The 123816-nt window shown below is 38.2% G+C and overlaps 2 protein-coding genes across 2 annotated transcripts; both read left to right on the top strand.

Annotated features, from left to right (window-relative positions):
• The first annotated feature begins 31592 nt into the window (after window positions 1-31592).
• Window positions 31593-117400, top strand: MICU3 (mitochondrial calcium uptake family member 3). Its single transcript, XM_052661412.1, has 15 exons — window positions 31593-31982; window positions 64967-65120; window positions 68899-68930; window positions 77622-77700; window positions 82868-82915; window positions 86196-86278; window positions 89765-89836; window positions 92964-93002; window positions 101378-101473; window positions 106122-106222; window positions 106728-106899; window positions 109988-110096; window positions 114036-114193; window positions 115233-115301; window positions 117288-117400. Exons 1-14 carry the CDS (start codon window positions 31593-31595, stop codon window positions 115299-115301), a joined length of 1602 nt encoding a protein of 533 aa, XP_052517372.1. The 3' UTR covers window positions 117288-117400.
• LOC128068285 (UBX domain-containing protein 2A-like) lies at window positions 71125-71907 on the top strand. The gene has a single exon (XM_052661413.1). It carries the CDS (start codon window positions 71131-71133, stop codon window positions 71905-71907), a length of 777 nt encoding a protein of 258 aa, XP_052517373.1. The 5' UTR covers window positions 71125-71130.
• Window positions 117401-123816: the final 6416 nt, after the last annotated feature.

Here is a 123816-nt window from a genome sequence, read left to right as displayed (position 1 = left end):
GTCCTGTGTACATACACACAGTATATATGCGGCTCCTCTTGACATATGCTAATCAAGTCCTTTCATGCGCGCTGGGGAGGTTTCCGTTTGAAATCTTAAACCGGCCTCCTCTCAACACGTTTTTGCTCTTCGGAAGTGACCAGAAGGGGCCCTTGACGGCTCTCTATCACTGGCAGTCGCAAAAAAAAAAAAATCATTCCCACCATTGGCCAGAGCTGGCCAGCAACTTCGGGGAGGCGCAGTCAAGGCCCCTCTTTGCGGTCGTCTCTGAGACAACCGTGATGCCGTGCGGCTGCGGCCGTGCAGTCGCCTTTGATGTGAGCTCCTTTGCAGTGATAGATTGCTGCCGAAAGGAGCCCAACTTGGCAGGTAGATTGAAGAAGGGAAGGGGGGGGGGAGGAAACTGGGAGGGGGGAAGCAGGGAGGAGGGGATGGGTAGAAGGAGGAAAAGGAAAGGAGAGAATTGGACCCCTTGGGAGCCTGCAGTGGACAGGTGCAAAAAAAAAAAAGGTAAGAGAGGGAGAAGGAAAAAGGGCGTTACCCGAGGCTTAGACCTGCCCAGACACACATGAAAGAAAAATCAAAGCTTTGACAGTTTAACTCACTAATTTTAAAACACTAATAAAATGTACAAGCATTACTCGTTTCTTTTATCATTTAGATGGGGGATTTTCTTTACATAATCAAGGTTAGGTTAGGAACACACACACACCGCCCCCTACCCAGGTTCTCTTTAATGTTTATCTTTACTCAGATAACACATGATATAACCTTCTATAAGCATGGAAATTTAAAATTGTGTGCTAAGTTTGTGAACTTTTAAGCATCTTAATATAATAACATAATCTAATTGTGAATCTACGGATTAAGAGTAAATCCAAGCAGGCTGAAAAGAGATGGTCCATATTCTTATGGATACCACAAACAGAAAATGAATATCTGTAATAGGGTCATAAATGATAAGTGACCTCTGGGACCCTTATCCAATCTAAGAGTACCTCCCTATTCTTGGTTGCATTTGCTTTCAGACTAAATTTTTTTTGATTGTTCACATTTGAATTATGAAAACAAATAAATGAAAAATTGTGTTGCTTCTTGATGTGTTTTTGAGACCCGGAAAATTGCATGTGGAACTGCCCAGTGAATATTTGCCAGATCCAAAGTCATCGAGGTGAGGGAGATGGATACACATGCATTTAAAACTTCAAACTTTGGTTTTGTACCACTAGTTAAATTTAAGATCTTTATGTTACAGTTTTTCAGTGGCCAAAGTGTTGAGAATCATTTGGCAGGTTTTTACACTTCCTCTAAGCAAAAATTTTAGGGACTCACTGAAAATGAGTTTTTCAGCCCTATTTCACGGTCTGCTTAACAAAGGCCTCAACTTGGGAGTGAAGATGGATGGGATTTTTTATTTTATTTGCTCTGAAGGGATTTTTGCTAATTAATTGGCAGGTACTTTAAAGTAGGTAAAGTTACACCTTTTCATCACTATGGCCCTAAGTACTGACCCTTATGCAACCAAGTTATAAAAGAGTCCTTAAAGCCAGTGATTTACTGTTGATAGATATGAAATAAAACAAAAACATTGGCTTAAAACAATAAACAAATAAATCACTTTAGAAATGTACTCAGCTAAGTCTGTTTTAAAGGTTGTACCAGGTAAGTGTCATATTATTTCACCTTTCAAATAACAGCAATCTGTCTTGTGGTAGGACCCCCAAATCCACCATAATCAAGATTTCAAAGCACATCTGTGTAAACATTATCACATCAGTGGAAAACATCAACCAATGAGCTTTTACTTTGAACCAAATCTTCTTAATTGCAGAGTTAAATCAAAGAAAGTTAGATCAAAGTTCTATGAATCTCATAGCAGGATAACCAAAGTAGCCAGTACGTACATTGATCACTTTTAAAGAAGATACTTAAAGGTTTAAAACTAAGATCAAGTACCTTTAATGAGGTTTGCTTCAAGGTCTAACTTCTGTACAATATATAATGCTGTTAATTATTCCACAGTGGATATATAACATCATCAGTTGCTCCTAGAGGTACCAGTTCAATCTATAAAATATTTCCCCACATGAACACTTTGAGTCTTGCTGTGAAATTTATATCTCTCCAACTGTTAAGTCACTTGTATTACATGTATGTATACAAATATATATGTATATAAATGGTAAAATATAGAGACGTTTTACCCGTAGTTGCAAAAGCCCCAAAACTTGAATAATAAACTTACTACCTCTGTACAACTTTAACATTTTCAAGTCTATGGCCTTATTTGGTCACCACAATAATGCTATGAAATAGGCACATTTCACCTTTTAAATGAAAAACATGTCCTGGATTCTAGTTCAGGGTTTAGTTCAAAGTCTTACATCCCACAGAAATTTCCTTAAACTCTCTAAATGCCTCTCTTTGCCCTTTTGCAAAATAAGTATAATATATTGTACTTATAGAAACCTTATGTACAATAAGAACTCCTGCATAATTCTCTATGCCAAGGTTTGCTATGAGACATGTAAAAATACCTAGGAAAGTGGTTTTAAAACTAAAATATTTTCTGCACATGTAAAATGCTAGAAATCTATAGTTGTTGAGAAAACTTTTGCTTTACAATTTAGCAAGTATAATTTGTTTGAAACACAAAATGAATCTTTTTTCCTCAAACTAAGTCCTTACTGTGTAAATTTTGAATGGTGCTTAATGCCATTTTATGAAGGGCCAGAATAGAAACAAAAAGATAAGGATTTCTTTTGTTTGCACTAGTCATGTGACAGGAAAAGATAACACTAAAGATTTTTTTTTGCACATGCTGTGATGATATCATGGGAAGTTAAATAATTTTGAAGAGTGTTTTACAAGAGTGCATTATTCAGCTTTTAAGTATACACTGCAATCTAATCAACTTTACCTATACTTCCTAGAGACCACACTTGCCTTGCTGTTATACAAATATGTGGTACAATTTCTACTTCCACAAAATGTCCTTACAATTTTCCAGGCTATATGATTCTGATGTAGTTTTGCAGCAAGCACAGTGTTATGAATCAATGGCAAAGGAATCTTTTGTATATAAAAAAGGAATTAATGTCTTTTAATAGTTCGACATGTGTCTAACTTGAGAAAAAGAAAAGAGCTGATTAAGAGTATAAGTCATGGCTTATACTCTCAATAAATTACAAGTACATTTGCCCAACATTGTTTATTATTTGTAATTACAAGTTATTGGCAGCATATAAATTTCTACACTTGGGAAAATGACTGGATAAATTATGGTACACTCATACAATGGAGCATTATATAGCTGGAATAAAAGAATGCGATGAGTTCAGTTCAGTCACTCACTCGTGTCTGACTGTTTGTGACCATGTGAACCGCAGCACACCAGGCCTCCCTGTCCATCAACAACTCCTGGAGTCCACCCAAACCCATGTCCGTTGAGTCGGTGATGCCATCCAACCATCTCATCCTCTCTTGTCTCCTTCTCCTCCTGCCCTCAATCTTTCCCAGCATCAGGGTCTTTTCAAATGAGTCAGCTCTTTGCATCAGGTGGCCAAAGTATTGGAGTTTCAGCTTCAACATCAGGACTGGTAACCCAGGACTGGTCTCCTTTAGGATCAACTGGTTGGATCTCCTTGCAGTCCAAGGGACTCTCAAGAATCTTCTCCAACACCACAGTTCAAAAGCATCAATTCTTCGGCGCTCAGCTTCTTTATAGTCCAACTCTCACATCCATACATGACCACTGAAAAAACCATAGCCTTGACTAGATGAACCTTTGTTGACAAAATAATGTCTCTGTTTTTTATTATGCTATCTAGGTTGGTCATAAGTTTCCTTCCAAGGAGTAAGCATCTTTCAATTTTTTGGCTGCAATCACCATCTGCAGTGATTATGGAGCCCAGAAAAATAAAGTCTGACACTGTTTCCGCTGTTTTCCCATCTATCTGCCATGAAATGATGGGACCAGATGCCATGACGTTAGTTTTCTGAATGTTGAGCTTTAAGCCAATTTTTTCACTCTCCTCTTTCACTTTCATCAAGAGACTCTTTAGTTTTTCTTCACTTTCTGCAGTAAGGGTGGTGTCATCTGCATATCTGAGGTTATTGATATTTCTCCCAGCAATCTTGATTCCAGCTTGTGCTTCCTCCAGCCCAGTGTTTCTCATGATGAAAAAGGGAAGTGAAAAGCAAAGGAAAAAAGGAAAGATATACCCATTTGAATGCAGAGTTCCAAAGAATAGCAAGGAGAGATAAGAAAGCTTTCATCAGCGATCAAAAAAGAATGAGATAGACCTACATGAACTAATATGGAATGGGCCCAGAAAATAGTATTATTTGTAAAAGAGCAAAGTTTTAGCATGCTTTATATATAATGTGCTATTTTTTGCTAACAAAGAAAGGAAATAAAAAGCTTTTTATATATGCTTTTTTTCCCCCCCAAATAAATACAGGTTGGATAAATCAGAAGCTAATGAAATTGGTTATGTTGTTAATTGTGTACCTTAGTTGGATATGAATGGAGCAGAAGAGATGGAGAATGACTTATCTTTGAAAACTTTATATAGAGTTTTGACTTTTAGAAAAATGTTTATGTTTTAGATCTTTTTAAATAAATGAATAAGAATGGAGGGAGGGAGAATGGATTAAAACCAGGTACAAATGAACTTAATTAAATTCAAGTGAATAATATTAACCACAATGAAGGGAATAATAAAGTTTTTTTTAAAAAACCAAGTAACCATGATGCCATGATCTTAGTTTTCTGAATGTTGAGCTTTAAGCCAACTTTTTCACTCTCCTCTTTCACTTTCATCAAGAGGCCCCTCAGTTCCTCTTCACTTTCTGCCATAAGGGTGGTGTCATCTGCATATCTGAGGTTATTGATATTTCTCCCAGCAATCTTGATTCCAGCTTGTGCTTCTTCCAGCCCAGCATTTCTCATGATATACTCTGCATATAAGTTAAATAAGTAGGGTGATAATATATAGCCTTGATGTACTCTTTTTCCTATTTGGAACCAGTCTGTTCCATGTCCAGTTCTAACTGTTGTTTCCTGACCTGCAGATAGGTTTCTCAAGAGGCAGGGCAGGTGGTCTGGTATTCCCATCTCTTTCAGAATTTTCCACAGTTTATTGTGGTCCACAGAGTCAAAGGCTTTGGCATAGTCAATAAAACAGAAATAGATGTTTTTCTGGAACTCTCTTGCTTTTTCGATGATCCAGCAGATGTTGGCAATTTGATCTCTGGTTCCTCTGCCTTTTCTAAATCCAGCTTGAACTTCTGGAAGTTCATGGTTCACGTACTGCTGAAGCCTGGCTTGGAAAATTTTGAGCATTCCTTTACTAGCATGTGAGATGAGTGCAATTGTGCGGTAGTTTGAGCATTCTTTGGGATTGCCTTTCTTTGGGATTGGAATGAAAACTGACCTTTTCCAGTCCTGTGGCCACTGCTGCATTTTCCAAATTTGCTGGCATATTGAGTGGAGCACTTTCATAGCATCTTCTTCCAGGATTTGAAATTTAACTCAGATGACCATTATATGTACTACTGTGGGCAGGAATCCCTTAGAAGAAATGGAGTAGCCATCATTGTCAACAAAGAGTCCAAAATGCAGTACTTGGGTGCAGTCTCAGAAATGACAGAATGATCTCTGTTCACTTCCAAGACAAACCATTCAATATCACAGTAATCCAAGCCTATGCCCCAAGAAGTAACACTGAAGAGGCTGAAGTTGAACAATTCTATGAAGACCTACAAGACCTTTTAGAACTAACACCCCCAAAAAATGTCCTTTTCATTATAGGGGACTGGAATGCAAAAGTAGGAAGTCAAGAAACACCTGGGGTAACACGCAAATTTGGCCTTGGAATACGGAATGAAGCGGGGCAAAGGCTAATAGGGTTTTGCCAAGAGAATGCACTGGTCATAGCAAACACCCTCTTCCAAAAAAACAAGAGAAGACTCTACACATGGACATCACCAGATGGTCAACACCAAAATCAGATTGATTATATTCTATGCAGCCAAAGATGGAGAAGCTCTATACGGTCAGCAAAAACAAGACCGGGAGCTGATTGTAGCTCAGATCATGAACTACTTATTGCCAAATTCAGACTTAAATTGAAGAAAGTAGGAAAAACCACTAGACCATTCAGGTATGACCTAAATCACATCCCTTATGATTATACAGTGGAAGTGAGAAATAGATTTAAGGGACGAGATCTGATAGGCAGAATGCCTGATGGACTATGGATGGATGTTCGTGATACTTTACAGGAGACAGAGATCAAGACCATCCTCATGGGAAAAAAATGCATAAAAGCAAAATGGCTGTCTGGGGAGGCCTTACAAATAGCTGTGAAAAGAAGAGAAGCGAAAAGCAAAGGAGGAAAGGAAAGATATAAGCATCTGAATACAGAGTTCCAAAGAATAGCAAGGAGAAATAAGAAAGCCTTCCTCAGCAATCAGTGCAAAGAAATAGAGGAAAACAACAGAATGGGAAAAACTAGAGATCTCTTTAAGAAAATTAGAGATACCAAGGGAATATTTCATGCAAAGATGGGCTCAATAAAGGACAGAAATGGTATGGATCTAACAGAAGCAGAAGATATTAAGAAGAGATGGCAAGAATACACAGAAGAACTGTACAAACAAGATCTTCATGACCCAGATAATTACGATGGTGTGATCACTCACCTGGAGCCAGACATCCTGGAATGTGAAGTCAAGTGGGCCTTAGGAAGCATCACTTCAAACAAAGCTAGTGGAGGTGATGGAATTCTAGTTGAGCTATTTCAAATCCTGGAAGAGGCTATGTATGTAGTCTCAAATATCCTCCTACAAATTGTCTCTTGACCATAAAGAGAAAATAATAACATTATATGGATTAATGTAGTAAACCCTGTTTCAATTGGGACTTCTCCAGTGGCTCAGCAGTAAAGAATCTGCCTCCAATGCAGGAGATGCTCAACCCCTGGGTTGGGAAGAACCCCTGGAGAAGGAAAAGGCAGTCCACCCCAGTATTCTTTCCTGGGAAATCCCATGGACACAGAAGCCTGGAGAGCTACAGGCTGTGGAATCACAAAAGAGTTGGACACATTTGAGTGACTAAACAACAACAACAACTATTTTTACCGCATAATAAATGTAAACAAAAATAATGGGACAAACCAACACCATGAGCTTCTTGACATCCTGGGAAGAATACATTGTCATTTATTTGATGTCACTGTAGAAAAATACATCCTGAATCTAATCATGAAGAGACATAAACTAAACCCCAAATAAGGAACAGTCTACAAAACAACTGGCCTCTACTCTTCCAAAATGCTTTGTCAAGAAGACAAAGGTTGAGAACCTGCTCCAGATGAAAGGAAACTAAAGAGACGTGAAAACTGAATCTAATGATAATCCTGATATGGAGCCTAAAACAGAAAAACAAATAAACCAACATAAGGGACTTTATTGAGACAATGGGGAAACGGTTACTATGAACTGTGAATCAAACAATAGTATTATATCAATGCTAATTTTCCTAATTTTGACAGTTTTACTGTGAATATATAAAGAAAAGTCTTAGGAAATACAAAATTAAACTTTATGGATAAAGATACATGATAGCTGCAAAATTATTCTCAGATGGTTCGGGAAAAGTTTATATACAACTATATACAAAAAAAGAGAAAATAGATGATAAAGCAGGTAAGTGAAATGTTAACAGTTAAAGAAAGTGAATATAGGGTATGCGAAATTCTTTGCAGTGCTCTTGTAACTTTTCTGTAAGTATGACATTATTATTAAGGTAACATTTGAAAGTTTATAACAAATATTAGAAGTACTTCGGTTATAGGAGAGAATATCTAAATTCAACAGCTACTATGTAAAGTAATTGAGATAAATCAGAATTACTGAATTTGAACTATGTGCATAGAAAGGTCGCAGTCTGCACAAAATTTCAAACCTTGAGCAAAACAAGGTTGGATATCTTCCTGTGCATAGTATTGAACATTCATGGAAAAAGGAGTATTAACTCACCACGAAGTCATATAATTCGGGGGATCAAATTTAGGCAGAATGAAGACACAAATTGAATATCTTTGTTATTGCTTCCTTAGTTCAGGAATGTCAGCTATTGTAATCCAATCCCATTTCTCAGTTTCCCCACCACGAAGAGCAAGAGTAATAAACAACAAATATAGTTTGATTTTGGCCTTGTATTTTATTTTTTCCTGTTCACCTGGCTAGATACAGGCAAGATATTTGCCACTCGATAGTTAGAAGACCCTGGGAAAATTATATTACCTCCCTGGAGCTCAGTTTTTCCTCTATAAAATTAAGATAAAGTATAATGTGTCTAACGTGAAGAAGTATTATAAGAACTATGTGGATAAATGCATATGAAGTTCCATTAGTTACACAACATCTAAGTAATTATGTGAATGAAGATAATCAGTATCTATTTTCCCTGGGTTTGGGGCCACTTGAAATTCCATGTTGTGCTCAAAGTTGCAAGAAGAGAAAGATGACTTACGGGATTTATAGTGGTCCTTATTTGGAGCACAGAAAAAATGATATTTGTGCTTCCATCAATGAAAGTTTTCACCAATAGTATTTTGAGAGGGGTTGGAAGGAAATATGCTCCTAATACAAGATGTTTTGGAAGTAGCCGCAGCATCTGGATGACTCTACATCGTTTATTTGTCTTTTATAAGGTCTTCACTCATCATCTGAATGTATCACAAAATTATAGTATGAAAGTAATTTCTACTTTTCTTCTTTTGGAAGGAATTTGCCAAGTTACCTCAACTGAACATCTTCATCTTGCAACTGTCACCTTGTTAATGGGAAAATATCATAATTTTTAGTTAAATATTTCACATCCTTTTCCAACACCACCAAATAATGCTTCAAATGTCCAAAGAGTAATAGAAGCTGATTCTTTAGCAAAACTGAAGTACATACCTTTTTCCAAAAAATTGATATCATTGCTCATATACAACACTTTATTTGGTTACTCCCAGGAGCAGCAACTAAATAGTGGATTAGGAAAAACAGTTATGGTTTTTTTTTTCCATTGCTTTATTACCTCCTTACTATAAATGTTAGAAGAAATGGAGTAGCACTTATAGTAAATAAAACAGTCCAAAATGTAGTACTTCGGTGCAATCTAAAAATAACAGAATGACCACTGTTCATTTCCAAGGCAAACCATTCAATACCACAGTAATCCAACTCTATGTACCAACCCCAGCTGCTGCTGCTAAGTCGCTTCAGTCGCATCCAACTCTGTGCGATCCCATAGACGGCAGCCTACCAGGCTCCCCCGTCCCTGGGATTCTCCAGGCAAGAACACTGGAGTGGGTTGCCATTTCTTTCTCCAATGCATGAAAGTGAAAAGTGAAAGTGAAGTCGCTCAGTCGTGTCCAACTCTGAGCGACCCCATGGACCACAGCCTACCAGGGTCCTCCATCCATGGGATTTTCCAAGGCAAGAGTACTGGAGTAGGGTGCCATTGCGTTCTCCGATGTACCAACTAGTAATGTTGAAAAAGCTGAAGCTGAATGGGTGTATGAAGAGCTACAAGACCTTCTAGAACTAACACCAAAAGGTGACATCCTTTACATCAGAGGGGAGTGGAATGCAAAAGTAGGAAGTCAAGAGATACCTGGAGTAACAGGCAAGTTTGGCCTTTGAATACAAAATGAAGCAGGGCAAAGGCTAACAGAGTTTTGCCAAGAGAACACACTGGTCATAGCAAGCACCCTTTTCCAACAACACAAGAGATGACTCTCCACATGGACATCAAGGAGGCAGTGATCAAAACCTTCCCCAAGAAGAAGAAATGCAAAAAGGCAAAATGGTTGTCTGAGGAGGCCTTAAAAATAACTGAGAAATGAAGAGAAAGGAAAGGCAAAGGAGAAAAGAAAAGATACATCCATCTGAATTCAGAGTTCCAAAGAACAGCAAGGAGAGATAAGAAAGCCTTCCTCAGTGATCAGTTCAAAGAAATAGAGAAAACAATAGAATGGGAAAGACTAGAGATCCCTTCAAGAAAATTAGAGTTACCAAGGAACATTTCATGCAAAGATGGGCTCGATAAAGGACAGAAATGGTATGGATCTAACAGAAGCAGAAGATTAAGAAGAGGTGGCAAGAATACAAACAACTATACAAAAAAGATGTTAATGACCCAGATAACCACAGTGGTGTGATCACTCACTTACAGACAGACATCCTGGAGTGCAAAGTCAAGTGGGCCTTAGGAAGCATCACTACAAACAGAGCTAGTGGAGGTGATGGGATTCCAGCTGAGACATTTCAAATCCTAAATGATGATGCTGTGAAAGTGCTGCACTCAATATGCCAGCAAGTTTGGAAAACTCAGCAGTAGCCAGAGGACTGGCAGAGGTCAGTTTCCATTTCAATCCCAAAGAAAAGCAATGCCAAAGAATGCTCAAACTACCGCACGATTGCACTCATCTCACACGCTAGTAAAGTAATGCTCAAAATTCTCCAATCCAGGCTTCAACAGTATGTGAACCAAGAACTTCGAGATGTTCAAGCTGGATTTAGAAAAGGCAGAGGAACCAGAGGTCTAATTGCCAACATCCTTTGGATTACAGAAAAAGCAAGAGAATTCCAGAAAAACATCTGCTTCTGTTTCATTGACTACACTAAAGCCTTTGACGGTGTGGATCACCACAAACTGGGGAATTCTTCAAGAGATGGGAATATCAGACCACCTGACCTGCCTCCTGAGAAACCTGTATGCAGGTCAAGAAGCAACAGTTAGAACCGGACATGGAACAATGGACTGGTTCCAGAATGGGAAAGCAGCGTGTCAAGGCTATATACTGTCACCCTGCTTATTTAACTTCTACGGAGAGTTCAGTTCAGTTCAGTTCAGTTCAGTCGCTCAATCGTGTCCGACTCTTTGTGACCCCATGAACCACAGCACTCCAGGCCTCCCTATCCATCATCAACTGACGGAGTCTAGCCAAATCCATGTCCATTAAGTCGGTGATGCCATCCAACCATCTCATCCTCTGTCGTCCCCTTCTCCTCCTGCCTTCAATCCTTCCCAGCATCAGGGTCTTTCCAAATGAGTCAGCTCTTCACATCAAGTAGCCAAAGTATTGGAGTTTCAGCTTCAACATCAGTCTTTCTAATGAATACCCAGGACTGACATCCTTTAGGATAGACTGGTTGTACATCATGCAAAATCCCAGGCTGGATGAAGCACAAGCTGGAATTAAGATTGCAGGGAGAAATAACAATAACCTCAGCTATGCAGATGACGCCACCTTTATGGCAGAAAGCCAAGAGGAACTAAAAAGCCTCTTGATGAAAGTGAAAGAGGAGAGTGAAAAAGATTTCTTAAAATTCAACATTCAAAAATTGAAGATCTTGGCATCCAGTCCCATTACTTCATGGCAAATAGATGGGGAAACAAAAGAAACAGTGAGAGACTTTATTTTCTTGGGCTCCAAAATCACTGCAGATGGTGACTGTAGCCACAAAATTATAAGATGCTGCTTGCCCCTTGGAAGAAAAGCTGTGACAAACCTAGACAGCCTACTAAAAAGCAAAGACATTACTTTGCTAACAAAGGTCTGTCTAGTCAAAGCTATGGTTTTTCCAGTAGTCATGTATGGATGTGAATGTTGGACACATCCATAAAGAAGGCTGAGCACAAAATAACTGATGCTTTTGAACTGTGGTGTTGGAGAAGATTCTTGAGAGTCCCTTGGATTAAAAGGAGATCCAACCAGTCCATCCTAAAAGAAGTCAGTCCTGAATATTCACTGGAAGGACTGGTGCTGAAGCTGAAACTCCAATACTCTGGCAACCCTATAAAGAACTAACTCATTGGAAAAGACCCTGATACTGGGCAAGATTGAGGGCAGGAGGAGAAGGGGACGACAGAGAATGAGATGGTTGCATGTCATCACCAACTCAATGGACATGAGTTGAGCAAGCTCCGGGAGTTGGTGATGGACAGGGAGGCCTGGCATGGAACCAGGGACGCCCTGCAGTCCATGGGTTCATAGAGAGTCGGACATGACTAAGCAACTAAACTGAACTGAACTACTATGAATGTATCCACAGATACCACTAAGCCTCTTTGTTTTCCTTTCTCCATTTTCAAAGTAAAGAAACAAGGAGCTTCTCTGGTGGTCCAGTGGCTAAGACTCTGCACAACCAATGGAGGGGTCCTGAGTTCGATTCCTGGTCAGGGAACTGAATCCTAGCAACTAAGAATTCTCAATCTACAACTCCGGGTTCCAATGCCACAATGAAAGTCCCACATGCCACAACTAAGGCACAGCCAAATAAATAAATAAAAATAAATACTTTTCTAAAAAAAAAAATAAAGAAACAGTATTTTAAATTATATAAATGTGCTTCAGCCTACTGAAACATAATGCCATATAAACACTAAAGAAAATTTTATTATAATAAAATTAAATCATCAATATTAAAAATAAACTATATTTTTGGAGGGCATAGAATTGACATCAGATCTTTTTGAATGACACCTTTCAAAATAAGAAAATCTATTTATAAAATTTAGGAAATCAATAAATTTAAACAATTAATGAGTTTGTTCATTGTCTCTCCCTAGAATTAGTTAGAAATAAAAGACATCATTACAAAATGGAGATATAAGTGTTTAATCTTTTACAACATTAATAATATAAATTATTATATTTCCTTTGGGCTTCCTATGTCGCTCAGTAGTAAAGAACCCACCTGCCAATGGAGGAAATGTGGGTTCAGTAGCTGGGTCTGGGTCAGGAAGATCCAGTGGAGAAGGAAATGGGAACATACTCCAGTATTCTTGCCTGGAGAATCCCATAGACAGAGGAGCCTAGCAGGCTGCAGTCCACAGGGTTGCAGAATTGGGGACATGACTGAGCAGGCACACATGCACACATTTCCTTTAAAAGTCAGAAAATGAAAAAGTACTTTATTAAATTACTTTGCAATTTCATGTCTTTTAAGCACAGTAATGAGATAAGAGTACTAAAACTTTATTTACCCGTTTTTTCAACCATAGAGGCCTGAGATAATTGGGCCTGTTAATGTGAACTAGAGAGCAGCCCCAGGCAACACTTGCCCAGGAGTTCTTCAGGCAAGTGATGCTGAAGGAGGGGGGCCATGAGTGTCCACCCCTGGAGGGCAGAGCATTGGGAAAAGTGGCCAGGAGGGAAGACTGGAAGGACACCACTTACATTTTGGCACATAGTTTAGGAAGACATAGCTTTTGGCCTTTAAAGAGATGGAAATACCAGACCCCATGACCTGCATCCTGAAAAACTTGTATGCAGGTCAAAAAACAACAGTTAGAACTGGACATGGAACAAAAGACTGGTTCCAAATTGGGAAAGGAGTACATCAAGTCTGTATATCATCACCCTGCTTATTTAACTTATATGCAGATACATCATGAGAAATGCTGGGCTAGATGAAGCACAATCTGGAATCAAGATTGCCAAGAGAAATATCAATAACCTCAAATATGCAGACGACACCACCCTTATGGCAAAAAGTGAAGAACGTGGCTCAGATCATGAACTCCTTATTGCCAAATTCAGACTTTAATTAAAGAAAGTAGGGAAAGCCGCTAGACCATTCAGGTATGACCTAAATCATATCCCTTATGATTATACAGTGGAAGTGAGAAATAGACTTAAGGGACTAGATCTGATAGATAGAGTACCTGATGAACTATGGAATGAGGTTCGTGACATTGTACAGGATACAGGGATCAAGACCATCCCCATGGAAGAGAAATGCAAAAAAGCAAAATGGCTGTTTGGGGAACCCTTACAAATAGCTGTGAAAAGAAGAGAAGCGAAAAGCAAAGGCAAAAAGGAAATACATAAGCATCTGAATGCAGAGTTCCAAAGAATAGCAAGGAGAGATAAGAAAGCCTTCCTCAGCAATAAATGCAAAGAAATAGAGGAAAACAACAGAATGGGAAAGACTAGGGATCTCTTCAAAAAAAATTAGAGATACCAAGGGAACATTTCATGCAAAGATGGGCTCGATAAAGGACAGAAATGCTATGGACCTAACAGAAGCAGAAGATTTTAAGAAGAGGTGGCAAGAACACACAGAAGAACTGTACAAAAAATCTTCATGACCCAGATAATCACGATGGTGTGATCACTCACCTAGAACCAGACATCCTGGAATGTGAAGTCAAGTGGGCCTTAGAAAGCATGACTATGAACAAAGCTAGTGGAGGTGATGGCATTCCAGTTGAGCTATTTCAAATACTGGAAGAAGATGCTGTGAAAGTGCTGCACTCAATATGTCAGCAAATTTGGGAAACTCAGCAGTGGCCACAGGACTGGAAAAGGTCAGTTTTCATTCTAATCCCAAAGAAAGGCAATGCCAAAGAATGCTCAAACTCCTGCACAATTGCACTCATCTCACACTCTGGTAAGGTAATGCTCAAAATTCTCCAAGCCAGGCTTCAGCAATATGTGAACTGTAAACTTCCAGATGTTCAAGCTGGTTTTAGAAAAGGCAGAGGAACCAGAGATCAAATTGCCAACGTCTGCTGGATCATGGAAAAAGCAAGAGAGTTCCAGAAAAACATCTATTTCTGCTTTATTGACTATGCCAAAGCCTTTGACTGTGTGGATCACAATAAAGTGTGGAAAATTCTGAAAGAGATAGGAATACCAGACTACCTGACCCGCCTACCTTGAGAAACCTATCTGCAGGTCAGGAAGCAACAGTTAGAACTGGACATGGAACAACAGACTGTTTCCAAATAGGAAAAGGAGTACGTCAAGGCTGTATATTGTCACCCTGCTTATTTAACTTATATGCAGAGGACATCATGAGAAATGCTGGGCTGGAAGAAGCACAAGCTGGAATCAGGATTGCTGGGAGAAATATCAATAACTTCAGATATGCAGATGACACCACCCTTATGGCAGAAAGTGAAGAGAAACTAAAAAGCCTCTTGATGAAAGTGAAAGAGGAGAGCGAAAAAGTTGGCTTAGGACTCAACATTCAGAAAACGAAGATCAGGGCATCTGGTCCCATCACTTTATTAGAAATAGATGGGGAAACAGTGGAAACAGTGTCAGACTTTATTTTGGGGCACTTCAAAATCACTGCAGATGGTGACTGCAGCCATGAAATTAAAAGACACTTACTCCTTGGAAGGAAAGTTATGACCAACCTAGATGGCATATTCAAAAGCAGAGACATTACTTTGTCAACAAATGTCTGTCTAGTCAAGGCTATGGTTTTTCCAGTGGTCACGTATGGATGTGAAAGTTGGACTGTGAAGAAAGCTGAGCGCTGAAGAATTGATGCTTTTGAACTGTGGTGTTGGAGAAGACTCTTGAGAGTCCCTTGGACTGCAAGGAGATCCACCCAGTCCATTCTGAAGGAGATCAGTCCTGGGTGTTCATTGGAAGGACTGATGCTAAAGCTGAAATTCCAATATTTTGGCCACCTCAAGAGTTGACTCATTGGAAAAATCTCTGATGCTGGGAGGGATTGGGGGCTGGAGGAGAAGGGGACAACAGAGGATGAGATGGCTGGATGGCATCACCGACTCAATGGACATGAGTTTGTGTGAACTCCAGGAGTTGGTGATGGACACGGAGGCCTGGCATGCTGCAGTTCATGGGGTCACAAAAAGTCAGACACAACTGAGGGACTGAACTGAACTGAACTGAAGTGAAAGAGCTTCTTGATGAAGGTTAAAGAGGAGAGTGAAAAAGTTTGTTTAAAACTCAACATTCAGAAAACTAAGGTGGCATCTGGTCCCATCACTTCATGGCAAATAGATGGGGAAACAATGGAAACAGTGACAGACTTTTATTTCCTTGGGCTCCAAAGTGCAGATGGTGACTGCAGCCATGCAATTAAAAGATGCTTGCTCCTTGGAAGGAGAAGGCAATGGAACCCCACTCCAGTACTCTTGCCTGGAAAATCCCATGGACGGAGGAGGCTGGTAGGCTGCAGTCCATTGAATCACTAAGAGTCGGACACGACTGAGCGACTTCACTTTCACTTTTCACTTTTATGCATTGGAGAAAGAAATGGCAACCCACTCCATTGTTCTTGCCTGGAGAATCCCAGGGACGGGGAGCCTGGTGGGCTGCCATCTATGGGGTCGCACAGAGTCGGACACGACTGAAGCAACTTAGCAGCAGCAGCAGCAGCTCCTTGGAAGAAAAGCTGTGACCAACCTAGACAGCATAGTGAAAATCAGAGAAGGTAAAAACCTTTACCAGCAAAGATCCATCTAGTCAAAGCTATGTTTTTCCTATAGTCATGTATGGATGTGAGATTTGTACTAAAAAGAAAGCTGAGAGCTGAAGAATGATGCTTTTGAACTGTGGTATTGGAGAAGACTCTTGAAAGTCTCTTGGACTTCAAAGAGACTAACCCGTCCATCCTAAAGGCAATCAGTCCTGAATATTCATTGGAAGGACTGATGCTAAAGCTGAAACTCCAATACTTTGGCCACCTGATGCGAAGAACTGACTCATTGGAAAAGACCCTGATGCTGGGAAAGATGGACAGCGGGAGAAGGGGACGACAGAGGATGAGATGATTGGATGGTATCACGGACGCGATGGACATGAATTTGAGTAGGCTCAGGAGTTGGTGATGGACAGGGAAGCCTGGCATGCTGCAGTCCATGGGGTCACAGACAGTCTAACACAACTGAGCGACTGAACTGAACTTAGGAAGACATACCAATCTCTCCATAATGGCCACCCTAGAGTGAGAAAATTAGCATATGGGAGCCAAGTAACACATTTGTATGGTGAGGAGTGCCTGGGGCGGGGACCAGCTATAGGAGTAACACCTTGCGGTCACTCACAGCTTACCCTGACTGCAAGTTAGAGAAGATGAAACAAATATCAACTACATCACTGGATGCAAAAACAGCTCACAGTAGTACAGTTATTGAATACATCACGTTTACAAGTAACCTGGTTTGAATGTTACTCTAAGGAAAAGTCCATTATTAGTGCTCTTCTCATACTTTCTCATACTAGAACATATACTCCATTGGGCAGGGATCTTTGTTTTGTTCATGAATATATAACAAGTGCCCACAACAGTGTCTGGTATACTTTTTATGCTTGAGAAATATCTGTTGCTTGATCGACAGGCAGTCTAAGACTTTTCAGAAACCTATAGTACATGGTATGATATTTGAACTTCTTTTTCTATTTCCCCTCAGAAAGGTTCTAAGTCATAGAATGTTTATTCAAAGACATAAAACTGTCAGAAAACACAAGAGAAACAAATGTATTTCTGTTGCACACGAGAGAAAATATATCTTTGAAAGATCGCCCCTGGGCATAAAAGCCATGTTCTGAGAGAAAGAGCTGTTGGTCACCAGGGCACAGGAGATGCCCGGCCCTGAGGGGCCCGCTGTGGGGCCAGCCACTAGGGGACGGTGTGGGCACAGTCACTGCCAGACCCTTGCCAAGAGGGACCTTGACAGAGAGGAAGGAATTCTGACAAGTTGTGCTTCTCCAGCTCCTGCTTTGCTGTTGGTGAATTCCTCATGGGAATCTCATTTCCATAGATGAAAACAGAAAAACAGCACCATTCTGAGGAGGTCCTTGGCAAAGAAAAAATAAATCCAGGAAATGTGAAAATGTCAATAATCCTGATGGGAAATAAAACGCAGCTTCAGCCGATTTGGTGCAGCTGTCAGGACATCGCGAAAGTGTTGACGCTCAGTGTTTGACTGAAGCCGTTCCTACCAACAAGGCTGTATGTTTCTCGCTGGCAATGAAATTGTGAAACGAGTTCAAGGACAAGGAGCTGAGCCAAGTAAGTGAAACAGCAAGGAACTGGATTCTAGAGTAGTCTGAGCAGCTCCTTTTTTATTTGACTTTTTTGACCTAGTCGCGGGGCAGGCCAAATCTTAGTTCACCCACCAGAGGTCAAACCTGTGCCCCTGAAGTGGAAGCGCAGAGCCCCAGCTATTGGATGGCCAGGAAATTTCAAAGAGCAGTTCTTCTTTGAGAATTGTATCACCCATAAAACTGAATGAACCAAAATACACAAGAAAAAAGACACAATCACAATAGCAAATAACCTTTATGTGTATTTTTTTTTAAGTAAGAGGTGAAAGGTTCAGACAACAGCCTTTCACAACTGACTTCAGTAAAATCAGACCCACTACAAGTTCCTCAAAGTTATGAATATAATATATTGTATTTCAATGAGCTGTTACGATTGTGACGTATTTTTCAGGGGAATTATTTTAACCTAGTAGTTCATTAGCGGGTTTCTGAACTTTGAACAATTTAATGTATATCTTTAATATCCTTAGAAATTTCTGTTCGTGTTAAATTTGCATGCCTTCTACATAATTTTATAAAAACAATTATTTGCCTCTCATTCAAAAAATGCATAAGTTCTCACTATGTAAGAAGCACTGTCTGTGTTTGTTAAATGGCAAAACACCATCTCCACACCATCTTCCTGTAGTTTACAGTCTGAAAAGTGAAAGTGAAGTCGCTCAGTCACTTAGTCGTGTCTGACTCTTTGCGACCCCCTGGACAGTAGCCTGCACTAGACTCCTCCATCCATGGGATTTTCTAGGCAGGAGTACTGAAGTGGGTTGCCATTTCCTTCTCCAGGGAATCTTCCCGACCCAGGGATCGAACTCTGGTCTCCCACATTCTAATTGGCTGATAAACAAGTAAAGGAGAACATTATAGTGTGTGTGTGTATGTGGGGGGGTGTCGGTTATGATGGGAAAGTTCAAGGTATTTCATTGAAAGCAGGTGGCAGGGTAGACTAAACCAGTGTTGGAATAGGAGAAGCATTCAAGAAGAAGTTGAATCCAGCAGAGTCCTGTTAAAGAGGGGAAGCAAACAGAATGCAGACTACAACATTCCTCCTGATCCTCCTCTAAAACACAGGTCTTGGACTAGATTATCCCCATGGCCCCATTCAACCTAACATTTTATGATTCTCTATCCAAATTTCAAGGTAAAATTTAACTGGAAGATAGAATTCAGTAACTTTGCTTTATAAACTGATTTTCACAAACCGATTTTTTCAAATTACTTCAGTTCTTCATCCCTCAATGAAACTCAAATACTGATATTTTAGCAAAACAAATGTGTACATAAAGATATTTATACATGCACTTCCAACTTCTGAGGTGCTCTTAAACACACCACAGTATTTCTTTAGATGTATCTGCAAGCTTCCATTATTATGTAAACATCACATAATTTTATAATTTTTGACTCTAACATAGTCCGCTTAGAGTATATATAAACTTTCTTTCAAAGTATGTTATTTTTAATTAAAATCACATTTAAAACTCCAAGTTTCAACACAAAGCTGCATAGTGGTACCACTTTTAAGATCTCTCTCCAGTTTCACATCTCTGACTGCCTGGTGGCCTCTTCCAGTTGGATGTCATATCAATCAGACACAATTATCAGAGAAAGATTAGAAGGAAATTTAATTTTAACCTACAGACTAGAAATGAGAAAAAAGGAATCTTCACACTGTGTTCTGAAATTTATTTCTCATTTGTTTCTACTTTTAAGAGACTAAGAATGATGAATTACATCTGTTCAACTTCTAGCTCTTTCTTTCTTAATTTGATTCATTCTCACTTTGAGAAAGCACCTGGTTTGTATAATGACCTTGAGTTTCATATGTTGGCTTTATCGCTGTTTGATGTTCCTCTTTATTTAAAATTCACTTTAGAGACAAACTCTTCACAGGTTCATAGGTGTTTAATAAGTAAGTGAGTGTAATTATTATATTTAACCATAGTCAAGAGTTCAATGATTAATTCTGGATATCATAGAACACAGGCTTCCATTACATAGATTTTGATCAAAGCATATGCCCTGAAACAAATACTGCACACAATGAAATTCTAATCAAACATTGTTTTCCTGTATAACACTGGAAGGATGAAGGAACAGACCTCCTTATTCTTGAATAATTTGTTCAAGGAGCCCCCTGCACCTGCATGATGATCTTAGAGCAACTTGTGTAGTGATGTTCTATAAAGTCTTGTCACTGAGTGAAAGGTTCACTTTATTTCCCTTGATGTGGTGGTCTGAGGTTTGCAGGTTCCTGAACACAAGATTTGAGACAATCCTGAAAAAAGAAAAAACAATCATTTTCAAAGCACAAGAATTTTGATATGCTTCAGTTGCCAAGAAATTTATGAACACCCATATTTTGAGACATTTTGCTTTTAGATTAATCTCTAGTGTTTGAGGCAAGCTGATTTATTCTAACATAAAAAGATACTACATAGTGACCAAAACAACTTGATTATTACTTTGGTTTAAGAGTGAATACCTTCTTGTGAACAAAACCCCTGAATTTTAAACATAATAAATTCAAGTATTATTTAGGTATATTATATTGCTGTGTTTTGAATTTGAAATAACAAATTTTATTCAAACCTAAAGATTAATATTAGCATTCAGCAAGACCTAACAACCTGTCAATATCAAATGAAGTTAATCCCTATCTGGTATCAGCTGTTAATGCAATGCTTTTCATCTAAGTACCTGCAAATTCAAAACATAAATAGTCTTTATTTGGTTCTGGGTAGTCAGTTGTACTCATCCAAACCTGAGATGATTCTTTAACTCCAACTCTTTGGAAAAACAAACAGAATTAATAGGAAAGAATAAAAATAATTCCATAGTAATATCTATATGCAGGTGGCTTGAAAACAATTAACAACCCCAAGAATAGAGAGAAGGTTGTTAACCCTCTTCTTTTTTTTTTTTCAATTTTAGTTTTATTTTTTGGCCACACCTCACAGCAGGCAGGAACCAGAGATTGAACACACAGCCCCTGCATGTGGAAGTGTGGAATCTTAACTTCTGGATTGCCGTGGAAGTCTCTAACCCTCTTCTTGATTAAAGGATGGGTAAATTCACTTGCCATTTGTGGATAAAGGCAAATTGATCCTGATCTTTTTTGGGTTAGTTTTGTGTCCTTCTATTTTTCCCCATACTGTGTTCATATTTTTATTTAAATCCTTCAAATTATTTTAATTAATTTTTATTGGAGTCTAGTTGCTTTACAATGTTAGTTTCTACTGTACAGCAAAGTGCATCAGCCATACATGTACATATATCCCCTCCCTTTTGGATTTCTTTCCTATTCAAGTCACCACAGTGCATTGAGTAGAGCCCCCTGTGCTACACAATACATCCTTCCTGTTCTGTTTCTTTCTGGTGTCAAACACTGATCTTCAAGATCTCCCAGACTCCCTAATGGATATAGTAATCTTTAAATACCTGGTAGCAGTGTTCTGCAGGCTGCTTGCTCAAGCTCAACAGAACTGATTGTTAAATTTTCAGGCATTTAGTGAGCCAAGTTGTAAGAGGCATTATTTTAAAATGTTATATAAATTTATGAGTAGATAAATTATATTAAAATCAAAAGTAATAAATGCTAAAAACTCATCACTCCCCAATTATTTTACTATTCTTATTACCTCTTTGATATCTGTATCATGGAAATTCTATATGATGTGGTGCTACTGTGCATCTTTTTACAACTCTACCACTGGTAATGTCATGTTGGTAGCTTGAAATCAGCCATGGTGGGTGTATTTATACTGTGGAAATCTGTAAACACTACAAATCAGGACTCTCCTGCCTTCTACCCAAGAACCAGCTGTTAAACTTTTACCAGTACAGCACTGGGGCCTGAACACTAAGCTGTCTAAGAAAAGCAATTCCTGCATTTTCCAAAAACCGTTCCTACATGTGACTCCACCTCTTTCATCCCAGGCACAGCAGATCAGTCTTAGAGTAAGGAACTAACTAAAATATAAAGCCCCTCTAGGCAAGACCAAACCAACATTTTCTCTTTAGGCTCTGAACTAAGATTCATAGAGACTGATGAAATTAGACTGTGACATGGTCACAGCAGTATGTTAGAATAAATGTCCTTGAACTCTTACTATGTGGGTTTGTAGAGCCCACCTGATTACCACACTTACTTGCATACTTACAGTATCACTTTTATCTCATGGTACCACTTTTCCCCAATTGGATGTGGATTTTATCCGTAAAGCATATCTCTTCTTTGAGCTAATGCAATTTCTATTCTACTGTTCACAAATTAATGTGTCTTAAGAGAAACTGTCTTAAATTCTTGGTTTCTGATTGCAATATAGAAACTATGTAGACGGAGGGCAGAATATGAAGGCTCAAGCTCTGGTTGCATGACCCACAGAAAATTATTTAATTCTTTCACTCATTAGAAAAAAATTAAATGCGTGTACATTTTCATGGTTTTTAAGTCCGAAGGTTGTACCAAGATGCTTCAGGCCTGACTGTGGGTGTTTACAGAGAGCTTTTAGTAGGCAGGATCCAGATGTCCCCCTGTTTTCAACTAAGAGACACTCTGGTGTTATTTACTGGAAATTCTGGACCTGGTCTGAAAACGTTGCTCAGCACAGTGTTCTGGGGAACATGTAAAAATCAACTGGAGCTGGCAAGAAATGAGACTGGTTTGCTGTCCCGCTAAGCTTCTGCACGTACATACACAGACTTACCTTATGCTATGCTTGATTTCTCTAATGGTTCCCTCTTGGTGCTGAGCTTTCCATCTGTTCTGAAGGCTGCCCTTCTGTTTGGTTATCTGCCCTTAAAACAATTTCCCATCCAACACCTGACAGTCTGGGGTTCAAGCCAGAGATGAGAGTATATACTGGTTGCACTAGGCCCTACCACCACGTACCTACTGAGCCTGTCCATATGGACATTTCACAGGAGAGAGTGCTGGAAGTCAAAGAAGATGAAACACTAGGTTGTTTCTTAAAATACCTTTCCTTTCTAAATAAGGAAAATAGTTCATGAGCAGCTTCTTAAGGATTTTTGGGTACTAAAACACTTTTTGTTTTTATTAGAGCACTTTCTAAGATGCTCCTTCATTCAGTCTCTTTAGGCTATGGATGGGATGGGAGTTTGGTGGAGAATGGATACATGTGTACGTATAGCTGAGTCACTCTGCTACGCCCCTGAAACTATCACAGCACTGTTATTTGGTTATACTTCATTACAAAATGAAAAGTTTAAAACAGTTAAACAGAAGATATCATTATAGACGCTAAAAAAAAAAATCTCTTTAGGCTGTATCAAGATTATCTACCTTTTCTGTTAGTTTCCAATTCTTCAATTTTTCCTCTTAATGCTTTACAAGCTCAATTTCTTTTAAGTCACATAGTACATAACTAACCAAGTTTTAACACACCATAGCAAGCAGCATATCATTCAAGAGCATTAGGAAGAAAATCTATTTTTTTATTAGATTGGTGCAAAAGTGATTGCAGTTGTGCACTGATAAACTTTGCCATTTGATATTGGAATACATTCTTAAATAAATATGGTTATGTTATACATCATTTTAATGTGCATTTCTCACTTTATGCTTTTTTTCTAATAACTTGCTACTTGCTGTGTATTTTATATTTATTTTAGACTATGGAAATAATGTTAGACAAAAAGCAAATTTGAGCAATTTTTAAAATTTGAGTTCAAAATGGGTTGTAAAGCATCAGAGACAACTCACAACAGTAATGACACATTTGACTCAAGAACTGTCAATGAACACGCAGTGCAGTGGTGGTTCAAGAAATTTTGCAAAGGAGACAAAAGCCTTGAAGATGAGGAGCCTAGTGGTGGGCCATGGGAAGTTGACAACAACCAAAAGAGAGGATCATTGAAACTGATCCTCTTAAAACTACACAAGAGGTTGTCAAAGAACTCAATGACAACCATTTTACAGTCATTTAGCATTTGGAGCAAATTGGAAAGATCAGGCTCAATAAGCGGGGGCCTCATGAGTTGACTGAAAATCAAAAAAGTCATTGTTTTGAAGTACTGTCTTTGCTTAGTCTACATAGCAACAACAAACTATTTCTCGATCGATTGTGACATGCAATGAAAAGTGGATAACCAGCGATGGCCAGTTCAGTGGTTGGACCAAGAGGAAGCTCCAAAGCACTTTCTAAAGCCAAACTTGCACCAAAAAATGGTCATGGTCACTGTTTGGTTGTCTGCTGCCCATCTGATCCACTAAAGCTTTCTGAATCCCCATGAAACCATTAAATCTGAGAAGTATGCTCAGCAAATTGATGAGCTGAGCTGAAAACTGCAACAACTACAGCCAGCATTGATCAACAGAAAGGGCCCAATCTTCTCCACAGCAATGACTGAACACACATTGCACAACCAGAGCTTAAAAAGTTGAATAAATTGGGTTATGAAATTTTGCCCCATCTGCCATATTCACCTGACCTCTTGCCAACCGACTGCCACTTTTTCAAGCATCTCGACAACTTTTTGCAGAAGAAATGCTTCCACAGCCAGCAGGAGGCAGAAATATTCCAAGAGTTTGTCGAATCTTGAAGCATGGATTTTTATAGTACAGGAATAAACTAACTTATTTTCTCATTAGCAAAAATGTGTTAATTATAATGGTTCCTGTTTTGATTAATAAAGGTGTGTTTGAGCCTGGTTTTAATGATTTAAAATTCATGGTTCAAAACCCCAGTTAAGTTTGCACTGACTTAATATATAAACTTTTTGTTGAAGTATTATATGCATTAAAATGATATACAAATAGCCATTGTAACTGGATAGTTCTAGGAATTTTCACAGAGGGAATATCCTTGTTTAACCAGCACCCACATCAAGGAACAGAACATGAACAGGACTGTAGGACCCCCCTTCTTCCACTGTCAGTCACTATCCTGTGCCCAAAGAAACCACCAGCATGATTTCTGACACCACATGTATATGTATTTATGTTGTTGTGTTTGAAGATTATAAATAGAATAACACATTTCTGTTATGCCTGGCTTCTTTGAACCATGTAATTACATGGAGCTGCATTTTAGTAATTTTCACTGCTATACAGCAGTCAATTTTGTGACTATATCACAATTTTTAAAAATCCAGGGCATTGTTGATGAACTTAGGAATACTTTCTAGTTTCTGGCCAATTACAAATATTCTTCTATGTGTCTTTTGATGCACATAAATACTCATTGCTGTTGAATATTTCATCTAGGAATGAAATTAATGGGTCATAGGGTATGCATATACTAAACTCTAGTAGTTATAGCCAATACTTTTAAAAATATGGTATTTGTTTTCTTACCCAAGTGTCATGCTTGCATAATGGATGATGGATATATTACTCAGAAGCCATTCTTCACTAGAAGACAGCTTTTTGTGGGCTTGGAAACTTAATTACTATCAGGCATGAGAACAGGACTATTAAGAAAGGGCTCACATGTTGCAGGCAGCCAGCTTTACTGGTCCTTGTTTCCAAAAGACATAAAAAAAGATGTCCCTGCCACCAAAAGGAGGATAAAGACAATAAGAATTGAATGATGATACACTATCAGCAAAGATCGTGGAACTTTTACAAAACCAGAAATTACATAAATCAGATAGGTCAGATGTAATGGTCAAAGTAATATTATTACTGGTCTTGAAGTTAGGTATTTAAATGTATACCACTGGCAGCTTGGTGGTGTCACCAGTGAGACATGTAAGAACAAAAGGAAAGTATCAAGGTCAAGTCACTGAACTTTGTCCATGGAGCAGGCTGGAATTTCTCAGAGAACAGAAAGAACCAGGCAGAAGCTTACTGCTTTAAGGCTGTAAATGTTGCTGCTGCTGCTGCTAAGTCGCTTCAGTCATGTCTGACTCTGTGCAGCCCCAGAGACGGCAGCCCACCAGGCTCCCCTGTCCCTGGGATTCTCCAGGCAAGAACACTGGAGTGGGTTGCCATTTCTTTCTCCAATGCATGAAAGTGAAAAGTGAAAGCGAATTCGCTCAGTTGTGTCCAGCTCCTAGCAACCCCATGGACTGCAGCCCACCAGGCTCCTCCGTCCATAGGATTTTTCAGGCAAGAGTACTGGAGTGGGTTGCCATTGTCTTCTCCGATAAATGTTGCTAGATTATGCTAAATTATAGTATGTAAGAGGATGGCTTCAAATCACAAACTTTGTTTCTGAATCTGCCCTTTGTCATGACCACAACCTTTCCATGCCAACCTCTTGCTTTCTCCTTTTTTGCTTCTATTTGCATTAATTGCATTTTAGGATGTGTTGCTTACTTTATCAACTTCTTTAGCATCAGATGACCTACTTTATTTTCTTGTCTCCTAATTCACCTTCCTATCTTAGCCTCTCCCTGTACCCCTCACAGCAATAATAAATTCCCTTCTTCATTTAATGAACATTTGTTGAAGTCCTACTATGTGCAAGCAGTTGGACTAAGTAGATGATCTGGCTTCATGGAGCTAGGAGGCTTTACTTTGACCAAGGGGAGAGGTCAGAGTGCAAACCATTATCAACCTGTCTTTGGTAGTGGAAGCTGGTCAAAATAGAAAAAGAATCCTTAGCACCTTCCATAAATGGGTTTCCATTGCTCTAGATGCTGGGGAATAAAGTTCTAGGCTCCTAGAGGCTGGCCCTCTAAAGACAAATGACCAAGAAAAGGCTGCAACTCCATAGAACATACTTTCCCATCACTTTCTCTTTTGACTTTGCCAATTACTCCCCCAAGGAAAACAGCACTGAAGATGAGGACCACATTCCCAAGAGGGGAGTGGCTTGCTGCAGACTTTGGCTGGTGGCCTCCCTCTGTCAGGATTGAGTAGGCCTAAGGATGGGGGCGGGGCTAATATGCCCTGATGTAGGACCTCAGACATAATTGTTCCTCTTCCAACCAGTCAAGATTCTAGTGCTCAGAATGAATAAAACTAGACAAGCAGGATTATTTTAATAGGAGTTTTTGTTAAACAGGACATTTCTGCCTAGGCATGACACATATTACACTTAAATTTCACATTTTCAAAATTTAAAAATCACTCATTTTGTTTGCAATTTTAAAGTATTAAAAGGTGAAAATAATTGGGTCATAAGATGGAATTGTAATTGGAAAGAAAAAAGCAACTATAGGGCAATTATGGGTTTTGAAGGGCTTCCCTGGTGGCTGAGACAGTAAAAGAATCCGCCTACAATGCGGGAGACTTGGGTTCCATCCCTGGGTTGGGAAGATCCCCTGGAGGAGGGCATGGCAACCCACTCCAGTATTCTTGCCTGGAGAATCCCCATGGTCAGAGGAGCCTGGCAGGCTACGGTCCATGGGGTCGAAAGAGCCTGACACGACTGAGCGAACAAGCACAGCACAGCAGCATGGGTTTCAAGAAGGGAAATGACATATGAAAAACGCTATGAAGAAAGTATTTATATTCGGTTTACTAATAAGCTTGGAGCATTTTGGTTAATTAGGCTCATGGGTTCAGAAGGTGATCACCTATATTCCATTATTTTGTAGGAAACGAGTCTCCAAAGCAGGCTTCGCAGGTGGCTGGGTGATAAAGAATCTGCTTGCCAATGCAGGAGCCGCAGGAGATACAGGTTCCATCCCTGGGTCAGGAAGGTCCCCTGGGGGCAGAAATGGCAACCCACTCCAGTATTCTTGCCTGGAGAATCCCCATGGACAGAGGAGCCTGGTGGGCTACCATCCATGGGGTCACAAAGAGTCAGACACAACTTAGTGACTAAATCAGCACCACCACAGCTTTTAGGAGGGAGTTACGAAGGAAATTATCTAATTATTCTATAATTAGAATAACTTCTGCATGCAGAGAGACCTTTTACCCAAAGCCTTCTGAATATTTGGAGAAGCTACTAAACCCAGCAACTCTCACAGCAGAACTTGATTTTGAGCCAAAGAAATGGCCTGCAAGAACTCTATAAATTTTTAACTAGAGAGAAATTATATAGAGTTAGATATATATCTGAAATCATGTTAGGTAGAGAATTTCTGTCATGTTTCTTATCTGTAATACCTTATTGTATTACCTCTCTAATTCTCTTTATACCTACTTGGTTTTTAATATGTGTCTATTAAAAATTCATCAGTCTGTCCAAGAACTCTGCTATTAGGCCATGTGAGAAATTTATGAGAAAAATCCACAAATTGTATTTAGCTCAAAGTAAACAATGCCAGAAGAAGAACTGCATTATATATCCAGAGAATAAATGCTTCTGTGGAAATTTTCAGAATTCAGAGGAACCAGAATTTGAAGGAATCTTGGTGATAAAACAGGGAGCCATCACAGAGTTTTCCTTATCATACTGAATACATAAAACCAATAGGCTGAAAGTAAAAGAAACAGAGATGGCATCCTGAAATAGACACATTTGTTTCATGTAATAGAGGACTTTTCTGTTTATCACTTACAGTGGCTTTAAGAAAGAAAAATTCCATTCAGTTCAGTTCAGTCGCTCAGTTGTGTCCGACTCTTTGCAACCCCACGGACTGCAGCACTCCAGGCTTCCCTGTCCATCACCAACTCCCGGAGCTTACCCAAACTGATGTCCATCGAGTCGGTGATGCCATCCAACCATCTCATCCTCTGTCATCCCTTCTCCTCCTGCCTTCAATCTTTCCCAGCATCAGGGTCTTTTCAAATGAGTCAGTTCTTCGCATCAGGTGGCCAAAGTTTTGGAGTTTCAGCTTCAGCATCAGTCCTTCCAATGAATATTCAGGACTGATTTCCTTTAGGATTGATTGGTTGGATCTCCTTGCAGTCCAAAGAACTCTCAAGTGTCTTCTCCAACACCGCAGTTCAAAAGCATCAATTCTTTTGTGCTCAGCCTTCTTTATGGTCCAACTCTCACACCCACATGACTACTGGAAAAACCATAGCTTTGACTAGACAGATCTTTGTTGGCAAAGTAACGTCTCTGCTTTTTCATATACTGTCTAGGTTGGTCATCAGAGAAGGCAATAGCAACCCACTCCAGTACTCTTGCCTGGAAAATCCCATGGGCGGAGGAGCCTGGTGGGCTGCAGTCCATAGGGTCGCTAAGAGTAGGACACGGCTAAGCAACTTCACTTTCACTTTTCACTTTCATGCATTGGAGAAGGAAATGGCAACCCACTCCGGTGTTCTTGCCTGGAGAATCCCAGGGATGGGCGAGCCTGGTAGGCTGCCATCTTTGGGGTCACACAGAGTCGGACACGACTGAAGCAACTTAGCAGCAGCAGCAGCAGGTTGGTCATAGCCTTTCTTCCAAGGAACAAGCGTCTTTTAATTTCATGGCTGCAGTTACCATCTATGGTGATTTTGGAGCCCCCTCCAAATCAAGTCCATCACTGTTTCCATTGTTTCCCCATCTATTTGCCATGAAGTGATGGGACTGTATGCTATGATCTTAGTTTTCTGAATGTTGAGTCCTAAGCCAACTTTTTCACTCCCCTCTTTCAGTTTCATCAAGAGGCTCTTTAGTTCTTCTGAACTTTCTGCCATAAAGGTGGTGTCATCTGCATATCTGAGGTTATTGATATTTCTCCCGGCAATCTTGATTCCAGCTTGTGCTTCATCCAACCCGGCATTTCACATGATGTACTCTGCATATTAGTTAAACAAGCAGGGTGACAATATATAGCCTTGATGTACTCCTTTCCCTGTTTGGAACCAGTCTGTTGTTCCATGTCCAGTTCTAACTGTTGCTTCTTGACCAGTATACAGATTTCTCAGGAAGCAGACCAGGTGGTCTGGTATTACCATCTCTAAGAATTTTCCACAGTTTGTTGTGATCCACACAATCAAAGGCTTTGGCTTAGTCAATAAAGCAGAAGTAGATGTTTTTCTGGAACTCTCTTGCATTTTGGATGATCCAACAGATGTTGGCATTAGCCTATATTAAAATAAGAAGTAATTGAGGTGTATCTGATAGATTACTTATAGGCAAGGGCTTTGTTAGGAATGGCAATTTCAGAATCTGGGCCAGAAAATCTCATTTTGTTTGCCTCTGAAAACCCTTAGTCTTCATAAGAATTGCCAGGATCTAAACCCCTTGTGGATGTTTCCCTGGTGGCTCAATGGTAAAGAATCCGTCCGCAATGCAGGAGCTGTAGGAGAACTGGGTGTTCAATCCTTGGATGGGAAAGATTTCCTGGAGAAGGGCATGGCGACTGACTTCAGGATTCTTGCCTGGAGAATACTATGGACAGAGGAGCCAGGCTGGCTACAGTCCATAGGGTCACAAAGAGTCAGACATGACTGAAGCGACAGCATGCACTCAAACCCCTTGTGACTACAGCTCAATTGAGATTACTGAATTTAATTGTGCACATCCCTAGATCCAGAATATTTGAAGGGCTCCTCTAAACATTCCAGAATATAAATACCAAAGCTAGGTAACCAAGTTACCTGTCTTCAGGGGTAGGAAACTGATAAAAATGTCATAAACACTTTCTCATGAAGTATAGCAAACAAACAAGCACAGAAATAACAAAAATTACACAATGTGCTTACCCATTATTTATCTTATATCAACAGCTTCTCCCAAAAGTATCTTTCAAGACAGCTCTGTTGTATTGAATGAAGTCACTGCAGGTATGGTAATGTTTTTTAAACACATGGAGGATAACTAAAAAACAGCAGGTATGCCAATCCTAATCTCCCAGATCATCCATCTCCCCTTCTCCACGCCTCCCACGTGTGTGTTCTCGACTCTGCTTCTCTATGTCTGCCCTGAAAATGGGTTTATCTGTACCATTTTTCTAAACTCCACATATACTGGTTAATATACTCTATTTGTTTCTCTCTTCCTGACTTAACTCTGAGCGACAAGACTCTAAGACGATCCACATAGCTGGTGGAAAGCTGCTGTACAGCACAGAAGTTCAGCTCTGTGCTCTGATCACCTAGATGGGTGGGACGGGAAGGGGTGGCTGGGGCGGAAGCTCAAAAGAGATGTGTTTAAGTATAGCTGATTCACTTTGTCGCGCAGTAGAAGCTAACGCAACGCTGTAAAGCAGTTCCACCTCTCCTTCAAAAAAAAAAAGAATGTATTAGCCTTCTTCCCTCAAACAGTATTAGCCTTCTCCCATCAAAATATCAGAAACTGTCACGTAATTAAAAAAAATTCTTTGACTTAATTTAATAGTTTTATGACTTGAGCCAAATTTTTATGTGCCATTTATTGTCGCAACGCCTGAAGATACAATTGCAAATTATTCACGGTCTATCTGAAGATCAGGATACCGTTAGGGGATGTGACTTTCTTAGCGGGCGCTAGGCTGACGGAGGCCCACCCCGCGAAGCAGAGGCGGAGGACCCAGTCAGCGGAGGGGCGCCGGGACACCCTGGCAACCGAGGGCTCGGCCCAGTCCCGCCGACCCGGGCTGTCGCCTGCGGTGTTGGATTCTCGAGCAGTCAGGTGTCTCCGGAGGCAGGCGCAAGATATTTATGACCGCGGGGTTGGGCCGGGAATGCAGGGCAGAGGAGCAGCCGGTTGTGCCTCTTCCTCCCCAGGCTTATTCGCAGCCAGAGACCCCCGCCCCCACTCCTCTACACCCCTCAGCCGAAGGCGCTCCGACAGGTGACTCGAGTGAGGGGCGGCAATCGTAGGGTCGCTCTCGACCAGCGGCGAAGCTCGGCGCACCGACTTCTCGCGAGGTTTCGGGCCCCCCCTCCGCCCCCTCACCCGCCCCCTCCTGGCTGAGGCGCCGGCAGCTCCCGCTATGGCTGCGCTGCGGAGGCTCCTGTGGCCGCCGCCTCGGCTGCCGCCTCCGTGCTCGCCTCATCATCCCGCCCCTGGGCCGTGGGGGCGGCCTGCGGGGACAGCCCCGGGCCCTCCGGGCCGGCCCTTCTCCTGCCGGGAGGAGGACGAGGGGGCTGTGGCGGAGGCGGCTTGGAGGCGGCGGCGGCGCTGGCGGGAGCTAAGCTTCGCGGCCGCGGCCGGCGGGGGTCTGGTCGGCCTGGTGTGCTACCAGCTGTACGGGGACCCCAGGGCCGACTCCGCGCGGGCGGCGGGCGCCTGGCTCCCCTCGGAGAGCGCGGCTGCCGAGCCAGAGGACCCGCCCGGCGGCGGGGGGCTACTTCCCATCCCGGTCGCCGCTGCCAAGGAGACGGTACGTGCGTGGGAGCGCCTGCGCGCGCCTGGGCTGGCCGGCAGGTGACTCCTGGGGTGAGGACGGCCAGGTGTTAACACCTGAGCGCCGGGAGAGACGGGGTGACGGCCGCGCGGGGCGCGCGTGAGACCCGACGTTGGGGGTTGTCGCGGTGTGACTCTGGGGCCGCCGATCGGGGACGTCCTGTGAGCGAGACCAAAACCTTCTAGGCCGGGCAGCCCCGAGTCTGTTCACCCAGCGTGGGAAAGACACAGCTGGTGCATCACATGTCTTGACGCATCACATCAGGACCTTTAGGTTGCTGCAGCCGCCACCTAGCCACCAAAGCCCAAACCCACGACAAAATAAAACAAAAAACCCCGACCCAGCCGAAGCCAAGGACAAGGGAGGCTGAAAGTTATGGCAAAAAGAAGGGCTGCATAACGCTAGAGAACATACTCCCGGGCCTCAGCGCATGATCAAGGAGGTTCAGCGCCATAGGAGCGCATCAAAGGCGTGGTCTGAGATCCCAGAGGCCACTGCATTATTGTATGGAGGTTTATGAGTCCCAAGAGCAGAAACGCCAAAACTGTGTAGCCTCCTTATCATACATAGGTCAGAAAGAACAGTGAAGATGTCACCAGATTAAAAAACAACAACAATTATTCAAGAAGTATATTTCTCTCTCTCCCTCCTCCCCCAGTAAAGCCAGATACTCTTGCTGCTGCTGCTGCCGCTGCTGCTGCTGCTAAGTCGCTTCAGTCGTGTCCGACTCTGTGCGACCCCATAGACGGCAGCCCATGAGGCTCCCCCGTCCCTGGGATTCTCCAGGCAAGAATACTGGAGTGGGTTGCCATTTCCTTCTCCAATGCATGAAAGTGAAAAGTGAAAGTGAAGTCGCTCAGTCGTGTCCGACTCTTAGCGTCCCCATGGACTGTGACCCACCAGGCTCCTCCGCCCATGGGATTTTCCAGGCAAGAGTACTGGAGTGGGGTGCCATTGCCTTCTCCGAGATACTCTTAAGTACGGTCAATAAGCGAGTTGGATAGGACAGTAAAAGTAGGAAACTGAAAGAGGATTAACTCTTGTAGAGGAACTTCAGAGGAAACTGTTCAGGTATCATGTAGTTGACAATATAAGGTAAAGGTGAGTATGAGGCAAGAGTGAGAAGAGCGGCAGGAAGCTTTTGTCTTACTAGTGTATTGAGTCATGCATGACTAGGAAGTCATCTAGGAAAATTCTTGCAAGACAGGAAGAATGTGAAGGGCTTAAATGACAATAATTGGGGAAAGAGACAGCTATTCTGTTTTGAACTTTAATATAATTTATATACCCTTTATTCTTTGCCCAAATAGGTGATGGTGATCTGATGTAAGTTCATCAGTTCTTTTGGTGGAGACTATTGATGTATTTAGAGCAGGGAATCTATATTAAGGACCTTCTAGTAGCAAATCACAAATACATAGCACAAAGTCTATTTATACAGTGAATGCTTAAAATACTAGCAAATACCCTCAACCTTCACCCCCTTGCCCCTGCCACAAACACATGTTAAGCTTGTGTCCTGTTTAACCAAGTGAAAGTGAAAGGTGCTCAGTCGTGTCCAAGGCTTTGTGACCCCATGGACTATACAGTCCACGGAATTCTCCAGGCCAGAATACTGGAGTGGCTAGCCTTTCCCTTCTCCAGGGGATCTTCCCAACCCAGGGATCGAACCCAGGTCTCCCACATTGCAGGGTGTTTCTTTACCAGCTGAGCCACAAGGGAGGCCTTTTAATCAACCACAGTTATCTGGGAACATTGAAGATTCAAATGGTATTTTCTTCTTTCTAAAAAATCAATTTTACTGTTAAAGTTGAGAGAATGTCATGCAGTTTTTGAAAGCCCACACTCAGAAAGCTGGGACTCTGGTTTTATCACTTCCTAGTCGGGTCATTACTGAAACTCAATGCCTGTTTCCTCATCTGTGAAAATAATAGAGTCTATCTCATAGAGTTGTGACAGTTAAATGAGTTAATATATTTAAAGGAGTTAGAATGGCACTCCTAGCATGTAGTGAGCATTCAGCAAATTTGTATTTTTATTTTATTCATTTGTTTACTTATTTATTGTCTATATTTATTTACCTACATTATTATTGCTTGGTGTTTATAAAATTCTTGTACATTGTTTTAAAAATCAAATAATACGAATGAGATGGCTGGATGGCATCACTGACTCGATGGATGTGAGTCTGAGTGAACTCTGGGAGTTGGTGATGGACAGGGAGGCCTGGCGTGCTGCAATTCATGGGGTCGCAAAGAGTCGGACACGACTGAGCAACTGAACTGAACTGAACTGTGTCTTACCCTTATTCCTTTTGTATTTTATTTTTCCTGCCCTCTGAAAACTTTTACAATCTTTTTATCCCTGGTGTTTGAAAATTTCAGGATAATGAGCTTTGGTGTGGGCATTTTTTTGTTTATTGTGCCTTATACTTAAGGATCCTTTCAGTAAGGAAATTCACATCTGAAAGTTCTTTGTACTTTTCTTGTATTATTTCTTGGAGAGTTTCTTCTCTGTTTTCTTTTTCTGGAATCTGTGTCAGTCTGAAGTTACACTTCCTGACAGATCCTAATCTAATTCAAATTCTAATCTTACTTAAATTCCAGCTTTTTAATCTGTTTATTTTTATGAGAAGTATCTTTGACTTTATCTTCTAACCTGCCTTAAGAACTGTTTTGTGTTTTCTGCTATTCATGTGTTTCAGCATTCTGTTTTGTTTTATGGCTGCTAAAGTACTCTTTGTATCATAAGGATATTAATTATAGGATTTTAAAAAATTGTCTACTACTCTATGCATTGTGTTGTTTCTTCCAGATTTTTTTTTTTTTAATTTTTGTTTGATTTTCTAAGCTGTCACTTCCTTTTTGGAGGTTTGCCTTGCTTACCTGTGGTTGCTGCCTGTCTGAATTTGAGAAGCTCTTTGTACCTGAGCATGACTTTTCATTTGGTAATCTGGGCCTTTCATTAGGGTGGCATCCAAATGTCAGTATTTTAAAAGTCTTTTTCTCTGGTGTCATTGCACTTCTGTAAAGAATAGGTGAGTTGGGCGGAGGAGTTGTCTTCTGGATTCAGGCACAGGTGCATGTTCTTGTGAGTGCATGTGTGCTGGGGGAGTGTCCAGGGATGGGCTTCCATGCTGTTATCTCATCCTCTGTCTTCAGCCCCACTGCTTGCTCTGCTTCCACAACAACATGTGTTCCCTGGGCCTCATCCTTTCTGGGGTCTGTGCTGAAAATCAGCCAACTTCTGTTTGGCCTCCTCCTCCACGGCACCCAGGGAGCGCCTCTGCTTCTCTAGGTCAATTATCACTCCTCCAGGTCTGCAATTTTACAAGTCTGATGAATTATCTTGAGTGTTTAAGTCTCCTTTCCTTTTTTAGTCCTTGTGTGTTTACACCTTTTGAGAGATTCATTTATTGTGATTTTAATGTGGTTAAAAGAGGAAGGGGCTGAAAGTCATGAGCTCAATCTGCCGTGTGTCAGAAATAGTTTCAACTTGTGTTGCCTTTTCATTTATTATGCTGATATTTGATTTCCCTGAAGTGGTAGAAGTCATTTCTTTTGATGTTTCATACTATAGCTAAGAAACTTTGATTTATAAAGCCTCTTGTAAGCTTCATTTTATATTGAACATAAACCTAGCATATAAATTAACCTGTAGCTGTTATGAGAATAATATAACTGATGGGAGTGAACAACAGTAGCCTACAGACATAAAGTTCTTTTTTTTTTATTTATTTATTTATTTATTTATTTATTTATTTATTTTTTAATTTTAAAATCTTTAATTCTTACATGTGTTCCCAAACATGAACCCCCCTCCCACCTCCCTCCCCATAACATCTCTGTGGGTCATCCCCATGCACCAGCCCCAAGCATGCTGTATCCTGCGTCAGACATAGACTAGCGGTTCAATTCTTACATGATAGTATACATGATAGAATGCCATTCTCCCATATCATCCCACCCTCTCCCTCTCCCTCTGAGTCCAAAAGTCCGTTATAGACAGCTGCGTCTTTTTTCCTGTCTTGCATACAGGGTCGTCATTGCCATCTTTCTAAATTCCATATATATGTGTTAGTATACTGTATTGGTGTTTTTCTTTCTGGCTTACTTCACTCTGTATAATCGGCTCCAGTTTCGTCCATCTCATCAGAACTGATTCAAATGAATTCTTTTTAACGGCTGAGTAATACTCCATTGTGTATATGTACCACAGCTTTCTTATCCATTCATCTGCTGAGGGACATCTAGGTTGTTTCCATGTCCTGGCTATTATAATCAGTGCTGCGATGAACATTGGGGTACATGTGTCTCTTTCAATTCTGGTTTCCTCGGTGTATATGCCCAGCAGTGGGATTGCTGGGTCATAAGAGAGTTCTATTTGCAATTTTTTAAGGAATCTCCACACTGTTCTCCATAGTGGCTGTACTAGTTTGCATTCCCACCAACAGTGTAGGAGGGTTCCCTTTTCTCCACACCCTCTCCAGCATTTATTGCTTGCAGATTTTTGGATCGCAGCCATTCTGACTGGTGTGAAGTGGTACCTCATTGTGGTTTTGATTTGCATTTCTCTGATAATGAGTGATGTTGAGCATCTTTTCATGTGTTTGTTAGCCATCCGTATGTCTTCTTTGGAGAAATGTCTATTTAGTTCTTTGGCCCATTTTTTGATTGGGTCGTTTATTTTTCTGGAATTGAGCTGCATAAGTTGCTTGTATATTTTTGAGATTAGTTGTTTGTCAGTTGCTTCATTTGCTATTATTTTCTCCCATTCAGAAGGCTGTCTTTTCACCTTGCTGATATTTTCCTTTGTTGTGCAGAAGCTTTTAATTTTAATTGCCAAAGCAATCTTGAGAAAGAAGAATGGAACTGGAGGAATCAACTTGCCTGACTTCAGGCTCTACTACAAAGCCACAGTCATCAAAACAGTATGGTACTGGCACAAAGACAGACATATAGATCAATGGAACAAAATAGAAAGCCCAGAGATGAATCCACACACATATGGACACCTTATCTTTGACAAAGGAGGCAAGAATATACAATGGAGTAAAGACAATCTCTTTAACAAGTGGTGCTGGGAAAACTGGTCAACCACTTGTAAAAGAATGAAACTAGATCACTTTCTAACACCACACACAAAAATAAATTCAAAATGGATTAAAGATCTAAATGTAAGACCAGAAACTATAAAACTCCTAGAGGAGAACATAGGCAAAACACTCTCAGACATAAATCACAGCAGGATCCTCTATGATCCACCTCCCAGAATTCTGGAAATAAAAGCAAAAATAAACAAATGGGATCTAATTAAAATTAAAAGCTTCTGCACAACAAAGACATACAGTTCTGTTACCTTGAAGATGTTTGTTTTAAAGACACTGCCTCTGAACTTCCTCCAGAAGGCCTTCCCTGATAGATTTGTTCAAATACCCCTGCTTATCCTGTATTCCCAGATGATGACTTTTTGCAATTTTTTGTGAACTGTCTTCTCTGCTGTCTTAGTCTTTTAAGGAGCAGCATAGTGTTGGTCTTGATCACCTTCATATCTTCATTGCCTGGTATGGAGCCTATTCCTGGTTTCTTGTTGTTTAGTCCCTCAGTTGTGTCCGACTCTTTGCCACCCCATGAACTGTAGCCTGCCAGGCTCCTCTGTCCATGGGATTCTCCAGGCAAGAATACTGGAGTGGGTTGCCATTTTTTCCTGCAGGGATCTTCGCAACTCAGGGACTGAACCCGCGTCTCTTGTGTCTCCTGCATTGGCAGGCGGATTCTTTACCACTGAGCCGGCAGGGAAGCCCTCTAATCCTAGTAGGCACACAGTAAATATTTGTTCAGCAAATAAACCCATGCTAAATATTTGCCCAGGACATACACATTGAAAAGACACAACCCCATCCTGTGAGAATTAATAGTTTCATATTTTATTCAACTAAAGTAGTTATTTATAGCATTAGAATTGGGAAGACTTCAGCCAAGGTCAAAATTCCGGGCTTTGGGAGACCAAATCATGTGACATTTTATTTGTTTTAATTGTGCAAGCTTGGCTTGCCAAAATTTTTCTGTAAATATGGACTTGAATGTTATTAATGTTATACAGAGATGTTGACAAGATTTTGTGTAGAACCCTACAGTTAACCTTAAAGCACTATTTTTATCAGTGGAAAAATTTTTGTTCTAAAACTGGCTTTCTGTTTCAGGGTCAGAATTTTTTAAATCTGCTAGGTTGCTTAACATACCTTAACCTACTATTTTATATATTATTTGTAAGGCATGACCTATTTTATGATTTGTTCATCTTAAGAAGAAAAGAGAACAATATTTTTTTATTTTTTACCTCTTTTGTGTATTTCTATAATAAAGGCCAGTAATCATGTATTTTTAAGTTTCTTTCGCTGTATACCTTTTCCAACCTCTTTTTAAGGCAACACATTTTGATACTTGAGGTAATGCTTCTTCTTTCTCGGAATATTGAAGAACTTGCCAGATGTGTAAATGTAGAAGAATTTTATGAGAGGAGTCACATAGATGGGAAGCTGAAGATAGGTAAATTCTGTGTAGAATAACCTGGTTGTATAGGAAGTTAAACTAGGTGATCCCCTCTTTTGTTTTCCTGGTAGAATCTGGGTTTCCCATGTGGCTAAGATGGTAAAGAATCTGCCTACAATGCAGGAAACCTGGGTTTGATCCCTGGGTTGGGGAGGTCCCCTAGAGAAGGGCATGGCAACCCACTCCAGTACCTTGCCTGGATACTTCCATGGACAGAGGGGCCTGATGGCCTACATACAGTCCATAGGGTCACAAAGAGTTCACTAACACCTTCACTTTTTCACTTTCAGGATCTGGTAGATTTGTTTGTCACAGGGTGGCCAGGTGAGATGCTATTGCCTCTTAGGAGAGAATGTTAGAGGGTATGGTTCTCCACATTCTTGGTTAAAAAGAAAATACGCATCAAGCAGTTTATGTTGTTTCATTTTTGCTGTGCTTTGAGGCTTGTGGGATCGTAGTTCTCTGACTGAGGCCCTCAGTAGAGAGAGCATGGGATCTAACCACTGGACCACCAAGGAATTTCCATGGCAAGCAGTTTTTAACAGTGATATTTCTTTAGACAAGAGATGGTTGTGGCTTTACTAGGAAAATGACAGTGAGGCACTTAGAAGTTGCTGGATGAGAGAGAGATTAGGAGGTCAACAGGATTGGCAGTTGATTGGTCTTCAGGAATGAGAGAGATGGAAGTGTCTAGGATGAGATTCAAGTTTTTGTTTTGGGTGACTTGGGTGGGTAGTGCAGCAGTTCACTGAGACTAGGTCCTCAGGAGAAATAACAAAAACACAGCTTAGGGGTAGTGTACATGGATGATGAATTTCTAACTTGCACAGTGGATCAAAGGATCTTTGGACAGCTGAAGGGATGTTTCTAGCTCAATACATAGGTCAGAAGCACTGGAGAGAAATCTGTACTATAGATACTGACTTGGGAGTTGTCAAGTGTTGAAAGTCATAAGAATGTATGACATTATTCAGAATACACATAACAAGAGAAAAACACTTAAGGAGAGAGCCCTGGTGAGCATCAGCAATTTACAAGACCAACAGAGAAATGGAACTCTGCAAAAAGCTGAGACCCAGACAGATTAAAGAAAGCCAGGAAGGTCACGGAAGCCAGCAAAAGATTGCAATTCAAATACTCTTAAGTTTATTACTCAAAAGTGCTATCATGAACTAAGTAGTTAACTTTCAGAAATATTGCACCTATATATCACCAAATAATTAAAATCTAGAACTTATCCTGAGTCATTATGGTAGTTACTTAAAAGGTTTTATAAAACTGTAGGCCAGGAGGCAAACTTCTCAAGGTGCCTGCCACCTGCTGGCAGATTATAAGAGAATAGCACTTGTGTCTTCTTCCCCACACCCCTCATCTCTCAGAATTCGAAGCTTGGCTGAAGCCATAGATTGAGTTGAACATTGATCTTCAGTAGAATGGTGAAAACTGGGAGGATATGGAAAAATGAACCACAGTAGAGTGATCTAAATGTCAAGATTTATAAGGGCAGAAGTTGCTGGGATTATAGGGGGTTCATTGTTTGATGATCAGCTGAGAGAAAAATTCTAGAAACATGACTCTTCCATGTTTCATTGATATGTTTTATTCAGGACTTAGATTCTCTTAAAATCTGTAGAGAAAGTGGCACTCTTCAATGCATATGTAATTCATGTACCTTCAGCTGTGCTCTCTTAATTGTAGGTGGGTACAGTGACTCCCTAGGAAGTTTAATTCCTTTGGACTAAAAAGGTATTGGGAGACAGATGGGACAGTTACCTGACCTAGAAAAATGGGTGGAGACACTCTGGTGTAACTCCTGATTCACTCACAGTATCGCATACTAGTCAGAAGCAATTTGATCTTCACTTAATGTTTAGCTTCTGCCTGAGAAAGTACAGATCTTCCTCCCCTTTTTTCCCTCCTGTCCTCCCTCTACAGTGATCTCTGCCCAAGACTGCTTGTGATTGCCCTGTTGTAGTCATTCAGTTGCTAAGTGGTGTCTGACTCTTTGCAACCTCATGGACTGCAGCATGGCGGGCTTCCCTGTCCTTCACTATCTCCCAGAGTCTGCTTTAACTCATGTCCGTTGAATCGGTGATGCCATCCAACCATCTCATCCACTGTCACCCCCTTCTCCTTTCACCTTCAGTCTTTCCCAGCAACAAGGTCTTTTTCAGTGTGTTGGCTCTTCACATCAGGTGGCCAAAGTGTTGGAGCTTCAGCATCAGTCCTACCAATGAATATTCGCAGTTGATCTCCTTTAGGATGGACTGGTTGGATCTCCTTGCAGTCCAAGGGACTCTCAAGAGTCTTCTCCAGCACCACAGTTCAAAAGCATCAATTCTTGGCCACTCAGCAAAGAAATAGAGGAAAACAACAGAATGGGAGATCTCGTCAAGAAAATTAGAGATACCAAGGGAACATTTCATGCAAAGATGGGCTCGATAAAGGACAGAAATGCTATGGACCTAACAGAAGCAGAAGATATTAAGAAGAGGTGGCAAGAATACATGGAAGAACTGTACGAAAAAGATCTTCACGACCCAGATAATCACGATGGTGTGATCACTCATCTAGAGCCAGACATCCTGGAATGTGAAGTCAAGTGGGCCTTAGAAAGCATCACTACAAACAAAGCTAGTGGAGTTCCATTTGAGCTATTTCAAATCCTGAAAGATGATGCTGTGAAAGTGCTGCACTCAATATGTCAGCCAACTTGGAAAACTCAGCAGTGGCCACAGGACTGGAAAAGGTCAGTTTTCATTCCAATCCCAAAGAAAGGCAATGCCAAAGAATGCTCAAACTACCGCACAATTGCACTCATCTCACATGCTAGTAAAGTAATGCTCAAAATTCTCCAAGCCAGGCTTCAGCAATACGTGAACCATGAACTTCCAGATGTTCAAGCTGGTTTTAGAAAAGGCAGAGGAACCAGAGATCAAATTGCCAACGTCTGCTGGATCATGGAGAAAGCAAAAGAGTTCCAGAAAAATATCTATTTTTGCTTTATTGACTATGCCAAAGCCTTTGACTGTGTGGATCACAATAAACTGTGGAAAATTCTGAAAGAGATGGGAATACCAGACCACCTGCCTCTTGAGAAACCTATCTGCAGGTCAGGAAGCAACAGTTAGAACTGGACATGGAACAACAGACTGTTTCCAAATAGGAAAAGGAGTACGTCAAGGCTGTATATTGTCACCCTGCTTATTTCACTTTTATGCAGAGTATATCATGAGAAATGCCGGGCTGGAAGAAGCACAAGCTGGAATCAAGATTGCCGAGAGAAGTATCAATAACCTCAGATATGCAGATGACACCACCCTTATGGCAGAAAGTGAAGAGGAACTAAAAAGGCTCTTGATGAAAGTGAAAGAGGAGAGTGAAAAAGTTGGCTTAAAGCTCAACATTCAGAAAAGGAAGATCATGGCATCTCGTCCCATCACTTCATGGGAAATAGATGGGGAATCAGTGGAAACAGTATCAGACTTAATTTTTTTGGACTCCAAAATCACTGCAGATGGCGACTGCAGCCATGAAATTAAAAGATGCTTACTCCTTGGAAGGAAAGTTCTGGCCATTCTAGATAGCATATTCAAAAGCAGAGACATTACTTTGCCAGGTCTGTCTAGTCAAGGCTATGGTTTTTCCAGTGGTCATGTATGGATGTAAAAGTTGGACTGTGAAGAAAGCTGAGCGCCAAAGAATTGATGCTTTTCAACTGTGGTGTTGCAGAAGACTCTTGAGAGTCCCTTGGACTGCAAGGAGATCCAACCAGTCCATTCTAAAAGAGATCAGTCCTGGGTGTTCACTGTAAGGACTGATGCTGAAGCTGAAACTCCAGTACTTTGGCCACCTCATGCGCAGAGTTGACTCATTGGAAAAGACCCTGATGCTGGGAGGGATTGGGGGCAGGGGGAATAGGGGATGACAGAGGATGAGATGGCTGGATGTCATCACCAACTCGATGGACATGAGTTTGTGTGAACTCTGGCAGTTGGTGATGGACAGGGAGGCCTGGTGTGCTGTGATTCATGGGGTTGCAGAGTCGGACACGACTGAACAACTGAACTGAACAGCATTCTTTATGGTCCAACTCTCACATCTGTAAATGACTACTGATTGCCCTGTGCCACAGCTTTAAACTCAGGGATTAAAGTGATTGTGAAAATAACATAGGTTGAAATAAGTAAAAGCAACGTGCCATGAGGAACAGCTGGCTTGAGGTCAGGAGAAAGAAGTCAGGATGATGACCTTGCCTTTACTCTCCTGTGCCCTGTCTGGCTGAGTCAGCAGCCTTTAAATTGACTTTCCAGGAAGTCTCAAAAAACAGTTTTATTTACATTAGCGAAAACTTCATCAAACGGCCTATCCAACTGCAGCAAAGCCTGAGAGATATGACCTTGTTCTATGTGCTCTTGGGCCCAGCTAACACGAGTCCTCTTTCTAAGGAAAAACTAGAGAATGAGCAGTAGGTATATATTGGTCTTTGTCGGTTGTGAAATATATTGTGTTGGGAGAATAGCTTTTAAGTGAAAAGAAAATGCTCCTAAATAAATTATGGGATGTTCACATAATAAAATAAATGGTTTAGACTTCTGGTTTTATCCATACAGCATGCTCCATAATCTGTCATCAAAATATTTTAAACATCCTTTTAAATACCATTCCACCCTTTTAAGAAACTAAAGGAAATTGCCAGGGCAGAAGTAAAGAGGAAACTAGGAGCTAGAATAGTGTGAGCTGTGGCTTCAGTGAGGGAGCAGTGAGTCGTTATTCATGGAATCCTGGGGGTTTGGATTTTAAGGCCTTCGTGGGGACAGGAAACAAGACCTTGGAAAGTTGGAACTGAAATTCCATCTCCCTAAAGCCAGAGCCTACAGCAACAGAACAGATGATGAACGAGTGATTCCCCAGACCCCTCCCCTCCCTCCCGGTACTAGGCAATGACAGGGAAGCCTGAAGATGTCTGCATGGGCTCTAAGTGGAAAAAAGGACTCTCCTGAGAATGTATAAAAATGGTCCCACACTACTTCATGGGGCTTCCCAGGTGGCTCAGTGGTAAAGAATCCGCCTGCAAATGCAGGAGATGGGGGTTCAATCCCTGGGTTGGGAAGATCCCTGTGAGAAGTGGCAACCCACGCCAATATTCTTGTCTGGGAAATCCCTGAACAGAGGAACTTGGTGAGCTACAGTTCATGGGGTTGCAGAAGAGTTGGACATGACTTAGCAAATAAACAACAACACTGCCTCATATGGGTTTAGAGTTAGCACTTCTATTACCCTGGGTGGAAAAAAAAAAAACACACACACACAACAAACTGATAAAGCCGGCAGAAAAAAATGCAAAACTTCTTTGAGGGAGATTCCCTAAATACCGGCCACCTGTAATTTCTACAGAGAAGGCCTCTAGGAGGATAAACTCCTAAACTCAGCAAACTGAGTGATTATATTCCTCACAGTTTAATAATAGGATCATTTGGTTGAGTCTGTCAAGGATATTCAGAATGATTAAAGACATAATGGGAAATCAGTATGAAGAATGGTAGATTATAATAAAGAATCAAATAGAACTTCTCATAATGTAAAATATGGTCTTTGAGGTTGGATAGATTAGACAGCATATAAAACATAACTGAAGAGGCAATTAGTAATCTGGAAGATAATTTTGAGGAACTACACAGAATGTAACACACTTTTAAAGAAATGGCAGAACTTCCCTGGTGGTCCAGTGGTAAAGAATCCACCTGCCAATGCAGGGGAAATGGATTAGATCCCTGGTCTAGGGAGATCCCACATGCTGTGGGGCAGCTAAGCCCGTGTGCCACAACTACTGAGCCTGTGTTCTAAGCCTGTAAGCCGCCACTGCTGAAGCCTGAGTACGCTAGGGTCCATGCTCTGCAGCAGGAGAAGCCATCACAATTAGAAGCCTTTGAGGTCACAACTAGAGAGTAGCCCCTACTTGTCTCAACTAGAGAAAAGCCCGCACAGTGACCAAGACCCATCACAGCGAAAAAAAAAAAAAAGAGAGAGAGATGGCAAATACTAAGGAGTGTTTAAGAGATGTGGAAGATAGACTGAAAGGGTCTAAAATTCCTCAATTAGGGATTACAGGCTCAGAGAACCGAGAGAATGAGAAGCAGTATTCTAAGAGAGAATACCTGAAGAGTTCTTAGAAGGAACACAATCATTAATCCTCAGATTCAGGAAGCATAAACAGTCCTGAGCAGGATAAATAAAAATGATCAGATTATAGTGAAACTGAAAATCAAAAATAAAGGAAGATAGAACCAGTTTCCTAGAAAGGCATGGCTGTTAGCCTGATTGAAGACTAATTTGTGACAATGGATAGAAGTCAGGAAACAACTAGACTGTATTTTCAAAGAGATAAGAGAAAATAACTACCATTAGATATCTTTACCTAGATAAATTATCATTTAGGAATGAGGATAAAATAAATTCATTTTTCAAAGTCTGAGATTGCTTACCAATCTCTGATCATCATTGAAGGAACTATTAAACAGTGACTATCAGGAAGAAATGAACATGAAAAAAGGGTGAAATTTAAGAAACAACAGTAAATAAAGAAATCAGTAAAGATGAAGTAAATCTTAAATATTGACTACATATTACAACAATAATTATTATTATCTTGAAAGCTAAACCAAACTGGATCTCAAATATTGGATAACAGTGATATACAAAACAGTAGGACTTGATTAGAGTTGAACTGTTCTGTGTGGGAAGCAAAAGTAAAATTAGATGCCTGCTGCTGCTGCTTCTAAGTCGCTTCAGTAGCCTCCGACTCTGTGCGACCCCATAGACGGCAGCCCACCAGGATCCCCCGACCCTGGGATTCCCCAGGCAAGAACACTGGAGTGGGTTGCCATTTCCTTCTCCAATGTGTGAAAGTGAAAAGTGAAAGTGAAGTTGCTCAGTCGTGTCCGACTCTTAGTGACCCCATGGACTGCAGCACACCAGGGTCCTCCGTCCGTGGGATTTTCCAGGCAAGAGTACTGGAGTGGGGTGCCATTGCTTCGGGTTACATGTGCTTTAATTTGCTTCCTGGGGGTCCCGGAGGCTGCTCTCCAGGCTGAGGCGCTAGGCTGGGCTCTCCTGCAGCGGGCCCCCCACGCCAGCCCTGCAGACCCTCAGGAAGGGCCGTGCCCGCCTCCAGGCCGCCCGTGCCCACCTCCAGGCCACCCGTGCCCGCCTCCAGGCCGCCCGTGCCCGCCTCCAGGCCGCCCGTGCCCTCCAGGAGCTCCTCATAGGTGATCTTCTTGGCGAATGGCCGCGGCCCGAGCAGCTCCACCATGTCGGCCCACTCCAACACCTCCTTCTCCAGCAGCTGCCTGCCCACCTTGTCCACCTGCTCCGCGGCAGTGTGTGAGCAGGTCCAGGGTGTGCGCAGGCACGGAGCCGATGAGCCGCTGCACCTGCTCGTCTATGAGCTGGGCCGTGGCCTCGCTGAATGGCCTCTCCACCAGCGCCTCGCCTGGCCATGGGAAATCGAAAGACACCTGGGCCAGCTTCTCGCTCATCCTGAGCTGCACAATCTGGGCATAGGTACTCTGGGTGACCTTCCTCAGGTCGTCCTGGCCCCCCATGGTGACCCACCCAAAGAACAGCTGCTCAGCCACGTGGCTGCCCAGCATGGCACACATGTGATCAAAGAGCTGCTCCCATGTGTACAGATACTGCTCCCTGGGAAGGCACTGGGCATAGCCGAGCCCCTTGCCCCCGGGGGATGATAGACACCTTGAGCAGGGGGTCTGCGTGTTCCAGGAACCAGCCCACCATGGCATGGCCAGGCTCCTGGTAGGCCACCATCATCTTCTCGCTGGGCTGCAGGACCTGTGTCTTCTTCTCCAGGCCTCCAGTGACCCTCTGGATGGCCTGCTTGAAGTGCTTCTCCCTGACAGAGGGGTTTAGGTGGCAGGCGGCGATTAGGGTGGCTTCATTGCAAACATTAGAAATATCAGCACCTGTGAAGCCTGGAGTGAGGGCCGCAAGCTTCTTCGCCAGGGCATCCTTGCTGAGGCTCTCCTCCAACTTGAGTGGATGCAGGTGGACCCTGAAGATAGACGACCTGCCTTTGATTTCCGGGAGGCCAATGTAAATCTGACGGTCGAAGCAGCCCGGCCGCATCAGGGCTGGGTCAAGGACGTCTGGGCGGTTGGTGCCGGCCAGCACAATGACGTTCATGGTAGAGTTGAATCCATCCATCTCCATGAGCAGCTGGTTCAGGGTGTTCTGCTCACTCTGGCCTCCGAAGCGCCCACGGCCACGATTCAGGCCAGTTGCATCAATCTCGAAAATTAGATGCCTACCCCATTGCAATAATAACCCAGGTGGATTACAGCCTTAAAGGTGATAAGTAAAACTTCAAGATATTTAGAGAAAAATATACGAAAATGAAATTTTGACCCTAGGAGGAGGAGGATTTTCAAAATAAGGCAAAGAACACAATTTCGGATGGAAAACACTGCCTCATTTCACTTCAATAAAACAAAAATATCTATGAAAATACAAAGAAGTCTTGGAATGGAAGAAGATACTTAAGATACATAGCACTCCCATGAAGTAAGTATCCAGAATATATAGTGATGATCTACAGATTAATAAGAAAAACAACAACACAATAGAAAAATGGACAAAAGGTCCGAATAGGCAATTCAGGAGTAAGATATTCAAAAGACCTATAAATACATGAAAAGATGCTTAATATCACTAGCAATAGGGAAATACAACTATAGTGAAACACCCTACGGATTAGGTGTAGGGATGGTTGATTTGAATCTGTAAGGTCTATTTCACCTATATAGTTTTTTAATCTCAAAATCATTTTACTGTTTCTAATATTAGAAAGTTAGAACTGGACATGGAACAATGGACTGGTTCCAAACTGGGAAAGGAGTACGTCAAGGCTGTATACTGTCACCCTGCTTGTTTAACTTATATGCAGAGTGCATCATGCGACATGCCAGGCTGGATGAAACACAAGCTGGAATCAAGATTGCCAGGAGAAATATCAATAATCTCAGATATGCAGATGACACCACCCTTATGGCAGAAAGCAAAGAAGAACTAAAGAGCTTCTTGATGAAAGTAAGAGAGGAAAGTGAAAAAGTTGGCTTAAAACTCCACATTCAGAGAACTAAGATCATGGCACCTGGTCCTATCATTTCATAGCAAATAGATGGGGAAAAAATGGAAACAGTAAGAGACTTTTATTTTCTTGGACTCCAAGATCACTGCAGATGGTGACTGCACTCATGAAATTAAAAGACGCTTACTCCTTGGAAGAAAAGCTATGACAAACCTAGACAGCATATTCAAAAGTAGAGACATTACTTTCCCAGCAAATGTCTGTCTATCCAAAGCTATGGTTTTTCCAATAGTCATGTACGGATGTGAGAGTTGTACTATAAAGAAAGCTGAGCGCTGAAGAATTGATGCTTTTGAACTGTGGTGTTGAGAGAAGACTCTTGAGAGTCCCTTGGACTGCAAGGAGATCCAACCAGTCAATCCTAAAGGAAATCAGCTCTGAATATTCATTGGAAGGACTGATGCTGAAGCTGAAACTCCAATACTTTGGCCACCTGATATGAAGAACTGACTCGTTTGAAAAGACCCTGATGCTGGAAAAGATTGAAGGCAGGAGGAGGAGGGGACAATAGAGGATGAGATGGTTGGATGGCATCACCGACTCGATGGATGTGAGTTTGAGCAGGCTCTGGGAGTTGGTGATGGACAGGAAAGCCTGGTGTGCTGCAGTCCATGGGTCACAAAGAGTCGGACATGACTGAGCAACTGAACTGAACTGAATACTTTATTGGGTTATTAGTAGTAGCTTTAATTTTGTTCCCATCCCTTAATCCTCTCCAAACTTAATTTTTAAATCTGTTTTATAAATGAAGGCAGTAGTTTTATAAACTTTGTCCCAGATAATGCCTTTTCAGCTTTCGTTTCTATTAAATTCAGGTAACATTTAAGTTCTTCCAAAAAATTTAATGCCAGTGTAATGGGAATAAACTACCCAAACTACATCATTTTAAAACTTTTTTATCCTTTTCTGTAATAATTTCAACAGTCAGAAACAAAAGCCACATGGTAACTTGAACAGTTAAGGCTCAGTATAAAGAAATATTAACCATTTACAGGGGATTAACTACTAAGAAGGAATCAGGATTATAAAGAATACCCTTGGGCTAAGAGAGGGTACCCAAGGAAGGAACAAAGTTGAAAGGACAGCAGCAGTGGCCTCCCTCGGTTGGGAATCAGGCCTCTTTGGAAGAGATGTGTTCACTGCTAGAGTTTATCCAAGTTGCTGGGCCAAGGCTGGCATAGAAAGAACCACAAGCGGGGACCGGCAGTCTGCAAGCCTCCTGCTGGGGTACCACTGGGCCAGTGTTGGCAGACAGGGAATCCTGGACGGGAAATGCCTGACCCCACTCCCCCCACCCCCAGCTGGGAAGCATATAGGCCAAGGCTAGTTGGGCCGAGAATCTTAAGTTGTGACTAGCAAGCAGGGATCCTCCACCCTCACCCCCACTGGGGTACAGGTAGGTTGAGGAGTCTGAGACTGATTTTATTTAATGTTTTTTGTTTGGTTGTTTATAAATTATCCGAAAGAGAGGGAACATAGTTAAATCTCCAAATATTCAAGTTCTTCCAGAGAGTAAATTTCCAACTTGATTGGAATGGCCTATAAAAGAACATTTTTAAGGACTATATATGTGAGTAAAGGACAAGGCAGGTGGGTTGCTCTGTGGTTGGTGTTCTGGACTAAATGGTCTGTGAAGTGAAGTGAAGTGACGTCACTCAGTCGTGCCTGACGTTGCAACCCCATGGACTGTAGTTTACAAGGTTCCTCTGTCCATGAATTTTCCAGGCAAGAGTACTGGAGTGGGTTGCCATTTCCTTCTCCAGGGGATCTTCCCGACGCGGGGATCGAACCCAGGTCTCCTGCATTGCGGGCAGACGCTTTACCGTCTGAGCCACCAGGGAAGCCCAATGGTATGTATCTCCCCAAAATTCATATACTGAAGCCCTAACCCCTCGATTAGGGCTGTATTAGAAAGTGAGACCTCCAAGGGAGTAATTAAGGTTAAATGAGGTCAGGAGAGTGGGCTCCCGATCTGATAGGATTAGTGTAAGCAGAGGCACCAGAGAGCTTGCCCTCTCTCTGTGTGCCCACACCCTGCAGAAGGGCCATGTGGGGACGTAGAAGGAACGTGGCAGTCTGCAAGCCAGAGAGAGAGATCATACCACGTCAGTCCTGGCACCTTGATCTTGGACTTCTAGCTTCCAGAACTGTGACAAAGTAAATTCTGTCAGTAAGCCATCCAGTCTCTGCTGTTTTGTTATAGCTGCAGGTAAATTCAAGGTGACTTATTTAAGGAAAAATAGCCGACTATTAATGGTATGGTGTGTTTGTTTCTTTCAGTTGTAATCTAGAAAAACTGTTTGGAGTGATTGTGTAATCAGGCCCCAAAGACAATGGCTGTCTGCATAGCCAGAGGTTTTGTCATTGAGGGTCAGCCATCACTCTCAAGAAATCAGTAGAATATGTGGTATTGCATATGCAATATGCACATATTGCATAATCTAGATGTTTGGAGCTGCGTCAGGATGATTGAGAGAAAGGTCGTAGCACATGAAGCAGATGGGAGCCACAAGGAAATGTCAGGCAATTGGAATTGTTTGGTCACCATGGACGTATTTAGAGAACTCCCAGCTTAGAGTGACAGGGAAGTACTGAGCTGGCAAATATATGCGTGGATCTGAGGTGTCAAAGACTATTTCTGGACCCTGCTGATTAACACATAGGATACTCTTCGTAAACTGATTTTATTAACCAGAGGAGATGGAAGTGTTCTCATTTAATTTTCATGTAATGTTTACACTTTGTGGTTAACGTTCGCTGTTTAGTTGCTCAGTCGTGTCCGATTCTTTGCTACCCCATGGACTGTAGCCCGCCAAGCTCCTGTGTCCTTGAGATTCTACAGCCAAGAATACTGGAGTGGGTTGCCATTTTCTTTTCCAGGGAATCTCCCAAATCCAGGGATCGAACCTGGGTCTCCTGCATTGCAGGCAGATTCTTTACCAGCTGAGCCACTGGGGAAACCAGCAGAGTTAGTCTTAATTTGTCCATTTTACAGTGAAAATGCTAAAGTTTATAAATCTCTTTTTCCCAAGTTTACCTAATTAAGAAGTATCGAAACTGGCATTTGAACATAGGCCTGGAGGATTGTAAAATCGATGTGCTTGTATTTCAGTGTACCAAGTTGTGTAATGTGGAAGAACACTCAGTTGGGTGTCCTGAAACCTGAGTTTTGGTCTCAGATTCATTTGCTGCCCGAGTGGCCCTGATTAAGTCCTGTCTAGATGCTGGACTAAACTAACTCTTTTGTAAAGTGGAGCTAATATATGTTCCATTTGCTTTTTAAGAAATAATACACCATTCTACAATTTTTTCTGTCTATACACATATGTCTGTGTATGCATGTGTATATGTGTATGTATTTATATGTGATATATAAATGATTTATGTTTAAGAATGAGCTTTTTTTGATTTTATCTTTTTATTTTTTACCCATTCTTCCATAATTTGCTTTTTCTTACTCTGCTATGTGTCTTATGGTTCTTACCGTAAAACCACTTCTAGATCTACCTAATCGAATCCTTTTTAAATGACCACAGACCACTCCAGTGATGTGCCATAATTTATTTAACCATTGCTCTACTGATGGGAATTTTGATTGTTTCTATTTTTCCACTGTTAACTGTGCTACGGTGAATATCCAGGGTTCTTTGTAGATGCAAATGTTAAGTTGCTGGGTCCATAGCTATTATATTTTGATGAAACTATCAATTTGTTCTTCAAAATGGTTATACTAAGGTATACTTTTGCCAGAAATAAGTAATTGGCGTCCAGTATCCCCTTTCACTTTGCCAAATTTGTTTTCCCAATTTGAGTATGAAAAATGATTTACCATGCTTGTTATAATTTCTACTTCTCTGATTGTTAGTGAAGTGGAGAACTTTTTGTTTATTTATAGTTTCCTGGGGATTGCCCATTAATATCCTTTGCCAACTTTTATTTTTTATTGACTGATTTTTAGAATATGCCAAAATATTAAATCCTGTTTCTACTTTATAGGTCACAAATGCTTTTCTGCCCTCAGTGCTATTAAAAATGTATTTTACAGGCCTGTAAACTAAACACATATCATTTCCCTTTTAGCAAAAATGTGACCATACTATACATATTGTTCTTGCCTTTTAAACTGATATTATATTGAGATATCAATATATTATAGGTCTCTTCTTCTTATATTTGGATGCTCTTCCAAACTATGGATATGTCATAATTCAAGTTTAATGTTTATTCCATTTTCAGTTTTTTTTAAAAAATCAGACTTGATAGAGGTTTGTCTGTTTTATTATATCTTTTCAAATGCCACTTTTTTGTGTTTAATGTTTTATTGGGGGAGTTTATTTCTGCTTTTATCTTTATTGTCTATTCCCTTCTATTTTCATCAAATTTATCTTCTTTTTTAACTTCTTGAGTTCTTATCTTCTTTTTTAGTTTCTATATAAATAAATACTTTGGAAAAGGAAATGGCAACCCACTCCAGTACTCTTGCCTGGAAAACCCCATGGGCAGAGGAGCCTGGTGGGCTGCAGTCCATGGGGTCCTGAAGAGTCAGACACGACTGAGCGACTTCACTTTCACTTTTCACTTTCACACATTGGAGAAGGAAATGGCAACCCACTCCAGTGTTCTTGCCTGGAGAATCCCAGGGATGGGGGATCCTGGTGGGCTGCCGTCTATGGGGTCACACAGCGTTGGACACGACTGAAGCGACTTAGCAAATAAATACTTAGTTCATTAATTTTAAATTCTGAATTGTTCTTATAGTAAATACATAGATGAATTTTTTTATGTCAGTAATGACATTGACCAAATTATACAGGGGGCTCTTTGTAAATTCCTAAGTGTCATTTATTTACAAAAAGCTTATAATCTCAGTTTTTATTTCTTTTTTAATACAATCATTGTTTATTTAATAGTGTATCTTAAATTTTCTGAAGTGGCCTTTTTTCTTTTAGTCTTTTTAGCATTTTCCCATGTGCATCAGGGAATAAGCTTTGAAAGAATTTGTTTTTTAAAATGGAACATATCTGACTTTTAAATAGATAGTAATGCTGAAATGCATATTAGCTGTGTATGTACTAGCAGCTTAAAGAAAAAACTACCAATATATGTACCTTCTCTTGTCATGATCCTCTCTTCCCCAAAGAGATAACCATTTTATCATTCCCATAAGTTTTCATAGTTTTATTGGAAATGGATGTATCTCTGAATAGTATACACTTTCTCATTGGAAACGACCCTGATGCTGGGAGGGATTGGGAGCAGGAGGAAAAGGGGATGACAGAGGATGAGATGGCTGGATGGCATCACTGACTCGATGGACGTGAGTCTGAGTGAACTCCGGGAGATGGTGATGGACAGGGAGGCCTGGTGTGCTGCGATTCATGGGGTCACAAAGAGTCGGACACGACTAAGCGACTGAACTGAACTGAACTTATTTTGCAACTAAAATATTTTATATAAACAGTACCTACCTTTTTATAATTTGTCTTTTAAGTTAATGTTTAAGACGTTTATCCATCTAGACAGATGTACTTCTAGTTTATTTTCATTCCTGTTTGAATCCTCTACTATATGAATATTTCATTAAACCTGTATAACTTTCACAGTTTTATCTTATTGATGTTTTCATGATAAGGTTTTTACATTCTTGGTTTACTGAAATCAAAGTTAATAAGCACCTTCTTTGTTTAGTTACTCAGATCCTTTTTCTTGTTTCTCCACTTGACCTATCCATTTCTAGTAAAGAAGTATTGACATCTCAGCCATGATTGTGAGTTGATCAAATTGCATTCTTTTAACAGTTTTTTCACCATATAATTTTAAGCTGCTTTGTTCATGTGTGTAGTACCTTCTTGGTGAATCTTTCTTTGTCCCATTTAACACTTTTCGTTCTTAATTCTGTGTATTTTCAAACACTCTTGGTATTGTTTTATTCTGTAAGGAACATTTAATAGTTTTTTTTAAAAACCACAATATGAGAGTTGCTCATTTTAATGGAGGAGTTTGACCCAATCTTGCTTATTATAATTGTGGACATGTTTGTGTGCGTTTTTACTTTATTATGTGTATGTGTTATTATCTCTTTCCCCTTATCACCTGGCATTAGATTGATCTTTTCTTCCTTTATCATTTCTCTTCCTCTAGTGCTTTGAGAATTATACATCCTATTTCCAGTCTCCAAGTGGTTATATATCACTTTAACAAACTGTATATATTTTAATACATACATCTCAAACATGATATAAATTGGTATAAGAAAATTTACCAGTCCAAAAAAAGACAAATTACCATTCCAAAAAAAGACACGTCATTGAACATGTTTTCCTGTATCACCTTCCCCACTCCTGCTCAGTTCAGTTCAGTTCAGTCACTCAGTCGTGTCTGACTCTTTGCGACCCCATGAGTCGCAGCACACCTGTCCATCACCAACTCCTGGAGTTTACCCAAACTCATGTCCCAGGGATGGGGGTGCCTGGTGGGCTGCCGTCTATGGGGTTGCACAGAGTCGGACATGACTGAAGCGACTTAGCAGCAGCAGCAGCAAGTCCATCGAGTCGGTGATGCCATCCAGCCATCTCATCCTCTGTCGTCCCCTTCTCCCCCTGCCCCCAATCCCTCCCAGCATCAGGGTCTTTTCCAATGAGTCGAGTCTTTTCCAGTGAGTCAGCTCTTTGCATCAGGTGGCCAAAGTATTGGAGTTTCAGCTTCAGCATCAGTCCTTCCAATCAACAACCAGGACTGATCTCCTTTAGGATGGTCTGGTTGGATCTCCTTGCAGTCCAAGGGACTCTCAAGAGTCTTCTCCAACACCACAGTTCAAAAGCATCAATTCTTCAGTTTTTTTCACAGTCCAGCTCTCACATCCATACGTGACCACTGGAAAAACCATAGCCTTGACTAGACAAACATTTGTTGGCAAAGTAATGTCTCTGCTTTTCAATATGCTGTCTAGGTTGGCCATAACTTTCCTTCCAAGGAGTAAAGCGTCTTTAATTTTATGGCTGCAGTCACCATCTGCAGTGATTTTGGAGCCCCCCAAAATAAAGTCTGACACTGTTTCCACTGTTTCCCCATCTATTTGCTATGAAGTGACGGGACCAGGTGCCATGATCTTCGTTTTCTGAATGTTGAGCTTTAAGCCAACTTTTTCACTCTCCACTTCCACTTTCATCAAGAGGCTTTTTAGTTCCTCTTCACTTTCTGCCATAAGGGTGGTGTCATCTGCGTATCTGAGGTTATTGATATTTCTCCCAGCAGTCTTGATTCCAGCTTGTGCTTCATCCAGCCCAGCATTTCTCATGATGTACTCTGCATATAAGTTAAATAAGCAGGGTGACAATATACAGCCTTGACGTACTCCTTTTCCTATTTGGAACCAGTCTGTTGTTCCATGTCCAGTTCTAACTGTTGCTTCCTGACCTGCAGATAGGTTTCTCAAGAGGCAGGTTAGGTGTTCTGGTATTCCCATCTCTTAAAGAATTTTCCACAGTTTATTGTGGTCCACACAGTCAAAGGCTTTGGCATAGTCAGTAAAGCAGAAATAGATGTTTTTCTGGAACTCTCTTGCTTTATCCATGATGCAGTGGATGTTGGCAATTTGATCTCTGGTTCCTCTGCCTTTTCTAAAACCAGCTTAAACATCTGGAAGTTCACAGTTCACGTATTGCTGAAGCCTGGGTTGGAGAATTTTGAGCATTACTTTACTAGCATGTGAGATGAGTGCAATTGTGCAGTAGTTTGAGCATTCTTTGGCATTGCCTTTCTTTGGGATTAGAATGAAAACTGACCTTTTCCAGTCCTGTGGCCACTGCTGAGTTTTCCAAATTTGCTGGCCTATGGAGTGCAGCACTTTCACAGCATCATCTTTCAGGATTTGAAACAGCTCAACTGGAATTCCTTCACCTCCACTAGCTTTGTTCGTAGTGATGCTATCTAAGGCCCACTTGACTTCACATTCCAGGATGTCTGGCTCTAGATGAGTGATCACACCATCGTGATTATCTGGGTCGTGAAGATCTTTTTTGTACAGTTTTTCTGTGTATTCTTGCCACTTCTTCTTAATATCTTCTGCTTCTGTTAGGTCCATAGCATTTCTGTCCTTTATCGAGCCCATCTTTGCATGAAATGTTCCCTTGGCATCTCTAATTTTCTTGACGAGATCTCTAGTCTTTCCCATTCTGTTGTTTTCCTCTTTCCTTGCATTGATCACTGAGGAAGGAAAAGAGTTATCAACTTTGTTTTTTAATAGTATGTTTTAATTTTTAAGGGAATCCTTATTTAACAATTACAATAAGTTTTACAAACATATTCAGTCATTCATTTATTCAGCAAATATTTGAGAGCTTGCTCCAAGCCAGAAACTCTTCTAGGCACTGGGGAAGCAAAAGTGTACCAGTCAGACAAAAATTCCTGGCTTCATGGAATTTTTATTATCACAGAAGGCTGGAGATGGTAATTTTGGATTTGTCAGTATATTTATAATCTGTAAAGGCTAGATGAGATGATTAACGAAGTAAGTATAGATTCAAAAAAGAGAGGAAGTCCAAGGACTGGCCTAAGGGCAGTATCAACAAAAGTACCACAAAGGAACTGCCTGGGTAATAGAAGGGAAATGAGGAATGGGTGGACTTGGACAGGAAAAATTGTTGCAAGGAAAAGAGAGTTATCAACTGGGTCAGATGCTGTAAGATGAATTGACCGAGAATTGACCTCTGGATTTAGCAACATGGAGGTCATCAGTGACCTTACAAGCAGTATTAATGGAGTGGTGAAGGGGAGGACTTGCTGAGAGGAAACCCGCTGTGACAAGCGGATGGAGAGGTGGGCTGGAAAGCTTCCAAGATGGGAGAAATGTGTGTGCACTGAAGGGAAGCACTCAGTGGGCATGGAAGAGGCAAAAACAGTGAGGTAGGAAAGGCAGGGGAGGTCACTGCTGGAGCAAGGCCCTGGAATAACAGGAAGAGGCTAGATGTACGTATCAACCGTGATTACTAACACCTCAGAGATATGTTCACCTACTGTCCTATCAAATAATGAGATGATATATGTGAAGGTGCTTTGTAAACTTATAAAAGAATCCTGTAATGTAAGCTAATGTAACAGTGCAAGTGGAGACTTTTAAGTGGTCAGTTACTTTTTTTTCCCAATGTGATGTCAGCCAGGGAAGTGCTTCTTGACTGATCTTCAGTTGTGTATATTTCCAAATGGACACATTTACCAAGCATCAAAACATTTCTCTTAGAGGACTTTGGGATTTTCCCACACTGAGAACTTGATGTTTAACCTTTCGACCACCCAACAAGCAAAGAAAATGTTACCCCTTTTATCTTCTTAGAAGCTTTTAAATCAGCCTGAAGCCATTTGAGAAAGCCAAATGTAATACTTCCATGAATGTCTTTTTAGCTAGAATAAAAATAGATGTGAATAGAATCTCATGCACATCTCATAAGATTCTTGCCTAGAAAATAGAAAATAAAGATCTAAATTCAAATGATATTTGCTTTTTAATGTTTTATAAAAATGTTGGTACAGTTGCCTATGAGGTAGGGCCTCATAGCAAATGATCACCATCCTACATGAAATCAAATGCATGTTTTAATCATTCTTTACTTTAAAAAAATAATACTGATTTGATTTTATAAAACATTTAAAAAATAAACTACTAAGCATGAGTAATTGAAATAATTTTACTCAGTACAAATGGTTTTTATTTTTTCTTCTTCCATCCTTTGTTCTCAGGTCTCTGATTCTCAGCTGCTAAAAGGTAATGCATTTTATGGTGTTTAGATAATTGATATAATTGTTTCAAGTTACCTTTTTAGGTTATTATCAGCTTGTAAGCATCAGTTTCTCTAATTGTTAAGTAGTGAATCCTTTATCTGGCGTTTAATCTTGCCTCCTTGGGAAAACCAGACCTTACTACAGAGTAAATTTTCGAATTGCTAACCTGAAGTAACATGAGCCTGTGCCTTGGCAGTGAACCTTTGCTTTCTGTTATTCACAGGAAGGATAATGATGTGGCCTGAAGGCCCTTATTTCAGTACCTTAAGAAGTAACATCCAAGTACTAGTTGCAAAGGTCTGAGCTTGGAAATTCCAGAGAAAATAATTGCATTGACACAGTATTTTTTTATTTCTTTTGGGAAGATGAGGTAATTAAAAATGTAACTTTTATCATTTCTATTGTTTTCTTAAACCACTTGTCTTACTTAAGTTGGCATAATTTAGAGGATCCACAGTTACCTGAAAATGATCATTACTCATTTTTATTACTAAATTATAACTGTTATTTTACAGGTATGTTTGAAAATTTTATTTCCATATATATATATATATATATATATATATACACATGTATATGTTCTATTTTTGTAAGTAACAAGACTGAGATTATAGAACTCGAATGTAGAATGTTTTACAACTTCTCAGTAAATAGCATTTTTTTTTTAGAGCTAGAAAGAAGATTCCTTAAACATTTTCAGCAAACTTGAAAGGAATGTTATACAAATCCCATGAAATAATTTCCTAAAACATGTAAAATGCAATTTCTCAGCAGCTGTAAAATGAAAAGGCAATTTTGAAAAAAATTTTAAGTTTTTTATACAATTTTTAAAGGTTACACTCCATTTACTATTATAGCAAAATATTGGCTGTATTCCCTGTGTTGTGTTGCATTGTGCATCCTTATAACCTATCTTACATCCAAGAGTTTGTATCTCACACTCCTCCACCCCTATACTGTGCCTCCCTTCCCTCTCCCCACTGGTAACCACTAGTTTGTACTCTCTATCTGTGAGTCTGCTGCTTTTTTGTTATAGTCAAGTCATCCTAAATTGCACCAAAACTCAGTGTACTCCCAAAGTATCAATGGAATTTTCAAAACAGAACCTGATAGATTAATTTCAAATCTCACGTAGAAGAAAAAATTGCAAATCAGTCAGCAAAAATATTTTTAAAAGATTGACAGTCATATGGAGTCTCGCTTTACCTAAAGTCAAAAACATGATCAAAAGCTATAGCAATTAAAGCATTATGGTATTTGAGTATGAAGAGACAAATCAGTCAGTGGAAGTGAACAGAAAGTATAGAAACCGACCCAAGTATTGATTTTCTGTTTTGCTCTCTATCCCATCAGATCCTCCAGCCAGATGAGCCCAGTCCTACCAGCTAATGATAACTAGAATGCTCTAGAATCAGGCCGGTTTGCTGTGATCACATGAGAAAATTGTTTTTTGCTTACTACCAATCTGTGCTTCATTTGAGCACTGCCAACTTCATGGCAAAAAGATGGGGAAAAAGTGAAAACAGTGACAGATTTTATATTCTTGGGCTCCAAAATCACTGCAGATGTTGACTGCAGGCATGAAATTAAAAGACATTTGCTCTTTGGAAGAAAAGCTATGACAAACCTAGACAGAGCAATTAAAAGCAGAGACATCAGTTTGCCAACAAAGGTCCGTCTAGTCAAAGCTATGGTTTTTCCAGTAGTCATATATGGATGAGAGAGTTGGACCATAAGGAAGGCTGAATGACAAATAATTGTTGCAGTCAATTTGTGGTGCTGGAGAAGACTCTTGAGAGTCCCTTGGACTGCAAGGAGATCCAACCAGTCAATCCTAAAGGAAATCAACCCTGAATATTCATTGGAAGGACTGAAGCTGAAGCTCCAATACTTTGGCCACCTGATGCCAAGAACTGACTCATTGGAAAAGATCCTGATGCTGGGAAAGATTGAGGGCAGGAGAAGAAGGGGGTGACAGAGGATGAGATGGTTGGATGGCATCACCGACTCAATGGACATGAGTTTGGAGCAAGCTTCAAGAGATGGTGAAGGACAGGGAACCCTGTCGTGCTGCAGTCCATGGGGTGGCAAAGAGTTGGACACAACTTAGTGACTGAACAACAACAATGTGTATTATTGCAACATGTGATTTATCACACTAAATTGAGCAGATGCAATGGAGGAACCTACAGAACTGCAGTAGCTGAAGGCCCTTTTAAGCACTCAGGCTCTGGTTATCTTTTTTATATGTAAATCATATTCTTCCCCTTTAGGATCTATATATGTATACCAAATATATGTCTGTGTGTATATATATATATAATATATATATATCCCTTTTAGGGATAGAAATATATATTTATAAATATATGTATTTGTCTGGGGCACAAACTGTTACCAAACTCCTCCCCACACTTTCTTTTAAGGTGATAAATAGAGCAGTAGGCACCTAGTGCCATTATCAAAAATGACGGGTACTTCTGCTAAGGCAACAAGAGGTAGAACTTATACATACAGTGATGTTTTAATGAAAACCTTTAAGTCAGATTTCTTCTGAAACTGTTTCTTGTGTTCAAAGAATACAAATTATTCCACAGTTCCACGTGTTTTTTTTTTTTTTTTCTTTCTTCCTCTCAACATAGGATAGAATAGAGGTGAAAGCCACAGGCCATGACTAAAATTTTAGGGAAGTAGTGATTGCTTAAACAAAGGTAGTAGCAGTGGGTGGATGTGAGAAATTAGAGGGAGAACAACAGGCTTTGTTAATTGATTGTTGGTAAAAGTTAAGGAATAGGAGGATTTGTCAGCATTAGTTCATAGGTAGATCAAATTACCAGCTACAGCAGGCAGGCAGGCTTCGTGTGCTGGGACTAGGCCTAAGGAGGGATAGTTTGATGAGAAAGCAACAGGCACCTCATGGGCAGTAGTGGCAGCACCAGGTAAGGGCAGAAGTCACACATAAAGTGCATATTAAGTCACAGGAAATAGGCAAAAATTGTGGTTCTGGGTGTTAGATTGAAGCATGACTTCAGGTTATGATGCAGAAGCAGTGAATGCCCCACATCGAGTGGTCCTCCAGGAAATTCACTGGAGATGAGTCATGGTTGATGGAGGCCACCTCGACCCAAGGAAATGGCTTAGCAAGAAGAAAACAGGAGAGTAAACTATGGTCACAGACAAGATTGGCTCCCCTGCCCAGAGAGGAAGAAAAAGCCCCTGAGATATATATGTAGAAGGGGACTTAAGATGGTAGATGGATCCCTGAGGAGTATTCAGGGAAATTATTGCTCATTATTGACACTGAGTGACTGAGTGACTCCTTACCTATGTGCGCTTAGTCGCTCAGTCGTTTCCTACTCTTGCGACCCCATAGACTGTAGCTTGCCAGGCTCCTCTGTCCGTGGGATCTCCAGGCACGAATACCAGAATGGGTTGCCATTTCCTTCTCCAGGGGATCTTCCCAACCCAGGGATTGAACCCAGGTCTCCTGCATTGCTGTCAGACTCTTTACCGACTGAGCTATGAGGGAAGCCCTCCTTACCCATGGTAGAGCCCAAATAACTTCCCAATACAAGGATTATCTGACTTTGCTATTAATATACTGCTGAGCTAGCTTATTTCTGTTACCAGGTTGCTTTGTCTTTCTAAAGCACCATTTTCTTTCGTTTTTTTTTAAATTTTTATTTTTACTTTATTTTGCTTTACAGTACTGTATTGGTTTTGCCATACATTGACATGAATCAGCTACGGGTGTACATGAGTTCCCAATCCTGAACCCCCCTCCCACCTCCCACTCCATATCATCCCTCTGGATCATCCCTGTGCACCAGCCCCAAGCATCCTGTATCCTGTATCGAACCTAGACTGGTGATTTGTTTCTTACATGATAGTATACATGTTTCAATGCTATTCTCCCAAATCATCCCACCCTTTCCCTCTCCCACAGAGTCCAAAAGTCCGTTCTATATATCTGTGTCTCTTTTGCTGTCTCGCATACAGGGGTATCGCTACCATCTTTCTAAATTCCATATATATGTGTTAGTATACTGTATTGGTGTTTTTCTTTCTGGCTTACTTCACTCTGTATAATCGGCTCCAGTTTCATCCACCTCATTAGAACTGATTCAAATGTATTCTTTTTAATGGCTGAGTAATACTCCATTGTGTATATGTACCACAGCTTTCTTATCCATTCATCTGCTGATGGACATCTAGGTTGTTTCCATGTCCTGGCTATTATAAACAGTGTTGCGATGAACATTGGGGTACACGTATCTCTTTCAGTTCTGGTTTCCTTGGTGTGTATGCCCAGCAGTGGGATTGCTGGGTCATAAGGCAGTTCTATTTGCAATTTTTTAAGGAATCTCCACACTGTTCTCCATAGTGGCTGTACTAGTTTGCATTCCCACCAACAGTGTAGGAGGGTTCCCTTTTCTCCACACCCTCTCCAGCATTTATTGCTTATAGACTTTTGCATCGCTGCCATTCTGACTGGTGTGAAATGGTACCTCATTGTGGTTTTGATTTGCATTTCTCTGATAATGAGTGATGTTGAGCATCTTTTTATGTGTTTGTTAGCCATCCGTATGTCTTCTTTGGAGAAATGTCTATTTACTTCTTTGGCCCATTTTTTGATTGGGTCGTTTATTTTTCTGGAATTGAGCTGCATAAGTTGCTTGTGTATTTTTGAGATTAGTTGTTTGTCAGTTGTTTCATTTGCTATTATTTTCTCCCGTTCAGAAGGCTGTCTTTTCCCCTTGCTTATAGTTTCCTTTGTTGTGCAGAAGCTTTTAATTTTAATTAGATCCCATTTGTTTATTTTTGCTTTTATTTCCAGTATTCTGGGAGGTGGATCATAGAGGATCTGCTGTGATTTATGTCGGAGAGTGTTTTGCCTATGTTTTCCTCTAGGATTTTTATAGTTTCTGGTCTTACATTTAGATCGTTCATCCATTTTGAGTCTTTTTGTGTATGGTGTTAGAAAGTGATCTAGTTTCATTCTTTTACAAGTGGTTGACCAGTTTTCCCAGCACCACTTGTTAAAGAGATTGTCTTTACTCCATTGTATATTCTTGCCTCCTTTGTCAAAGATAAGGTGTCCATAGGTTTTATCTCTGGGCTTTCTGTTTTGTTCCATTGATCTATATTTCTGTCTTTGTAAAGCACAATTTTCTTTCTGTCATTACTTCACTTAAGAATCTCCTAAGGCCATTTTTGTTTTCTGTCAGATTAAATCCTGGTCCTTTAGTCTTTCATTCAGAAAGACTGTTAACAGTTTATACACTTTTCCATGAATGCAAAACTTTTGTTGCAGGAAAATGATTTCCACCTTCAAATATGCTGTGTAAACCTAGAATGCTCATATCTCTTCCTGACATTAAAATTCATATGTTCTTCTTCCTGTGCTTAGTTGCTCAGTCATGTCCGACTCTTTGGAACCCCAGGGACTGTAGCCTGTCAGGGCTTCTCTGTCCAAGGGATTCTCCAGGCAAGAATACTGGAGTGGGTTGCCATGTCTCCAAGTGATCTTCCCAATCCAGGGATCAAATCCTGGTCTCTCACATTGCAGGCAGACTCCGCCGACTGAGCCACCAGGGAAATCTTCTTAAAGCCTTCTTACTAACCTCAATCTATTGTGCTCTTCTTCTATTTACTCTGACTTTCTTTTCCCTGTTTGTACCTTTTGTCCCTCCAACTAGAACTTTGTCCACCTATATAGATCCTAGAAAATCCCATGGACGGAGGAGCCTGGTGGGCTGCAGTCTATAGGGTCGCTAAGAGTCGGATACGACTGAGCAACTTCACTTTCACTTTTCACTTTCATGCATTGGAGAAGGAAATGGCAACCCACTCCAGTGTTCATGCCTGGAGAATCCTAGGGACAGGGGGGCCTGGTGGGCTACCTACCATCTGTGGGGTTGCACAGAGTTGGACACGACTGAAGTGGTTTAGCAGCAGCAGCATAAATCGTATATTCTTTAAGGGCTGAGACTAGATTTTACCATTATACAGGCCATTTAAAAAAGGCATTTAAAAATTTTTTTATTTGACTATTTCCATTATGTTTTAAAAAGTCTTAGTCTTCAGAGTAGTAGAAAAAAGATTAATAATTTGCCTGGCTTTTCATTTAATAAGGTATAGCTTAGAAATATAAAATGTACTTTCCTTACTGAAAGTTCTGTTTTGATACAACTTCTCAAAATAATGGATGTTTAAATAATTTTAAGTTTGTACACAGTTTGGATAATGACTTAGAAGAGGCAATAAGGAGATTAAGTTTGTCATCCTAAATAAGAATTTTTTTCTGATATAAAATGTTTTGTGTGAAATGTGCAGAGGTATAATTTTATACTGTTGATAGCCATGTAAATTGCCATAAGCTTCCCGGAAGCATCTCAGTAATGTGTATGAAATGACTGTTTGACCAATCAAGTTTACTCCCAGGAATTAATCCCAAGGAACTATTTATAGATACATCTAAGTATTTCCAAGGCTGGCCATTATGTTAATAACATTGTGTTATAGTAGTGAAGTACTATGCATATTCAACCATGTAGAATTCATTAATTTAGTTAGGCAACAAATATTTACTATGAAATATTGCATAGTTACTAAAACTAGACTAGTGACATGGAAAAATGATATATTAATTAGTAAAAAGAATCAGATAACCGGACAGTATAGTATAACCCTGATTTTTTGGCAAAAAAACCCATAAACAATTATAAGTTTTAAATTCTGTCTTCTGAATTATATACAGTAGCTATCCATTGCTTATGGAATCAGGAAAAAAATTAACAGTTTTGTTACAGTTCAAAGAAAATAAATAATAGAAATTATTTATCTACAGGGAAAGATTTTAAAATTAAGGAAAACAAAAGAGATTCCCTTCCCCCCATACACATACACTCATCCTTCTGCTTATCTTAACCTTGGGTGGAATTCAGAGTGACCATTGGTGGTAAGTCTACCGTAGTGATCTAGAGTTAGCAACTTCAGCATAAATCTAAACTCTGCCACTAAATGGTTTCCTTAGTGGTTGCCATGAACAGCCTATCAGGGTTCCCCTTTCTTTTAGAAAATTAATAGACTACAGTGAAAAGAGTTCTGATTAAATAAGTAGGCCTATATAGAGAGTACATAGTAGGCATTCAACAAGTGTTGGTGTTCCTTCTGAAGAAACTACTAGCTCGGAAATTGAATGTTCTCCGAGACTGAAACTAAAGAAAGAAAGCACAACTCCTTCAAAGAGCCAGTGTAAAGTCTTCAGAATCTGAATGATATTCATAGTAGGATCTTCTGAACATTAATTCATTTTATTCATGTGAATATTTGTTTATGATTATGTATTTTCACCTTTTTTCTTTTGCTCTGCTAATTCCCTATCAACATAATTGAAGACATGTATCTTCTTGAAGGAGGTGTCACTTCACACAGTCCAGACATATTTGCTTTCTTAACTTCAGGTTGCTGTTGGCAGAACAGAAGCTGAAGACCTGGACCTCTATGCTACATCTCGGGAAAGGCGATTTCGTTTGTTTGCTTCTATAGAATGTGAAGGGCAGTTGTTCATGACTCCCTATGATTTTATTTTGGCTGTTACAACAGATGAGCCCAAAAGTAAGTATATTTATCAAGTTTATCTCAACAATGTTATAACATTTTTTCTTATCTCTGTTTTTTAAAATTGTGGAGCAGTGTAAGTTTTTCAGAACAACTAACCAAGTAATGTGGTACTTCAAAAGACACTATGCTTTGATGTTTTGATACAGTGTATCAAAAGATACAATGTTACCAGACTAATACTTCTTATAAACCCCTACTGGTATCTTTTCTCTTTTCAGAAATTTCATTTGTGCCCTCTTTCTCAGTACATCAGACTAAACACCCACCTTATTTTTAATATTCTTGATAGAGGTTCTTATTCTGCCAAATCAGTTCTTATATCCAGCCTGGACAGAAAAACTCAGAGAACTGGCTTTGCAGTTAGACTTGGACAAAAATTCTTCCTGTATCTCTTCTGAATAGCTCATGGTTCCTGCAGTGTAAATGTAGATTGATTGTTTCTCACTTTTCCGTGTGTTAGGGCAGTGGTTCTCAAACTTTTTGGCATTATGTACATTCTTACAAAGTCACTTTAATGGCTGACTTAATAGAAGACATCTGGATTCTTATATCTGCGTTTGTGTTCAATTTGTTGCAGTGTTTGTTTTCAGAAAGTGTTTACAAATGAACAAAGTCTGCCTAACAGATATACAGAAGGAGGAAAAGGGAAGGGTATTACAAAAACCTTTTCAAATAATCATAGATATTCTTCTTTGGTATTATATCAATACTTGGCTGCTGAGAGTTTCTTAAAGTTTAGTTGCAATGTGGACTCTGACATTTTTGTCAAGGATTTTGTTAAAATCCTTTGGCCTACATTGCATATTTGAATGGCTCTTTTTTCTTTATATTGATATAATTTTGTGCTATCCACTAGAAAATATTGGTTCATTAAATTACACCGATCTGTCAAATGTTGCCATATTTCATAGTACAATATTTTTTTTAAATCACATTCACTAATACCATCAGAATCTTATCAGAAAAGTCTTTGCTTGTTGGAAAGCTGTCAAATGCATGGTGCATGCAAGCTTTCCAAAATTTTAATTTTCACTTGAAATCTCAGATGTTATTATTGACAACAAATATTGTCAGGTGTTTTCTTTAAGCAAGAAACTCAGATTAACATTAGTTTATTTTTTAAATTTAATTAATTTAATTTTTATTTTGTATTGGGTATAACCGTTTCACAGTGTTGTGATGGGGTGGATAGTAAGGGGCCTCGGCCATACAAATACATGTATCCATTCTCCCCCAAACTCCCCTCCCATCCAGGCTGACATATAACATTGAACAGAGTTCCATGTGCTATACATAGGACCTTGTTGATTATCCATTTTAAACAGAACGACAGTGTGTATAGGCAACCATAAGTTCATTCCCTAAGTCTGTGAGTCTCTTTTTGTTTTGTAAGTAGTTCATTTGTATCATTTCTTTTTTGATTCCACATATAAGAAATGTCATATGTCATATGATATTTTTCCTTCTCTGTCAACATCAGTTAATTTCTAATCAGTTCTTCTAAGCTGTAATTAAGAATGATAACTAAAAATCAAGGTATTTGTAAAAACTTTTTAAATAAGTATAGGGCTTTAAAAAGAAATATTTACCTCATAAAAGAAAATATGCTTCAGAGATGGAATATTAAATCATATACATATCAAAGTAGCATATTAAAATTAGATAGACTTGTGTTTAGACCTTGGCATTTTTTATGAGCTTTGAGAACCTGAGTAAGTTATGTAGTCTTCTGTTTATTCATTTATAAAAGTGAAAGTAAAAAAGTCTTAGTAGGTTTTTTGAGGATTGAATGATATCAGTTATGTTTAGTGTAATACCAATATAGAGTAGGAACTTAATAAGCTTTGCTAGGTGTCATTGTTATCATCATCATTATCACTTGAATTCAGAACCATTATTTTTTTAAATCCTTAATTTTATGGCAACATCAACAGGAAAATGCTATGCCATGTTAACATTTGCTTAATAATTATAATTCAAAGAAATGTTAATTGAGATATACATCAGATCACTGATAATAACTTTATGTTTGAAATCAAGAAAATATATTTTACCTACTTATATAGAACCTAAAAGGTAAAATCTCCATCTAGAACTAAAGTAAGTAATTATTTTCATGTAGCTTCAAGTATTTGTTAATTTTAAAGAATTTATTGTTTAAAAAATTCAGACAAATAAAATTATTAAAAATATAATGAACATCAACCTATAGCCTAAGAAATAAAATATGTCCAAAAGAAGGAAGTTTCTCTTTACCTTATATATGCAGTAACATCATTTGAAATAAAGGATTTAGAAAATCAGAAAACCCTTTGAAGAACAATCTTAATGGCTCTTTAGTTTTATTTTTTAAAAAGCCAGTAATACTGAACATGGTGACATATCCGGCAGAATGAATATGTCTTTTGTGAATAACTGACCCTGGAAATCTCATAAACCCTACAAAACTCAAGAGTGTCTAACTTCCTCTTCTGATAAATACCTTCTGAACATTGCATAAGAGCATATGCATGTACTTTTGTACCATTTATTTTTCTTCCTTTCTTACTGCTATATTTCAAAAGCAACAGAATAATAAAATTATTTACATTATTATGTTCACTATGTAAAGGAAGATGTCTATGAAGTGAATGTATAAATTATTATAATTACGGTTAAATGCTGAAATCTACCTTATAGACCTGTGATTTTAATCACTTGATTACAAGGTTCCATATTAACTATCTTAGGTAAAGAAAGGATGTTGTTACTGCATAGAGAAGAAGACTATCTTCATAGAAATCAGTTTGCTAAATTTTACAATATAGTTCTACCCTTGTGGTCGTCAAATGACTTATTACATTACTTAAAAGAGAGAAAAGTACATAGCAAAAAATGCCTATCTTATAATCTTGAATTTGATATATTATTTATATTAACTATGGTTAATTATATAGAAAAACCCACATGACCATGGAGAAAAAATATTGCTTGTCATTATTGTGCTGTAGCTGAAATAATTAATATTTACTAGTTGCTAATACAGCTGTTTTATAGGACTTAATCACATCCAAACCTGGAGATAATTCTTGCACAGGCATTATATATTCACAGTGTTCAAATCTGAGCAAAGAAACAACAGTGTTGACTGCACTTATTTTAATATTATAAGACTTATAGTGTTTGAGGTCTTCAGGGATGTGAGGAGAAATCGGAAAGAGAAAGTGACCTCTGGTATTTTATTCAACTGTAACATTCTTAGAGAAGAGTGGAAAACAGGCTGAGTCTTTTTAGAACATCACCTGTTCTCTCCTTCATCTCTTTTTATCTTTGCCCTGTCCTTCCCATTCACTGTACAGAAACCCAACCTTCGAATTGTAATCAGAGATACTAACATAGCAGAGATCACGGGTAACACCTTAAAATTATAATTTCTCTGTTACTTTATATTCTAACAACATTTAGTGAATATCATTATTTGGGCTTTAAGCCCATAGGATATTTAACTTGGAGTAAGTTAATTTACTTTGTAAATCTAGAAATCCCCAAAGTGAGATTATGATTATGGAAAATATGTTTTCTACTCCACTGATATTATTGTGAATAGTTTATAGTACATGAGACAAATATAAAATGTATAACATACATAGTTCCACCTCTTGAAGTTAAAAAATAACTTTGCCTTTTAGATATAAAAGTCAGTGTCATGAGTTATGATGTAGATGGTTACTGGATTTTTATATACATTACATGAAGTATTTATTATCCACTTTTTTATGTTTGTTTTTTATAGTTGCTAAAACATGGAAGTCACTTTCCAAGCAGGTAAGTTAAAGCTCTTGCTATACATATGCATGCACACAATTAAATGTGTGTGTGTATATATATACACACACACACATATATATATATATTTATGATGCATACATTGTGATATATACATGTATAAATATACATAAAGCTAAACTCAAAGGAGATTATTGGCAAATTTTGCTAAATTAAATATTAAAAATTTTGGCACACAAAAGACAGTATCAACAATGTTAAAAGAGGTATGACATGTGGGAGAATATGCTTGCAACCTATGAACAGAAAAGGCTAAGTATCTTATAATTATATAGAATTCCTATAAATCAATATATAAAACATAATAAGAAAATAATGGATGGCCATAGCCAGAGAGGCCAATAAATGTATGTAATCAGGGATATGCAGACCTCAGTAGTAATCAGGGATACACAAATTAAACCAACTATGTGATACTGTTTTACACCCATCCGGTAGTCAGCTTCTAGAAATCTAACAATACCAGTAATTATCAAGGATAGAAAGGAGGAACCAGGTGAGAATGTATGTTGGTATTTTCTCTTTTGAGAGAAACGTGGGAATATTTTATGCATATCAAAAATTCTACTTCTAGATATGTTTATAAGAGAAACATTTGCATGCTTATACCAGGAGTCCTAAAAAAATCAGAAACAATATAAATGTCAATTAGTAGAAGACTAATAAAAGAATGTGAAGTAGGCATATGAAGGACAAATGAAGAAGAGCTAAAATGAGTAATACATAAGAGCTATGTTTATCAACATGAATAGGCCTAAAAACATAGGGTTGAATAAAACAGCACATTATAAAGTAATATAAACTGATTTTTCTTAACATGCAAAGACCTTTTGGGGGCATCCGTAAAGTCAAGACTATCTTCATAATAAACAGAGAAGTTACTTGTTCTGTTACTCTCATTCTCTCACAAGGGTACAGTGGAGTTTTCCAGAGGCTTCCTGATGAGTGATGAAATCATCACTCTGAGAGATAATAGAATATGTGCTTATGTATTTTTGCAGTTTAAAAATATATTGTTTCTTCGGAATATATCGTTTCCCTGGTGGCACAATGGTTAGGGCACTTCCTTGGTGGCTCACTTGGTAAAGAATCCACCTGCAATGCAGGAGACCCGGATTTGATCCCTGGGTCAGGAAGATTCCCTGGAGGAGGATATGGCAACCCACTCTAATATTCTTGCCTGGGAAATCCAAGGACAGATGAGCCTAGCAGGCTAAATCAATGGGGTCACAAAGAGTGGGACATGACTTAGTGACTAAACTACCACCACCACAGTGGTTAGGACTCAGCACTTTCACTGCTGAGGTTGCAGGTTCAATCCCTGGTCAGGAAACTAAGATTCCACAAGCGATGGGGTGTGACCAATAAGAAAAGTATCATTTCTATTTCCACACACATTAAATATAATTAAATATAATTCACATAAGCAGTATCTCTTCTGGGTTCACAGGATTTAAGAATATAAAAAGTTACTCAGAACTGCTGTATAGCCATTAAAATGAAAATAAAGAATGTTTGGCAGGAAAATATGATCATGATACATTAAGTGCAAAGAGTAAGTTATAAAACTTTACATAGAAAATTACTCAATATGTGCAACAAGAATGACAAAAAAATAAATAGATAAAGAATAAAATTAAAATTTTAATTGTGGTTAATCCCTGGATCACAATCTTTTTATTTTCTGCACTTCCTAATTTTCCTATAACATATATATTAAGTATTTACTTAAAAATGGGACTCGGCGCTGGGCGGCGTTGACCGAGGGAGGCGCGCGCGGTTCCAGCGGCCCAGCCGCCGAGCTCGATTGGGCCTGGGGGCGGCGGTGCTCCTCATCTGAGGGGCTCCAGCCCGGCGACGGCGGCGCCTGCGGCCCCTGAGCAGACAGACCGAGGCCGCGAGGCGACGGCGCGGCGCGGCCCCCTCCAGCGGCCGCGCCGGGAGGTGAGTTTCCCGGAGCCGCGCCGCGCTTGGCTGGTTTGTTGCTTGTTAGCAATAACGAACGTTAGTGTGGCTTCCAGCGTTGGTTTCTTCGTACTCAATCTGAGATCATTGAAAGTAAAGATAGGAAACTGGCAGCCTCTACTAATGTGGGATTGTAAAATGGGATCGATTTTATAAGCGACGTGAAAATCAAGCTTCCTTATTTCATAGTCGTGGCTCAGTAAAACAAAAGAGAATGAAAGAAGTGGATAATCTTGAAAGTATAAAGGAAGAATGGGTTTGTGAAACAGGATCTGACCACCAACCTCTTAGTGATAGTCAACAAACAAATTGTGAATATTTTGTTGACAGCCTTTTTGAGGAAGCTCAGAAGGTTGGTGCCAAATGTTTGTCTCCCACTGAACAAAAGAAACAGGTAGATGTAAGTATAAAATTATGGAAAAATGGATTCATGGTCAATGATGATTTCAGAAGTTATTCTGATGGTGCAAGTCAACAGTTTCTGAACTCCATCAAAAAAGGGGAATTACTTTTAGAATTACAGGGAGTTTTTGATAAACAGGAGGTGGATGTTAAAGTTGAAGATAAGAAAAATGAAGTATGTATGTCAACAAAGCCTGTGTTCCAGCCCTTCTCAGGACAAGGTCACAGACTGGGAAGTGCTACACCAAAAATTGTTTCTAAAGCTAAGAATATTGAAGTTGAGAATAAAAATAAGTTGTCTGCTGTCCCACTAAACAATCTGGAACCCATCACTAATATACAGATCTGGTTAGCCAACGGGAAAAGGATTGTCCAAAAATTTAACATTACTCATAGGATAAGCCACATCAAAGACTTCATCGAAAAATACCAGGGATCTCAGAGGAGTCCTCCCTTTTCCCTGGCAACTACTCTTCCTTTCCTCAAATTGCTAGATGAAACACTCACACTGGAAGAAGCTGATTTACAGAATGCTGTAATCATTCAGAGACTCAAAAAAACCGCTGAACCTTTTAAAGAACTTTCATAGCATTGATTTTTGATATACTAAGTGGGAAGTTTCCCCAAAAATGATGGTCATAAGTGGACATGCAAATCAAAACAAGGGAAAGTCAGATTTTCTGGGTTTTACACTGTTTCAATTCCCTGCTGTAAGTACAAGTTAGGAAAGTAAACTATTACTGGAAACTATATTCAGTGAACTTTTTCCAGAAGGCTACTCAGAAAGAAAAATATACTTATTTTCAAATATCATTTATTCAACATAAGATATATTCAATAACTTATCATTTAAAATCTTACTATGGTATAAAGTAGGAAATATGTGCACAGCATCTTTCATTAAAATATCATTCCCAAACAGCAATGATGTGTTTAAATGTTAGCTGTCTCAGATTTTTTAAATGGCAATACATTAAAAAATTGTACATGGCAGGTTAAAAGCATCAGTGTAATTTTCTTATATCTGAGATACAATCATAAGGCTGAAAGGGTCTGCTTTTACCACAGCTAAACCTCAGAAGTGTTCCCAATTTGCGTACTCCAACAATCGAATATTAACAGTATCTGGGATGTACTTTCATTTAAGAATAAAACTGTGTAGCTTAGTATAATGTCAGTATCAATGTGCCAACTCATATTTCAACATTTTAAAGATGTGTAGATTTAAAAGAATTCTTTTTTTCTCTAGGAACCTGTTTATTCCCTACTTTATTTTCTTTCAAAAACTAGGGGTTTGTTTTTAGCTGACATTTGGAGTGAGCCATTTGTTTGGCACCACTCACATAGAATCTAATGCTGATGTTGTCACATTACTAATTAACATTTTAAAAATGTGTCATGTGAAGTGTGGTTTTCTATTTCATACATCAGTTGGCCTGTTTATATATTAAAGGATTGTTTATTACGTTAGATGTCACTAAGGAAAACCTGCTTCACATCTTAGATTTTTAACTAAAACTGATTCGAGTTGAGTATTTCACTGTCAGATTAAATCCTCTTGCCTGAAAATAAGTTTAAGAAGCTTTTTGCAGATGATCTGTTGAATCATATTTAAAGTGAAATATACATTGAGTATGCCAAGGAATGAAGCAACGGGGCCTATCAGCAGTAATATTCATAGGGTACTGAATGCCTGCTGGAAAGAGAAGCTCTCAAACTTTTTGGTCCCAAGACCTTTTGTTTATGTGTGTTACACATATTAATGTTATATTTAAAATAAAAGGTTATAAAATATTTATTCACTAAAAAAAAAAAAATGGATAAGAAAGCTGTAGTACATATACACAATGGAGTATTACTCGGCCATTAAAAAGAATGCATTTGAATCAGTTCTAATGAGGTGGATGAAACTGGAGCCTATACAGAGTGAAGCAAGCCAGAAAGAAAAACGCCAGTACAGTATACTAACGCATATATATAGAATTTAGAAAGATGGTAATGATAACTCTGTATGCGAGACAGCAAAAGAGACGCAGATATATAGAACAGTCTTTTGGACTCTGTGGGAGAGGGCGAGGGTGGGATGATTTGGGAGAATGGCATTGAAACATGTATAATATCATATATGAAACAAATAGCCAGTCCAGGTTCGATGCGTGATATTGGATGCTTGGGGCTGGTGCACTGAGACGACCCAGAGGGATGGTATGGGGAGGGAGGAGGGAGGGGGGTTCAGGATGGGGAACACATGTATACCTGTGGCGGATTCATGTTGATGTATGGCAAAACCAATACAATATTGTAAAAATAATTAACCTCCAATTAAAATAAATAAAGTTATATTTAAAAAAAACAAGGAAAAAATTGTACTCAAGAAAATTGTATAAATCCTTTAAAAGGCATCTATAATTCTAGGTAAATGAATTCAATCCAGCAAATATTTATTTAGTCCCTACTTGCAGTACTGCAATTTAATTCTGATACTGACCATCCAGAGTTAGCATCAGACCCCACAGATTTAAGGACCCAATCCTCCAAAAGATTGCCCTCATTTCAGATGCCAGCTGCATTTCAAGGGATTCCAGACCACGCACACTTCTGACCAAGTGGCTACAAATTCAGATAGTTCCCACAACTTCCCTCAAGTTTAATAATTTGTTAGACAGACTCACAGAACTCAGAAACATTCTACACTTTGATTTCCAATTTATAGTTATCATTATAAGGGAACAAATCAGTTCAGTTTGGTTCAGTTCAGTCACTCAGTTGTGTCCAACTCTTTGCGACCCCATGAATTGCAGCACACCAGGCTTCCCTGTCCATCACCAACTCCCAGAGTTCACTCAAACTCACATCCATCGAGTCGGTGATGCCATCCAGCCATCTCATCCTCTGTCGTCCCCTTTTCCTCCTGCCCCCAATCCCTCCCAGCATCAGAGTCTTTTCCAATGAGTTAACTCTTCGCATGAGGTGGCCAAAGTACTGGAGTTTCAGCTTTAGCATCATTCCTTCCAAAGAAATCCCAGGGCTGATCTCCTTTAGAATAGACTGGTTGGATCTCCTTGCAGTCCAAGGGACTCTCAAGATGGTTTTCATTCCAATCCCAAAGAAAGGGAACAAATCAAGGCCAGCCAAAGGGAGAGACACACACAGTAAGGTGTAGGAGGGTTCCGAACACAGCTTCTGTGCCTTCTCCCTGAGGATCAGGGTATGGCCCCATCCTGGCCCACCCAAGTGTTTACAAACCTGAAAGCTCTGCTGAGCTTGGTGTCCAGAGTTTTTATTGGGGGTTTCATTGCATAGCTGCAATTGATCAAATCATTGACCACACAAATGAATTCAATCTCCATTCCTTCTCCTCTCCTCTCCCCTCCCCAAAGGTCAGGCTAGCTCACACCCCCAACCTTTGAGTCACGGGGTTGTTTTTGAAGGTCAGCCCCCATCCTGATTCTTCTCCTCGGCATACACTTTGGTGTGGTCTAAGGATATGGAGTGTTGCTCCCAGAAACCAGGGACAAAAGCCGATCAAATTTTCTGTCTTCAATACTACTGCCTTTAAGAGACTAAGATAGGCACTGGCAGTGGGGAGAGAGAGTCCAAGCCTGCCTGGAAATACAAATTTTAATAAAATTTAAAAGTCTCTAAAATTGATATGAAAGAAGATCAATGTGTCAGTTGGATGATCTAGACCAGACAGAACTAAATTATTACAAAAATAAAATGAGAATTAATTTTTAGAATTAAAAGAAGTGTGTATTAGCCCGTTGCTAAGCACATAGAAGAAACTCAAATAAAAGGTAGCTCTGATTTTTTGGTCTTAAATTTTTGCTGAGCAGAAGAAATGGAGTTTAATACATGGAAAGAGTTCAAAGGGAGAAAGAGAGGTAATATCAGTATAATAGAGACAGTATAAATGAAAGTGTATAAAGTATACTCAAAATACTTTTTTCCTGTTTTAACAAAAATCTTCATGAATTTACTGTTGTTTAAGCATTAAGCATCATTAGTCGTTGTGAATTCTGACCTCTGTGCCATTGCTATCCTAGTGAGACAGTACTCAGCATTGGTGGCATCTGTTACCTGCCGTGCGGAAATAACAGTATAAAGGAAGTGAGACCAAGGACTCACAGATGGACTTCAGGGCCTCTATAAATCCCCTAAAAATACCTCTTCTGCCTTTGGCATCCCAGCGATTCCCTATTTGTCTGCTTAATCAGCTCAGTAATGAAAAAGATGGTTTATAAATGTCACAGGGATTTTTAAGGTACAACGACATCGGGAAAGGGGGGAAGATCCCTTGGAGGAGGGCACAGCAACCCACTCCAGTATTCTTGCCTAAGAATCCCATGGACAGCATTTTGATATACATGGACTATGGTCCACAGGGTCGCAAAGAACTGGACACGACTGAAGTGACTTAGCACACACATCAGAAAGGATTGGTCTAAAGTGCTTCTCAAACTTGTGTACGTTAAAGTCATTCGTCGATCTTGTTAAAAGTAGATTCTGGTTCAGTAGGTCTGGGATGAGATCTGAGATTGTGCATTTCTAACAAGCTGTCTGGCAAGATAATGATGCCAGGGCTTTTTAGGGAACCACACTTTTGAGTAGCAAAAATCAGATCTGGAAAAGAAGCACTTCCTAGTGTTTGTTTGTTTTTCAGTGTGTTACTTAGCAGACTAATTTTTTTTTTAATTTTAAATTATTTCAAGTTATCTCACCAAATCCTTTAATAATTTTTCACAATTAACCTATTTATAATTTTCACTTAGTTGCTCTTAACACAAGTATGCACAATAAATACAAAATTGTTTTAGTATCTGAGTAATGAGTCAAATGTTTAAATTTTCCAAAATAGTCCCACTTCTGCTTGGTTCAAAAAAAAAAAAAAGCTGACTAATCAGCAATTGGGGTGTGTATTCTTTACTGAATATTTAAGTTAAAATTAGGAAAAAATTGCAACAGTGACCGTAATAACTCAATAGCCTGTTTTCCCACTTCACCTGATGTCGTCATTCTTTAAGTCACTATAAAATACTCTTCATTCTTTCCCAGTATAATCTGTTGCCCAGTTGCTTCATCCACCCCAGAATTGCCTAAATCCAAATGGGCTACAGAAAACAGACAGTATGTACAACCTGCTGATCATATCTGACCTGCATTAGACGTGCACCATTTCTTATGGCTTCCATGGAACCATCCTTCACTAACTGGCCCCAGAATTTAAATTCACTGTTTTATCTTAATTACGTTATCATATATACACATATATGATATATATATGTGGTGGTGCTGGTGCTCAGTAGTGTCCAACTCTTTGGAACCCCATGGACTGTAGCCAGCCAGGCTCCTCTGTCCATGGGATTTTCTAGGCAAGAATACTGGAGTGCGTTGCCATTCCCTACTCCAGGGCAACTTCCCTACCCAGCAATCAAACCTGCGTCTTTTACATCTCCTGCATCGGCTGGTAGATTCATTACCACAGGCGCCACCTAGGAAGCCCTGCAGTCCCCCACAGAAGAAAAGTGGGAAAAGAGAAATAAGTGAAACAAAACTGGTAAAACTTTAATAGCTGCTAAAGGTAGGAAGTAATTATATTACTCTCTCATAATGTCCACAACACAAAGTTAAAAAAAAAAATTAAATGGTTTTCATGTAAATTCAGTCTGTGCCTTATCTTACCAGTGATTTTTTAGGAGGTAGTTAAGGTCCTCCCCTAAAGAAAAACCTAGTCATTACACTTAGCCTACAGAGGTGCTGCTGCTGCTAAGTCGCTTCAGTTGTGTCCGACTCTGTGTGACCCCATAGATGGCAACCCACCGGGCTCCGCTGTCCCTGGGATTCTCCAGGCAAGAACACCGGAGTGGGTTGCCATTTCCTTCTCCAGTGCATGAAAGTGAAAAGTGAAAGTGAAGTCGCTCAGTTGTGTCTTAGTGACTCCATGGACTGCAGCCTACGAGGCTCCTCCGTCCATCGGATTTTCCAGGCAAGAGTACCAGAGTGGGTCGCCATTGCCTTCTCTGAGGAAGCCCTATATATCCCCAATTAATACATTATCTGAAATTTTTGGTAGCTGTAACTGAATTTAATGTAGCATCTTTATCACTCATTTTTACTTTTACACTTTTGGTCAAATATTGGGTTTTACTGTTGAATGGACCACAGAGATAGTAGTATAAATACAGCCATTATAGGAGGTCTTCTAAGCAGAGAAACTTTTGCATTGGCATTTAAATATTTTTGGTCTATTTTATAAATAAGTGGCTTACCTGTTGATCAGTATAATGATACTTTATATAACAGGAATTAAATCAAATGCTATCAGAAACACCACCAGTTTGGAAAGGATCATCAAAGCTATTTCGAAATCTTAAAGAAAAAGGTAAGTTAACTTTAGTATTTATGTATTTTAGTACTGACACTGAATTGCTTATACTATTATACATGTATATTTTCCTCATGCTTAAATAACTTTACAGTTATATATGTGTCTGTGTACGGAGAGAAAAATACTAAAAAGAAAAATACCAAAATATTAATAATGAATGTTTCTTGATAGTCAGGTTAAGGGTGGTTTTATGTTACTTTATTTATGATACATTATTCATATCTTCTAACAAAGTGAACTTTCAGTTCAGTTCAGTTCAGTCGCTCAGTCTTGTCCGACTCTTTGCGACCCCATGAATCGCAGCACGCCAGGCCTCCCTGTTCATTACCATCTCCCGGAGTTCACTCAGACTCACGTCCATCGAGTCCGTGATGCCACCCAGCCATCTCATCCTCGGTCGTCCCCTTCTCCTCCTGCCCCCAATCCCTCCCAGCATCAAAGTCTTTTCCAATGAGTCAACTCTTCTCATGAAGTGGCCAAAGTACTGGAGTTTCAGCTTTAGCATCATTCCTTCCAAAGAAATCCCAGGGTTGATCTCCTTCAGAATAGACTGGTTGGATCTCCTTGCAGTCCAAGGGACTCTAAAGAGTCTTCTCCAACACCACAGTTCAAAAGCATCAATTCTTCGGCGCTCAGCCTTCTTCATAGTCCAACTCTCACATCCGTACATGACCACTGGAAAAACCATAGCCTTGACTAGACGGACCTTAGTTGGCAAAGTAATATCTCTGCTTTTGAATATGCTATCTAGGTTGGTCATAACTTTCCTTCCAAGGAGTCAGCGTCTTTTAATTTCATGGCTGCAGTCACCATCTGCAGTGATTTTGGAGCCCAAAAAAATAAAGTCTGACACTGTTTCCACTGTTTCCTCATCTATCTCCCATGAAGTGATGGGACCGGATGCCATGATCTTCGTTTTCTGAATGTTGAGCTTTAAGCCAACTTTTTCACTCTCCTCTTTCACTTTCATCAAGAGGCTTTTTAGTTCCTCTTCACTTTCTGCCATAAGGGTGGTGTCATCTGCATATCTGAGGTTATTGATATTTCTCCTGGCAATCTTGATTCCAGCTTGTGTTTCTTCCAGTCCAGCGTTTCTCATGATGTACTGTGCATAGAAGTTAAATAAGCAGGGTGACAATATACAGCCTTGACGTACTCCTTTTCCTATTTGGAACCAGTCTGTTGTTCCATGTCCAGTTTTAACTGTTGCTTCCTGACCTGCATACAGATTTCTCAAGAGGCAGGTCAGGTGGTCTGGTATTCCCATCTCTCTCAGAATTTTCCACAGTTTATTGTGATCCACACAGTCAAAGGCTTTGGCATAGTCAATAAAGCAGAAATAGATGTTTTTCTGTAACTCTCTTGCTTTTTCGATGATCCAGCGGATGTTAGCAATTTGATCTCTGGTTCCTCTGCCTTTTCTAAAACCAGCTTGAACATCAGGGAGTTCACGGTTCATGTATTGCTGAAGCCTGGCTTGGAGAATTTTGAGCATTACTTTACTAGCATGTGAGATGAGTGCAATCGTGCGGGAGTTTGAGCATTCTTTGGCATTGCCTTTCTTTGGGATTGGAATGAGAACTGACCTTTTCCAGTCCTGTGGCCACTGCTGAGTTTTCCAAATTTGCTGGCATATTGAGTGCAGCACTTTCACAGCATCATCTTTCAGGATTTGAAACAGCACAGTTTAAAAAAACCCTTTTTAACCATATTGAGAAGTATATATTATATTTACCTATAGAAAGTATTTTTCAGAAATACTGATTTCCAAATACATTTTTTCTTCTTTCTGTTTACTTCCAGGGGATTACAGATTTTCTTAAATGTAATCAGTATGAAAAGCTTATTGGGTATATCTTTTGGCTGTACAATTTGAGCATTTTTCTTAAGACAAAACTCACTGCAAAATCCAATTGTTTCAACTTACTGTATTACCCACATCTATATATATGTTAACTCATTAATTTGTGTACGTCCTTGCAATCAAATTATATAGCTGTTATTGCAATTTTCTTTTACAGTGTACTTTTTATAAATATTTATAGTAGAAACTAATCAATATAATCTCTTTAATCTTATCAAGGAATGTTTCTTAGAAATATATATTTTTATATTCAAATATAAGAATATACAAAATAAAGATATAAAGCAATTGTATAAACTTACCTTTTTCTTTTCTATCACTTAACCAATATTGGTTTGAAAATAATTTATTTAATATGAATATAAATACTTTAAAAGAGTAGTTATAATTCATATATGTTTATCCTGGTGGCTCAGAGGTTAAAGCGTCTGCCTCCAAAGCAGAAGACCTGGGTTCGATCCCTGGGTCAGGAAGATCCCCTGGAGAAGGAAATGGCAACCCACTCCAGTATTCTTGCCTGGAGAATCCCATGGACGGAGGAGCCTGGTAGGCTACAGTCCACAGGGTCGCAAAGAGTCGGACATGACTGAGCAACTTCACCACCACCACCACCACCAAGTAGAATTAGAAATTCAAATTGCTTTTACATAGATCTCATGGACTCTGGATGGAGGAGACACCTGATCTTTAATTGTAGGCTTTTTATAACTAAGGTTTATATATCTTTGTGAAGTCTGGGCTACAGTATCTTTAAAGTTCTTAGAAATTTTTTTCTGGAAATTGTGTTAAAGATTGCCATTCAAATCTTAGAGTGGAATGATAGGATCAAGAAAGTTCAAAGCTCAGAAGAATGGGGTAAATTGTTGAATGTAAAAAGTATTTCCTTGATACCTCTCATGGGAAAATAAAATTGGATCAAATGTAATCTAAGAAAGATAAATGGATGGAAGAAGGAAATTCTTTTTAGTTAAAGGGAGGCTTAAATCTGGAAGCTATAGGTTTAGGCAAGTCCTAATCCTACTTAAGTTGTATGCAGATTTGTACTTTTTTCAGGGAAGATAATGTATTCAGTGCTATCCAATAGAACTGTCTACAGTGGCCGGAATGTCCATATCCCTAGAGTCCATAGCCTTGAGTCAGTTGTGGCTATGAAAAACCTGAAATGGGGCTACTGTATCTGAGGAATTGAATTTTAAATTTTACTTACTCTTAATTATTTCTAAATTTAAGTAGCCCTGTGTGGTCCATGGCTACCCTGTAGAACAGTGCAGATCTATGTCATAGTGATGGGATTATCAAGGTAACCCATGTACCCAAGTTTTAGAACCATTGGGTTAGATAAAGTAGAGAGTTACAGTCTTATTTTTTAATAAAGAGATTAGGTGGAAGAGGAATCTTAAAGCTAAGTTTTTAGAGCTGTTGAAGACTAACTTACGAAGAATTCTATCAGCTTAAAATACAACCCAGCAAGAAAATGTTAGACAGTTTTACAAAAATTTAATTGGTATGTAACATTTATGGAACCATGAATTACACAGACTTAGTTATAATAGCCAGCTGTTATGTATCAGGATATAGGAACTAAAGAGTGTGGTGCTTTTAAAGGAAATTCCCTTAGAATTTTTTAAATTGAACTTTCAAAGGAAACCTAGTTGGCATCTTTCTTATCCTCTTTTTCTAAAGATCACAAGTTTACTATATGCTTAGCGTTTACCATTATTTTATTTTTGACTCTGGGTGACCTTAAAATAAATTGAAAGATTAGTCTTAATGATTCTCCATTTTTGTAATTAAAAGCATGAATCTACAGTTCATGTTTAGTAGTATTTTCTCTTCTCCTTGACCATTTTTATTAAATTTTATCATGAGCTTCTCACTTTGTGTTTCTCTGCTGTGGATGACACCACCTCAAAAACCAAAAATTCCTCGAAACACCTCAAAAGCTCTGTACTTCCAACAAGTGTCTACTGCAGTACTCATGATCAAGACACCTACTGTTAAGTAATCCTTCACTGAGGGGACTCTTGAGTTGATTACCAAGTAAAAGATGTACAGCAGATATTGAAGTTCTTTTCACGAACCGGCATCTCTTGTGTATTCCACCACATCAGTTAGAACAACAGTCAGTGAGACTGGATTGTGGAGATACAGAGCCCATTTCCAATTTTTTTTTTTTTTTTTGAGGGATCCCTATGGAATCTAGGTATTGTATCTTTATACACATTGACCATTCCAGAATCTTTCTCCCATAACATTCATGGCAATCAACCAGAACTATGTCTATAGGTCACAATATTCTAGTATAAACAAAAGACGGGAATGCTTTCAGGCCTCCCAGCTCGGTCCCTTCACCTCTCCTGACAGACCGCCTGACAGTGCCTCCTCTTCTCTTTGTTCTGTAACAAAGAGGATAGCCTCAAAGAACACTAGGTAAAGTGGAGTTTTAAGGTTCACGATCTGATCATGTAAGGATTTTTATACTGTTTTACCAAACATGAGGACTGTCTCATATCTGGATGAGTATTATTGGCTTATTCCGGATTTTAATTTTCTCAGGATCTGCTTGGAAAATCAATTAAGCCACTAATTCTAGTTTTGGGTGTTATCATTCAAAAGCAAGAATTTGAGTAACAGAATGTATATTTTTATTTACTTTAAACAAACTCCTTTTAAAGTTTATAAATATGAGATTACAGAGTACTCAGGATGCAATATGCAGAAAGTGTAAGCCATTTAATTAAAATTAAAATTTCTTAGACTTAATAGAAGCATGAAATGTGTCAAGAATAATGAATGATAACTTAAAGGCAGAAAAGTAATAACTATAGAGTTGTATTTTTTGAATGCAATACAGCAGTCAGATCTCTAAGCAAGAATATCTAAATGTTTTATTCAAGGATGTCTAAGAAGTCATTAAGCGCTTCACAGAGTTAACCATTTTCAACCATCTAATCTTTAATTAGATTCATATATTGAAAGCTCTAGCAACATGTTTAAAATTTACAGCTATATGTAAATATTAATAATTTTGCTTTTGTGTCAATATATCTGGAAGCATTCATGTGAATTTTGTTTCTAAGAGGGCATATGAAACAAAGTAAAATTTATGTCTTGCTTCTTTTGCTCTGATCTTATGGTAATAGTTTGGTCTCATTTAAAACAATATTTAGCATCTTCTTTAAAGTCTGAATTTTTTGTAACTATTACTTACTGCTATTATAAGAACAATATTTTATTTGATAAATATGAAAGAGAAATATTTTATATATAGCATAACTAATACTATTTTTCTTCTAGGTGTGATTTCTTACACAGAGTATCTTTTTCTTTTATGCATTTTAACAAGTAAGTGTACTCCTTAAATCTATTTCTGGATGCAGTTTTCTTTCTCAAGCATAACCTTGGGAAATAAATCTTTTTCTAGATTCTCTTACTTTGAAAATCAGTTTAGTTCTATCCACACTGTCTTGCAAAATTCATGTCTAAATGCCAGTGGAAAATGCTAAGCATAATACTATGAAGTGTCAAAACCATAAATATGATTACAGCTTATGGTATAGTAATAAAATGCTCATAAATTAAGAATTTAATATCCTACATCAATCCTTGTGGTTTAATCTATGTGGGAGCCTAAAGGTAAGGACAAGTAATAATTTGTAAATTTTCTGCTACACTCATTCAAATCACATTTTCTGCAAGATTAGTGTGTCTTTTAACTACTGAGTCTATCAGGAGACCCATCATACATCCTCCAACAGCTTCATTATTCTCTTCTTTTCATATGCAGCAATTCTTTTGAAATATTTGAAGAGTTTACTAAAGTGTTCAGTTAAATTTCATTGCATTTAATGGGGGAACTTACACCCTGTAGTTCACTGTGCTCCAACCATCTATCTGACATTTTAAATCCCTGAAGTCTCATTTGTACTTTCTGTTCCTTCTACCATCAGTGCTTTTCCTCAAGATCCTCCAGACAGTAAAAATAATTCAGGTTTTCTTTGAAACATGAAAGGTTAGGGAAGCCCTACTTAACTGCTCTCCTTAATATAGCTCCCTCTTCCACCCCTCCCTTTTTTTCCCTGTCCAGTGTTGTATTTTCTTCATAGCACGGAAACTATTTGAAAGTATTTGTTTATTGGTTTACATGTTTTTGTCTGTGTGGGTCCACAGTAGCAAAGATTTTATCTTTTTTGTTCATTTCTGTATTAAGAACAGTGTCAGGTGCATGGTAGCCTCTCAAAAAATAACTGGCAAATGAACGCAAGAAAGTGACTATTGGAATTTCCAATTGTGGATATTTATGGAGATGTGTAGAAAAAAAGAACATCAATAAAACTGCATTATTAGAAACCAGTCTTAAAATTCCTGTACTTCTATGATTGGAAGATAACACAGCCACTGTTTTATTCTGAATTTAGTGATGGATAATGTTATGTTGGAGTTCTGTCACAGGAAGTTTGGGAAATGTGTATGTGTGTGCACATGTGTGTTTCAAAAATTACTGCCTTTTTTTTTTTTGGACTTGCTTTTTTTCTCCTGGCTCAAAATCATTTAAAATGACTGAAGAAAAGTAAGTATTTTGCAGTTAGTAATAGTACTGCCAGAGAACGTTCCAGACTGGAAAGCCATAGATTTTGAGTCTGGTCAAGGATGAATGCCACCATGGAAATTAGAAGAGTGGGTGCCAAGGAGTGTCTCAGAGACTTGTTCCAAAGTTATCTTGTTAGCTAGAACAACTTTGGGTGCAAAATTAGAAGTTATATGTCTCTGAACCAGCATAGTGGTAGGTACAAGTAAAACAAAAGTGGTGAGGAAAACGACATGCTGAGTTTGGACAGGATTGGTTTTAGCATGTTAGAAAAAATCCCATATAGTGATTTTTGCTTGCTACAGAAAAGTTAGGATATTTGAGTGCTGTGACTCTACACACACACACACACACACACACACACACACACACACACACACACACACACAACATCTATGGGTGTTGTTTAATTATAATTTTTCAATTTAAACTCTTTCTAAGATGAGTTCTGAATTCCAAATGGAGTCACAGCACTCAAAAATCCTAACTTTTCTGTAATTATGGGTGTTGTTTGGGTCTTCCCTGATAGCTCAGTGGGTAAAGAATCGGCTTGCAATGCAGGAGACCCCCGTTCAATTCCTGGGTTGGGAAGATCCTCTGGAAAAGGAATAGGCTACCCAATCCAGTATTCTTGGGGTTTCCTGGTAGGTCAGATGGTAAAGAATCTGCCTGCAATGTGAGAGACCTGGGTTCAATGCCTGGGTTGGGAAGATCCCCTTTGGGAGGCCATGGCAACCCACTCCTGTATTCTTGCCTGGAGAATCCCCACGGGCAGAGGAGCCTGGCGGGTTATAGTCAATGGGGTCGAAAAGAGTCTAACAAAACTGAACGACTAAGCACACAGGAAGAGAGCTAGATAATCCGTGTTAGCTGTTTATAGTTCCCCCACTCCGCCTTTACTTTTTATTACTTTGACTTTATTTTCCCTTCCAAACAATGCTTATGAGGACTTCTTTCTGTGTGTATCTTCAAGATCTTTTTAAAGCTTAAAACTTGGTCATTGGAGATGGTGTAACTTTTTATTTCTTCCTCAAGTGAGTGAGAATGAAAGTAAATTTAGATTCCTAAAATACATGCAAAAAATGAACTTGCATAAAAGGCTTTCATTTCCATTATTTTCAGAGACAGCTATTACTGATTAAGAAAGCAAGTCTATGTGCTTCGATTTGCTGGGTTCACAATTTCAAAACACACATAGTGGCAAGTGTACCTGTGGGAGGTCCCTTTTTAAACTTTTTGCCAGTCATCTCAAAAGAGGTCAAATGTTTTGAAAAAGGCATGTGCACTGAGATCCGCTTTGAAGGACGCATTCAAGTTTTCTTCTGTCCAAGCATTCTTCTTTTTGCTTTAGAAGTGGAGGGAGAAGAGGTATTGAATCTTATTATAAGTTTCATACAATTACAGCAGTTCATAGTGTATGAAAGTCTTTCTCAGAAAAGCAGTTTTTCCTTGTATTTGGGGGAAATAAGGAATTAATTATTCAAGTCCTTTTTATTTTATATTTCTGTATTTGAAGCCTCTGGAAGTTCAACCCCAAGTATGTAATCTCTCATGCCTGACTTTTTTTTGTGTGGGTCATTCTGTTATAATTTCTCCAGGATTTTAGGCTGGTCCATTGTATTGTTTTTTTTTTTTTTTGCTGCTGCTGCTCTAACTAGCTGACATATTAAAAATATTTCAAATGTACTGAGATGATATTTTCCTTTCAAAAAAAGTGACAGACTTTGGAAAAGAAAGAAATATTTATTTTTGGAAGGAAGGTAATCAGATTTTACTGTCAGTGATATGCAGCAAGTATCACACAAGTAGATTTCAAGTGTATTATCAACTGTGTTACTAAGTGTGCTAATATATGAAGCAGAAGTATATATACTTACCTATAGCTTTTATTATATTTAACTAATAGTAACATGTTGCTTTTCATTTTTTGGTTAAAGTATTTCTGCACAGAATATAAATTGTTTACAACTAATGTGGGTTTTGAACTTTGAAAACATTTTTCCATTTCACAAATACTTTCCTGTTTTTGTCTGGCAGAGCCACATGCAGGTTTTAGAATAGCTTTCAACATGTTTGACACAGATGGCAATGAGATGGTGGATAAAAAGGAGTTTTTGGTGGTATGTATATTATTGGTTACATTTTATCAATACATCTATTGCTTACTTATATTTTTTATGGTTTTGCATTATTTAGAATACCGTTGTAGAAAAAGGGCTTCCCTGGTGGCTCAAACAGTAAAGAATCCACCTGCAATGCCAGAGACTTGGGTGTGACCCCTGAGTTGGGAAGATCCTCTGGAGGAGGGCATGGCAACCCACTCCAGTATTCTTGCCTAGAGAATCCCCATGGACAGAGGACCCTGGCAGGCTACAGTTCATGGGGTCACAAAGAGTCGCACAGGACTGAGTGACTAAGCACAGCACATTGTTGAAAAAAGAGTAAAAGTGTTATGCTTTTACTTTAATAAAGTATATTATACTCATGTACTTTATTTTGAATTATTTTTACACTATAAAATATAAATTTATTCAGTGTATAAAGATGATTATAGGGCTTCTGAGGTGGCTCAGTGATAAAGAATCCACCTGCCAATGCAGGAGACAGAGGTTTGATCCCTGGGTGGGAAGATCCCCTGGAGAAGGAAATGGCAACTCACTGTGGTATTCTTGCCTGAAAAATCTCATGGACAGAGGAACCTAGTGGGTTACAGTCCGTGGGATCTCGAGAGAGTCAGCCATGACTGAGTGACTGAGCACACACACACGTGAAGATGATTATAATTGTTTACACATATTCTGGAGGTCTGAAATGTATATTTTCCACGAAGTGAGAGACAGGCAATCCTGGGCTTACACACGCCCAGACCCTCTCATGTCAGCCACCCAGCCATAGGCAGCTCTTTGCCTGCCTGTGGAAACTTCCTTCCTTCTCTTTAAAGGATTTACAATATTTTTTTTCTCTTCCACTCGTTGCTGCCTTGTATTCCAGTCTTAGCCCATTCTCCTATTGCGTTCCCTTGTCTTTGACCAAGGGCTGATAAGCGTGTTCTTGGTATTTGTCTTTCAGGCTTTCTTACCTGACTGGTCCCGTGTTGGCGCTGGTCTGGCAGCATCATCAGCTGCTCACTCGTCTTAACCACCCTCTCCTTCCCGAATTTTTCTCTTTTTACCCATGTATCCTATATCTATGTCTGTGGCAAAATGCCTTTTCTGATTTTCTCCAAAACAGAGATTAACATTAGTTTACTCCTCCCAGTAACAAGGTCTACCTTTAGCCTTTTTGTGCAACTCAATATTTACCTCTACTCTCTTAGCAAAAGGAGAAGGGGAAAATAACATAAATAGCCATTTCATTTTCTGTTTTTCCTTTGTAACAAGCCAATAAAAATCCCTTGGAAAACCTCTTAGCTAGCTTAGTATTTTCTTCAGAGGCTGGAGCACAGAAGAGAAATTATGAAATCATTCTTTTCCATGGTAGGAATTAGCAGCTGCTCAAAAGGAAGCAGGGAACTAATTACTGGGATCTGTCAAAAGGCTTCCATGTAGCCCTTGGCCGAGTACACCCCCTGAGCAAGTCTGCGGAGCTGGACCCACAAAGGGTCCCTCACTGTAGTGCTGCTCGCGATGGTGCGGAGGTGGGGAGTTTCATTGCAATGGAGAGAGACATGTTGCTAACATGCTAAGATGGGCAAACTTAGTTCACTAGAGCTCTGTCATGATAGTGTACAGCTGTAACTTTAGGACTTTCAGAATGGGCCTTGTAATCGAAACAGCCTTCAACAGACTTTCTATGGCAACATGGCCAAGTTCCACCCCACTGTCTTAAAGGTTACCTTTTGGAACTCAGTGCATTGGAAGCTGCCTGTGTAGATGTCTTTGGGACTCTTGTCTGTTTGTGGAGGTGGGAGATAAAACTTTCTTGTAGAATTTCAATTTGTTTCTACTCTACACTCTTAAAGAAGTTGCTCTTCCTTTAGAGCAGTGGTCTACTCTGCAGTGGCCAGACTAATGTTTTATTGTTTGTTGTTGTTTGTAAATGGCTAAGGGCTTCCAAGGTGGTGCTAGTGGTAAAGAACCTGCCTGCCAATGCAGGAGATGTAAGAGACTAGAGTTCAATCTCTGAGTTGGGGAGATCCCCTGGAGGAGGAAACGGCAACCCACTCCAGTATTCTTGCCTGGAGAATCCCATGGATAGAGGAGTCTGGCAGGTTGCAGTCCATAGCATTGCAGAGTCACACACAACTGAAGTGACTTAGCACGCACGCACATAAACAGCTAAGAGTTCCTAAAAGCAGAGGTGGAGTTGGGCAGAGTTACTTGTAGATTTGTAAAATAGATTTGTAAAATCTATGATCCTCCTGCCTGTTTATAAAGCAAATATTAATAATGCTTGCTAAAGAGAAAAACTCTTTTCACTAAGATAAAGTATGGAATATATGTGTTAATAAAATAATTTACAGTTTGTACTGTAGTTTTAAATTGTTATTATATATTTTGGGAGGGAATACATTTTGGATTTCAGCTCTAGCCATACTAAGTGAAGTAAAAGAATTGAGATACCTGTTCAAATTACACAGACAAGAACAGGGACCTCACCAGAAAACTGAGATAAAGATAGAATTAAGCTTCTATGTGTAAAAGAGGATTTTAAACAGGAAATAATGCCATGTATAATAGGGTGTATGTGCTCACTTGCTGTGTCTGACTCTTATGACCCCATGGACTGTAGCCCACCAGGCTCCTCTGTCCATGAAATTTCCCAGGCAGGAATACTGGAATGGGTTGCCACGTCCTCCTCCAGGGGATCTTCCCAACCCAGGGATTGAACCCATGTCTCCTGGGTCTCCTGCATTGGCAGGCAGGTTCTTTACCACTGTGCTACCTGGGAAGCCCATGTGTAATAGTTGCTAACATTTCTTGAGAAGTTACTGTGTGACAGGCAATGTGCTTGTGCTAAGTAATTACTTATAATGTCTACTCTGCACAACATTATTTTTATAAGACCTATCAATTATATATCAGTAAAGCTAGAGGAAAAAAAATACTGCTCTAAGGTAAGAAATTATTCATATTCCCCATATGGAAAACAAGCCTTAAATGATTAGAGTAACTTGCTCAAAAGGTTAGACATGCAGAGCCCATGTTCCTATCATTACCTGAAAGAGACCTTAGAGGTCATTCAGTCCATGTTCATTTCATGTATGAGCAAATTGGAGCCCAGTGAGGACCTGTCCCCTATCCATAAAATGGGTTTATGACAGAAGATGGGCTCAAGCCTAGACCCCTGACTTATGGTCCAGTGTCCTTTATTCCTCAGTAGGCTTCATCTCTTTTTATGTATATACCACAGGCTCCATGTCTTTGTGACTTAACAATAAAGTTAAACTATAGGAGATACTATCATAAAGTAAAACTATATGATGGACCTAAAACTTTTTCTTAGGAAAAAACCTGGTATCAGAAAATGTATTCATACTAGTTTTAATGTTCTTGGTGTATATGAAGCTAATTATTTTCTTTGTTCTTAGAATATATCTAGCATGGGGTGTTAGGTTCCCAGAAACTCTTATCAGGTGTTTGATTTTTGATTGGTTTTCTTTTCAGCTTCAAGAAATATTCAGGAAAAAAAATGAAAAGAGAGAAACTAAAGGAGATGAAGAAAAGCGTGCAATGCTGGTAAGAATAATTTATAATGGTTTCAGCTGGGTTTTCTAGGTAAGAATTATTTTATTCATGTTGAGAAATAGTAATTAAAGCCTGTAACTTTAGATCTGTCTGTTTCTTGAAAACTTTCTAAAGTTCTTATGTAGAAAAACTTCAGTATTTATATGCTTTGATATCAATATTTATATCAAGTATTGATATTAAATGTCTGTATCCATAACCATATTCATTAAATCATTTTCATCCATATTGTTGTTATCCATGAAATTTGAAGGGTATATCATATGATAGGTTAATACAGATCATTATGCATGTAAAAATTTAAAGGTGAATTGCAAAGATTTAATTATACATGTGAGTAAATTTAGTGGTACTATAATAATATGAATGTTGAAGCAAAAACAAGAAAATAATATGTTTCTTTGCATTCATAGAAATATGTATTATAGATTCTTCTTCTGGGAAGAGTAATGTTTCATTTTATTTTGAAGGTAGAGTTAAGCAACATTTCCCTCCATTTTCCTTCTAGTTTTCTTTTTGCTTGTCCCAAGTAAATATTTCAGCCTGACAACATCCTAGGTTCACTTAGTGAAAATAACAAACAGGTACTAATTTAGTATGAGGCCTTATATTAGACGCTTTGCATGCATTGCCCCCTTTTAATCTACCAAACAGTTCTGTTATTATCTAGTTACAGATGAGAAAACTGACACTTGGAAAGGTTAATATCTTGTCTAAAATTCCATAACTATTCAATGGCAAAGCCAAGATTTGAACCCATGGCTGGCCAGCTCCAAAACCTATACTTTTATCCACTGTATCATATTTCTTCCTCTGGTACTTAGCAGAAACATGGTGAATTTTGTTAGTATGTAAATGATAATTGTTTTATTTGCAAATTAATGGCCCTGTGAAATAGTTTAATTGGTTTATCTGGAATTCAAATAATTAACTTCAAAGAGTTGCAACACTTTTTATTTTTCTCACTGTTACAAGCATATAAGGTTTTCTTAAACATGGGTTATTTGTAGCAGATGGGTGTCATTTTCATCCCAGTAGATTTACAAAGTGTGTATTTATATTAATAAAAGCAGATTATCAGGATTATGAATGTTTATTATTTCTCAGAATATTTAACTATGGTATATTTATTAGTATTTTTTTAACCTCCCCGATAGACTAAATTATGGAAGACACTTGTAGAAGCCACTCTCTACTGATAATATACTGAAAGAGTAAACAATTATTTTAACTTTGATGGATTGCCAATGATTGACTGGATAGGCAAGTTGTTGATAAAATATCATTTAGGAGGTTGAATTATGTTAATGAATGTTTTGGTATACCTCAGTGATAAAGTAGATAGTGTTTCAATGGATACAGATTTAATTGTTTATTTATACTAATTCCAGAAAAGACTTACGGATCTTTCAGTAAAGTAACAATCCTATTCTAATCAGTAACCTTTACTAAAATACCTAAGTGAGTAACAAAGGGAGAGAGGAAAGGGAATAATAATAGCAGTCAACCCACGTTGGGAAAAGCTACCGTGTCAGCACAAAAGCTTCATTGCATCCCAGGTGAAGTAAATTTAATACCGATGATATAATGCAAATAAGTTCATAACAGTAATATAGTAAAACTTTATTAACTTGGATTATTTAGGGAAAGTCTATCTAAATTATGAAATCTAAATTATATCAGTATACCCTAAATTGTGTTATTTTATATGAATATACATAGATCAGTGAAACATTATCTAGCAAATATATGGGGAAGGAGACTTGTTTTAAAGAACAGATAAAAATAACTTTTAAGTATTCTATCACTTACTTATATGGAAATGAATGTTGCTAAAGACACTGACCTCCATAGGTATCCCAGAGGTGTTTATGTTACAGTTTAATTAATGCTCCTGGAATCTCACTTACAGAATTTAGCTATCCGAACTATTTCTTAAAACAATCCAGAAATAATCTTTAGTACAGCTTCTGAACTAAGCAACACTCAAGGACAATACAGCTCTCTTCAAATATTTTTTTACTGTGTTTTACAATAATAGTAATAATTAGTGGTTAGCATTATTAATAGCTGTCACATTTTAAACAATGCATATCTGAACTGATGAGATTTTTGAGTTTTGAAGCAACTGAAATTTAGCTTATGGTGAAAATATATAGATTATGTTAGACATTGTAGGAGTCAGATTTTTCAAGTTTTGACTATTAGCTCTGCAATTCATTACCTCTGTGACCTTGAACCAGGTCCTTGAATTTTTCTGTGCCTCAGTTTCTTCATTTGTACTAGAATAGGAGTAATGAGCACATATGATGATTATGGAGGTTAAATGAGTTAAATCGTGTAGCCACTAAACAGGGTTTGAAATATAATAAATACTCAAAAAGTTTAGCTAATTGTGAAACATGAAATTCTCTTTTAATTAGTAGAATATTTTAAACTGAATAGTACATCCCCAAATCAAAAATTAGGCAAGAATAAATTTTAAAATATTTACATATCAAAATGAACTGCTTCAGAAGAGAGAAATGAGCATAATATTTCTTGGGACACTTTCTATGTGCTAAGGTCTGTACTATCTCCATTATACATGTTACTCTCGTTTAGTCCTCATTACATTTCTCTCAGGTAAGTCTTCACACCTTTGCACAGAAGAGAAAACCATCTCAGAGAGGTTCATTAAGTTGCCTGGGTCCACGGCACTAACAGGCACTGAACAGGATTCCAGCATAGGTCTCATGCCGTCCCCACCACCATGCTGCTCCATCGAGGTCTGCCCCCTCATCGCACATGGAATTGCTGAAGCATGTCTCAGCAAAACTGCGTACTTCGGAGTACCATGTTTAATTCAAAGCAATAGTTCCATCAAAAGTTACAATGAAAGTGGTTGAAATGAGCACAGGTTCACTTAATGTTTAATTATACGAGATTTAAAAAACTTTGCTACTCATCTTTAACATTTATCCCACTTGTACTGTGTGCGTGCTCTATAGAGAATGTAGCATAATGATTTGCCCTTCCTAATTGATTATTTTGTCGTCTTTTTCTTTTTTTTCTTTTGCTATACTTGGGTTCATTCTGAAATGTGACACTTCATTTGGCCCTTTGTGCTCTATGTCAGCGTCTTCAACTTTATGGATACCATTCTCCTACTAATAGTGTATGTACAACCCTTTAAATGTTCTTTATGTAAATAGCCCTCACCTGTTATACTTGACAATGCTATTTCTTTTATAAAGCCAGATCTACTATTGAGACTATTTAGGAATTTATTGAGTATAATAATGTGAAACCAAGCCCCCAGTTTTTATTTCCTTCCTGGATTTATAAGAAAACTATAAATTTACAGAGCAATTCTTTCTTTTTAGCTTTAGATTAAGATAAGGTGAAGGTGAGTGAACAAGAACCCAAAACTGGTAGAGTAATTGACCTTTTATATTTTTCAGTGGTATTTGAAGAGTTAAGTACAATTTATGGAGCAGATTCTCAGGCTATGCTCCTGCAGGACACAGGTATTTTAAGAGCTAGATCTCTCCATCTGATGTACAGTCTTTTCTTAATTCTAATACCAAAGATATTAATGGATAAACTTTTGCTAGTTCTCAGTATTTCGCCCCATTTTTTTTCTAAAACTTTTGATGCTTGCTTACTGCCTTTGGTCTCTACAAAAGTCTTGAATAAGATGGCACTTGATATGTTCAGTATATCACTGTATCATGTTGTTTCTCAAAGAGGATTATGATCTTCAAACTCGTCTTTTCCTGAAAACATTGGGAGTTCTTGCAAATGATCTTTCAGATGTACTCTTCTCATGCTACGCTTTCGTTCTTTTCTTTCTCCCAGAAAGTCATAGCTTATGGATTAGCCCAGTTGCTACACAACTGAGAATAGGCCATGGTCTCTTCTGAGTGTAAAAGGCACAGTCCATTTGATTTTCCCTGGCCTCCTTAAGTCACTTAGACAGATCCCTCAAATTATACAAATCCACCTGAGAGAAACTCTCGAATTTACAGTGACCTACTCAGTATTGTCCTATTGAAAGGTTCCATTATAGTGTAGACTCTAGCTGTGTGCCTCCTGAAATTGATATTTAATAAAAATTCCAAACGATAAAAACTAATTCTCTTTGAGACTCAAGTATACACTAAAGGCTGATGAAGCATAAAATAAATGTAAAATATCTAAGTCACAAGGAATGGACCTAGAATGGGTTGGAAAACAAGCCAAATTCATAGGAATCTTATGACTGACTGGTTGTTTTGATTCCTTACACGATACTTTAAAACTTTTCTGCAAAATTCACTGTTTTCCATGGAATAAAGCCTACTGTTCTCTTACATTTTTTTTAAAGATTCCTCTGTTAAGTATTTCAAAAATATATAAGAATGTGAAAGATGGAAATCTCAGAGATTCTAATGCCACATGCCCTATGAAGCTTAATAAATGTTAATAATGATTATGACTTTGTTATTTATTTTTCTAATCTAATATGTCATTTCATGAGCCATTTTTCCAACTGTGGCAACTAATATATTTCCTTTAAACTCATAAATAATTTTCATATAATAGACAAGCATTTTAAAATAATATATTTCAGAGTAGTATTGTTAACAGGAAACAGGTACTAATATGGTCTAGTTTAAGCCACATAAACAAATTGTAGTTACTTAGACACTAAGAGAATAATATAATAGTATAATGTTATGAATTAGCTGGCAATTACCTGCTAGTTTCCAGAACTGTAGATCAGCTGGAGTGATAAAGTATGTAATTTGAGTATAGTTCATGGAACTAATTATAACAGATTCTACCTTTAAGAATAAGTTCTTTCAGGAAATGCAGTACCCCTGGATTTAACTGTTACAGATGGAAGTTCTGTGGTATCTGCAGTAGCCAGTTCCAAAATTTAATCATTCTTATGGTATATTTTGCCTCTACTCTGTCAGATTATCCCTTCCTACAGTGTAAGATTGAACATGCTCCTTTATATTCTGAAAGACAGTTACGTTATAGCCTTTTTTGTTCCAAACAACCCTAATTCTTTTCGTATTTCTTATATAGTCAACTCTTGATTATCTTACTATGGTGAAAAGAAATTTAAAACATCCAGAAGAATAAGTAAGGCAAACATGAGGTCAGTAATGCAAAGTCAAGGCATGACTTTGACATGCCTTATATTTGACAGATTTTTAAAGATTATTATCCAAATTTCATTGGAGTCCAAAAATGTACCAGTTATTATATAATTTTTTAACATGCACTGAACTTGTTTTATGGACTAAATGCCAATATTCATAAATGATCTTTGTTTGAAAATAATGTGTATTCTCCAACTTGGGGTACAGGGTTGTAATATATACATGATCAAACATATTAAGTATATGTTTTAAATCTCTATCATTACTAAATTTTTGTCCACTTGTTTGGTCAAATAGTGTGTTAAATTACACATTCCTATGATAGACTTATTAATTTCTGCCTGTAATTCCAGTTTTATTTTATATATTTCTAAGCCTTGTTATTGCCTCTATAGGAATATATTTAGATCACTTAAATTATCTTAGAAAATTAAATCTTTGATTAAATACTATCCCTAGATCTCCAGAAATGTGTTTGTATTAAAAATCTATTTTAGTTGTCAAAATAAATATACTACCTTTATTTTTGTTAACATATGACTTTTTCCTTTTTGTGTTTTTTACTTTCTATTTTTGCCTCTAGTAATGATGAAGCTTTCTTTGATTTTTTTAAAATATATATTTTAGTTTGGAAATTTACTGCTGATAAAATGTAAATATGAAATAAAAAATAATAGAAGTTTACTATATAATATAGATCAAGAAATTAAGCATTACGTTTACTATGCCCCAAGAAGCCCTTTTATATATCTCCAGTCATAATCCTTCTCCTGGAAAAGATAATCACAATCATGACCTTTATGTCAATCACTGCTTTGTCATTTTACAACCTTTTTATGTATCTAAAATGATACAGTTTGATTTTCCCCACTTTGATCTTCAATTAAATGAGATCATATTACATGAGTTTTTCTGTGTTTTGCTTCTTTGACTCATTATCATGATTGTCAGCTTCATCTACGTTATTGAATCTAATGAATGGTCCTAGTTCGTTCATTTTTATTACTATAAGCAACAGTGCTCAAATGTTTTGGTCTCAGGACCCCTTTATTACTGAGAATCCAAAGAAGTTTTGTTCATATTTTGGATATATTTATCTATATCTACCATATTAGAAATTAAAATTCAGGATTCATATACTTAAAAATAATAAAAACTCACTTGTTATCCTAAACATTTTTTATGAAAAATAACTTCAAAAATGTAATGAGGAAAGTAGCATTTTTACATTTGTTTCAAATCTCTGTAACATCTGACTTAGAAGACAGCCAGTTTCTCTTAGATGCTTCTGTATTCAGTCTATTCAGTATATTGTTTTGGCAGCATATACTATCAGTTGTTTCCCTTGAAGCTACAGGCTCACTGTGTTCATTTTCCAAAAAGATGTCTGCCATATACCAAGGTCTAACTTACCATAGTTTGTCTTATCAGTTGTTCTTTCAAGTAAAAATGATGGTTCATGAAAAAAGTGGCTAATTTACCTTGCAACACAAATCACCACCTGAATGTTTTTTCTCAAGACAACCATAGTACTTCATTAGCAGAAGTGCTTTATGCTTGCTTCCCTTCATACTGAATGTGAAAAAGATGTGTGCTCAAAGATCAAATTATCAAAATTATGAGTTCTGTTCTTCAGCAAGTATATTCTTAAGTGAATTTTATTTTAATGTGAGTATATGAAACTGAAGAATGTGACAGTTTCTGAAAAATGTAATGACTTTGGTCTTTGGTCCCACTGCTGTCATTGTACTAAGGCTTCAGAAATTTTACCCACCATTGCTTTTGTACCTGAAAATATAGTATAAAAGGCAGATAGTGTCTTTAAGATGCTTTAAGATACATCTGTATTATATTTTGTCTAGTTTCTTCAATGTTCTCAGTGAGAAGATTGGCATTTGTTTTCTAGCTTTTCAGTACTGGAAACCTGGTTTATTGTTTTCAACCTATTTTTTTCCTTATATTTTGGATATGTCTTTTTTTAAGTGTATGTTGTGTACTTTATCAGTTTCTTTTTTCTGGGTGGATAACATGGGCTTTTTAATTGGAAATTCAGTTTATATTACTGTGATGACTAACTTATTTGGATTCACTTTAGCCATTCTATATACTGTTTTTTTCTCCTTTCTTCATTTGTATTTATACAAATACAAACTGGATTTATTTTTAGTTTAGAAGACATTCACTGTATTTCTTTTCTTTATGTAGTTATTCTTGAAATTTTAGTAAATATACTTAAAATAATAAAGTCTTAGATTGGAGTGTATCTTTATTCTCTTTCTCAAAAATAGAGTTTAAAATTTCTTTAGTACCATTCTTTCTGCTCCTGATATGAGTACTTAAAACAACGTCTACCGTTGTCTTTTTTAATCCACCAAGTTAGACTTCTAAAATATGTATCAGCCACATTTGTTTCAAATTACTTACAATTTGCTATTCTTTTCTCAGTAATTCCCTCTTTAATTTCTCCCCTTCTTAAATCTCATAATCTTATACTCACAAAGTATAGCCCCAAGTGATAATCTTCTGATAATTTTTTTAAAAACCCTCTCTCAGGAAATCTGTTAATTCTGCCTTTATTTTTTTTCCAGTTTATTGAGATATAATTGACATATAATACGGTATCAGTTTACGGTGTATAACAAAATTTGATATATATATTTATCACAAAATAATCACCACAGTAGGTCTAGTTGACATCTGTCCCATCACATAGTTACAATTTTTTTTTTCCTTGTGATGAAAACTAAGATGTATTGTCTTAGCAGCTTCCAGTACCGTGTAGAGTATTGTTGACTGTCATTACCAGGCAGTATGTTGATTACACCCCAAGACTCACTCACCTTATTCCTGCTAGTTTGCCCCTTTTCACCACCGTCACCCAGTTCCCTGCCCCCTCCAGCCACCTGCCTCTGGCAACCGCCAGTCTCTTCCGTTTCTGTGGATTTGTTTGTTTTAATTGAGACTGATTTGCGTATAATATTATATTAGCTTCAGGTGTATAATGATTTGATATATGTATACATGCCACTATTTTGAAAGGTAATTTTACTAGGTGTATTATTATAGATTGACATTTGTTCTCAGCAGCTTGTGATGTCATTCTAGTCTTCTGGCTTCTATTGTTGAAATTGAAGAGTCCGTTTTGGGTCTAATTATTCTTTTGTAGTTAATCAGTTTTCTTTCTGGATGCATTTAAGGTTCCCTTTGCTATTCTACAATTTTCTTACAGTCTATCTTTCTGCTTTTACTTATCGTGAAATTTATTGGGCTTTTCAAATGCGAGGATTGTTTGCTTTCATTATTTCTTGAATGTTTACTGCCAGTGTCTCTCTGAACGTTTCCTCCCTCCCATTTTCTTGACTGTGACTTTCTAGAGCTTTCATAGATATTCATGTTTTATGTCTGTCAACTCCTCTTTAATTTGCCACATTATTTTTTTCACACTGCATTCTGTATAGTTTATTCATATTACCTTTAAGTTTAATGATTTTCTCTCTAGCTGTATATAGTTCAGTTCAGTTAAATTTCAGTGGTTCATTTTTCATTTCTAGGAGTTTTACTATTTCTAATCAGCCTAATAATTTTCAGTAGTCTGTTTTTCCTAAAAAATCCTGTCACATGCAACTTCATATTCTTTAAATTTATTAAGCTTATGTTGTATTCCATATTTAATCATTTCAGCATCTGAAATCTGCAGCTCTGGTTCTATTGTTTTTTTCTGCTAGTTCCTACATGTGGTGACTTACGTTCTTTCATGGAAGGGCATGGCAACCCACTCCAGTATTCTTGCCTGGAGAATCCTACAGACAGAGGAGCCTGGCAGGCTACAAGTCCATGGTGTTGCAAAGAGTCCGATAAGACTGAAGCGACTTAGCACGCACGCACGATCTCATATTATGAGCATGTATTTGTTGGAATGTATCTGTGGTGATTCTTGAAGGTTTGGGTTAAGGGTTTGTGTTTTCCAGGAAGACTTGTGTGTAGGTGTATTTCTGTGATACATTGCAGAGACCTGCAGTCCTGTGTGACTTTAAAGTACAATTCTCAGATTGTGGTGTCTCAGGGCACAGTTGTTGTATTGGCCCAAATTATAAAGATGTAATTTTCTTTTCTTTGTTTCTATTTTTCTGTGTGTGTTTTTAAATATCACTAATAGCAAAGACAGTTTCCTGACCAATTCTATGGGCTGCTATTTTGGGATTTTTTTCCCCTCTAGTTTACCTAATCTCTGGGTATAACCTTTCTCAAATATACTATGTATATAGTTTATTTGCCTATCTGGACATGAACAACCTTAGGACACCACTGTTCTGCTTCCCACAGTGGTATATTCCCATCTCTAAATCAGTCTTTTTTTTCCCTCTAACCACCTTTTTTGTTCCCTTCTTCTAGCCTCCCATTCTCCCTTATTTTATTTCCTTACTTCTTTCCTTCTGTGTTTGTTTGAGCTGCTATATAAAAATAGCATAAAGTGGATGACTTATGATGAATGCTTATTTTTTCATAGTTCTGAAAGCTGGAGGTCCCAGGTCAGCAAGCCAACAGCCTCAGTGCGATAGTTGCTGAGGGCCTACTTCCTGGTACCTTCTCACTGTGTCCTCAGGTGGTAGGCAGAGGAAGGGAGGTCTTTCAGGCCCCTTTGCTAAGGGCACCAATCCCATCCTTGCAGGCTCTGGCGTCATGACCTAATCACCTCCCAAAGGCCCACCTCTTCCTGATGCCATCACCTTGGGGATTAGGGTTCCAGTACCTGAATTCTTCACACTAGCTTCACTCTAGCTTCTTCCTTCCTCTCTCTCTTCCTCTTTCCCTTCCTTTCTTCCTCCTTTCTCTCTTTTCTATTCTCAGAACATACATTTTTTCCTATAGTGATCCATGTCAATATAGGTTGTCAGACTAATTTTATCCCTTCATATGTTGTAAATATTGTCATAAAAGTCTGTGTGTGATGGCAGGGAGGGGTGATGGTGACCAGTGTTTGAAAGTAGGGGAGAGGCGTGGCTTCATAGAACAAATCTCCTGTTATTCTCCTAATAATTGTGCAGTAAGCCTTATTTTCTAGTTTCCTTGGTTTAACAATCCTATGTTTATTATATACCAACTTAATAGTTACAGTTTAAAAATATATCCATGGTCAAAATATTTAGATAACTTGGCAGAGTATTTAATCTAGTAACCATTTATCAAAGTTCTCTTATATCTATGGAAAAGAAAAAGAACTGTGTTAGCTCTCTACTCAGATAATTTTACTTGGTGAAAGCTTATTTAGTTACTAAAGGAGGTGATGAGCACACTCTCTTGCCATATTACTATGTTTACTGTTATGGTAGTAAGTACATCTATGTTATATAAGTGACTCCTGCTTAATGATACCTTATTATAAACATTTTATTAAGAGTTTATTAAAATATACATAGTAGGCAGTGTTTTCTAGTTCATAATTATGAATTAAAATATAGGTCTTTGAAATAATTCCCAGATGCTTATAATTTCATTAGGGGCACTGGACTTTTGAAAATTAATGCACACGAGAAATGAAAATTCTCTCATCGTCAGCCACTCACCCCTAGGTTCATTATGCAGCATTTTTCTTCTCACAGTAACCCAAAGAAGACCAAGCCTGAGAATCTGTGAAATCTTCCATGATAAATTCTGACAGAAACCAGATTTAATTACTTTTGTTTACAGCCCAAGTTAAGCTTGAAGTTCTACAGTTCATATGAAGATTAGACAACACTTCTTCATCTTGATTATCACCTTCAGACTAGCCTGTGCTGAGGTAGAAGCTGGTGCTGTGTCCTTGGGATAAACCAGAAAGTAGCTGATCTATTTACCATAGATACACTTAAGAAATCCTTGATTAGCTCTGAGTGGTTTGCCTGAAACTCACGTACTTCTTCCTGACAAGTTTTGGATTAATCTGAATTTTCTCTAACATATGGATGTGGTCATTTTGACTCTTTGATGCACTAACACATGCTAGCTAACAATTCATTTTTAAGTTAAGCAGAATTTTCCCAGGTTGCTATAAAATTACCAAAATCTCCTCCAAATAAATTTACTTCACACAGGTGTGAATAAAATTTTTATTTCACACTTTCTTAGAAGGGATGTATGTCTCAGTAGAAGGGCATGGGCCTGGGAGTGAAGAAGGTGATTTTTTGACAAAGCCACATTGTACTTAGGAATAGTGGTTATATACATTACCGCTTTGAAAATGGCCTGGGTTTACCAGTGATGTAATACAATACTGTTGTGTGCAGCAGAAAACAAAAAAGGTAAGCTAGTGTGTTTTCTTTCCTTTTCAAGTTTGGCTAGAAGAGATTAGAGTGTATAAATTATCATTGTTTGGGACTGTTCTTTAGATTTCAGTTGTGCTTCTTAAAAACTTCTACAGGTACTTAAAACAGATGCTGAGGAACTCGTCTCCAGAAGCTACTGGGATACACTAAGACGTAACACAAGCCAAGCACTCTTCTCAGACCTCGCAGAGGTATAATCGGACCTCAACTAGGTCCTTGTACCACATGCCACTTTCTTAATCTGGTCCTTGTTTCATTTTAGAGTCACAGTGATGAAACCAAAAATGTATTTTGTATCTTCCCTTTTCTCCAGGAAAGCAATAATTCCTATATATAAATTGGTATATTTGAATATGTCAGCTGTGCTGGCAGGGGCTGCAAGGTCACCTTTAATTGTCTAAATCTACCTGCTTGTTGTAGAAACTTGACTTTCCAACCTAATTAAAAGGAAATATTATTTTTCACTTTAGGATCACTTTTAGGAAATATGAAAATACTATTTATAGTTTCACTGACTCTTTTAACCTTATAAACTTCAATGTTACGTGAACTTAGTAAAAGATATCTAACGCTTTAGAATTACAGTAGATTTAAACAATCCAATTTCCCACTATTCATAGTGAGCAGCTCACCAAGGGTGGGCATGGGGGAATTGTGCTAAGAGCAGTCTGTCCAGGAAGGGAGGAACATTTTTCCTTGACATTGGTTAGGATTGCCAGTGCATGGAAAATTAAACGCAGACTGACCATTACATCACTCATTGTTGTTTTAGAATTCCATAGAGACGTACCTTTTTGCTGCACTCAGGCGGACGGCTCCCACCACTCTACTCTCTTTTTGCCCGTTAATAGGAATTTATCATTTTAAAAGATAGGCTATGTGTTATAGGTTGAATACTGTTCTATGTTTCCTATTAAGAATTTTTAAGAACTTTATTAGAGATGGCTGGCTGGATGACTTTTTCAGTAAATACTAAGAAATGTATTTTTTCATTATCTTTTTGTCTTTAAAGTTGGCTTCTCGTTTCTTTTTCTAAAGTTTTGTTTTTAAAAATTACACTTAAAAATATCTAGAGAAGTAAACTGGATCAGATATGACTTCTGTTACCCATATATACAGTGTTACTCAACTGACATCTCGAGAGCATGGTAGACACTTAAAATTGCTAATTTTGCTACTTGTGCTCAATTTTAAAATCCTAAAACAAGTAAATAAAGCATTTTGCCCTATATTTAGTCTGTATATGATATATAAATATAATGTGATTATGGCTAGTAATTACTAATGTTTAAAAATCACCTTTTTAAATTCTAGCTATTTTGGGGCATAAAGTGCTAATGGATATTCCACTTACACATATTTTAGAAGTGCTTGATTCTGTAATCATTTATGTAGGCACATAGTAGTCAGTGCCTAAAAGTAAGAGCAACTGGGGACACTAGTCCTTAGAGTCCCTACAAGCCAGCTGTGCCCAGCTTCAAATTAGCAGTTCTGTCTTGCTGTCTCTCTCTACTACGGACTGTTCGCCTCTCAGCCTCCTGCCTATCTTTAATCTCATTTAACTCTGCTAGAAAGAAATTCTTGCAGTTAGACACAATCTGCTTTAATTTAAATCTTGGGAGGTTTAAATCAGAAGACCAGTCGGCTCGTACATATACTCAAAGATCTTATATATAAGATTCGCATAGGATCTCTTGAAGATGTTTATTGCTCTTTCAGACTTGTGCTGGGCCTGGCTTTTACAGCACATCTCTTCCCAACTCAGCATTCTGTGACATCCCATTGATACCTTCAAAGTGGCCATGATAGGAGTGTATTAGACATTGGCAAACACCACAAATCTGGCTTTTTTTTCCCTTTGCAAGCTAGTTTACTAGCACTCCATTGACTGTAATCAATCCACAGCTATAATCATAAGCTGGCTAATTTAATTAAAACATCATGAAAATAAATTGGATGGAGGGAAGCATGAAGTAAAATGAAAAGAAAGCAAAACTTGTGTTTTCAGGTAAAATAATTATTGAGGGATTATCTCTGTTACTACCTTCCTAACATTAGAGAGGATAATTGAGAATTAGCTGTAAATTCCAACTCATTATAATTCCTTATCAGTTATTACAGATGCCAGTGTAACATTGAATTGTTAATAGTATCAGTATTCAAATTAGTTCAGAAAGAAAGCTTAGATCTGTATATATTTGTATTTCTTTGTTTCTTTTATATTTAAAATGTAAATATTGAGAGTAAAGCAGGTCTCTTTACATAATGTAGGTAAACTTGATACTAGTCTCTCATATGCTTATTTCAGAGCTGTTTCTAACCATAGATTTTTTTCAGTGATAGTAAAACCCTTTGATAATGAAAATGTGAATATGCCACTTTCAGAAAAATACCACTTTCTAACCAAAATAATAGATAATAAATTCATAGTATATTATGTCTATTGTGCAACTGTTGAGTACAGTCTGTGAGTACTGGAATTATACAAACTGTTTTGAGCTTTACAGATGAAATTTAGATTTTTTTCTTATTTGCTTTAAACATTACTAACCCTTAATAAGTTTTAGTAGGTTATTTAAAACCTTCACTAATATATCAAGAGTTTGAAGGTTTCCTCCAGCCATTGAATAGAGCTTGATAAGATTATTATCACATAGTAATCAATAAAAATACATTGAAAGAATTTCTTTAAACTCTTTAATAATTTGACATATTTTTATTTTATGCAGGTTTTTAAATTTATTTCATTTTTTATGAAGTCATTTAAAGTAATTTTTAGTCGAAACAGAGTTAGATAATGGCTCTTCATGTAAATGGCCCATGGGGTTCTTTTTTTGGTTTGTTATGAAAACACCTGAATTCATTTTATTTTAACAATAAGCACAAGAATCAAAGGGATAAAGTCTCTATTTTTGTCTCAGTGCTCCTGTGATTTAAGTTATATAACACTGTTAGGATACCAAGGATACTGGTATAGTTTTCAGTGACTGCCAACAGTACTCTGTTTCACTGAATGAGGTGAAAAGGTTTTCACCATGTCCATTTTCTAATTTTTCTCTCTAATGTCCAACTGTTATTTATGCCTCTGTGGATCTGGATTATCTGGATAAGTGCAACCTAAGTCTAATAAGATTTTGATGATGAAAGACTGTAAATGAAGATTTGCTCTGCTCAATGGGCATGAGAAAAACTGGCCGAATGAGGTCATTATTTAAAAGCTGTGTGAAACAAAGCCATCTCATTTCAGTGTATTATGTCTCGAGGTCAGGAACATGACAACACCAGAGGAAAACATTCGTAATTATGTTATCTGAGTTCACTAACTTTTAGTGTTCCTATATCCCCTCATTGTAAGGCATTTTGTTAGATCTATATAATATATGTAGTTTCAATAACACAAAAGAAGTAAGAGTGTACCATGTAAAAATATTTTTTTGCATTAAGTTCCAACATTATTTCCTGTCTTGTCCTTTTTCAACTCTTAGAATATACAGACTTGACAGAAATTAATAATAATAGCTAACATTTATTGAGCATTTACAATATGCCAGTGATAGTGCTGACTAACAGGGGTTATCTAATCCTCATGACAACCCTTTAGGGTAAGTACTGCTGTTATTCCTGAGGATAATAATATCCTCAGTGAGATTAACTTCCCCAAGGCCACTTAACCAATGAGGGAAAAAGTCAGGATTTAAAGCTCAGAAATCTGACTCTTGAGTTCATTGTTCCTGTTTGCTCATCGCACTACTGCTTATTTGTGAAGTAGCAACTTGTTCTAAAACCTGTCCCCTGCTCCTCTTCTTAGCCATCCTGACCCCTTCCACATCCCATCCCTCTGGCCTGCAGATGAATACTCCAGTCCTTGCTGACTTCTGATCAGCTTGAGCCTCCACTCTTATGTTCCATTTAGGCATGCTTCTCAATATCTTGATATTTCCTTCTCCTACTAAGTTAAGCTGTTCCTTGGATAATAAACTGACTAGAGTTGATTATACACAATCACAGAAGAATGTCTGTAATTAACAGGAGATATCTTCTCTCCCCCTCCAAAGGTTTTAATGCTTTTGTCCAAAACATCTTATGACTACCAATAAGGACATTTGTATATTTCATTTACACTCACATTCTAGTTTTGTCCTCAGAATGGTTATTACAGATAGGGTTTTTCCCATTTTACAGGTAAGGAAGCCTGTGATCAAAAAAGTCAGTAAGCTGAGGTCTTCTGATTTCAAATCCCTTCCTCTTTCCATTACATCAGTCTACCTCCTCAACCTAAAGTTATTGGTAAAAGTAGTAGTGCCTTTCAAGCACTACTCAAAAATTATACTAACCTAGTGTCGCATAGGGGCTTCCCTGGTGACAGACAGCAAAGAATCTGCCTGCAATGCTGGAGACCTGGGTTCGATCCCTGGGTCAAAAAGATCCTCTGGAGGAGCACATGGCAACCCACTCCAGTCTTCTTGCCCTGGAGAATCCCATGGACAGAGGAGTGTGGTGGGCTACAGTCCATGGGGTTGCAAACAGTCAGACACAACTGAGCAACTAACACTTTAGTATCTGTATTGTCACATAAAGGGCCTTGAAAGACTCAAACCACAATGTGAGGTTGAATACTTCTTATATAATCAGAGCTTTAAGCTTTTTGAAGATAAACATCAATTTCATCTATAATTTTGTTTTCACATTTTGAACTTCTTATTAATTGTAATGGCATGTGTTGATACATCTTTATGCTTTTTACTCTAATTTTAATATATTTATATTCTTTGGGAGATATTGGACATTCCTATTCTGTTTTGCTGTAACTAACTTCCAAATTGTGATTTTTTTTTTAAGCGTGCTGATGACATTACAAACTTAGTAACAGATACTACACTTCTTGTACACTTTTTTGGGAAGAAAGGAAAAGCTGAACTCAACTTTGAAGATTTTTATAGGTGAGCTTAATTTTTATACTCGTATTGAAAAATGTTAACATACTAAAATCAGAAAGGAGTCATCTATTGCAGTGACACTCACCTCTTTGCTGCTTTCATTTTAGCTAAAGATACTCTCTATAACATATAACAAATATCCACTTCCATCAGTGCCTGTGTACCAGTAGTCATATTGATAAATATAATAGGAAGTCACTGAATGATTAAAAAAAAGTCTAGATATCTGAATTATTTCCTATGTGTTCAGAAGAAAGAATATTACCAATTCCTTAGTCTTAGTAAGCCACAGTAACAATAAGTAATAATAAGCACGTATACAGTGTTTATGATAGTAAATACTAGGCAGGACACATTAACTCCTTTAAGTCTGATCACTACCCTGCAAGGTATTGTTGTTATGCCCATTTTACAGAGTAAGGAGCAAAAGTCTTCAGAGGCCAAGTACCATCTGTTACCATCACTCTTCACTTATCTTATTCATTGGTTATATATTTTTTTGTCACAGGTTCATGGATAACCTCCAAACAGAAGTTTTAGAAATAGAATTCCTTTCCTACTCTAATGGAATGAATACTATCAGTGAAGAAGACTTTGCTCATATTCTTTTACGATATACAAATGTGGAAAATACATCAGTATTTTTGGAAAATGTGCGTTACAGTATACCTGAAGAAAAGGTATCTGATCCTCATTTTTATTTTGTTAACAGTATGTTATTAGCTTGTAATTATATAGGTCTGTAAAATATACTGTCCTGTTAGTTCTGCTCCCCTGTGGATTCATACATACTTTGAACATATTCCACTCTTTGTTCCTATGTGTCTTAAGTGCACTGCTAAATTTTAAAAACTGATGAATTTAAAATTCTGGGTACATATCCTTATTTTTCTTTTTTAAAAATTATTAAATTTTTTATTTATTTTTACCCTTATTTTCTTAGACATGTTGAAAACCTTTAATGTTATCAACAGTTGTTTTACTCACATTATGAATATCATTTTTCAAGAGAGTTCTGCTGAGCTATATGCTTTGGCTACTATGTAAACATCACCTCATATAAAATAGTTTATATTGACATAATTTCAGTCACACTTTATTCATTTCCCTAATACCCTTAATAAAAGGTCACTGGAAGACAGCTATTGATGAGTGAATGATTTTATCAGTAGTTGAAGTGAGGTTTTTCAAAGAGTTTGGACGGCATGAATGGTTAAGAACCTGGGACAACTGATTGTCTGTTTGTTTAGTAGCACATATTTTCAGCAGTTCTGAGCAGTTACATTATCTAGTGGTATTTGAATGCATCACTGCAACCGAATAGAACTGGTGTTACAAGCACCTCTTAAAGCATGGGATGTTTGGGATGTATTGCCTTCTATTTGTGTTTGTAGAAGGATTAAGTTAATCTATCCAAGGAAAACTTGCAAACAGTTTGACTTTGTTTACACTGTGACGGTGCTGACAATTCTGCAGGTCCCCATGGAATGAGGAAAAAAGGACTGGATGTTTTTGACTATTGGTTTATATAATCTTTTAGGGTTTGTTTTTTTTTTTTTAATCTGTTTTACATGTTGAACTAAATTTCTTCCAATTCATAGACACTTCCCTAAGAATAAATATTGGAAACTGTACTATTTTCTGAAGCTACTAGTGTATTATTTAGGGTCTTGAGGTATCTGCTTTTTCTCTTTTATCCAGTGGAAAATTATAAAAATACGTAATTCAAAAAATTCAGTTCTAGGGTGAAGTGTGTCAGGAACTCTCTGTACTGTTTTTTACATATACATTTTTACATTTGAATTCTTTGTAACTATTTTTTTACATCAAATTATTTCAAAATAAGAAATTTTCTTTGGGTAATTCCCTGGCATTCCAGTGGTTAGGACTCCGTGCTTTCACTGCCATGGCCTGGTCCGGGAACTCTGATCTTGCAAGCTACGTGGGGTAGCCAAAAAAATAACAGAAAGTTTCCTTTTAGGTTAAATTCAGCTTCTGAAAACTTTTCACTGATGGAGATCTCTTAAACATATAGTTTTCTTGGACTTCCCTGGAGGTTCAGACAGTAAGGAATCCACTTTCAGTGCAGGAGACCTGGGTTCGATCCCTGGATTGGGAAGATCCCCTGGAGGAAGGCAAGGCAACCCACTCCAGTATTTTTGCCTGGAGAATCCCATGGACAGAGCAGCCTGGTGGGTTACAGTCCATGGAGTCACAAAGAGTCAGACATGACTGAGCAACTAAGCATAGCACGTCTTAAACGTAACAAATCATTACAGTGAGAAAGGAAAATATGGCAAGTGAACCAGCATTGATTCTCATTGATTTTTTTTTTTTCTGCATTATCTCATCAATCCTTAGAGCAACCTTCCAGATATTGACAACTTTCTTTTAGAAAATGGAAACCTGAGGCTCTCAGGCACTTAAGACACTTGCCAAGGATTCAAACCCAAGACTCTCACAGCCAGTGTTGTTCCTACCACATCTTACTTCTGCCTTTCCTTTCTCCTGTCATTTCCATCTCTCCAAAAGAATAACAACTAATAGTATTTCAATAGCACTTTACATTTCTAAAATGCTTTTTCATTTCCTCTCATTTGTCTAGGAAATATTAAGCTATTATTTATAGTGTTTACTAGGTTTTATTCTGCTGTTTACTAGGCCTTATTCTAGCCATTGTGGATAAAATGATAAGATCAACAAAATCCTTCTCTCATGGAATACATTTCACTGGAGAGGTACAACAAACAAGTAAAGGAAAAATAGTAAATGATATCTTTTCAGATAATGGTAAATATTATGAAGAGGACCAAAGGTCATGAGGACTAGAAAAGGAGATAGACAGTCCCTGAAGCTCTTCTCTTAGATATACACATGGCTCACTGCATTACTTCTCAATGAGGTCTCTCCTTCCAACCTAATACATATGTACCTATTATATAAAATATTCCCCTCTCCTGCTACCCCAGCAGGAAGGTCAGAATTTGTTAAGCCTAAGCTCTACTCCTTTCTCAGTTTATTTTTCTCTCTCAGTTTTGTTCATTTTGCTAAGAAGAACACATTAATTAAACACAGCTCTTCATGTCCAAATTTGTATTATCAGAGATACATTGTGCTTACTTCAAGTAACTCTCCTGTTTAACTGAAGCTATAACAGTGGCAATAATTTCATTTTATGTAAATAACATTACTGAGTCCTGTCCATGATCCTACCCCAAGCCCCGTGCTGGGCCTCCCAGAGCTCTATGTGCCTTGAACCTCTTTCCTCTGTCCTGACAGCCTTATCATAGCAGGAACAAGTAAAAACACACTGCTGTGGGTTTTTGGACATTTTTATTTTGCATTGTCATTATAAAGGCATTAATGACCTAATGCCGAAATATATTTAAAGAATACATGTACAGGAGAAAGTTCGTAAATATTTTTTTCATAATGATTATATTTACTTTTAAGGCTTAAAAAATCCAGGCTTGAAATAAAATAGAAAATTTTAAGTTTATTTTTATTGTAGCATTTTTTTTAAACTCTGTGCTGATATGACAGTGTTTTCATCTATCATTGCTAATAGTAGCACATTACCCATGGGAAAAAAATTGAGTGAAATTTTACATTCCATTTGGAGAAAGAAGGTTTCAGAAAGTACCCTGGAAATATTTACTTAGAAGATATATTGCTGAAGTTTAGTGTATTTGTATCTAGTAAGTGTGGATATTTATTTTAATTAATTTGACAGTGCTAAATATATTTACATGTATTTTCCCAATATAGGGCATTACATTTGATGAATTCAGGTCATTTTTCCAGTTTTTGAACAACCTAGAAGACTTTGCAATAGCTTTGAATATGTATAATTTTGCAAGTCGTTCTATAGGACAAGGTAAGTAATAAACTTCCAAAAATTAAAAGCAAACCATAATTCTTTAGCAACCTTTGACAACAAATTAACTAGATATGTCTGTCATATTCATCATCCATTTGCCTGAAAGTCTGGTGTATACTTCAATGGGAAATTTGTTTTCCCTAAGCACAGTTTAGGGAAATATTCTAAATTTTGGTATTAAACTTATTATTGCCTTTCATCACATATTATGGGGAAAAGCTAATGATGTTTGTAAAGGTTCAAAGAGGAAAAAACCTCATGGCTGCTCAGTAACAGAAGGGTGTGTGTCTCCCTATAGAAGGGCCAGCCAGCCATGCCACACACATCATCACAGGTTGACATTCATATTATTTATTTGTATTACTGACTTGACCTGTACTCTGTTGGCTCAGAAACCCGAATTTTGTCAGTAAAGCCCCCTCTTAAAGATGGACTTAAATTAACCAAGTTTTAAGAATGTTATATGAAAATGACAGTTTTACTTAATTTACCAAAAACTACAGCTGCCCATTCCCATCACTTCATGGGAAATAGATGGGGAAACAGTGGAAACAGTGTCAGACTGTATTTTTGGGGGCTCCAAAATCACTGCAGATGGTGACTGCAGCCATGAAATTAAAAGACACTTACTCCTTGGAAGAAAAGTTATGACCAACCTAGATAGTATATTCAAAAGCAGAGACATAACTTTGCCAACTAAGGTCCATCTAGTCAAGGCTATGGTTTTTCCAGTGGTCATGTATGGATGTGAGAGTTGGACTATGAAGAAGGCTGAGCGCCGAAGAATTGATGGTTTTGAACTGTGGTGTTGGAGAAGACTCTTGAGAGTCCCTTGGACTGCAAGGAGATCCAACCAGTCCATTCTGAAGGAGATCAGCCCTGGGATTTCTTTGGAAGGAATGATGCTAAAGCTGAAACTCCAGTACTTTGGCCACCTCATGCGAAGAGTTGACTCATTGGAAAAGACTCTGATGCTGGGAGGGAGTGGGGGCAGGAGGAGAAGGGGACGACCGAGGATGGGATGGCTGGATGGCATCACGGACTCAATGGATGTGGGTCTGAGTGAACTCCGGGAGATGGTGATAGACAGGGAGCCCTGGCGTGCTGCGATTCATGGGGTCGCAAAGAGTCGGACACGACTAAGCTACTGAACTGAACTGAACTGACAGCTGCCCTAGAATTGGCTGTTGTCCTCAGGGCCAGCTCCTTCCTTTCCTGTGGGGAGGCTTTACAAGTCAAGTCCTTTCCCAGGATTCTGTGACCATTTTCCCTTCCCTTGTGGTCATATCATTTTTTAAATAATCTTGCCATCTAAGGACATTTTGGTTATTTCTTTACAGTGATTTTACCTATGCCATATCTAGTATGTGCTAATCCCCCAGTTGAATTTCAGAGGACAGTCTCATTATTTTATTACCAAGTTCCAGGAAGAAGTCACACTGGAGTCCCTACATGACAGTTCTCTTGAAAACACAGTGAATCCCTTCCATAGCTTTATTCACTTTCTCATTGAGTAAAAGAAACCTGAAAAATTTTCATATTTCACTCTTTGACTGAGCTCGATGTTCTTAATACATTTTAGTGTTTTAAAACCAAAACCTGGAACTTCCCTGGCAGTCCAGTGGTTAAAATCCATGCTTTCACTGCAGGGGACATGGGTTCGATCCCTGATTGGGGAACTAGGATCTCACATGCAGTGCAGCCAAAAAACCTTTTTTTCAAAAATTAAAACCAAAACCTTTGGGAGCCCTGCCTTAACACACCAGTGTTTTATTGCCATGATAAATCTGGATGAGTAGCCTGTCAGGCTTCTCTGTCCATGGAATTCTCCAGGCAAGAATACTGAAGTGGGCAGCCTTTCCCTTCTCCAGGAGGTCTTCCCAACCCAGGGGTCGAACCTGGGTCTCTTGCATTGCAGACAGATTCTTTACCATCTGAGCCACCAGGGAAGCCCAATAAATCTACTAATCAACCTTAAAAAGGAAAGAGAGTCAACCTTTAAAAGAGAAAAAGAGTCAGTACCTGCTTACCTGGTTCAGAATGGAAGGCTGCTCTTTTACTTTGTGGAACTAGGAAATGAAAAACATCATTCTGGCAGGTGCTAGGAATAGATCTGCCTTTTTTTTTCTTTTCTTTTTCTGTTGCAACTTCTAGCACCTTAATTCAGGTTCAGTTCAGTTCAGTCGTTCAGTTGTGTCCAATTCTTTGTGACCCCATGAATTACAGCACTCCAGGCCTCCCTGTCCAACTCCTGGAGTTCACCCAAACTCATGTCCGTCGAGTCGGTGATGCCATCCAGCCCTCTCATGCTCTGTCACCCCTTCTCCTCTTGCCCCCAATCCCTCCCAGCATCAGAGTCTTTTCCAATGAGTCAGCTCTTCGCATGAGGTGGCCAAAGTACTGGAGTTTTAGCTTTAGCATCAGTGCTTCCAAAGAACACCCAGGACTGATCTCCTTCAGAATGGACTGGTTGGATCTCCTTGCAGTCCAAGGGACTCTCAAGAGTCTTCTCCAACACCACAGTTCAAAACCATCAATTCTTCGGCATTCAGCTTTCTTCATAGTCCAACTTTCACATCCATACATGACCACTGGAAAAACCATAGCCTTGACTAGACAGACCTTAGTTGGCAAAGTAATGTCTCTGCTTTTGAATATGCTATCTAGGTTGGTCATAACTTTCCTTCCAAGGAGTAAGTGTCTTTTAATTTCATGGCTGCAATCCCCATCTTCAGTGATTTTGGAGCCCCAAAAAATATAGTCTGACACTGTTTCCACTGTTTCCCCATCTATTTCCCATGAAGTGATGGGACCAGATGCCATCATCTTCGTTTTCTGAATGTTGAGCTTTAAGCCAACTTTTTCACTCTCCTCTTTCACTTTCATCAAGAGGCTTTTTAGTTCCTCTTCACTTTCTGCCAATTACCACTTAAAAAGAACTAGTGCTGTAGCCAGATCAGTAATACTCCCACCATTATCTACTCTCCTCTTCCATGTTTCCTGGCCATGCACAGAATAACCTTTCTATAAAACAGATTTGTCAACTCTTGACACACCAACAACTCTTCAGTTCCCCAGTTGCCTGTTGAAGAACACACAGGTTCTTCAAAGTCAGAGCCTCAAAGTCAGAGTGTCCCAGCCTCTGTGTGTCCAGGTTGTGCATGCTCTGAGCATGTGTTGTGCTCCTGTTTATCCCCACACCCCCGCCCCCGCCTTCGTTCTTCCATGTCATCTGCCATTTCTTCTCATCTCTGCAAGCTGAAGTCCGCTATTCAGGGTTCAGCTCATGTACAAACTGGCAGGCTTCCCTGATGGCTCTCTTCTGTATCCTTCCCTGGCTCCACACTACAGGACACCCACCATACATTTCCAAATTCCCATGATGCTCTGTTGCTGCTTTCTGCATGATCCTGTGCGGTGATTATTTGGGCAGGTGTCTCATCTCCCACCTGAACTGCAAGTTCCTTGAGAACTTATTCACTTTAATAACCTCTAAAGTATCTGTGGTTGATACCAAGCCTTTTAACCAAAACCACAAAAATTTTTTGTTCCCTAAAAGATAGGAGGGCTTCCCTGGTGGCTCAGATGGTAAGCGTCTGCCCGCAATGCAGGAGACCTGGGTTTGATCCCTGGGTCGGGAAGATCCTCTGGAGAAGGAAATGGCAACCCACTCCAGTACTCTTGCCTGGAAAATTCCATGGACAGAGGAACCTTGTAAACTACAGTCCACGGGGTCGCAGAGTCGGGCACGACTGAGCGACGTCACTTCACTTCACTTAAAAGATAGGATGATTAATGAAAAGAGTTACATTAACATAAGATCATGACCCACATTTATGGGGGGGGAAAAAAAACTTGCATTGTAACTTTGCTGATAACTAACATATTATAAAAATAATATTAATGGTTTACCCCTTTTCTGTGTCATTTATCTAGATGAATTTAAGCGTGCTGTCTACGTAGCCACTGGCCTCAAACTTTCACCACATTTAGTGAACACAGTCTTCAAGATTTTTGATGTTGACAAAGATGATCAATTAAGCTATAAAGAATTTATTGGAATTATGAAAGACAGACTCCATAGAGGATTCCGGGTAAACCTATACATTTCAAGCCTATTGCTCTCCTTTTAAAAACTTGGGGAAAAAAATCCATCTAAGTTTCAGAAATAGTTTATATGAATATTTAAGTATATAAACAAGAAATGTTACATATTTGAAAAGTAAAACATAAAGTCCTACCTACTTTCAAAAGTAATTTGAGGTGATAAAAGGTAATACTTTTTAAAATATAAAATCAGTTTGAATTTCAAAAACTTGTTTTCATACTAAATTAGTTTAATGTATTTATCCCAGTTTGGGGTCGTGGGGGGAAATGTTGCCAAACATTTTTATTACTTCAGTCTGAACACTGGCTGTTCAAGGCTTGTTAGTATACAAAGAAATATCACCATTTCTCATTTTATGTGATGCAGATTTCCACTAGGCAGCATGAGGTTCTTAAGTCACTGCATATTCAGTACTTTTTATATGGAAAATCAGGTAAAAAGTGTTTTTTTGTTTGTTGAACTGTTTGTTCCTGTTCACATCTCACACTGTGAAATAATTTCAAGAAATCCAATGATTTTTATCTCAAAAATATATTTTAAAGAGTGAAATGGTGCATAAATCAGTGCATGTTTACACATTTAATTTATTTTGATATGCCACAAATAGAAAAAGAAAAAAAAAAACTGTTTTCTATTCAGCTAGAATATTCAGTCTTCCTTCTTTGGTAAGAATACCTCTGAGTATTATACATTTAAAAAGAGAAAAAAATATATGTACAAAAAATCAAGACTCATCATAGACAATGTTTTAATCCAAACTGCCTTGATAAAGATACTGTGTATTTAACTGCCACCTAGTGGTTAGTTGTTAACATTCACATTGGTGGCACAAGTCAAGTGAAAATCATTTTTTTCCTCAAATATTTTAGAGTAGCAAGATCAAATTAACACATAAATTATGTATATGCTATAAACCCCTGACACTGTCTTCCTCTCTTAGGTGTTATGCATTTTTATTTTTGCTTTATTTATTGCATATCTATGACCTCATATTTTATTTATACTTTTAATCCTCTGTTCCACAGGGTTATAAAACAGTTCAGAAGTATCCCACTTTCAAATCCTGTCTGAAGAAGGAACTTCATAGTAGATAAGTATGTTAACACCTCTATTTGTCAAAATTTGCTCAGTAACAATAAAAGAAAGGGGTCATTTATTTTTCTATTATAACATTTAGGTAATAACTAAAAGAAATGGAATTATAATTTATTTTTAAATCTTAGGTCACTAACTCAATTTCAGAGTCAGTCTTTTAAGGATTTCATTTTGGACTGTAATTCAATAATAGTTGTTATAACAGAGCATTAGTTTGCCACTATTAAGTTGTGATCTAAAAATGAACTGGAATACTCCAGCTGAAATTCTCATGGAATGTCTTGACTGAAAAGTTTTCTGTTTAACCTTCAGTTTTATATCTGAGCAGGTACAGTAGAATGAATCCAGATTGCATTTGTATAATCAAGGATCATCAGCCTCTAAGGGATATCTTTTACTGTGTTTTAGAATCATGAGTCCAAACATCTGCTACAATAATAACAACTTTTTTTTTTTGAGTTATTTTGGGTGCCTGGCACTATACTAGGTGTTCTTCTACATGCAATATCTCATTTAATCCTTACAGATAGAAATCCCATTTAGCAGCAGAGAAAATAGAGACTTGGAGAGTCAATTACCCAAGATAACTTGCTACTCAGCTGCAAAACAGGATTTGAATTCCTCATTCTATGTGATGACAAAACCATCTTAGCTATTATTTACTGCACTATCACCAGAGAATGAAATAGTTGAGGAAGATACAGGAGATTTGTTCAGTTTGTATCAACCCAAAGAAATACCTTAAACTTGTTGATGATCTCCAAGATGAGAGATTTGTTTTTCCTTTTTTCTTTCAGTTTTTTTCTTTTTTCTTTAAAAAGTCAACTATAAAATTTTGGTCAGTTGTGAGTACTGATTAGTTCTTGGAAATGAAAGTTTTGCTCATTTACATGCTTGCAAATATCTGTTTTTTCCTATTTTTCTCAAGCTTCAAGCATTTATATTTGTCTATAGCATCATTACCAACGAGGTCCATATGCATAGGATATCAGTGTATGTTACTTAAAAGACCAAAGCTATTTTGAAATAACTATGAGAAACATAAACAATCATAATAAACATGATTAAATACTTTAATAGGACTAAGATCTTAACATGCCACTATTGATTTGTCTCCCTAAAAGAAAACAGCAGTAGTTGATATTTTGCAAAGCTTTGAAGCCTAATGTTTTATGGAACTCAATTAGGGGATTGCTGGTCTAAAATATTTAGTGATAAGTAGGCTTATTTACTTCGGAGAAGGCAATGGCACCCCACTCCAGTACTCTTGCCTGGAAAATCCCATGGACGGAGGAGCCTGGTGGGCTGCAGTCCAAGGGGTCGCTAAGAGTCCGACTGAGCGACTTCACTTTGACTTTTCACTTTCATGCATTGGAGAAGGAAATGGCAACCCACTCCAGTATTCTTGCTTGGAGAATTCCAGGCATGGCAGAGCCTGGTGGGCTGCCATCTATGGGGTCGCACAGAGTCGGACACGACTGCAGCAACTTAGCAGCAGCAGGAGCAGCAGCAGCACCAGGCTTATTTACTTAGCTAAGGGGGTAACTGTCATGACTGAGCTAACAGAGGTCAGGTCTTCCTAATCTCTGGGAACTTTATATTGCCCTTATTATAAAAAGTTAAACATTTTTTAAAAAAGCAGTAGGATTATACTATTTATATGTTCTATATATAGTGTATCTAACCAACTTAAAATAGTGTCACATTAACATCATTGATTCTATGTAGTAGAATATAGAACCATAGCTAAAAATGACTACATTGATTCTAGAACTTGGTAAGATTGAAGATTAGATAAGTTTTCATTCAACTTTTAAGTTAAAGGAAATCGTTTATAAGTCTGATTCTTATATTATCTGTTGGGTGTTTTTATTATGCTCCTCACTGTTTCTTGTCATTATTATAGTAACTGATCAATGCCATCATGTCCGAATTTCATCCTAAATAAATGTTACTTTTATGTTATTACATATTTTTTAAATTAGGTACTGCTAAAGCAGAGTTTAAAGGATTATTATCTACTTGAAAATCCAAGAAGCAAACATTTCAGAGGGCGGAAGCAAGACTGAAATCAGAACTCGTAGAAATGAAGGAAAAGGTGAAACACTAATTATAATTTTTTCTTGAACTGAATTCTTGAACGTAAGACAGATAAGATACATCTTCTTACTAATTACAGATGTTGCGTGTTATGTTGAGCTTTTGTGTTATTTACTGAACTCTGCACTTTTTCATTCCCTTCAGAAGTGTATAGATTCTTCCAGTGACTATATAAGAATGTATTTTAAATGTTTTTTTTAATTTATTAGAAATTTGTCTCATTTTTGAATAATGTATGACTCCTGGAATCTAGATAATTTAAAAATGAACAGCAGCATATTCCCTTTGGTTTTGGACTGTGAACTTATTTTCAGAAAGTGAATATTCCTTGAGATTTATCTTAGGGCCCTTAGAATCGTTAATAGATCTCTATTACTTACCAGGTTTTTAATTACACTGAAATCATTTTGAAACACAAGTAGAAATTAAGCTACTGTACAATATGATGGTTTACATTGTACTTTTAACTTTTAAAAGTACTTAATTAGCATTATTGTTTGAGTCATATAAAGTTTTTTTTTTAAGTTTTTGTTCATTTACCAAGGTCAACAGAATATCTGGTATTCTTTTATGTGTACAGTAAAGAAATTTAAAATGTAGGTCTTTCTTTCTCAAAAAAGTCATACATTGATGGTGGAAACAGTGGTAGTTTTTGTAGCAGTAGTCACTGTTATTGCCATTATTGTTTTAAACATGGTGCAGCTCCGACAGCAGATGGTACATGTTAATAACACTAATGAAATTAGTATCTTATGGCACTGTAACTTATTGCATATTGTTATTATATGTCTGTAGTATCAAAATGAATACTATAAAGACTAATATAAAATGGTTTAGAAGACTGATGTATATATTAGGTAGAAGTTAATGTTTTGTTTCTTGTGAAAGGACCACATGGACTAGTGAGCCCAACAGGCAGTAATGATGAATAATTTAAATATAATTCATTATTTTAAAATGTCTTTAAAAAGAAAAGAAAAACTTTCTTTTGAAAAACAACAAAATTCAATATTCACATGGGGAAAATAACTCAATACTATTTATTGGAAATCTTTTCAATTTAAAGAGTGTAGTTTATAAAAGGATACTATACAAAAATAGAACAGTGGATTTAATTTATATACTGTATGTGGAAGATAGGTTAATTTATCTTCTTGGATGTATTAAATATAAATTGCACACACTCCAACTATTACCTTGCTTTGCACAGGAAAATAAATACTGACTTTGGTTTTATAAGTTATTAAATGTGAAATTGATAGTTCTGCATCAACCTATTTATAAAAGTATTATTATTTCCAAGAAAATGCTGTTAGCATTGACAGTGCATTTGGTAGACTTTTTACATTCTTTATCTGACTTATTTATTATATTGATATAGAAATATATGACTCGTAAGTTTTAGGATTTCATATAGTATAATTTAATTTCACCTGCTTTGAAGGTTGTGATTGACTAAGTGAAAATACCTTCTCATTTAACATGCCCAGCTTTATTTTACCTTCATTGAATGTCTTCAATATTACTTACTATCTAAAATAATGGAAAAATAATGCAAAATATGCAAAGAATTTACGGAACTAATGCAAAATTATAATAATGGAAATAATGCAACTTATTTTTATCTTTTATTATAACCTAAGTTACCTTGCATACATGGAAAAATTGATATTTAGAACAGTCCTATCAATAAAGATTAAAACTGAATTAGCTCATTAAGATTATTAATGATTATTAATAATTCTGCCATTCTCCCAAGGAATACCACCTATGCAAACTTTACTCATTAATGCTTATCACAATGATATTCATCTAAAACTGCAGCATAATATTATACCTCAAATAAATAAAGTATTCTGATCAATTGAAATGGGAAAGAGTAGTAAACTATGGTGATTTTCCATGTTATCACTCTTGAACTTTATCATCTATAAAATGGAAGGTAAAAATATCTCACTGGACTGTTTACATCGATTTAAGAAATTTTAAATGCTTTGAAAATAGTACTATACTAAGTACATGTATGCAGTTCTCAGTATCGTCTATAAATTATTCTTTGGAAAGATGAAGCTATTCATAAAATTTTAGTATCATACTGTTTACAGGAGACTATATGATAAAAGGTTTATGGGCTTCTAAAAATCATTTCATACTAAGAATTTCATTTAACTTAAGTTGTAGTCTGTTGTTCTTATTATAAAAAATAACTGTAAAGTGACGTGTCTTACATTCTTATGTTATCATAAAATAAATATACTTGCTCTCAAATCAGAAATGTAGTACTTTGCTTCTGTGTATATTTGTGAACTAAATAACATCTTTCTGAAAAATGTCACATATAAACTTTGAAAATTTTTGCTGATTACCAAACCTCCATTGATCTTATGCCGTCTGCTATATCAGTACAGGCCAAGAAATTAATCTCATCAACACTTCTGTAAGTAAATAAATCACAGAGCCATAAAACCTTTCAAAGTGCCTAATAGGAGTCATACATTATATCATGGGTACTGGAAAACTTTCAGAAAGTTTACATGTGAATGGAATATCAACTTTGCTTTGTAGGTGGGCCATTTAAATGGCTTAAAATAATTATACCAACACTACAGCAGCCCATTTGACTAGTGTTGGTATCTTGTAGGCATCATCTTACCAAGACAACTCCCAGAAATCTACTAGTTCCCAAAATAAACTGCAGTAGTCCTCCTTTATCCACAGCTTCATGTTCCATGATTTCAGTTACCCGTGGTAAACTTGGGTCCAAAAATATCAAATGGAAAATTCCAGAAATAAATAATCCATAAGTTTTAAACTGTATGTCATTCTTAGTAGCAGGATGAAATCCCACTATGTCCTTCCTGAGTTGCGTATCAGTCCTTTGCTCAGCATCTCTTGCCTGTTAGTTATCAGATCGATTGTCATGGTATCACAGTGCTTAAGTTCAAGTGACCATTGTTTTACTTAATAATAGCCCCAAAGCACAAGATTAGTGGTACTGGCAATTTGGATATGTTAAAGAGAAGCCGTGAACATGAATGTGTTAGTCGCTCAGTCGCGTCCAACTCTTTGTGACCCTGTGGACTGTAGCCTGCCAGCCTCCTCTGTCCATAAGATTCTCCAGGCAAGAATACTGGAGTGAGTTGCCATTTCCTTCTTCAGAGGATCTTCCCAACCCAGGGATTGAACTCAGGTCTTCTGCATTGCAGGCAGACGCTTTACTGTCTGTGCCACTAGGGAAGCCCAAGAAGCTATACAGTGCTTTTTTTAAGTGAGGTGAAAGTTTTTAACTTAATAAGGAAAAGAATACAAATCATTTGCTGAGATTGCTAAGATCTACCATTCTAAGAACAAATCTTCTGTTCCCGAAATTGTGAAGAAGGAAAAAGAAATTCATGCCAGTTTTACTGTCACACCTCAAGCTGCAAAAGTTACAGAGCATGGTAAGTGCCCAATTAAGATGGAAAAGTCATTTAATTTGTATAAGAAGATATTTGGAGAGAGAGAGAGGCCATGTTCATGTAACTGTTATCACAGTATATTATTACAGTTGTTCTATTTTATTATTAGTTTCTTACCTAATTTGTAAATTCATCTGTATCATAAATATGTATGTATAGGAAAACTTTTTTTCTCTGAATTTACTTTTTATTGTCTGCTGTTCACGTTTTATATATTCAAGTTTTATTCTCTCTGATTATTTAATTTCAGTTTCTTTGAAGTTTTCTTCTTTCTTCATTGCCTCATTACATTATTCTGCTTGTGTTTTGGGTGTCTCATATTAAAGGTTCTTCTCAAATCTCTGGTCTTCTTTTGCTATATGTTTGTATTTTAAAACAAATTGGAAGCTCTGTGTGCACGAAATGAGTTTTGGTTGATGGGTTCGACTCACTGCTGTTTTTGGCGGGGCCGCTTCAGGCGAGGCACCTTGACTATCGGTATTGCTAGGTCTTTTTCTCTTTGCCTGGTCAGATTTCTCCTCCCTGGTAGTCCACAGCCTAGCTACTGTTTTTTTCAGAAGGCCCTTTGAAGATGGAGCCATAGGTATATTTAATGAAGGGAGCCATAAGCTCATATATTTAATGAGCTGTTATTGAGCGATTTGAATGTTTTCACCATGTCTTTGTTTACTTTTTCGAGAAAAGCACATTTTAAAAACTTAGGACCTCAGTCTGGAAAAAAAATAAAACTCAGTCATGAAAGTCATGTGCTAGATGGATTTATTTACCAAATCCAGAGTTAAGTTACCTCTTCTTGAACCAGATAGTAATAGTTTTAAGAAAAATTAAAGTATGATGGTGATTGTGGACTTATGGAACCACCACATATTTAAGCTTGGATGGTAGGGATGAGAAAGACATTAATTGATAAAGGTAAGCCAGTGGATATCAGTTACTGGAAAGTTAAAGATAGCAGCCGTACTCTCTTACAAAATGTGTTTTGGTGACGTTTACTGAAGAGACAAAGAACTGAACTGGACCACTAGTCTAATTCAGTACAGCATTTCCTATTGTATATTTTCAAGGATGGAGCAGGCAGCTTGATGGTTCAGGAGATTCATCTTCTAGCAGATTTTAAAATGTGGTAAAATAAGAGTTTAGGACAGAAGGAAAGACAACTAATAAAGATATTTCTAATCCATGGTATATAATGCTTTATTACTTGCAAGCTCTAGGTGCTGTAAGAGTTAAAAGTTCAAGCTGAAAAATCTACCCAAAAAACACACTGAAAATCTATACTTTTTTTTATGTCATTGCTCTTTGGTGCTAAGAGGTTCTCAAGAAGGTGAGTATCTTACGTACCATTTGTGCTGTAATATTTAATTACAGTGAGTGTACAGAAGATTAGCTGTCTCAAAGATTCTTTTGAAATCAGATTGTACATCAGAACTGCATTGTGCCCTGCTAAGTAAGCAAATTTAAGAAAGTGGAGAAGGTGATGTCAAGACTTATTGCAAAATGAACAAATAAAGGAGTAGGATTTGGTTGGTGTTCAGCCTATTAAAGCATGGCCAAATGTCAGTCTTCATTTGTCAACTTAAATATGTTTTTCTAAAATTTACAAAGATTCAAGTCTATGGAAAGTGTCCTTTAGCTAGTATCTGAACTTGAGAAATACATTAAGCAGCACAAAATGCTGAGTAGGTTGTACTAATAACTCAATTTCTCATAGTGATTAATTACCACATAAATATTACATTACTAATTCATACAGATACCTGTTGTCCTTTTCTGTTATTTTTCTGATTATAATGTTAATGCTTGTGTTTTTGCTCCCTAACAAATATTAGTTTAAGAGACTCAGAAGTTAACTTCTCCACAATAGCTAGACTCCCCTCCCCCAAAAAAGTAAAAGTAAAATTTTAAATAATCCACAAGCCAAGCCCCAGTTAACTAGGTAGATTAAGGTAGCTCGTAGCCTAAATTGGACTCCCTGGAAAAAGGAACATAGGTGAGGATCTCAGGCCAGAGCAACAAAGTTCACAGGTACTTGAAACTAGAATGATAGGGAACCTGCAGGCATTAAATCAAAAACTCAAGAGTTGTGGGTCCAGTTGTGATTAACTGGTATTAGAGTTAGTGTTCTGTCAGAAACTACAGCATTGTGCAACAAATACTTCAAGGCTTTGATCCTTGAGAGGAAGGGCATTCATGCAGTGACCTCTACATTCACTCTGGCTTGCTGCCTGGAAGCACTTTCCACATTGCAACAGAGAGAAATGAAGCCCAAACAGAAAACAGAAGATGGAAGAAATGAGATGAGAAAATGGCTCCTGGAGGTCACACAGGGCTAGGAGACACTGAAATTCAAATCATCCACTGTGTAAAGTCCTCACTGAACAACCCAAGAATTAAATTAAGGACATGCCGTAGGAGTAAGACTACTCTAGACATAATAAAACCTAAAATTAATCCTCAATAGAAGCAAGCTGATCTGCCAATATAGTAACTACCCACCAAAACAAAATTCAGTACTCTAAAGGAAAATAGCAAAAATCCATATTTTCAATAATATCCACAACAGGACTTCCCTGATAGTCTACTGATTAAGAATCCACTTGGCAATGCAGGGAACATAGATTTGATTCCTGGTCTGGGAAGATCCCACATGCTACGGAGCAACTAAGCACATGTACCGTAACTACTAAGCCAGCACTCTAGAGCCTGTGAGCCACAACTACTGAACCCAAGTGCATCTACTGAAGGCCACATACCTGGAGCCCATGCTGCAACAAGACAAACCACTGCAATGAGAAGCCCGTGCACCCCATTGAAGAGTAGCCTCTGGTCACCACAACTAGAGAAAGCCTGTGTGCAGCAGCAAAGACCCAGCACAGCCAGAGATAAATTAGCAAATAAATATATTTAAAAAAAAGACAGTACGTATACTCACAAAAACAAAAAAAGTAAAAGAAAA

This window comes from Budorcas taxicolor, chromosome 24, assembly GCF_023091745.1.
Source record: "Budorcas taxicolor isolate Tak-1 chromosome 24, Takin1.1, whole genome shotgun sequence".
Classification (NCBI taxonomy): domain Eukaryota; kingdom Metazoa; phylum Chordata; class Mammalia; order Artiodactyla; family Bovidae; genus Budorcas; species Budorcas taxicolor.
This window is presented reverse-complemented; position numbering and strand designations above follow the sequence as displayed.

What these genes read in the sequence shown, in the direction of transcription:
- LOC128068285 (XM_052661413.1), top strand. Translation starts at nt 71,131, where the DNA reads ATGAAAGAAGTGGATAATCTTGAAAGTATAAAGGAAGAATGGGTTTGT.
- MICU3 (XM_052661412.1), top strand. Translation starts at nt 31,593, where the DNA reads ATGGCTGCGCTGCGGAGGCTCCTGTGGCCGCCGCCTCGGCTGCCGCCT. An exon ending in TACAACAGATGAGCCCAAAA is followed by an intron (nt 65,121 to 68,898) that starts GTAAGTATATTT and finishes TGTTTTTTATAG; the next exon opens with TTGCTAAAACATGGAAGTCA. An exon ending in ACCATTCTCCTACTAATAGT is followed by an intron (nt 93,003 to 101,377) that starts GTATGTACAACC and finishes AAACTTCTACAG; the next exon opens with GTACTTAAAACAGATGCTGA.